We start from the raw sequence: 144,179 nt of genomic DNA on the forward strand, positions 1-144,179 counted from the left end.
CAATTCTTGGCTTGTGGACACCATACTTCAACCTCTATCTATATAGTCATATTGCCATTTCCTCTTCTCCTGTGTCAAATCTTATCCTTCATTTCTCAGATAAAGATATTTGTAATTATAGTTCAACCTGGTCAATCTAGGACTCCTCTCCTAATCTCAAACTCTTTCATTTAAGGACACATGCCAAGCAAAGAATTCCTGTGCTATGGTAGGTAATATTCACAGTTCCCAGTGATGAAGACAACATGAATATCTTTTGGGGAGTCATAGATTAGCTTACTGGATAAAGCAATAGATCCTAAAATCCTTTAAGAGATTTTAATTAAAAGGATCTTAAGTAAGTTAGAAGAACAAGAATGGTTCCAAATGTTCTTTGAATAACTTGACAAATGAAAGTTATCAAATGTGGGCAAATGCTTGTCCCACATTACAGAAATGAAAATTCCTGGGAAGGAGAGAAATGGAGGAGGGGGAGCATCAAGAGTTGGTTTGGAGGTAACAGGGGCAAGAGTCAGGGGTCTTGTAAACATCTGACCCCTAGCAACAACACCACCACTAATATAGAACCAAAACTACAGTCTGACTGAGACCCCAACTATACCCATCCTTGGGAAAGGGGTGGGCCCGTGGATCAGACCAACAAAAAACAATCCCAAAAAGCATTCATCTTGCAGAACTGTTATGAGAATATAAAGTACTTATAGAGTTCTTAGAACACCCAATTATTATCCGCAAGTCTAATCCCTTTCTTTTTTAACCTAACTTTCTTTAGAAGTTGCTTTGGAAGAATGCTTTCCACTACACAAAGAGTGTGTCTTTCTAAACAAGCCAGTTGGTTGCTCCTTTATTACTCTATGAACACTTGTGTTTTTTATGATTTTGTTCAACATGGACCCTTCCAGGTCCCTCTTATCCACTTGACATTTTAAAATCCTATTTAATCCCCTATTTTTCAGACATTCTGCCACATAGGCTAATTCCCCACAGGACTCATTAGGTGTTAGCATGTATTTTTATTTTTGCAGTTAATGTGCTTTGTCTCTCTTACTAGATCAGAAGTCACTTGTGAGTAAAAAACATTATAATTTATCATCTTTGTATCCCTAAGCCAGAGACTCGCCTCAGGAGATTTCTTAAAAAAGGAAACCTAGAGATTATTTTAAAAATAAATAAATAAATAGATAGATAAATAAATAAAACACTTTGCTTTGAAGCATGTTGACTACAGTGAAATAGTTCTAATCGATTTTCAATATCCACTTCTACTGCCCTCTTTCCAGAAAAAAAAAGAAAGAAAACTCATGGGAAATTCTCTTCTTTAAGTGAATAAACATAAAACTCCCACAAATTGCAGCCTGAAGTTATTTTCGGTCCCCTGGATTGTTCCAGCATCCCTCCAAGGGAAAAGAGCAATATAGCTCACTTTATGAAACATTGTTCTAGACACTGCTATAAGGAGAAGCTGTGCCTTTCTGATTCTTGGCATCTGGGTGTAATGTTTGGAGCTCCAGCAGCCATCTAGAGCCATAAAATGAGACTGAGGATGGAGTCCAGGTGTGGGCAGCATAAAGATGGAAAAATACCTGGACCCTGGGCTTCCCCAAGTCTCATCCTAACTAGCCCTGCGATGCTGACATTTGGGTGGCCTTACATAAAAGAAAAATTAATTTATATCTTATTTAAATCACTTTTAAAAAAAGAGGAGTAGTCAGTATAAGATGCTCTGTCACAAGCAGCTACATGTAATTTTTAAATTATACAAGTACTATTTAAAATTACAGAACAGAGGCCTAAGTGGTAGTATAGCCAGTGGGGTGCTTGCGTTGCATGGGACCGACTGAGGTTCAATCCCCGAGACCCAATATAGTTCCTTGAGGTCTTCAGAAGTGATCCAGACAACACATTTGTTCTGTAATTTATTTATTTACTTACTTAATGTTGGGGCTGAAGTAATAGCACAGCGGGTAGGGTTTGCCTTGCATGTGGCTGACCAGGGTTCGATTCCTCCGTTCCTCTTGGAGAACCTGGCAAGCTACCGAGAGTATCTCGCCCCCATAGCAGAGCCTGGCAAGATCCCCGTGGCGTATTCGATATGCCAAAAACAGTAACAAGTCTCACAATGAAGATGTCACTGGTGCCTGCTCGAGCAAATTGATGAACAATGGGACAACAGTGCTACAGTGCTGTGTACTTAATTTTTAGTTTTGGACCACATCTGGTTGTACTCAGCACTTCCTTCCCGCTCTGTTTGTTTGGTAGTTTTGGAGCCTCAGCTGGCTATGCTTAGGGCTTAATCCTGGCAGGCTCAGGACAGTTTGTGTGGTAAGAGAGACCAAGGCAGGTTGGCAGCTTATGAGGTAAGCATCTTAGCCACTGTACTCCTCTCCAGCCACTTGTCTGCAGGTAGGTTAACCACTTTGTCGCATCAGCACCCCTGCTCTATCATAAATGGGGACAGGTGAGATCTGATTGTGTCTGTAGACTGTAATATTTTTTTTCTTTTTGGGTCACATCTGGCGATGCACAGGAGTTACTTCTGGCTCATGTACTCAGGAATTACTCCTGGCAGTTCTCAGGGGACCATGCGGGGTGCTGGGAATCGAATCCGGGTTGGCCACATGCAAGACAAATGCCTTACCCACTGTGCTATCGCTCCAGCCCCTTCAATATTTTTTTTATTAGTGAATCACCATGAGTTACAGTTACAAACTTATGAATTTTCATGTTTGCATTTTGTTTATATCCCTCCACCAGTGCCCAGTTCCCTCCACCAATGTTCCCACTATCCCTCCCACCCTCCCACCCCTTCCCCCCTCCCCACCCCACCTCTGTGGCAGGGCATTCCTCCTTGTTCTCTCTCTCTCCTTTTGGGTGTTATGGTTTGCAACAGAGACACTGCGTGGCCATCGTGTTTGGTCTATATTCTATTTTCAGAGTGCATCTCCCATCCCGTGCAGGTCCTCAAGCCACACTTTACCAGGTGCTCCCTTCTCTATGCGAGCTGCCCCTTCCTCCAGCATGTGGGGCCAGCTTCCAAGCCTTGGAGCCAACCTCCTGGTACTTATCTCTACTATTCTTGGGTGTTAGTCTCCTATTCTGTTATTTTATTTTATATTCCACAGATGAGTGCAATCTTTCTATGTCTGTCTCTCTCTTTCTGACTCATTTCACTTAGCATGATACTTTCCATGTTGATCCACTTATATGCAAATTTCATAACTTCATCTTTTCTAACAGCAGCTTAGTATTCAATTGTGTAGATATACCAAAGTTTCTTTAACTAGTCATCCGTTCTCGGGCACTCGGCCCTTCAATTTTTTATCTTAAAATGTTTTCAGCTGACAATGGCTGGGATAAGCAAATAAAGTGAAATCGACAAGCATAAAGCTCAGAGGGGAGCTAGGGACAGAGCTCAGTGGAGGAACAACAGTAAGAGGGTCAAAACAAATGGTATACTAACAGCAATCTGCACAATTTTAGATACGAACAGGCTGTAATGTAACTGCGCCTGTCATGCTCAAAGAAATCGAAGACAAGTCTTTTTCAATACCTATGGGGAAGAGAAGACTTTTTTCTGAAGACAGCTTGATAACATTAATTGTTTTTTATTGCAATTTGTTGAGAACATGAAGCAATTTAGGTAACAAGATCAAATTGCAGAAGATCTGAAATACCAAGAAAGCTACAAGAGCATGTTGTGTGGGAAATAATATATGGAGAATTACAGTGTTCACAAGATCTTGTTGGGGAAGGGTGGGGTCGCTGGGTGACGCTTAAAGACACTGTCACAGAATCCTGCTAGCAGGCTGACAAGAGACTCAAAGAGTTTTAGGCCTGAGAAAGCCAGTGTTTGCTGGTGTTGCTGATGTAAGTTTCTTCTGCTCAAGATCTCTCTACTGGGAGATCAAAAAGAGTGCATGGAAAGGGGCCAGAGAGATAGCACAGTGGGTAAGGCATTTGCCTTGTACCTGCCTGACTGGGGTCTTGTCCTCAGCATCACGTATGGTCCCTGGGCCTCATCAGGATCAATCCTTGGGCACAGAGCCAGGAGTAAGGCTTGAGCACTGCTGGGTGAAGCCCCCAAACAAAACTAATAAATAGTGCGTGGAAAGATTTAGTGAGTGAAGTTAGAGCAATTTAAATGCCCCTAAAGAGAAGATTGATGAGCAAGTTACATATATCCAACAGGCAGGAGGAGTGCGTGGAGCACCGAGAGAAAAGTCACTTGACAATGGAAGTGGCTCAGTCCTGCCCAGCCCTCCCCAGGGTGGGACACTTCTGTTTTTCATTTCGTTGGAAAGACTGGTATAATGTTGTCACTTGTCATCCCGTTGTCCATCAATTTGTTCAAGGGGCGAACAAGGAGAGGCATAATGTCATACAAGAAAAATTTCGAATACTTATTTTATCTAGTTTTTCAGAGTCTCTGTTTTCTTATTTGAGTACAGAAAAACCTATCATAAATCTTTGTGATCAGCAATACACAACAAAAATAAAGAAAAGGAGGAAAAGGGACTGAAGAGACAGTACAGGGGTAAGGCGCTCGCCTTGTGTTCCTCCAAACCAGGTTCGACCCCAGGCTCTCACTGCATATGGTCCCGAAATCAGGCTCTCTCCCGAGCACTGCCAGGAGGACTCCCAACGTACCACCAGGTGTGGGCCAAGCTTCCCCCACAACAGAGAGGGAATTCAATGAAGAAAACATGCCTATTGTGTCCCTATTCTGCATCATAATGACCAATATATAATTGGTTAAATAAAAACAGTTTGCATAAAAGTAAACATATACATTATTAACATTCCCCTCCCAGAAACAAACAAAATAAATAAATTCTATTTTATGTATTTATAGTCCAACTGTGTTACACACCAAAAAATGATTAATGGAAAAAATAATTTTGGGGGCCACACCCAAAGGTACTCAGGGCTTATACCTCACTCTTTTTTAGGATCACATATGGCTGGCAGGAGGGACCATATGGGGTGCCAGAGATTGAACCCAGATAGGGTATTGCAAGGCTAGTGCTCTATCCGCTATATTATCTCTGACTCCTAATGGAAAATTTAATTTATGGGTTGTGTGACAATCAGTATCTCTTTTGATACTGATCAGTATCTCTATGTTGCTTTTCTTAACAAATCTCACAATAGAGATGTTACTAATGTCCGCTCGAGCAAATCAATGAGCAATGAGATGACAGTGACAGTGACGTTTATATTACTAGATAGAAAGTAAAGTAAAATCTACGACAAAATAACTCATAACTCTAAAGCAAAGTAAACGAGCATGCATAGAAACTGCATCATTTACAATGACCTTTAGAATACACATCTACTTGAAATCTCCATATCCCTCTCCGAAAACAAACAAACAAACAAACGAAAACAATGTTGGTGTAAAAGGGGCCACCTAGAAACAGCACACCCTTCTCCAGAATTACATTAGGCCACAACTGGAAAATCTGGGAGCAGCGAGGCGAGGCAGCCCTCTTCTGGAGAAATGAAAAAATGCAGCTTCCCGAAAAAGCTTGGCTACTCAGCCAAGGGACTTGGGGATCTGAAGGCACCAGGGTACTCAAAAGTTATTTGATTTTTGTTGTTGTTGTTTCTTAAAACACATATATATGTGTGTACAAGTATATATATTTATATATGTATGTGTATATTAATTCTGGGGTTTACATTGCAGTTTGCAAAATGTTAGGATTTCCTATGTGAATTATTCCCGCACAAACCTTCTACCCTACCTGTCAGCTTCCTACTGAAGACAAGTTCTCAGTTTCTGTTGCCTTTGGGCATTTTTTTTATTGACTCACCGTGAGATAGTTACAAGCTTTCATGTTTGAGTTACAATTGTAATATGGTCAAACACCCATCCCTCCACCAGTGCACATTCCCCACCACCAATGTCCACAGTATATCCCCCCTTTCCCACCCTCCCCCTGCCTCCATGGCAGACAATATTCCCCATACTCTCTCTCTACTTTTGGGCATTATGGTTTGCAATACAGACACTAAGAGGTCATCATGTTTGGTCCTTTATCCACTTTCAGCACACATCTTCCATCCCGAACGATTCCACCTATCATAGTCTTAGTGATCCCTTTTCTATTCCAGCTGCCTTCTCCCCCAGCTCATGAGACAGGCTTCCAAGTATGGGGAAATATTCCTGGCCCTGGTGTCTATGGTCCTTGGGTGATTGTCTCATATTATGTTACTTTATATTCCACAAATGAGTGCAGTCCTTCTATATCTATCCCTCTCCTTCTGACTCATTTCACATAGCATGATACTCTCCATGTCTATCCACTTATAAGCAAATTTTATGACTTCATCTCTCCTAACAGCTGCATAGTATTCCATTGTGTAGATGTACCAGAATTTCTTTAACCAGTCGTCTGTTCTCGGGCACTTGGGGTGTTTCCAGATTTTGGCTATTGTGAACAGTGCTGCAATGAACGTACAGGTACAAATGTCATTTCTACTGTGCTTTTTTGCATCCTTAGGATATATTCCCAGAAGTGGTATTGTGGGGTCATATGGAAGCTCAATTTCTAGTTTTTGAAGGACTGTCCATATTGTTTTCCAGAAAGGCTGGACCAGCTGGCATTCCCACCAACAGTGAAAGAGCGTCCCTTTTCCCCCACTCCACGCCAGCACTGGTTGCTTTTGTTCTTTTGAATGTGTGCCAGTCTCTGTGGTGTGAGATGATATCTCATTGTTGTTTTGATTTGCATCTTCCTGATGATTAGCATGTGGAGCATTTTTTCATGTGCCTTTTGGCCATTTGTATTTCTTTTTTTGAGGAATCTTCTGCTAATTTTTTCTCCATTTTTTGATGGTGCTTGAGGATTTTTTTTCTTGTACAATCCTATTAGTGTCTTGTATATCCTGGATATTAATACCTTATCAGTTGGGTATTGGATAAATATTCTTTCCCATTCTGTGGGATCTCTCTGTATTTTGGTCACTGTTTCTTTTGATGTGCAGAAGCTTCTTAGTTTGATGCAGTCCCTTTTGTTTATGTTTGTTTTCACTTGCTTGATCAGTGCTATTTCGTCCTTAAAGATGCTTTTAGCTTCAATGTCATGGAGGGTTCTGGGCATTGGGTTTTTTGAAAAATAATTACTCCCTTAGGCTTTGAGGACGGTCTACTGGAGACCTACTAGCTATGTCTTGATAGATCTGGCTTCATTACTACCCTGTTCAGGAAGATTAAGAACATATTTCTAAGAGTAAACAATGCGTAACAATTTCAGCTCTGAAAACAATGAATGCATGCTGGCAATTCTACCATATCCACAAAACATGGATGAATAGACCTCAGTGGGGGGGAAAGTCCACATTAAAAACAAAAAGAAAAAAATGGCCAGAGTGCATATGCTGCCTGAGCCCATGTGCTGCTTGCGCCCATGTGGCCGAGCACATGTGGTACCCGAGCACACGTGTCGCCCGCATCTCCCTTCTTAAGATGTGTACTTTCATGCTTTTGTGTCTAATGCTGGAATGTGTCTAAGGGCTCTCTCTCTGGCTCTCTCTCTCTCTCTCTCTCTCTCTCTCTCTCTCTCTCTCTCTCTCTCTCTCTCTCTCTCTCCCTCCCTCCACACCTTCAAAAACTCTCCCAATAAAATCTATTTACTTCACTGCTTGTCTACTCCTGAAATTCCCTTTCTGTGAGCGAGACAAGAACCCAAGAACCCTGGGTCCCGAGTGGCAGAGGCAGATTGGGAGAAAGTGACTGTCTTCTCCTCCACACTTCACATGAGCCACCTCTGGGGCCCACTGACATCAGTTTGGCGACCACAAAGGGACAATGCAGTGAAGAAATCCATGAGGAAGAAGGTGATCTGTGGAAAATCTGCTGTGGAGGCCTGGCCAGCCGGATATACCAGAAGGATGAGATCATTGGGAACAGAGCCATTCTCATTGAACTGCAACATGAAACAAAATTATCTTTGTCGACTCAAAAATTCACAGGCATGAAATAAATGTTGATCGAGGGTTGCTACTGAGATGATAGGGTTGTGAGGCAGCAAAAACTAACTGATAAGGAAGACTTGGATACAATGTGATTTGTCCCTCTGGACCACACACACACACACACACACACACACACACACACACACACACACACACACACATACACAAAACCATATTAGAGATTAGAGTGTGTTCCATTTCCCTCCGACCGGCACCATTAACATTCTACACAGAGGGAAATGATTTATGTGAATGAGGGGCACAGAACTGTGAGAACATTTCTTCACTTCATGGACCACCACCACCATGATGAAACAAAATCTCAGAGAAAGCACTTTCCACTTTTCTAGCAGAGACTAACAGAGGCAGAAGAGCCATCTGAGTTGCATTCTCATACACATGAAATTCTCCATGGGAGAAGCTGCGCATTCAACAAAATCTCAGCCCTTAAGTTCAGTTTGCAACCCGGGCACTTAACATAAAGGGAAGTTCAGTACTGGATCCTGCAGCCTGTCAGAGCTAGAACCACTCCCCCTGCCATCGTGGCAGCCCCTGCACCCTCCCCAACCTGAAGTCCAAGCACCCACACAAAGGGAAGGCCAGCGCCTGGGTCCTGCAGCATTTTGCTGCTGAAACCACTTCCTCTGATGAGCACCACCCTTCATGGCGTCCCTCTAACATCTAACCCCCAAACCCGGTGGATGCACTAGATCTCACAAAGAAGTTACTTCGTATATATCCTATATTAGAGGTACCAGGGAAACCAGGCTTTGCATTTCTTCATGCCTTCATAGCTCACTGTAAACATACAAAGACATCCTCACTGTTGGTTCCTAACTACACAATAGCATCCAAGAAACAACTCCAAACTGCAAAGATCCCCGTGGGAAAGCAATGCAGAAACCCATCAGGCTTTCTGAGTAAAGTCGATAGCCCAGATGACCCAACCAGTAATGAGCTATGCAACCTCTCTAGTACGGAACTTAGAATGGAACTGTTAAGAATGCAGAAGGAGCTTAAGGAAACAGTGGAACACACTGCCAATAAGCTCACTTTGCAACCATTTCCTGACAGGGCAATGGTACGGAGGCTGTGTGGTTCTAGCCAAAAAATAAAAGCAAAGCAAGATGTTAGTTTTTCAAATGAAGACTCATGTTTTTAAAGGGCTCAAGAACAACAACAACAAAATTTTAATGTCTGTCTCTACACAATAAATTTTTTTTAAATTTATTTTATTGAATCACCAAGCAGAAAGTTACAAAGTTCTCAGGCTTATATCTCAGTTACACAATGATCAAACACCCATCCCTTCACCAGTGCCCTATTCCACCACCAATAAAAACAAAAACAAAACAGAAACAAAAGCAAAAACAAAACAAAACAAAACAGTATACATCCCGCCCCTCACCCCCCAACCCCCCCCCCGTGCGTGAGTGATAATTTCACTTCCTTTTCTCTTTACCTTGATTACATTCCAGATTTCAACACACAACTCACTACTGTTGTTAGAGTTTCAAAACAGACTCACTATTTTTGTTGGAATTTATCCCCCAAGAATGCAGCTCTATTAACAAGGAAATATTTGATAATAAGTTTTCCACTGATGAGAATGAAGTGATAAAATGAAGTGATAAAATGTTTACAATTTCTGTATTATAGTAATTAAGTCAGCGAAGATTTAAGTTGGAAAATGAATCATTTCCCTTCCTGGAACAGCATGTAGCCAAAGTTAGTTCACAGTCTCCATACATGGGTACAAGCACTTGCTGGAACCCCAAATCCTAAAGCTGTCTCTGGTTCCCGCTCGTTCCACATCCACCGGCTGTGCAGAGGCATGGGCACCCAGGCCGAAACCCGGCCGGAGCTGAGCACCGGCCCCAGTTGGGACTACCCCGGTATCCCGAGGCTGTTTCAAGTTCAAAGCACACATTTTTTTTTTCCACGCCAAAAGTTCATACCTTCTCAAAGGACCCACAAAATGTCGGACACCACGCCTTCTCCCGGAGGGGAGAGAGACCAAGAAGGAAGGATATTTCCTCGTTAGCCAGCGTGGGGCAAAAGCTTAGTTCACAGTCTCCATACATGGGTGCAAGCACTTGCTGGAACCCCAAATCCTAAAGCTGTCTCTGGTTCCCGCTCGTTCCACATCCACCGGCTGTCTACACAATAAATCTTATTATGAGAAGGAAAAAAAAATGGCCAAAGCATGATGCTTTCCCACGCTCTTTATGGGAAATCCAGGCAAGTCTTTGATCAAAATACTTGGCCACAGGAGCTGACATCCACAGCTGAGCCATGAAGGAGGTTTGTAAAGGGCGGCTGGGGTATATAGTCTGATTTTTACAGGAGAGGCAACAGCAAGGGATTGCAATTCCCACCTAGGACCATAGTGAAAGACAAATCCTCTCCCCACAGATCTTCAAACCAACGCCCAGACCACCTCCTTGTGGAAAAATGAAGAAAGTCACAAATTTAATCCAATGACTAAAAAAAAAGTTTGATTCTTCAGAAATAAATCTGAGGGGCTGGAGCGATAGTACAGCGCTTAGGGTGCTTGCCTTGCACACGACTAATCTGGGTTCGATCCCCAGCATCCTATATGGTCCCCTAAGCACCACCAGGAGTAATTCCTGACTTCAGAGCCAGAAGTAACCCCTGAGCATTGCCAGGTGTGGCCCAAAAAGCCAGTAAGTTAAAAGTTAGAAATAAATCTGAACATTGTAGAAATAAAAGGTCTGAGAGGCAATGACTTGTAAATAACTAGTATGGGGTCAGGAGCAATAGCACAGGCTATAGGGCACTTGTCATGCACCTGGCCGACCTGGGTTCTAACCCCAGCATCCTATATGGTCCCACAAGCACCACCAGGAGTGATCCCTGAGTGCAGAGTCAGGACTAAGCCCTTGAAGATTGCCAGGTGTGGCCCTAAAACCAAAAAAATAATTAATTAAAATAACTAGTTCAAAGAAAATCACCAAAACCCACCAAATTCACACTCACATTGAATGGGATATTAGTGAATTAGGAAAGAAAATACAGGAGCAGAGATTTTTTTAAGAGAAAAATTACAGACACTGTAAATGAAATGGAAAACGCAATGAATGAAATGAAAACCTCCATGAAAGCACAATTGACTCAATCTCACAGAGGAAAGGATCAGTGAAACTGAATAACATTTTAGCAACATCTCAGTGGAAGAGAAAGGAAAAAGATTTAGGAAAAAAAATGATATCCTTCTAGAACAATCAGGTTCTGTTAGAAAATATTACAGTAATACCAGGATATGAAGAGAGATAAAAGAAAGATTACATATATATATATATATATATATATATATATATATATATATATGTAACCACACGAGCAAAGTCTGAAGCCGAGACACTTAGAAGAAAAAAAAATTAAAATTGTGAGAATCACCAGGAGAAACCATCCACATGAAAAGATACGCACCCACACACGCACACGCACACACACACCAGCGTGGATAAGCACCTTAACCCCTATATATATATATATAGGGGTTAAGGTGCTTATCCACGCTGGTTCAATCCCCAGTACTACATGTGGTAGCCCACACACCACCAGAAGTCACTCCTTAACAAAAACCCCATAATAGCCCCAAATTAATCCAAAACAACAAAACATAAAACAAAACAAAAAAAAACCAAAAAAAACACTCCACGATAGCACTGTTAAATTATTTTTTAAAAATTAACAAGAAAGTGCTCTCTCCACCTATGGAGAAGCTCACACTCTCACTTGAGCATCTCTCTCTCTCTCTCTCTCTCTCTCTCTCTCTCTCTTCCCCCCCCAATATTAAAGGCTGTTAGAGAAAAAAGTAACATTTGTAGGCACCCCAATTACCCTACTGTTAGGTTTCTCAGCAGAAACACTACAGGCTGGGCTGCTAAATTTTTAATACAATTATCCTAAAACTTCTGGTCAACAATACTTTACATTGCAAAATATCATTCAAATGACCAATTATGTTATCATAGAGAAACAAAGGCTTCCCCAGATAAATGAAACTAACGAAATGTAGCTCTGCCAGCCTGAACTGCATGAGATGCAGAAAGAAATCCCTGTGTGTGAAAAGAAAAAAGCAAAACATCAAGCCTTGGGTCATAAATAGCAGAGAGAGCACTTCAGAAACATAAAGGGTCAGTATCAAACAAAGCGCCAGGGACAAGGGACGAGAAGAAAGCAAGGATGGAATTGGTGTAGGCTAAAGATGAAAAATCAGTATCGGCACAAAAAGACTTTTGTAGGAGAGAGAGACACAGCTACAACCCTCATGGCAACCACACGAGCAAAGTCTGAAGCCGAGACACTTAGAAGAAAAAAAAATTAAAATTGTGAGAATCACCAGGAGAAACCATCCACATGAAAAGATACGCACCCACACACGCACACGCACACACACACAGAGGCACACATGCCCATGCACACGCACACACACATAGGCACACACTCGCATGCACACGCACACACACATAGGCACACATTCGCATGCACACGCACACACATAGGCACACACTCGCATGCACACACACACACTTACATCGGGAGGGTGGGGCGGGGAAGAAAGAAAAGGAGAGCACCCAGACCAAACAAAGAATGGCAGTATGTATAGTAAGAGTTCCACACGTCAATAATCACCTAAGTATGAATTGTCTGAACTCACCAAAAACACGGGGGCATCAACGAAATAACAGCATGACCATCCATTATGCAAGAACCTCACATCAGATAATAAAGACAAACACAGCTCCGAGTGAAAGGCTAGAGCCACGTGCTCCAACCCAATAATGCAGAGAGAGGACTGGCAACACTTGTCTCGTGTCTGGTAAAAGACACCTTCAACCCCCAAAAAAAGGGAGCACACAGGAAAGGGCTTGTGGTGCTAGAGATCTGAGCTGAACTGTCCAACACAGACAGCAGACTTGTCAAGAGCATGCTTGGCACATGCAGTTGCACTAGGGGTAGGACCCGTGGTCTCATGCTTGCACGACAGGCACACAGCCAGCCAATCACCTCCCATCACCCTGAGAAAAATTCTTTGATTTTTTTTGGGGGGTGCAGTGCAAATGATCTAAATTGGGACCTAGCAAATACTAGTTAAATTCTGTATTAGTGAGCCTCATCCAGCCCTAAAATACAAACAGAGCTCACGGTATAGATGGACAATACAATTGCAGGAGATCTTAATATACCACTTACAGCAGTGAACTTCTTATTATTCAATTACCAAGAAATGAATAGATTTCAAGATCACTGTCATCACTGTCATCCCATTGCTCATCGATTTGCTTGAGCGGGCACCAGTAATGTCTCCATTGTGAGACTTGTTACTGATTTTGGCATATCGAATATGCCACAGGTAGCTTGCCAGGCTCTGCCATTCGGGTGAGATACTCTCGGTAGCTTGCCAGGCTCTCCGAGAGGGTGGAGGAATGGAACCCGTGTCGTCAGCGTGCAAGGCAAATGCCCTACCGCTGTGCTATCACTCCAGCCCAGATTTCAAGATAAAGTAACCAATGATATAAACTTAAAACTTAGATAAACACAAAAAGATTTCATCCCGAAAGAAATGAATAGGGCCAGGGAGACAGCTCAAAGGCCTGGGTCATGTGGCTGGCAGGCAGGAGGCAAGAATTTCACCCTCAGTACCACATTCTCCGGCCCAGAGCACCGCCAAGGAGACCCAATCTTCAAATAGCTAACACACTTCTCAAGCACACACAGAACATTCTCTAGGATGTATTTGTTGGGACACAAAACAAGTTTTTCCTTTTATTTAGGTGCTGGGGAATGAACCCTGGGCCTCAAGTGTGTGAGGGAAGAACTCTAATGCTGACTTTTAGCTGTATCACTGTATCACTGTCATCCAGCTGTTCATGGATTTACTAGAGCGGGCATCAGTAACGTCTCCATTCGTCCCAGCCCTGAGATTTTAGCAGCCTCTCCTTACTCGTCTTTCCCAGTGATTGGAGGCTCTTTCAGGGTCAGGGAAATGAGACCTGTTATTGTTACTGTATTTGGCATATCGAATATGCCACAGGGAGCTTTCCAGGCTCTTCCGTGTGGGTGGGATTCTCTCGGTAGCTTGCCGGGTTCTCTGAGAGGCATATATATATTTCCCTTTATGATGATGTGTCGCACGGCCGTGGAGCAGGTCCAAGAATATGTTCACTCATGTGTAAGGCTTGGCCCAAGAGTGTGAAAGCGACCTGGAGCGTGATGGCAGTTGGATAGTGGAGGTTGGCTGCCGGGGCTGGGTCCCTTGGGGCAGGGAGGGCTCTCACCCGCCCCCCTCTGGGCACCCTGAGTGAAAACTGATTGGCGCGTGTGGAGTCCAGTGGCATGGTTACGGAGGCCTCACTTTTATGCTCCCTTCTGGGAGAAGAAGCCGCATCTATTACAATTATAATTGCATGAGCAATAAACAATTAGAGAAAAAGACTCAAATATGTGGCAAGCAAAACATGTTTCTGAACAATTCCTGGGTAAGTGAAGAAATCAAAGGGGAAATAAATTATCTAAAAAACAATAAAACCCACTTCGCCGCGTCCGCCGCTCCAGTATGACCGAGGAGGACAAGGGAGCTGCTTTGGACACCAGCAGCCCACTGAACAACCTGCAGTATGTGAACTGAGCGTTTCCGCCAGGCCGCCCGTGCGGAGGCCCGGCGTTCCTCTTTTTTTTAATCTCTCTCTCTCTCTCTCTCAACCTCTCCTGGGCACAGCACAGCCTCCACCCCCACTTCTCTGAGCACAAAATGGAGACACGCACCCAAATGCGCTGCGCGGCTTGCGGGAGATCGAGGGCAGGGAAGTACCGGTCTCCACCCACCGCGGACACTTAAAGAGAGTGCAGCCACGTGGGCTTTCCCACTTTGCCGCGCCCGCCGCTCCAGTATGACCGAGGAGGACAAGGGAGCTGCTTTGGACACCAACAGCCCACTGAACAACTTGCAGTATGTGAACTGAGCGTTTCTGCCAGGCCGCCCGTGCGGGGGCCTGGTATTTCTCTAGGTTTTCCCATCTTACGAGCACCATTAAAGGGTAAAAGATTGTAGTGATAGAATTTCAGGCAGAATTTTCCCTGGACTTTATACAGAAACCCAAAACCACGCGGCCGCTGCCGTGGCAGCACGACCTAATATCTAATCATCAGCAATATGAAATGGTTCCTTTTTAACGGGTCGGACTTTGGTGGGAAACCCTAACAAGAATAGTAAGTTTTTTGTTGAAATATTGAAGGCAACCAAAATGGTAGCCATCTCTCTAGATTGAACTAAGCCATATCCCCATGCCAGCTGAGAAGAAATATCCTTCTTTCTCGGGAAGAAACGCGGCGTGGCGTTAACCATAGTATGATGTCCATTAAGTTGACACGGACCTGGTGGCATGGGAATGGGATACAAGGGAATAAAGCATTATGTACATGGAACAGCGGGACGCTGGTGGAGTCTCAAGCTGGGGCCGATACCAGCGCACTACTTTTGGTTCCAGAAACTGCAGACTTTCTACCAGACTATCAACTAAGCCAGAGCCCCACGCCGGCTGATGACGGGAAATAACCATCTTTTTCGTTTTTTTTTCCTTTGTCAGGCGCGTGGTGAATACTAAACAGGCGTGAACTCGGTGGCGCGGGACGAGGGGGAAAAAAAAATAGAAAAGTTATGTAACAAACAGCGGGACCTAATATCTTTACATTCTCAGCAATGGAGAACTATCAAATGCTTCCTTGACAGTAGGACTGTCTTTTTCTTTTTGGGGGGAAACCCCAGCAACAATAGCGAGTTATGTGTTGAAACATAGAATGTAACCAAGATAAAGCGTAAACGAAGTGAAACTTATCACTTACAAGGGTGGGGATGGGGGGGCGGGAGGGGGCGAGGTATACTGGGGTGGTTGGTGATGGAATAGGGGCACTGGTGAAGCGAAGGGTGTTTGAGTATTGTATAATTGACATAATCCTGAGAACTATGTAACCCTCCACATGGTGATTCAATAAAATGTAAAAAAAATAATAATAAAAAACAATAAAAATGAACCAATGAGCTATCAGACCCTAAGAGATACAGTGAAAGCAATATTAAAAAGGAAACTGACAGCAATACAAACCCACAGGAATAAACAAGGAAAGGTGTTCCACAGGTGTACCACAGGTAACCCAGTTTCGATCCTGGCACCCATAAGATCCCCTGAGTATTGCCAGGAGTGATCCCTGAGCTAGGAACCAGCCCTGAGCACCAGGTGTGGCCCAGAAACAAAAATAAAAAAACATTTTATCTCACATCTATGAGAATGGAGGTAACACATGTTGGTACGTACCGTTAGTGGGGCTTGAGCAACAGCACAGCAGTAGGGCGTTCGCCTTTCACGCGGCCACCCGTGTTCGATTCCTCCGCCCCTCTTGGAGAGCCCGGCAAGCTACCAAGAGTATCGCGCCCGCACGGCAGAGCCTGGCAAGCTACCTGTGCGTATTGGATATGCCAAAAGCAGTAACAATAAGTCTCACAATGAGAGACGTTACTGGTGTCTGCTCAAACAAATCGATGAGCAACGGGATGACAGTGACAGTGACAGTGACCGTTAGCGGAAATGTAAATTGGTACAACCTCTATGGAAAGAGTCTAGATTCACTATAAAAGGAAATGCCTTTTGATTCAGTGCTGTAGCTCCTAGACATTTATCAGAAAGATATGAAAACATCAATTTGAAAAGATATCGGTACCCTATAATCACAGCAAGATGATTCATTGTACCTAAATCATGGAATCAACCCAAATTCCTATCTGTAGATGACTAGGGAAAGAAGCTATGAGATGTAAAGCCCAAAGGATAGTATTCTAGTAGAAAAGAGGAGGCCATGCCATTTGTGACAATACGTATGTGGCTTGAAGTACATTTGTTAAATGTCTTAGGTGAAAATAGTTACTGGGTGGTCTCACTCATGCGCAGTATATGACCAAGCAAAAAACTGGCAAGATGCAACAAAAAAGAGTCCTAGATTTGGTGAAATCAATGGCTGTCATTGGAGGGAGATGGGAGGGTTAAGGGGTATTTTCTCATGGAGGGTGTAGAGAATTCTATACCCATATGTGTTAAGCTGTTTCACTGAAATTCTATATTGTGCATTAGTAAAAATCAATTTTAAAAGAGGTGAGAGTAGAAAATAATGAGTGCTTAAAGCAAAAAAATTCATTTTGGAAGTTAAATGCAAATGTTTTTCGTTATTTTTTGTTTTGGGGAGATGCCCAGCAATGCTTGGGGGTCATTCCTGGCTGAACTTGGGGAACCATATGGTTCCAGGGATTGAATTCAGGCCTCCAGTCCTTGAGCCCCCTAAATGTTTCTTTTTGTGAAATATTGCATATATTCAGATTTTTTTTTTTTTTTTTTTTGCTTTTTGGGTCACACCCAGCGATGCTCAGGGGTTACTCCTGGCTTTGCACTCAGAAATTACTCCTGGCGGTGCTTGGGGGACCATATGGGATGCCGGGGATGGAACCCAGGTCGGCCGAGTGCAAGGCAAACGCCCTACCCACTGTACTATCGCTCCGGCCCCGATATTCAGAATTTCTGAACCTCAGATTACATCTATAAAATAGAGCAATAGTTTGTTCATTTAAAAAAAGAAGTGAAAATGGGCTCGAGAGGTAGTGCAGCAGGTAGGGCACTTGCCTTGTACATGGCTTACCCGGGTCAACCCCCAGCATCCCATACGTTTCTCTGAGCCTACCAGGAGTGACTCTAAGAGCGAAGCCAGGAGTAACCCCCGAGCACCACTGGGTTTGGTCCCCAAACCAACAACCAATCAAACAAACAATGACAAAGTGAAAACATGCAATTATTTAAGACAGTGTTCAGCAGGACACATGCTGAATAAGTGATAGCCATTGTTTTGACCTTTGCTCACATTCTTTAATCTTCGCTGGAATCGCTTTACCTTGTGAAATAATTTCTCTAGTGTTTACAAAAAGGACTCTAAGGAATTTTAGACACCATTTAAGAAAAATGCTTGAGTTTGCATGTATATGTGGACTGGAATGATAGCACAGCAGGTAGGGCATTTGCCTTGCACGTGATCAACCTGGATTCGATTCCTTCATCCCTCTTAGAGAGCTCGGCAAACTACTGAGAGTATCCTGCCTGCATGGTAGAGCCTGGCAAGCTACCCGTGGTGTATTCGATATGCCAAAAACAGTAACAACACATCTCACAATGGAGACGTTACTGGTGCCCGCTTGAGCAAATCAATGAACAATAGTGCTACAGATAAAAACAAAAACAAAAAACGTTTCACATTTAGACATTTGTTCACTGAAAAATTCTGAAGGTGGTCGTTCAATTCCAAATAATCCTTGAATAATCCAGCTGTTACAACACAGACATGTATACAAACTTTTTTATATTTCTGATATTTAACGTAATTAGAATTCTCTAAACAATAATTTTTCAAAATTATACCCTTCAGGGCCAGAGAGATAGTCCAGCAGGTAGAGCTGACCTTGCATGCACCTGACCGAGTTCAATCCGTGGCATCCCAAGCACTGCCAGGAGTCACCCCTGAGCTCAGAGCTAGGAGCAAGCCCTGAGCATAGCCAGGTGTGGGCCAACCACCCTGCATCCCCCCGCCCCTGCCAAAAATAAAAATTATACCTTTAGCTTACAAATTCCTATTTATCTAATTTTTATAAAGCAGTATTTCAGGGCCAGAGAGAATAGAGCAGGTAGGGTGCTCACCTTGCATGTGGCTGACCCAGGTTTGATCCCTGGCAGCACATACACCAGACACCACCAGGGATGACCCAGTGAGTGCAGAGCCAGGAGTAAGACCTGAGCACGACTGAGTATGGCACAATGAATTAAAAAAAAAAACAAAAAAAACCCACATTATTTCAAGCCTCTTGAAAGAAAAAAGTGAAATTCCTAATCAAAATCCTAATCAAAATCCATCAAATCACCACAATGTATATGTAGGATAACATTGGTTTGTCTTTTCTGCCTTGCCACAGGGAGCTTAGGTTTATTGGTTTACTCCCATCACAGTGCTCCCATTCCTGTGTTTATTTGTAATCTCTTTCTTTGTGCTCTGTTAACTTGTAAATACTGCTTAATATTAAATACTTAATATTTAAGTTTTTTGCTTAAACACTGCGCAGTTAATTCAGAACAATGTCCTTTTTGGATAGACACAAGAAGATAATGCTATGCTTTTGTAACTTGGAGTTAATTGACTGAGTGATATTCACCCCTGGGCATCTGTTCTCTCAACCTCAGTTGCCCTTACTTCCTAGCACCCCAAAAGCAGGGTCCCGACGAGGTACTGGATGGACCTAGGGCAAGCAATGAGCTACCCTGGCATCGAAATGGGCCTGGCCAAAGTGCCATAATACTTAACTGTAAGTTAAGAGCATGGCCATGGACAAATTCTGTCATGATCCAAAAAGTAATATCTAGATTAGGACCCTGCTATGGTTAGGAAAGATTAATATGGCTTGAGCACTGTAGTCTGAGTCTGTGGCAAAATGGCCCCAGGAGAGCCACCCTACAAGCTCAATTTATCTCTTACAGTGTCCATACAAATTAATTAATATTAAGAAGTAGAATTAAGATGTTAATTAAGATGTTAATTAAGTTATTGGACCAAGGAGAGGAGAAACACCCCTAGGTGGTATTTCAGCCCATGGGCCTGATGGGCCATCAGGAAGGACTTTAGATATGTTGACTGTGCTACCTGCCGGGGTGTGGTAGCTACCCCCAGTACTGGGGAGTTGGAAAGAGATGGAGAGACCAGGGCAGCAAGATGGAGCGTGGAAAGACTAGCAAGGGGGACAGAGGGAGAAGAATGCAGGGGAAGAATGTAGGAGCAGGCATGTGGAAAGACGAGAGATGTGGCCACGAGAGGGAGCGTGGAGAGATGAGCAGGAGAGACAGGAGGAGACAGGAATGAGGGGCAATGTGAGACTAGAATAGGGGGCTCAGTGAGACTGAACAGGCGCGCGGGGAGAATGGAATAAAAGGCAACTAACTGATCATGAACTAGCCTGGTGGGGCTTCATTCCTCCATCTGCCCATGATATTGGCATTGGTGGGTGGGCGGCCAAAGTGCCCAGGGAGAGGGAGAGAGGGAGAAGGAGGGAGGGAGGGAGGAGGAGGAGGAGGAGAGAGAGGGGGGCGGAGGAGAGGGGAGGGGAGGAGGGAGAGAGAGAGGTGGGGAGAGGAGAGAGAGAGATATACAGGGGCTGTCCCTAGCCACCCAGAGATTACACACGTATATTTGAAGTATTTTATAATTTTGTTAAGTATACCTCAATAAAACTGAAAATACAAAACAAAAATGAGAAAGAGAAATGGCAAGAAGCCTTGTACTCATCATTTATTTAGAACAACAACAGAATATATTTATATTTTCCCCTAAAGAGAATATACTTTTTATGAAACAGAAGATTAGTTGTCAGGAGATGCTTTTGGAGAATGATCGATAAGCGCCTTATCAATGGTTGGGAACTGATACCAGGGACCATCGCCTCTCTCACGCATTAATTTTCGTACTTCCAGCTCCTTTAACCTGTAATAAATGGAATAGCAATACTGTGATTTCAACATGGCTAATTACAAATGGAAACAATTAGCTCCAGCAAAGAATAATCAGAATCTTTATATCTTATATGCAGTGGTCATCCCTCCAGACCGCATATAAGATATAAAGATTCTGATTATGTATATATATATATATATATATATATATATATATATATATACCATTGCATTTGAATCCACAAATCTCTTCCCTCCAGAAACTCTGGCAGATGCATTTCTTTAAGCAAGGTATCTAAATTATAATCTTATTTTCAGTTTTTTTTTTTTAAAATTGTATATTCAATCACCTTGAGATACACAGTTACAAAGTTGTTCATTATTGGGTTTCAGTCATACAATGTTCCAACATCTATCCCTTGACCAGTGTACATTTCCCACCAATGTCCTCAATTTTCCTCTGGCCTGCCTCTATGGCAGGTACTTTTCTTCTTCTTCCCCTCCCCTCTTCTCCTCTCCCATCCCTCCCTTCTTCCCTCCCTCCCTCTGGGCATTATGGTTTACAATACAGATACTGAAAGGTTATCTTGTATTACTGAAATTATTCTTTTGAGCAAAACTTGCAAGTTCCTTTTGCCTAGTTAGCTAATAATTTTTCTTTGCCAGGGTGAGGTAGGGAAGCTCCTGGCAGTGCTTGGAAACCACCCGGACTACACCTGGCTGCACTCAGGGATTCACAACAGTCAATTCATGTCCTTTAACAGTTGTGCCTCAATATATATTTTCATCATTTGAATGCACAAATCTCTACTATTTGTCCCTCCGCTGGGTTTGGGCGGATCTCGTCTGTTTGCATAGTACTAATGTACTTCCGGTCTTCTCTTGCCACGCAGACACTAAGGCAGTTATTACAGAATGCCTGCTCTTGAGGCCGTATGCTGTGTCAAATGCTAGGAAATACAAAATGAGCAAGAGAGGCTCACATTCTGTCTACACTATTCACCCGTCACCACTAGGACAGAAAACCTCTCAAGAGCAGAAATGTCATTTTTTTCACCTGCATACTGTGCCTGAATAACACCGGTCAGGCAACTAACATTATGAAGGAAAAAACAAAGAAAATCAGGATTAAGAACAACACTCTCCATCTCTAAGGTTTAGGTGCACGTTCCCACCCTTCTTCACAAGCTGCTCTTTTCACAAAACCACCTTTCCATGTTCTTAAATATGGTTGGTTCTATGTGATAACTACCCATCCACATAACAACATCTAGGAAAACAATCCAATCATCTGTTCTTATAGCCATTCAAACATGTTTCAATACTTTCACTATCACATCAATTTTTATAAAGTACAGAACAGAATTAAATAAAAGCAGATAAAGGATAGTCTAAGACCAGGAACCAGGGGTTAAAATGGACTGGAATGGACAAGGGAGAGAGTCATCTCAGGAAGTGACCCTGCCTGAAACAGTCACACAGCTATACCAAAAAACTCACTGAATTTAATGGAAACATCTGACCATACATAACCCCACTTCAAACACTACCGTATTGCTCATATCACTGTCACTGTCATCCTGGAGCTCATCGATTTGCTCGATCGGGCACTAGTAACGTCTCCACTGTGAGACTTGTTACTGTTTTTGGCATATCGAATACTCCCTGGGTAGCTTGCCAGGCTCTGCCGTGCGGGCGGGATACTCTCGGTAGCTCGCCAGGCTCTCTGAGAGGGGCAAAGGAATCGAACCCGGGTCAGCCACGTACAAGGCAAACACCCTCCCGCTGTGTTATTGCTCCAGTCCAGGAGAACCTTGACAATTTTAATTATAACTATTCAAAATGTACCCCCAAACGAGAATAGAAAAGACCAATGGATATGGAAAAATAAATAAGGCAGCATGTGAAAAATTAGTAATAAACATAAGTGTCTCAAATCAAGGGGGAGTTGATGAATAGATTTTCTATGAACAATGTTGGGTAAGTCATATCAAATTAAAAAAATTTTTTTTTTGTCTGGGGGAGCTCCCAAACGATTCAGGGAGCCTTGGGATCACTCCTGTAGCACTGTTGTCCTGTTGTTCATCAATTTGCTCAAGCAGGCACCAGTAACGTCTCCACTGTGAGACTTGTTGTTACTGTTTTTGGCATACCGAATACACCCTGGGGAGCTTGCCAGGCTCTGCCGTGTGGGCGGGATAATCTTTATAGCTTGCTGGGCTCTCCGAGAGGGAAGGATCGGCCACGTGCAAGGCAAACGCCCTCCCTGCTGTGCTACCACTCCAGTCCAAAAATTAAGTAAATAAATAAATTACAGAAATTTGGTGGTGGTACAGTGAATACCACAAGCATAAAACCATGTTATCTCAGTGACAATAACAGTGTCTTAAAAAATATTTTCCTTTGGTTTTGCAATCACTTGAAGAATTTTCTTTCATATCTCCTCACCCATTTATTATATTATTATTATTATTATTATTATTATTATTTTACCGTAAGTCAGCCTTTTCAGCTTCAATCTGAAGAACAGCCATTGTTTTTTCATAATTCTTTTCAGGACAATCGAAGAAAGTACGTGCAATCCATCTTGATATAGGATGCTACAAAATAAAAATTTAAAATAGTTTTTAAAAATAATTCATGATCACGGTTGGAAGCTTGCCACAAGTATGTGGGGGGCAGAGGGTAATTAGGGAAAGACAATAATAGTTGGAAATGATCACTCTAGACAAGAATTGAGTTCTGAAAGTAGGTAAAGAGACAGTCATGGTAACCTTTCAGAACCTGTATTGCAAACCATAATGCCCAAAAGGAAAGGGGAGGAGGGGGAGACAGAGACAGAGAAATAAAAAGAGAATAAAAAGAATATAAAAAGAGAGAGAAGAAAAGTACCTGCCATAGGGGTGGAGTGGGGTGGGAGGGAAACTGGGGACATTAGTGGTGGGAAATGTACACTGGTGAAGGGACAGGGAATTTGTAATTGAAACCATATCATAAACAACTTTGAAATTGTGTATCTCACTGTAATTCAATTAAAAACAGAAAATAAAAATGGCCATCTTATCTAAATCAATCTAGAGATTCAATGCAATCACTATCAAAATGCCAATGACATTTTCAAAAACTAAAACAATCCTAAAATCTGTATGGAACCACAGAAGACCCCAGAGTCTATCAACTGTGAAAAGAGTAAAGAAACTGGGACACCACATTCCCTGACTACAAAGGAGTAATCAAAACAACATGATAGGGCAGGGCTGAAGAATTAGAGGGAGGGTCAAGTGCTTGCCTTGCGTGCAACCAACCTATGGACCGGAATAATCAACATAATTAATTCCTGGCAACATATGACCCACTGAGCTCCCCCAGGAATAATTCCTGAGCACAGGTAGGTGTGGCCCCCAAACCAATTCCCGTCCCCTCAAAAAAAACCCATAAACAAAAATGAGAATTAAAAAAAGTCACACAGACCAGAGGAACAGAACTGAGAGCAACAGAGGAATAGAACAGAAGTAAACTCACCCAACACAGACACTAACCTATGGCCCAAAAAGCCAACTCCACACAATGCAGGAAGTTTCTTCAATAAACAGTGCTGGGAAAACTGGACAGCTTACATGCAACAGTTTGAAACTAAATCATTACTTAACATCATACATAAAAATTAACTAAAAAAAAAAGGACTTAGATATTAAACCGAAACCATAAAAAAACATGGAAGGAAACAGGTGACACTGGAGCGCCTCAACATCACAGATGGCCCTGGAGACCCAACCCCATGGGCGAGGGAGACAAAAGCAAAACAAATGGAACTACCTGACCTCAAAAGCTAGGTCTTCAAAGCTAAAGAAATTGTCAAGGGTTGGAGAGACTGTACAGTGGATAAGGCACTTGCCTGAACACATCTGTTTTGGGCTCAATCCCTGGCATCACATTACGATCCTCAAGCCCCACCAAAAGTAATCCATGAGCACAAAGCTGGGAGTAAACCCTGAGCACAGCCAGATGTGGCACAAAAACAAAACAAAAAGGAGACAATAACTGTACACAAATCTGACAAGGGATTGATATCCTAAGACTATAAAGAACTCACAGTTAAACCACTTACATTCCATAGTCATGTAAACCAGTGATAAACCAAGAAAAAAAAAATAAAGTTGAATGTAAAAAATACATATATATAAGAAGGACTGAAATAAGACATTAAACAGGGTGCTGACGTGAGACTTTTCAGAAGCTAATTTCCAACGACACACATACCAACCTTGTAATATTCCCAATGTTCTGGTATATAGCCTTCTGGAATTTCTGCTAATTCAGCTTCACCTAGTAAGAGAAAGTAGTAATATTCAACTTCAGAATGAGAAAATTACTATATTTTAATTCTCTGTTACATAAAGAAAAGAACTTCTATATACAGATATCCAATATGAAAAACTGCTCCACATCACTTACTATAAGGAAAATGCTAATCAAAACAACAATGAAATATTATCTTACATCAATGATACCACACACACATACAAAAAAAATAAAACAACCCCATGTTGGTGGAAAGGAGCCCTTATCCACTGCTGTTGGGAATGTTACCTGGTTCAACACTTTGGAAAACAAAATGGACATGTCTCAAAAAACCAAGAAATGAGGTCATACATGATCCAATAATTTCACTTCTTAACACATATCCCAAAGGCCTCTCAACACTATTCCAAAAAATTTGCACCCCTAAGTTCATTGCAGCAGAAGTCACACTAGCCATGACCTAGAAATAACTAAGTATCCAAGAACAAATGATTATATTAAAAAAAAACCTGGTATACAAAATGGAGTATTACTCATATATATACATATATATATATATACATACATACATACATACATACACAATGATACTCTCTCTCTTTCTCTCTCTATATACACATATATAAAATAAAGCCTGCAATTTGCTGTGTGTAGAAAGAACCAGAGGGTATTATTGCATGCGTGAAGTCAGCCAGGAGGCAGGGAACCATATAGATGATCTCTCTCATCTGTGGGATATAAAGAAACACAGTGTGGGAGGTGGGCGCTGGGGAGGGGATCCTGAGACACTGGTGGAGGGAAGTGGGCATTCTGGGGCAGGGTGTGGGACTGGAACCTTGCATGCAGGAAACTATCAGTAGCAATATTACAAATCATGGTGCTTCAAACTTAAAAAAAACAAAAAAAGACCCTTTTTTGGAGGGCACATGTGGCAGTGCTTGGGGGACCGTGGGGTCCTGGGATTGAGCCCACACTGGACATGTTCAAGGCAAAAGCCCTACCAGCTGTACTATCTCTCCAGTCCTCATTTTATTTTAAAGCACCCAACTTGTGGGTTCTCGTGATTTTAATAAGCCTTTTACTTGTATCAATGAAGGTATTTGTATCACTGTATCACTGTCATCCTGTTGCCGATCGATTTGCTCGAGCGGGCACCAGTAACATCTCCATTGTGAGACTTGTTACTGTTTTTGGCATATCGAATACACCATGGGGAGCTTGCCAGGCTCTGCCGTGTGGGCGGGATACTCTCGGTAGCTTGCCGGGCTCTCCGAGAGGGATGGAGGAATCAAACCTGGGTCGGCTGCGTGCAAGGCAAACGCCCTACCTGCTGTGCTATTGCTCTAGCCCAATGAAGGTATCTAATATTTTAAATTCACTTCGATTTGGTTGAAAATACATTTACTCAATGAAGTTTTCAGATGGTATTCTAAGTGTAAGACGTTCTCTACAAGTTTCCCATTTTGTTTATATATATATATATATATATATATACATACATACATATATATATACATATAGTGTAACAAAGTATAATAAAAGACACTACTTCTGACAAGCATTTCAGGTTTCTAGATATTAGTAGCATTTCGCACCTGAAAATACAATGCTGAGTGTCAGTCACAATTCCTTTCTTTTTTAAGATTACAATTACTATGTTCAAGGGTGTCCTACTATGCTCCATCTCTCGGCCTGTGTTGCTCCCTCTCTATCTTCCCCTATTCAGACTTGTGAAAGCTGGTTTGGGTTACTGAGGAACACAGGCTCCCTCTGAAGCCTTTTACATGGCCTCTACTGAACTGGTAACTGCAAATTTTGGAGTGGAAAAAAAAAAGGTGTTTTAAAAAAAAAACACTTGCTGGGGCCAGAACTAGTACATTAGTTACGGTGTTTGCCTTGTGCACAGCTGACCCTGGTTCAATCCCCAGCATCCCATATGGACCCCCGAGCATGGCCAGGAGTGATTCCAAGCGCAGGAGCAACCCTTGAGCATAGATGTGGCCCCAAACACAAACCAAAAACAAAACAACATGGAGCAATAGTGCAGTTGAGTAGGGAGCTTGCCTGCACGCGGCCACCCAGGGATGGACCCCCAGCACCCCATACGGTCCACCAGGAGGAGTCCCTGAGCACAGAGCCAGGAGCAACCCTGAGCATACCACAGGTGACCCAAAATCCAATCAATCAATCAATAAAAATTTTAAAAAACACCGTAGCTGGCTAGAGATAGTACAGTGGGCAGGGCATTTGCCTTGCACACAGCTGGCCTGGAACGGATCCTGGCACCCCATACAGTGCCCAGATCCCCACCAGGATGGTCCTTGAACGCAGTCAGGAATAATCCTTGAGCACAGAACCAGGAGCTAGCCCTGGTGTGACCCAAACCCCTACTCTCCCAACAAAAAACTCACAGTACGTTTTAAGTCACAGTACCTTGCTAAAAAAAAATTTAAGACCCATCCTTCTACCTACTTTAACTTTACTATTTAAAAAGCATTTTGCTCTAACAGCTATCATGGAAAAAAAATACACACAGATTTTTTTTTTTTTTTGAAATTGACGAGTTTGGTTAGGGGAAAAACTTACCAATGAATACATTCACCAGAGTTATGCCAATTGCTACTGGAATCCCAGTCAACAAAAGGTAGAATCTCTGTTAAGACAAAAATTTAAAAAGGGGTTCCGTTATATGTGGGAATAATAACATTATCTACATGACAAGTGTGTTGCTTCCTCTGGCTGCTCTAACGAACTGCACTGATTCTGTAGATTCAAACAACATGATATTTACTGTCTTAAATCTAAAGAACTGGAGCCATAGCACAGCGGCTAGGGCATTTGCCTTGCACATGATCGACCCGGGTTCGATTCCTCCACCCCTCTCGGAGAGTCCAGCAAGCTACCAAGAGTATCTCGCCCACAAGGTAGAGCCTGGCAAGTTCCCTGTGGCATATTCGATATGCCAAAAACAGTAACAACAAGTCTCACAATGGAGATATTACTGGTGCCCGCTTGAGCAAATTGATGGGCAACGGGATGACAGTGCTATAGTGCTACATGATTCTAAAAGTCAGGAATTGATTCCACAGTACTACATTTCCCTTCAGGCTCACGGAGGTGTTTTCTTACCTTTCCATTCTTAGAGACTGACCACATCTCTAGGCCCCTTCAGCCAAGAGTAGAGAATCTCTTTCCCTTCACCTCCTACCCCCTTTTATAATGATCACTGGAGTTAAATTAGGCCCAGTTGGATAACCAAGCATAATCTCTCTGTCTCTGTCCTTAATCTTATTGACATATCGTTCATTCATTCACATATACAATTTTTTTTTCGCCAAGTGAAATAGCAGATGAAAAATTCTTGGGATTACAACACATACATTTTTGAATGGACATTATTCAGAAATCACCGTGGCACATCTCTGGGTATAAAACATGCTAAGCACTTGTAAATCCTTTTCCTAACTCTTTCCACTTTCGAACTGTCCATACTATGTGATTTTTTCTTTCCTTTTTTCTATATGAGCCACTATATGATTTCCATATAAATATATGTGTGTTTTGTCACTGTCACTGTCATCCCGTTGCTCATCGATTTGTTCGAGTGGGCACCAGTAACATCTCTCATTGAGAGACTTATTGTTACTGTTTTTTTTCTGCATATCCAATACGCATGGGTAGCTTGCCAGGCTCTGCCTCTCGGGCTTGGTACTCTCGGTAGCTTGCCGGGCTCTCCGAGAGGGGCGCAGGAATCAAACTCGGGCCAGCCGCGTGAAAGGCGAATGCCCAACTGCTGTGCTATTGCTCCATATATATTAAATTAATTTCATTTTTTTCCAATTGTGGTGCAGTTGGGGCCGCACATATTTGGCTGAGGTGCACTGGGGATGGCATCTTTGCTGTGGCACAGGACTCCTAAATAGTAGAACCATGGATCACACTTGGGCATATGGGTGGCTGCAGGAATCAATCTCAGCCTCGCCGGCCTTACACTTACTAGGTACGTGCTCAATTGCTGTGCTCTCCCAGGTCCCCTGCATTTCTATAAAATAAATGTGCCAAGGGCCAGGATGTGGCCCAATGGTAGAATACATGCCTTGCACATGTGAGTTCAGGATTCAATCCCAAGTTCTATAACAAACAAACAAACAAAAAACAAGAACTGGGCATGGATAATATAGTCCTAAGCACAGCAGCTGTCCAAATACCACGTTAAAACAAAACTGCCAAATTAAAACACATGGTATCGAATTATTTCTCTCTTTTTTCTTTTTAGGTCACACCTGACGATGCCCAGGAGTTACTCCTGGCTCTACACTCAGGAATTACTCCTGGCAGTGCTGGGGGGACCATACAGGATGCTGGGGATTGAACCGGGGTTGGCTGCATGCAAGGCAAACGCCCTCCTGGCTGTACTATTGCTCCGGCCCCGAATTACTTCTCTTTCTTTTGCTCTAGCTTTGCACTGAGCATCAGAAACGAAAGAGCATGAATTGTACAAATATATATTCATAATATTTCATGCCTTAAATAAAAGCAGTTTCATCAAATTTAGTCTTGTAATACTAAAGAAAAAAGTGTAAAAACATTAGAGTGGCATTCCTCACTCTATAGTCTGAGTCGGCCTCGAGAAGGAAGGTAGGAGAGGGGGATTAAGGGCGAGGACTCAGCGGGCACAGTGCTCATGGGCGCCAGAGACTGAGGAACAGAAGCAGAGTCCAGATAAATATCCCACCTTCCAAGCCTTGATTTTTCCTTATGAAAAACATGAGTTTTTCTCATGACGTTTTCATATTAATGCACTTTAAAGCCCGTGTCCTGGGGCTGAAGCAATAGCACAACGGGTAGGGCATTCACCTTGCACTCGGCCGACCCAGGTTCGATTCCTTTACCCACCCCTCTCGGAATGCCCGGCAAATTACCGAGAGTATCTCACCTGCACGGCAGAGCCTGGCAAACTACCCTAATTTACATGTTTTAAAGTTCTTTCATAATTCAAACAACATTTTAGTGATATAAACAATTTTCCCTGAATGAATCAGCTTTTAAAGATTTATTATCTATGGATTTTTCACTCCTAAAGCAAAGAACACAGATTACATTTCTTTTTTTTTTTTTTTTTTTTTGCTTTTTGGGTCACACCTGGCGATGCACAGGGGTTACTCTTGGCTCTGCACTCAGGAATTACCCCTGGCCATGCTCAGGGGACCATATGGGATGCTGGGATTTGAACCCGGGTTGGCCGCGTGCAAGGCAAACGCCCTACCCGCTGTGCTATCTCTCCAGCCCCACAGATTACATTTCTAAGCCACAGAAGCTTGAGAAAGTATGGCCCTATTTTTAGCCCCAGTTAGCATGAATGATCTGGGGAGGGGTGTTTGTTGGTTTGGTTTGGGCATACCTGGCTGTGCTCCCAAGACCACGTGGTGTCGAGAAATGTGCCCAGGACAACGCACATTCGAGGCAAGTGAGCACTGACTGACACCCATCCCCTGGCCCAGAATTCTTTTTTTTTTTGAAGGAAAGACTCCTATTTTACAAAAGAAATCCTATAATGAATCAGATCTCAGTTCACAATCTCAACATCTTTTGATAAAATATGAACTATAGGAGGTGGCTGGAGTACAAGCTCTGCAGATTAGAGCGCCAGGTTCAATCCCAGCATTGCTTGGTCCCGAGTGGCCCAACCTGGGAGTAGGCCTCAGCACTTCATGGTGTGGTCACCCCCTTCCACCCTGCCAAATTTTTCTTTTTTTTTTTTTTGCTCTTTGGGTCACACCCGGTGATGCACAGGGGTTACTCCTGGCTCTGCACTCAGGAATCACTCCTGGTGGTGCTCGGGGGACCATATGGGATGCTGGGGATCGAACCCAGGTGGGCCGCGTGCAAGGCAAACGCCCTACCCGCTGTGCTATCAATCCAGCCCCCCACCCTGCCAAGTTTACAAAATATTTTATTCAATTATTTTCAACTTGTGAGGCAAAATGTCTTATTTGTATGCAAAGAGCACAATTTAATTTATTTTTTTTTTAAAGGAATAGTTTTACTGTTTCCCTCACACACCAGGCGCCTGCACGCAGACAGCAGGGCTCTCAGGGTCACCTCAGGGCATTCGGACAGCCAGGGATTTCAACTCTTGGTCCGTGCTGGTCAAAGCTGTGGCCAATGAGCCACATTTAGGTCCCACTCAAAAATCCTAACTTACCATTAAATGCAGAAATCGCTTATCATAGAATCCAGAAGGCTTGACGATAAACAGTCTCTTCCCATGGTGATCTCCGCTATGCCGAACAGGAGCTGGAAACATTAAATCACTGTTTTATACGTGCTCCATATTGTATATGGATACATTCAGAAAATAAGATTATTAAAATGTAAATGCATACATGTTTAATAGGAGCCAGGATAAAAATATGTGCTTCTTTCTTTGAATACGAAAGGCAGGGATGACAGGATAACTAACAAAAATTGAGATGCTGGCTAGTATCAGGGCTTCCTAAACACTTTCCACTCTTCCCCCAACTTTTGGTATCCTTAGTTTAAATTTACTTTTCTTGTTTGCTGGTAAACCCAGCAATGCTCAGGGCTTAATCCTGGCTCTGCACTCAGGAATCATCGTGCTGGGGTGACCATATGAGGTGCCAGGGATCAAACCCGGCGGCCGTACACTGGGGACACTGCACTGTTTCACCAGCCAACTACTTTTTTTTTCTTTCAGTTTTTATTGAGGCATCCCCAGGGATTTACGTAACATTAATAACAGCTTCATGCATGCAATACCCTAATACCTCACCCTCCACCAGATTACCAATGTCCCTCCACACCAATGTCCCAAGATCCCTCCCCCACCCCTGCTAAATTCAGTTCTAGTCACCAAATCGCAGGTTGGTTTTTCTACTCTTGACCCCTCTCGCCAATTTTTATGTGATCTCCAGGTAAACAAGAATATAAAATAAGTATTCAAATCAAAACATTTACTGCTAGTAAATCATTAATTTTTTTGTTAAAGCTTCAGAACCCCACATGTAATGGAGACCCACGCCTTCAAGAAGCCAGGCTCTGTAGTGTACAGCTCTCCTCACTTCTATTCCACGTGAAAAGGAAAAGGCTAAAAAAATTAGAGTTTGCTTCAACAACGGAAAGGGAGGTCATACATATACTACTGAGGGTCCATTTTGTTTCACTTTTCTTCTTTAAAAAAATGATCTTGGGGTGAGAGTGACAGTACGGCCGTAGGATACTTGCCTGGCACGCGGCTGACCCCAGTTTAATCCCCAGTATCCCATATGGTCCCCAAGCACTACCAGGAGTAATTCCCAACACAGAACCCGGAGTAAACCTCTGAGCATCACTGGGTTTAGTCCCCAAACCAGATATATTTATTTCTGTGACACACTTCATTTATTTTTTGAGTTTTGGAGGGAGGGAGAAGACCACGTGCAGTGGCAGAGATCAAACCAAATTTGGTTCCTTGCAAGGTCTTACCCCTGGACCATTTCTCTGGCCTGGTCTCACTCCTAAGCGATTTTAACAACGTAAGTCAACATACACAGTTACAGATTTGGGGGCTGGGGGTGGGAGGAGGTGAAGGAGGAGAGGTGAGACCTTTAAGGTTTCCTCTCAGGGCTGGCCAGATCGCCCAATGGGCTGGGCGTTCAGTCCTTGCCAGGTGCAGCCGTGGAACACCACTAGGTACGGCCTACAAAAAGAGAAACAGAAATCGACTCCCCCCAAATTTTGAAACATGCCAGAATATTACAAACCTAGGAACCAAGCAACACATTCTATCCCTATGAATTTTATTTAGTTTTATTTAGAACCTGGACTTTGACCCTGGTACCTCTTTTACCTTCCACACATTTCCCTCTTCATTTCCACAACAATTATTTTTCAAATTACAATGTTGATACATTTAAATAATGTCATTAAATTTAAATTCTGTAATTTCATCTGAAGAGGTAAGTTTTAGGGATCAGGGGCAAAAGAGATGAAAAAAATTCATATATTTGTATGAACGACATATATTCCAGCAAGATTTTGAAAAAAAAAGTAAACCTTAAGATATTCTTGATAAAGTTCACTCTTATCAAGCCATTTCTGGTCAGGACTATCCTTCTCTTCAAAACTGCAGCCAGATGGCATTTAACCAGAGGGTGATAAGCTGAGGCAGAGCATCACTCCTGGCTCTTCCTTCATCCATTCTGCTCTTAGGAATCTGGAAGGATTCCTCTGGTATTTTTTGGAGAAGAGACTATGTGCAGTTGCAGAGATCGAACCAAGGTCAGTCCCGTGCAAGGCCTTACCCCTGGGCCATTAAGTCCCATGTCTTACCCCTGGACTGTTTCTCTGGTCTGGTCTCACGCAACTGGAAGCAGAAAGGATGTATTACTGAGAAGGAGGTTAATAGCTGTCGTTATACAAATGTATTCAAGAAAGTTTCCCATGCAAATCCCTGAAATAATATTTTCCTATTAAAGGAATTCGATTGTAACAGGTACCAGAAAGATCTGTAGCCTTTGCTCCAGCTTAATATCTGAAGTAGCCTTCCTCTCCAGAAGCCTATTCTTTTTATTTGGGGGCGGGATGATCATACCCAGCAGTGCTCAGGGATCACTCTGGCAGGGCTCAGGGGACCATATGGGTTGCTGGGAGTCAAACCCGAGTTAGCTGTGTGCAAGGCAAGGGCCTTGCACTATCTCCCCGGCCTTCAGCACATATTTCAAAGACGTGCTTTCACTGCCTCCACTGAATAAGAGAATGTGATCAAGTATGTATTTCGGCAAATCCCCTGAAAGATTTAATGGAATTATATGTAGAATATATATATATATATATATATATATATATATACATATATATATATATTTTTTTAAATCTGGCTGGGAAAGAGTGTAAACCACCAATGATTTTGCTAAATAAATATTTAAGTGTCTACTAAGGGTAGGTCTTAGGCCTTCAGTCTAAGAGAGATGTAGAGCCTGCTGAAAAAGAGACAACAAACAAAAATTACAACTCTCTAAGGATAGGGAAAAGAACAAGGTGCAGAGTACGGAGAAAATGGGCTTACAAGTTCCTACTGGGACAGCACGGGGAAGGGGTGAAGTTTGTTAGGAAGGTCTGTGGTAATTACAGAAGTGGACAAGTTCGTTCGCTGAATTTGTACAAGTAACCGAGTGAGTACAATCAAAAGATACTGATTACTTAATGCAATAAGGTCCGCTAATAGCCTCATAGGGTCAATATTCCTGTGAATGGCCTGGATGAGGTGGAGATGACATTGCCGACAGACACGAATCTCCAAGAGTTGGTTACTCAAACAGTCCGATAGTCTCCTGCAATCTAGCAGTATTATAGCAGTTAGTAATGTGAACTGCTTGCTTTCTTTATATATATATATATATATATATATATATATATATAATTAGCCTACTGTTAAACACCAATTATTCATGTCATTAAATGTGCTATAAACTGTTGTTACCATTAATTGTTCTAACGTATATTTCATGGCATTAAACTCCTCAATATTCTGAGCCTTTGTGATATAGTACTGAAGTAGCAGGGCCATCTGCTTACAAACTAAGAAGTAAATACTGGTCAGGACTAGAGAGACAGCAGAACAGGTAAGGAGCCTGCCTTGCACGCAGCCAAGCTCGGGTTTGATCTCTAGTACCCCATACAGTCCCCGGAGCCCACCAGGCATGATTCCTCATTCATGGCTGCCAAGGCTTCTCACTAGACTCAAGCTCTCCATTTCCTTCCAGGCCCTCTTTACCTCGTTGGCTAAAGTCAGCAACACCCCTTATAAATCATCAAATATTCAGAAGCACCTACAATTTAGCTTTACAGTCATCCCTGGTCCCCAAATTTGGTCCAAAAAATTTTTTTTGAGTCTTCTTTCTTACTATCTACTTATCCCAAGAGCTCCCAATTCAGAAATTCTATGAACAAATTCTTTACTTTTCTGCCACTACAACTGTTATAATTATCCCTACAATCAGTTAAAAAAGGTGCCTCTTCCATTCTAAGTCACTCCACATTGCTGTTTATAGACATTTCATACTCTTCTCACTGCTCAGACCTCAACATTAAATTCCTTAGAGCAAGAATATAAAGGTCATTTCCAGATTCCCCTGGTATCCGACACATAATGAACAATTAAAGTACTTTTATCTGCTTATTTTCTGGTCCAGGCTATCACTGATGGTGAATGAAAACCACGTAACAGACAGTTGGGGCCACAGAGCAAAGCTGCTGCTTCCCCGGAAACTCACTCTTCTTCGCAAATCCTTTAGGAGATAAAATCAAATTATCATCCCCTTCTCTTTTTTTTTATTTCTTTGTGGTAAGCAATAAGTCTATTTCAAAATGATGACTCTAGGAAGATGCAAAAACTATACCAAAATCTAATTCAGCTGTAAATACATGTCAATGGAAAACGAGACATTTCACTATGAGGTCTCCAGATACAAGCACATTGTAATAATCACACTCTTTCCTTCTTTCTCTTTGGCTTGGGGGTTGTGCTAAGAGCTTACTCCTGGCAATGCTCAGGGGTCATATGTGGTGTCAGGGATCAAACATGAGTCAGCCACCCTTACCTGACTTACTTTCTCTGCAGACTCTAACCCTTCCCCTTGAAGTGCTTTCCTCTTAGCTTCCCAAATCTGATAACTCAAAGTAACAGAGCTGAAAAGCTCTGGGAGCCAGAATATGAACTTAAGCAACTGAGCTCCAGAGAAAGTAGGAGTAGGCTCCTTAATGGAGATGATAATCTATTAGGGATGGTGATAAACAATAACATAACCTTTCATAACAATAACAAATAAAGCTTCACATGCAAAACACCTTTGCAAGGTAAACAACAAAAGCCAGAAACCCACAGTGTAGCTATCAGAGACTTTCCTGCTAAAGCATCAAGAGCAGAGAGTATAATGATCCTTCCAGAATTCCAAGAATGGGGACTAGTGTATAAAGAGAAGCTAAGGGTGACACTAGTGTATAAAGAGAAACTAAGGGTGAGATTTTTACCTACTTAACTCCAGCTAGGCACACTTAATTCTATCCAGGGGAATATCTGAAGAAGAGGATATGTATAATTCAAAATGGTTTGCAAAGACATTTTATTAAATACTGAGTACAGGTGGTTTTGCAACAAGTTCAGATACCTCCAAGAAGCATAACCATACCCCCTTGCTAGTTCCTATGCACAAAATGACACAAAATGTCATTTCATATGTGAAATGACATGAAATTAAGCTGGGAGAAGACAGGCAAACTAAAAAAGACATTCTGAGATCAGAGGAAATCTCTATGGCTTTGAAGTAAACCTTACTTTCTCTTGAACTATCTGCATTCATAGGGAAAATTGCTCACAACACATTATTAATAATAAATAAGTGAACTGACGCTTGACCACATAATAAGTGCCAAGTAAATGCTCTCCGCAGTTGGTATTGTTACTGCTAAACTGAACACAGCAGTGGCTTTAGAAATAATTGCGCCAGTTTCCTCATCAGAAAAGTGGGGGTCGCCCTGGACGCTGCAGTCTCTGGTAGACTGAAAGCATGTGCTACTTTGCTAGGATTATTCAAACCGTCAGACGTCAACCGAGTCTCCAAGAAGCTACAAACGGCTCATCACGGGGTCATGACAAGTATGCATGTCCATTAGCACTGTGCTTGTGTGACTTGAAAAAAAAAAAAAAAACCCAAACCATGAAAACATTTCTTGGAGCCCTTAGAAGCAGCCCCAGGGCCCCTCCAGCGGTTTGATGATTCCGCCGCAAGCCAGAAAGAAGCCGGGCAGGGGGCGCGCGGGGATCAAGGTCCCCTGCCGGGGAGACGAGGGTCTCCAGGCGGCCTCCTAAGTCCCAAGTCTACCTGCAGGTGCCCTCGCTTCCCGGGACGCAGGACAAAGAAACCGAGTGGACGGCTTTGGGCAGACGCGCCTCCCCAGGGCCGAGCCCCCGCTCCGTGGGAAAGCCGCGGCGGTCCCCACCAAGGTCACCCGGGAACCGTCCCCGCTTCCCGCCCCGTCTCGCCCGCGCGCGCCGCCCCCCCGAGCCGGCACTCACCGATGGCCTTGGGCACGCTGCGGCGCAGGAGACCCCCGATTCCAAGCCGGCTGGCCAGGGAGCGGCCCGACAGAACGGTCACCGCCGTGACCGAGGCGCGCTGCAATAAACTCATGGCCGCCATGGCTACTGCGGGCAGAAGGAAGCAGCGGGGCAGGTAACGGGAGCCGGGAGAGCCAATTTACCAATGGGGACGCAGGCGTGAGGAGGCCATGTTGAGTGAGGGCAAAAACGCGTTTCGGGGCCCTGTATCCGGGTCCCTCGAAGCCCCGGAGGTGACGTCACGGCGGGCGGAAGCTCGAGTTTCTTGCGCGGAAAAAAAAAAAATGGCTGCGGCCAGCTTAGGGAGACTTTGCAGGAAGGTCTCTACTGCGCTGAAGGCTTCCAGGTCATTCATCAGTGCTCAGAGCCCCGCGGGCACGGGGTAAGTGGCGCGAGGAGGAGGGCTGTCCCCCCCTCGCTGGCTTTTGATCTCGTTTGGTGAGGGCTGGGGTGGCCAGCTCAGGGATGGGAAGGTCGCCGGGAGGGTGATTCGAACCCCGCTCCTGGGAGAAGTGAGTGACCTTGGGGACGTCGCCTGCCTCTGAGGTTTCCGTTTCTTCTCCAGCACTGGAGTGACCCCCTCGTGGGCCGGGCAGTACCGGGATCTGTGGGTTTCGGGTGTCGGTAGGCTTAAGCCCGAAGGCACCGACGCGTGGGCCGGGACCCGGCCGGAGAGACGCCTTCACGGGAGCGGTCCGGCGTCGGGGGGCCCGCGGCCTCCAGACTCGGTCCTGGGCTGCTCGCGAACGCCGAGCGGGTGGACGGAAAGCGCCCTGGGAGTCCGGGAAGCAGTCTGCACACGGGTCCTTATTTCTAAAGCACCGCCCTTCGGAGTCAGTGTTTTCCACTGAGATACTTTTAGTCCTCTTATTAACTGGTTTGTTTTTTTTTTCTATAAAGAGTTGGTTTTAGTAAATAGTTGGGTATATTCAGGTTCTTTGTTTTTTGTTTTTTTTGTTTTTTTTTTTGCTTTTTGGATTACAACCGGCGTTGCACAGGGGTTACTCTGCACTCAGGAATCACTCCTGATGGTGCTCGGGGTTCATATGGGATGCTGGGAATCGAACCGGGTCGGCCGCGTGCAAGGCAAACGCCTACCCGCTGTGCTATCCCTCCAGCCCCGGGTATATTCAGTTTTTAAGGAAATACTATGCCTGCTCTTGAGGCCGGCACAATAGTTGAATGCCTATAATGGACTAGCATGTTGTTAGGCTGTCTTCAGAGATAAGCAATGTTTTTTTTTATGTTATGGAAACTCAAGGTTGTAACCTGAGCAAAAGTGGGCAAGCTGGGTCTCTTCCACTTCGTTATCCTTTTCCCTTAAAAATTAATTTTAGGGGGCTGGAGCGATAGTACAGCGGGTAGGGCGTTTGCCTTGCATGCCGCCAAGCCAGGTTCGAGCCCCAGCATCCCATATGGTCCCCTGAGCACCGTCAGGAGTAATTCCTGAGTGCAAAGCCAGGAGTAACCCCTGTGCATCGCCCGGTGTGACCCAAAAAGCAAAAAAAAAAAAACAAAAAAAACCCCAACACTTTGATTTTAGTGCTATTCGAAAATGAAATGTTTGCAGGCACTTTTGTAAGTGGAGCAATGTGTTTTGAAGAAGAGAATGAAAATGGACTATACTACCTCCCAGAAACTGACTTTCATTCTTTGGGAGTTTGGTGTATATTAACAGGAAAATAAGAATCATATTTACATACATGCATCTTTGTGCTCTACATTTATTTCCTGTACTTTTTAATTTTTTTTCAACTTAAAGAAGTTGCAAACAATTTTGAAAAGTTGCAAGAGTAGATTAAAAATAATGAATAATCAAGGACTTCCAGATGACTTTTAAGTTACCTCAGGTCTTGCCCTAATTATGAGTTGTGAGTTCAAAATCCTGGTGATGCTATAATCCTAATAGTCCCACAGTCTGGGGATCCTCAGTGAGGGGAAGAAAGACACCACATAGGGACCAGAGCAGTGGTACAGAGGTCAGGGTGCTTGCTTGCATGCAGCCAATCCTGGTTCAGTCCCTGGCACCTCAGATGGTCCCCCAAGCATTGCCAGGAGTGATCCCTGTGCACAGAGCCAGGAGTAAGCCCTGAGCACCGCCAGGTGTTGTCAGGTGTTATCCCAAAACCAAAACTGAATGAAAGGCAATGTGTTCTTCAATTCTAGGAACTAATTCTTAACAGACTGTCATATTTTATCACTTTATAGCCATGTATTTCTTTTTTGAGCTCTGTGAGGCATTTTAGAATTGTAAAGCATGGCACTGCCATCCATATCTCCTAAAAGCAAAATTTTTGTCTTAATAACCAAATTAATACAATCATAACACTGGGAAATTTAGATTTTTTGGGGGGAGAGGTCACACCCGGCGATGCACAGGAGTTACTCCTGGCTCTACACTCAGGAATTACTCCTGGTGGCGCTCATGGGACCATATGGGATGCTGCGAATCGAAACCAGGTCAGCGGCATGCGAGGCGAATGCCCTACCTAGTATGCTATCACTCTATCCCTCACTGGGGAATTTCGTATCAATATATCACATCGTCATGCTACTTTAGTATATGTAGAAAATTTGAATGTCTTCTATAAATCTCTTATGTTTCTATTTTATTCAGTATCTAATCAATACTAATTTATTGCCATGTAGTGTCTTCAGTCTCCTTTAGCCTAGGAGGTATCTCTAAACAATATGTTATAAAAATCACCCTTTTTAGACTATTTTCTCAGTTGGATTTACTGTTTGCAAGATTAGAATCAGACTAAATACTTTCCTACAAGTGTAGGAAAACCACACTTGTTTATACTTTACTCTTTAGTTTAAAATATTTCTTAGGTCATTAAATATTCTTTGAAAACATGACTTTTAAATAACCTCAATCACTTGTTGATGTATTTCAGTTTTAGGTTTTGTCTTAGCCTCTTGACAAAGAATCCAAGTGCCGCATCTTTTCACCAGTGTCGATTGCTTCATACCACATTGCCCAGGAAAGGACTGGAGGAATTTTTTGATGATCCAAAGAATTGGGGGGAAGAAAAAGTGAAATCTGGTGAGTTATTTGGATTGGTTGGTATTAAATATATTTAGTAAGCCTTCCATCATTTTGACGTTATTTACCCAGTTTGAGAATTCCTTAAGGTGTTTGGGAAATTTCTAAAGAGACAAATTTCTAAAGAGACAGGGAGGGAGGGAGGGAAAAAATATCATAGTACTGTTAATGGTTCCTGGGTGCAGTGGGGAAAGATTTAGAAGGGGAGTCGGTTAAAATTATTAACTGAAGTTTGAAGGTTGTTTTAGATTTGATTTGTAAATCTTTATTTTGGCGAGGCATCTCTGGCGTGCTTGGGGGCCACTCCCACCCATATCCAGCCGGGCCCAGCAGTGCTGATCAGTGCTGACAATGCAGTGCTGCCCCTTGGGAGATGTGGTGCCAGGAGTTGGACCCAGGTTCTCATGCAAGCAAGACGTGTGCTCCCGCTCTTCCAGTTACCCCCTCACTTCCTGCTCTAGATTTCATTGTTCTTTTGTTTTATCCAGGGGCCACACCCTTTGATGCTCAGGGCTGTCTCCTGGTTCTGAGCTGAGGGGTCACTCCTGATAGTGTTCGGGGGATTATGTGGGATGCTGGGGAGTGAACCCAGTCAGGTAGCATGGAAGGCAAATTTTCTACCCGCTGTACTATCATTCCACTCCTTTTTTGTTTTGTTTTGTTTTGTTTGATTTGGAGCCACACCTGGTGATACTCAGGGATTCACTTCCATGTTTCATTTTTTAGAGATAAATGTTTAATGATTAAAAAAACATGTTGATATTTGAGTGCGAAAACACATTCTGTACTAATGTAAATATTTTTTTATGATGTCACCAGTCATACTATTTTTTTGTTATCTAGTTTAACTATAATTTCATTCTAATTATATACTGCATAATATAATCCCACAGTAGCCATTTTATAGAGAAACAAGCAGGAGTGTGTAAGTGAATTGCTAAGGAGTCCTTAACAAAAACCCTATTTTATGTTATAAATTTTTAATTTTAACAGGTGCTGCTTGGACCTGCCAGCAGTTACGGAACAAAAGTAATGAAGATTTACATAAGCTTTGGTAATTTTTATTTATTTATTTGCTCCTTCCTTTTGTTATTGTTAGTTGCTGTGATGACCGGGAGTCGCACAGCTGCTCGGTGGTATCCCCTATCTGGCTGTGGTGCTTGCTGGGTCCCACATCTGGCTGTGGTGCTCACCTGCTCAGCTGCAGTGCTCAGTAGGGGTCCACACCGTGCACACATGCTCACTGGGTGGGTCCCACACCTAGTTGCATTCCTTGCCCTATTTAAAATTTTTGTTGTTGTTTCATTTACACACACACACCTGGAGATTGCACACTGTGGCACCGCCACACACACCAGAACACCAGGATGGGGTGACACCGGGGACTGGGCTCGTTGGCTCGAAGGCCGTTGAGCCATCCCCAAGTGCCACCCCCCCCCCCCCCCGCCCACACACACTCTCCCATAAGAATTCTAAGAACATTAACATCTGAGAAGCATAATCTTGACATCTGTCTGATGTAAGAAATTGAATAAAGTGGCTTGTAGTACTGTGGGTATAGTTGATGGTTTTATAGTTGGTGGACAACCAGTACCAGTCATAGTAAGTAGTTCCTTTGTAGTAACTATTTCAGTGAATTGGAAAATGAAGTGGTTATTTTAACTTTTCTTTCAATTCCTAGAATTTTCTTTCGTCGCTTTGGTTTTGGGGTCAGCCCAGCTGTGCTCTGGAGTTACTCTTGACTCCGTTCTCAGGGGTCACTCCTGGCGGTACTTGGGAAACTGTGTGTGGTCCTGGGATCAAACCCAGGTCGGCTCCTTGCAAGGCCACCAGGTGTGGCCTCAAAACAAAATGAAAAACCTGCCTACCCTTCCTCCCTGTCTGCCACGTGGGTACTCTAAATTGTGTTTGCTCCGTTTTTCTGTTCCATCCTAACAAATAGTATGATGAAGCTTTCCTGGATCTTCCTAGTTAGAAGAAGTGTCTCCTCTCTCCCAATTAAGTTGATTGTTTTGGAGAGAACTACTTCCAGCAGCGCTCGAGACTTACTCCTGGCTCTGTGCTCAGTGATCACTCCTGGAGGGCTCAGGGGACCATATGGGGTACCAGGGTTCGAACCCTGGTCTGCCACCTGTTAGACAAATGCTCTATCTGCTATGCTATCACTCCATTTTGTTATCAAGTACATTTATTTTTTTAATTTCTGCTTCGTATTTAGTAAATTTGTGTGTTCCCTAAATACCTTACTTGTCTCAGGCTTAATAAAATAAAGTTTCACTTTATTTTAAAAGTGGAGCTAGTGCTAACCTCAGACAATTGTTTGGAGAGTTAAATGAAATACTGTATTAAAGGGCTTAGCAAGTTTTGTTTTGGGACCATGGTGTGGGTACTACTCTCAGAGGTGCCCAGAGACCATGCAGTTCCTGCATTTGGACCCGGGCCTCCTGCATGGAAAGCATGTGCTCCAGTCTTTTGAGTTACCTCCTTGGCTCCAAATAAATATTTTTTCAGTGGGGTTCGGGGGAAAGGGGCATGGCGGAGGATGGGCTGTGGAATCATACCCAGATCTTGTGCATGCATGGCACATGCTTTTTAACTGAGCCAAGTCTCCAGCCCTGAAAGTACTCAGCCCTTAAAGTACTCCATGTGTAAGAGTGAAGGGATAGATCCGTACCTGCCACCTTCTCTCTCCACAGGAGCCAGCTAAGTTCTATGTTTTTTAATAACGCTCCCAGTATTTCATGCAATAATGTGCAGTTTTTATTGAACAGATGAATCATTGTAAATAGACTTCTGTTTAAAAGATTATTCATTATGTATATAGAGACATTCTTAAAATTTTTTTTGTTGAATCACTGTGAGATAAACCCTTACAGAGCTGTTGATGATTAGGTTGCAGTCAGTGTTCCAACACTCATCCCTCCATCAGTGTACATTTCCCAGCACCGTGTCCTCAGGTTCCCTCCCATCACCCTCCCCATCCAGCTGCCTGTGTGGTGGGCGCTTCTCTCTCTCTCTCTCTCTCTCTCTCTCTCTCTCTCTCTCTCTCTCTCTCTCTCTCCTCCTTCCCTCACTCCCTCTCTCCCCCACCCCCCTTTTTTGCATTGTGGTTTGCAGTACAGATACTGAGAGGTTATCAGAAATGTCCTTTTATCTCTTTACCTACTTTGAACACTCGGTTCTTGTCCTTCGTGATCATTCCAGCCGTTGTCATACGGGTCATACAGACACTTCTACAGGGCTTTGGAGTGTAGGTCATTGATTTTGACGTCTGAAATCACAGCTTGCTTACCCGAGGCGGAGACCAGCATGACGAGCGTCTCTTCGTCACAGGTACGTCCTGCTGAAGGAGAGGAACATGCTCCTGACGCTGGAGCAGGAGGCCAAGCGGCAGAGGGTGCCCATGCCCAGTCCGGAGCGGCTCGACAAGGTGAGGCCCAGGACTCTCGACTGCTGTGTGGGATGAATTCTGAAGGGAGTGAGGGTATACTTTCGATATTTTTAATTAATTAATTAATTAATTAATTAATTTTTGGTTTTTTGGGTCACACCTGGCGATGCACAGGGCTTACTCCTGGCTCTGCACTCAGGAATCACCCCTGACGGTGCTCAGGGGACCATATGGGATGCTGGGAATCAAACCGGGGTTGGCCGCGTGCAAGGCAAACGCCCTACCCGCTGTGCTATTGCTCCAGCCCCTACTTTCGATATTTTTTAACTAAGTACATTTTTTTAAAAATTTCTACTTCATATTTAGTAAATTTACTGAGCTGTGTAACTGTCACTAATATATACTTCGAAAATATTTCATAATCTCTAAGGAAATCCCTTTGCTCTGACTCCTCATCTCTGCCCACAACCCTCAATATTCATATGAACATATGTTTCTTCTGAGTAGCTACTGAGCTGTGAAATTGCTCGGTCATATGGTAAATATGCGTGTACCATTTTTAAGAACCAGCCAGCCAGTTTTGAATGTATTGGCACCATCTTACAATGGGGTCAAAAATTTTTTTAATCATAAAAATCTCATGACATAAAATTTACTATCATAGACCTTTTGGTTCAGTGGTATTAAGTATATGAACACTTTTGTGTGTGTGCTTGTTTTGTTTTTCTTTTCTTTTTTTTTGTTTTGGTGGGGATATGGGGACACAGCCAGAGATGCTTAGGAATTACTTCTGGCTCTGCACTCAGGAATCATTTGTTGTGGGCTCAGGGTATATGGGGTGCCGGGAATCACACCCATGCAAGGGAAAGACCCTATCTCTCTAATACTGCTCTGGCCCTCATGTGAAAACATCAGCTCTCTTTTTTGGTTTTTAATCTTTGAGGTACTGTGATTTATAATATTGTTAATGCTGGTTTCATGCAAACATTATTCTAATACCATACCCATCGCCATAGAATCCACTTCTCTCCACCAGGATCCCAAAGGCTCCTCCTATTCAAGGTCCCAACCCTGATTTAATTCTGTGGACCAACTCTCCGGTCCTGCTGCCTTTGGCCATTTGTTGCCTTCTCCCCTCAACCTAACTCGACATCCCCCCCATCTGGGCGAGACCATTCTGTGTTTCTCTCCTGACTCACTGTGCATAATGCTTTCTAGATCCATCCGTGTAGCAGCAAACTGCAAAATAGCTTTTCTTCTAGCCAAGTAATATTCCAGTGTGTATATGTGCCATAATTTTTTTTTCCAGTCATAGTTCCTTTTTCCAGCTCTTCAATTGTGGGTAGTTTCCAGGATTTGGCTATTGTGAATAGGGCTGCAATTAACAAAGGGAACACTGTACCTTCTATAAAACTAGGAAATTAGCATTGATAAAATGCTAGTGTGTGATCTAGATTAATATAGATTTTATAATTTCAACCATTGTAATTACCATTATAATTTTTCAACCACTCTAACATTTCAAATTTCAACCATCAAGTAAGGATATTATTTTTCAATTGTGTCTCATTAATCTCCTTTAATTTTCATACTTTGTCTTTTATTGTGTGTCATGCCACTGATATTTGTGAAGAGTCCCCCGGTTTGGTCTGACATATTTCTCATGATCATTGTGATGATGGTCAGGAATGTGGGATTATGCTGTGTTCACCGCGCAGCTTCTCAAGAGGTGGAGGATCTTGACTTTTCTACTGATGTTGTCAGCATTGATTACAGTGGTGTCTTGCAGATTTTTGCTCTGATTTTTAGTTATTATTTTTTTCTTTGGAGATAATTATTCTGTAACTTCTCAAACTTTTTTTTTTTTAGTTAATTTTTGGTTTGGGGGCCATACCTGGCAATGCTCAGGGCTTATGCCTGGCTGTGCACTCAGGAAATATTCCTAGGTGACCATATGGATGCCAAGGATCCAACCCAGGTTGGCCGCATGCAAAGTACTTCTCAAACTTTCACTAGTTTTAGCATTCATGGATGATTCTAATCTGAATCAGTTATTACTACTGTGATGTTTGCTAAATGGTCGTCTTCTAATCCCATCGTTCATTTTGTATTTATTAGTTGGCTTTCTTCTATATTTTCCCTTCACTCGCTTTAAAAGGGGGCGTGGGAGTGGGCTTGGAGACATGGCTTGGTGAAATGAGTGCCTGCTTTGCATTCCTGAGGCCCAGGTTTAATCCCTGCATCACTCTCCACAACCCCAAGCACTGAGCTTAACAGTGCAGTTAACCCTCTGTACTACTCGGTGTGACCCACAAACAAATAAACTTGTTTCATTTTTTGATTTTGATTTTATTGGCAGTGTTCAGAGCTTCCTCCTGACACTGTGCTCAGGGATCTCTTCTGGCGGTGCTCGGGAATCCATATGGGGTGGTTCTCAGGGACCATATGTGATTGAAGGATTAAACCCAGTCTGGGCCACATGTAAGGCAAAGCACCCTGCCGGCTCTACTATCCCTCCTGCCCCAAATAAAGTTTTAGAAAATTGCAGAAAGTGATGTATAGCCAGTATGTATGTAGTGAATATTGTATTTGTAGAAAACATATAGTGGCATGATTCTTTGACAGAATTACTCACCATGGGTTTTTTGTTTTTTTGCTTTTTGGGTCACACCCGGCGATGCACAGGGGTTACTTTTGGCTCTGCACTCAGGAATTACTCCTGGCGGTGCTCAAGGGACTATATGGGATGCTGGGAATCGAACCCGGGTCAGCCACATGCAAGGCAAATGCCCTGCCCTCTGTGCTATCACTCCAGCCCCTCACCACAGGTTTTTATAATGTCATATAATCTTTGTGTTTTCTGTCTCCTTGATATTCTATATGTTCATTGGGATTATATCTTTCAATGCTCTTCTCAGGTCATAGAATCCATGGAAGCATTAGATAAAGTTGTCAAGGAAAGAGAAGATGCCATAAGACTTCTTCAGACAGGTCAAGAACATGCTAGACCCGGTGCTTGGAGGAGAGACATCTTTGGAAGAGTTATCTGGTAGGGACATTTAGTAGATGTGGCTTTCAGTGAGTTCCTGGTCCTCAGTCCCCCATCCGGTATTTAAGACAACTCTGACTAGGGGCTGGTGATAGTACTGCGGGTAAGGCACTTGCCTTGCATGCGGCCAGCTCGGGTGTGGATGGCCCCTAAACGCTGGCAGGAGAGATCCTGAGTGTAGAGGAATACGCACTGCTGCCCCCTGCCCGCCCCTCTCCCTGCCAGTGATTCGCAGCCAGCGGGGACCTACGCGTTGTTCGGTGGGATGCAGTGCCTCTTGGGCCTTGTGCCTGGGACACACAGACTCCCTGGCGGTACTCACGGGCCTTTCGAGTACTTGGGTCAGTGCTCAGGGAACCCCTAGTGCTGGAGGTAGAACCTGTGATGGGTCCAGACCTGCTGGGCATGCACCCTTATTCTGTCCTGTGCCCTGGTCCCCTCAGCCTTTGAAGCACAGAGCTTTTGTTGTGGCAGCAAATGGTGGCATCTAGGGTCGCACCCTCTGTTGCTCAGGGAGTGGACCCAGGGCCCCAGACACACAGAGCAGTGCCTTAAATACGTTCTCTCCGGGCCTGGGGATAGTACTGGGATGCTGGGAATCGAACCCGGGTCTGTCCACGTGAGTGCTGGATGGACTGTCTTGCGAGCACAGGGCCCTTCAGTCCCGGTTTGATCCCCCACGGCTGTTGGGAGTCATCACACCACACACCCGGAGTGTGAGAGCACGGCCGGGAGGTGTGACTCCAGGGAAGCTGCATCCCCGTGGGAAGCCCTGGCACCACAGACACATCAAAGGGAAGAGCCTGTGACAGTGACGGCAGGTTACCTGGGGATGTGTCAGGCCGTTGGCTGTTGAGAACCAGTGGTCGATGATGGTTCATCCTGATGAACGAACAAATGATATTCCATGTCCGTTCTGCTTATTTGCGCACTCGTCCTACTGTCTGTGGCAGGCACTGACAAATTATGTACCAAGAGCCAAAATGACAGAGATTTGAACTTAGCCTTCTAGTATTAATTCTGAATGTTTAGAAATTGGTTGCATGGGGGCTGGAGCGATAGCACAGCGGGTAGGGCGTTTGCCTTGCACGCAGCCGACCCAGGTTCAAATCCCAACATCCCATATGGTCCCCTGAGCACCGCCAGGAGTAATTCCTGAGTGCAGAGCCAGGAGTAACCCCTGTGCATCGCCAGGTGTGACCCAAAAAAGCAAAAAAAAAAAAAAAAAAAAAGAAATTGGTTGCATGGCCTGAAATGAACCCTCCTTTTCTTTTCGATTCTGGAGATCTTGGGGCCCACTCCTTGTGTATACATGTTGCTCCCTGTGGAGCTTGGAACTCTGTGGTCCCAGGTATTAAACCCCGGCCTCCCACGTGCACAGATGAGTTCTGACCCTATAAGCTCTCTCCCCAGCCCCCTCCTGTTACTTTTTTACTTAAAGTATTTCCAGGTAAGTGTTACATAATTATAAAAATTTATACCTCCTCTTACCACCATTCATCATGAATTTTGATGTTGGATTATGTTGAGATACAAATAACTATATCCGTTGGCAGTTTACTTGCATGTAAAAATACATAACACCAGCGTTGGTTGAAAATCACCCTGGGTGGCCATGGGTGAGATTCAGCAGCCAGAGCCATGGCAGCCTCAGCTCACCGCCCAGCCCAGTGCAGGGAGGAGGAAGCCAGGCCCTGACAGGTCACAGCACGGCGCTGGGCGCGCCAGGCCCTCATCTCAGACCAGCAGTGTCCGTGCTGAGTCTGAAGCTTCTTCTCCCTTCATTTAAGTTGCTGATGCTGTAAACATAAAAATACAAAGCTTGTATGTATGTAAATATCAAATAAGGGTGTGTAAAATTTTTTATGTGTACATATATAAAATTAGTATAAGCGCTACATAATATGTAGTCCTCTGCCCCTCTCAGAGAGCCCGGCAAGCTACCGAGAGTATCGAGCCTGCACGGCAGAGCCTGGCAAGCTACCATTCGATATGCCAAAAACAGCTATGTATTGGATATGCCAAAAACAGTAATAATAAGTCTCACAATGGAGACATTACTGGTGCCCGCTCAAGCAAATCGATGAGCAACGGGATGACAGTGACAGTGATACATGTAGTAGTAAATGTGAATAATAAATAATAAAAGTACAGGCTAGTAACTATCTTTTCTAATTTATGGCTGGTAGTTATTATGGAAGTAGAGAATAAATTGTGTCTTCTTTTATTATTTTGGGGTGCTTTTTTCTGTTTTTGGCCAGACCTGAGGTTCTCAGTGAGCTATACCACTCCTAGCAGTACTGGAGGTGGAACCTGGGCTAGCCTGTGCAGGACAGTGCCTTGCCTGCTGTCCTATCCTTCCAACGCCCGAATTGTCTTGGACTGTCACTGTATCACTGTCATCCCGCTGATCATCTATTTGCTCGAGCAGGCCCAGTATCGTCTCCAATCATCCTAGCCCTGAGATTTTAGCAGCCTCTCTTTACTCGTCCTTCCCAGTGGTGCCTCTTCAGGGTCAGGGGAATGAGACCCATCATTGTTACTGTTATTGGCATATGAATACGCCACGGGGAGCTTGCCAGGGTTCCCTCCTCCCCCCCCCTCCCATGCGGGCAGTAAACTCGGTAGCTTGCCAGGTTCTCCAAGAGGGAGAACTAGGCTGTCAGATTGTCATGCTTCCGGGACCTGGTTTTATAGTCTCTGGATGTTGGCCGTTGATGGGATTACACGGCTCCAGGGGCAGTGTGACTGCCAAGCTATTGGAAAATGGGGATCTGGGCAGAAGAGGCCTGTCCCCATCTGAGCAGCCTTGGAGATCTTGGCCCCGGGTCCCGCACACCTGGGTTCCTCTGCCGGTTCCTTCATGCATGAGACTCGTCCAAACGTGTGGAGTGGAGAGTGGCCTTGAGCATGGCTGTGGCTGGGTTCGGGGCAGGGAGGGAAACTCAACCCTCCCCCTCTGAGGGACCTCGGTGAAAACAGCCCAAACTGTCTTATAACTTAAAAAAAAAATTTTAAGGGGCTGGAGCAATAGCACAGTGGGTAGGGCGTTTGTCTTGCACGCGGCCTGACCCGGGTTCGATTCCCAGCATCCCATATGGTCCCCTGAGCACCGCCAGGGGTAATTCCTGAGTCAGAGCCGGGAGTGACCCCTGTGCATCGCTAGGTGTGACCCAAAAAGCAAAAAAATAATAATAATTTGAAAGAATGACCTAAAGTGAATATCGCAAAATGTTAACATCTGCAATTCCACAGTGGGTTCGCGTCCCTTATGAGTGTACTTTTTTCTGCACGTGTAATATTACATAATTCACAACTGTAAAGGTTTACTATACTCCATTTTAATAAAAACATTAAGTCCACAGAAGAACGATTGTAAAAAATGTTTTTAATTATCCAATGTTTTTGCTTTATCGCAGGCACAAGTTTAAGCAGTGGCCTATACCTTGGTACCTAAATAAAAAATATAAAAGGAAACGATTCTTTTCATTGCCTTACGTGGATCGTTTTCTCAGGTAAGCAAAAATACCCTTGATTCTAAGATACATATCCTTACAGCAGTTGCAAATACAGAGCTTTTAAGTGTGTTGTCGGGAAAAAAATAATTTAAAAATCAGGGTGGAGGGGTGGGGAAGACAACTAGTTTTACATAATCCTTCTTTCCTGTAAAAGCTACTTTGGACCCTTATGTTTTGACTGCCTTGCTATTTGTCAGCATTTTGGAAGGGAATGTAAGGCTTCTGTTCCAAGAGACAAGGGAAATGGTCATATGAACCCCCAGGAATTCTTCAGCTCAGTCTAACTCCAATCTATTAAAATACTGCTTGTGGGTAATTTTTCTTTCTGGGCCACATCTGACTATGCTTAGGGCTTAGTCCTGGCAGTACTAGGGTATAGTATGTGGTGCTGGGGACTGAACCGGGGCTGGCCACATGCAAGGTAAATACCTTATCCCCTCCCCGGTATAAGTCATCTCAGTTTCTATGACCCTGATAGTACTGGCAATCACAGTCAATCCAGTACACATCCCATATATGAGTGGTTTAGATAAACACATGCCTTGGAACCTAAACTTAGGACACAGGAGCCAGCCTGAAATCACATGGATCAACTCTGGAATAATGCTCTTGAATGATTGTAACCCGTCGAATAAAATTGGGTTCCTTGAGTTCATACTGTATCGTATAAAAGATCGCTTAAGTGCAGTAGAGAATTAGAATCCGTGAATTTATCATTTGCAATTTTGACTGCTATGTGACCCAAGAAATCAGCCATACTAAGTTGAGGAACAAATCTCTTATTGCCCTGGCATGCTAATAGGTGGACGCAAACTGTCTTAAAGGAGAGTGCTAAGTCTACCCAGCACCTGAAAGTCATCTCTTAGTACAGGGTTATTCTCTGCTATCGGGAAAATGAAATGCTAAACTGAGACCTATTTCTTAAACAGTCTTTAGCTGTAGCTCAGGATGTTAAAAACAATCAAATGTATTCAATAATATTAATGATAGAATAGCTTATCAACTCACAAGATCCAGTTGGGACTTGGAAAAATTGAGTAGGATTATTGATGTTTTTAACAGCACATTTATCTTTGACCTGACCTGTGTATTGATTGTTCCAGTTAAATAATATACATGACATCCCTAACAAGTCTGGTATGACTGAGGCCTTAAAAATAATGAATTTGGACATATTTTGATGTATTTTTGCATTGAGTAACAAAATGGGGTTTTGGGGCCATTTTATAAACTGCTATTATTCTTTTAATCATTCTAGACTGAAACTTGAGAAACAAATGCGCACCAGAGCAAGGAAGACAAGTTTAGAGAAAAAGAATCAAAAATTTCTTCAGGAAAAGTTTCCTCTCTCTGGAGCCCAGAAGTCAAGTGCAGCCTAAGACGTCTGGACTCTTACTGCTTTGTTTTTCTTGGACAATAGTTGATGTACAAAAGCAAGTATGTTTAGAAGCTTATAAAGAAACTTTTTAGTTAAATGAGAAATTGTCAATTCTTTTGAGCATCGATATGGCATGTTAACTCTATAAGTGGTTGTTACTTTTACCAGACTTGGGGGAAAAAAAAAATCACATAAAAAATCAGGAGCCAGAGCAACAGTACACCAAGGGGGAGAGGGGGGCATTTGCCTTGCGCGCAGCCAATATGGGTTCGATACCTGGCAGCCCGTATGTCCCCCATGTACCACTAGGAATAATTCCTCAGTGCAGAGCCAGGCGTGACCCCTGAGCACCACCGGATGTGGTCCAAAAAGAAAAAAAAATTCAGACTAAATTGACCATTTTCTGAATACTGATAACTGAGGAGGCTTCACTATCACCTTTATCTTAGAGTGGTAAAATGATGTCACTCCTAACATAGACAGGTTTTGGGATTCAGGTGGCAGTTTTACTACCATTGTTAATGAAATAGAAAAATATGGAAACTATTCCTAACATAAATGTTTGCGCTCAAAACAATGAGAAATATAGGGTTTAAAGAAACAAGTTGTGGGTCCAGAGAGGTAGCTCAGTACGCACTGAGCCCGAAAGCACACAGGCACCCACGAGCAATGCCAGAAACAAGTCTGAACGCAGATGTGGAGACGCCCTGAGAACTGGGTGAGGCTCAATGTTTTTGATGACTTCAAGAACATTCAAATAACACATAATAGACCAAAATATATTTCTGGAATGGCTAGTAATTTTTATTTAATTTTGCAAGCCTGAGGTAAAAAGCATAGGCAATAAGTTTTACTAGTTAATAAAAAGCAATTCTACCAATCCACTGTTAATTAATATACTAAACCAAGTTGAAAAGCATTTTACTGAAAGTAAAATATTTAGAGAAAATAGACATTTATACAAAATTATAAAATGCTTGTAATAAGTGCATTCCAAAGAAAGCACAAACTGATTTTTAATTTATAGAGCTAGGTAAAGCCTTAAAAATTTTTAAGTGGTAATTGAAATATGCAAAAATGTATAAACATTCTACAAAAGATGGTCTTTTTTTTCCTGAGTATACTAAAGCTATGAAACGTAAGGTGACACAGGAAGGGAGAGATTTGGGATCCTCAAGGGCATTTTCTCTCGACACACTGCTTCCCTCCTTCTTCATATTCTTGTTTGGAAATCCACATCTGCTGAAAGGTACCCTGAAAAATGGAAAGAAAAATTCATGTATTGTCCCTGACTTTTCAACAGAAATTAGTATCTTTAATTTTCCCTACTCCTTAAACTTTGTCTTGTTTGAGACCAAACACAGCGGTCATACCTGGGGCTTACTCCTCTGCGCAGGGGACCATATGGGGTAGCAGGGATTGAACCCTGGTGAGTTGCAAGACAAGTGCCCTACCTGGTGTACTATCTCTCTGGCCCCTACCTGGTAATCTTTGAACAGCTCTTAAATTTGTTACCCAAATAGTACACTGCCCCTTTCTTATTTCTGTCCTCCAGAACACTGAACAATTACTAGTAGTCTTGCATAAGGGGGCTAGAAAAAAAATAACTGACTACTGAAACCTATGTTGGGGCTGGAGCAATAGCACAGTGGGTAAGGCGTTTGCCTTGCACACAGCCAACCCGGGTTCAAGTCCCAGCATCCCATATGGTCCACCGAGCACCGCCAAGAGTAATTCCTGAGTGCAGAGCCAGGAGCAACCCCTGAGCATCGCTGGGTGTGACCCAAAAAGCAAAAAAATATAAGTAAATAAATAAAAATAAAACCTATGTCTGTTATACTGTCATAATGATTTAGGAAATTGGTGTCAAAAGAAAATGGAAAATTTAGCTATGACAGATGGCTTGGTACCAACCTAAGACAATATAAACTGGTTTGCTTTGTTTGTTTCATGTGTGGGCTCAAACCCTGAGCCACAAATATACAAGGTGTGAGCTCTACTGCTGAACTACATTCTCTGGCTCTAACAAAAACTGTTAGGAAAGTTTGATTTGAATACAGAAGGGAAATTCTAGCATTTGATCAATGGTAACATTTAGAACTCAAAAATGTACATCAGAACTATGCCATGGTTTGCTGGAATACAAGGACCACATCAAACAAAAAGGAGAAGTTAAAAAAAAACTGATCATAGGAAGGAGGAGCCTGGACTACATTCACAATAGGATGTCTAAATAGGGAAGATCCTTTCCCTATGATTAACTGTTAAATACAAGGCATCCAGTTTTCAGCTGAGGTCTACTAAAGAACACAAAATAAGAAACCTATAGAAAATTAACATTTAATAGCTGAAAACTGTTAAGCTGAAGTTCTTTATATTTACTTTGGCTGCTCTAAGGTGAAGGAAAAATATTCCAAGACTAGGGCACAGAATAGCACAAAGACTTGTTCTGGTTACAAACAAGAATGGATCTAAGCAACATGCAAAACCCAGAACCATGACTGCACCATCTGCCCCAAGAACTGATTCCTGGCTTCTTCCTCGACAACAGTCAGGGAACAAGCAGAACCAAAGAAGCAAACGCTTAACTGTGCTACAGGTCAGTCCTAACCAGTGTCAATGGCAGGGTTAGTAGAAAAGACATGAATAAATTTTCTCTTCAAATGAGAAAACTAGATATGACTGATCAATATCCACTACAAGGCAATGAAGCACTCTTGTCATATTAAAACATGTAAAACTTGGTACTAGGCTATCCTGACTAACAAATGATGCACTGAATTATTTTTACCAGATTTGGTGTTTGCAATGGTATAATTACATTAATTGATTTAATAGGAATCTTTAGGGGCCAAGGATCTGATCCAGCAGTAGAACACTTGTCCTGCATATATAACATCTTGGGTTCAATTCTCAGCACCACTATAAAAGAAAAACCAACCAATGCCCCCTCGCCAGCCCTCCCCCCCACCACAAATACAACTGCAAAGTTGTTTATCTACTAACCAAAGAAGCTAGAATGGAACCACCAATCCACGAACTAAACCTTCGTTCCACTGTTGTGTTATTTGCAATCAATTTCAACCGCATACTCTAAAACAGAAGGAAAAGTATTAGTATAATCAAGTAAAAGGTATCTCAGAAAATTCTACTTTGATGGCTTCTTAATGATGCTACTCCAAACATAAACATGATTATTCTATAGAAGCTAGGTTAATTAACAACAGCACAGATAACTACTACCGTATATAAATGTTTCTAAAGAACTTCACTTAAGGTTTAATGTATATGATAATTACAGAAACTTTAGAAAACTACATTCACAATTTATACTTATGTCCTACAGCAGCACTTCTGCTATTGCTTAGTGTAAGTCAGGTCCTGTGCTAAATGTTCCATATTTTATTTCATTTCTTCCCATGCCATGTACAACAGTCCCAATCTATCACCCTTTCTATCATCCTTTTCCAAACTCAGGTCTCTTCATGCTGTTCTAATCTCTTCTTAGTTGTTCATTCTTCCCAAATCAGAATGCAAACCTAGTTAAGTTTAATCATGCTGATTTCTTCCCAAATAGTGTGTTTCCATTTTGAATTCATTCTTTCTCTTGATAAACAGTTTCAGGGCTTCCTCTGCCTCGGAATCTGCTTCTAGTTCTCAAACTGCCAATGCTTTCCAAGTCTACATATGGACAAGCAGTTTGAGTTTCTGTCACAGAAAAATAAAGTGTGTGTGGCAGAAGTGAGTACAGGAGCAGGTGCCAGCACAAGGGATGAACTGGGGTTTTCACAAGTGAGAAACTGGTCACTATCTATTGCAATGGGATTTGTCTGCTGTTAATTTGATTTTTAATTGCATCCTCAAAGACAAGAAAAGTATCTATCTGGGCTGGAATAGAATTTAAGCACCTATGTCTATTTTTATTATTCTGAGATTTTCTATGAAATCTTACTATAATTAAAGTATGCTCCAAGGCAGACCACTAGTAAATACAAGGTAGATGTAAAACTTGTGCCTACATCAGTATTTAACAATTACACAAATGTGACCCAGGTGAAACATTCCTTTATATACGAAGTCAAAAGACTTATTAAATAAGTAAAGTGTAAGGGCTATGTAACCTCCGATCTCCCCTTTAGTGCAGAAACCTTGAGAAAGGTAACGACAGAAATTCTGAAAACCTAAAGATGACAGTCGCTGTAGTAACATAGTACATAACCACCTTCTCTTTAAGCCAGATCCTAGCATTCTGAATTCACAAAATACACCCAGCAATCTTTTTTTTTAAAACAAGCTCAGGAACCCTTCAGTATGCAGAATAACCATTTCTGTCGTGTTTGGGGCTCCTCCTCCTGTACTCTAGGATCACTCCTGGCTGGGACCACGGGACCTTATGAGGTGCTGGGAACTGAATGAAGGCTGGACATGTGCAAGGCAAGCACCCTATCCTTTATACTATCTCTCCAGCTCCCAAAGCAAAGCGGTTTTTATTGAAAGAAATTTGGACATGTGAGGGAAGAGGAAAAGATACACGTTCAGAGAGTGGAAAAAGACAGTATTCTACTAAATTATGTCTTGTAATTTTGCTATCAATAAACCACATGGCATAGTATATGTGGACTGAATTGTGTTCCCCAAAGAGGCTGAAGTTCTGGTACTCGAGAATGTGACCTAAATGAAATACAGGGTCTCTGCAGAAGCTATTAAGATATGAGATGAAGGTCTGAAGACAGTACGCTTGCATTGCTTATGGCAGACCTGGGTTCCAGCCTCAGCACCACATATGGTCCCTGAAGCACAGCCAAGAGTGATCCCTCAGCACCAGTGTGTGTGTGTGTGTGTACTTTTTTAATATATAAATTTAATAAAACATATGTGAAAACGAGTAAGGCGATGGGACATTTACATAAAGTTCATCTAAAGAATAAAGGGAAGAACAAAACGCTTGCTTTGCATGCAACTAACCCAAGCTTGAATTCCAAGCACTTCCTATGGCCCCCCCATGCACCGCCAAGGCTCAACAACCCTGAACACAACCCTGAAGGGCCTCGAGTATGGCCAGATGTGGCCCCACAAGGCACAAACCCCTTGACTCACCCACCCAAGAAAAAACAAGTCTGAAGTGCTATTGCTGTATCCCAAGAAATGTCAAGGGATGTTGGCCAAACATCCTTCCAAGATGCTAAGAAGAAGTATCAAGGAAGCAGTGTTTCTCGAGACCCCCAGGAGACTCCAAGGAAGACATAGGGGAAAAACGGGACCACAGCGTGAGGGCCAATAGGAAGGAATCAAGGTTGAAAGGGGACGACGTTGGAAAAAGATGGAGAAACACTGGTTCAGATGTTTCTTTTCCTTAGCAGGTTTCAGTGGGACACAGGCATGCTGTCGTGTTGATTTAGGACCACTAGCTTTCAGAACTGACAGAAAATACATTTCTTCTGCTCTATTCCTTCGCTTTATGATTCTTTGGAAAGTCCTGGGAAATTCACATCATCCAACTCTGTAGTCTCTCTCTCTCACCTCACCTGAGTGGAACCACTGGAATACACCGTCTTCCTATTTCACACATGGCGTCCCGCCAACAGAGTGGCCCTTTCATTCATTTCAAACCAGCTGAACTCCTACTTGCGAAGGCAGCTTCTTCAAGAGGCTTTTCTCGGATACTCCTAGATGCTAAGTGCGTGCTTGTTCCTCGGTGTTCCCAAGAGTGCCTGCCTCTTGTCACTCTAAAGCACTTGGCATGCAGGTTTACTCATCCCCGCTCATGAGCCTCTGGGTGGCAGTGACTGTAATTTATCTCCCCCAAATCCAGCAAACCACAGGTGTGGAATCAATGAATAAAGCAGGACTCAAAGAACGTAACTAAAGATGCAATAACTAAAGATGTGATCAGGAAAACACGAGCAATTAAGTTACAATTTACACAAAGCAAAACTATAACCAATACACAAAGATATTCATCTACTGCAAAATGAACTTCAGGAAATGACCCCACTGGTGAGGACCCATGTGGCTGAAGAGCAAGAGCAAGGCGAGCTCACCGGAGGGGTTTTCTGGGAGAGCTCTCGGTTCAGTCTGTCGGTGAAGCTCTGGATCAGGGTGTTTCCTCCCGCCACGATCACACTGCCATAGAGACCCTCGGAGAAAAGAGGAGGAAGATGAGTTCCCGATGCTGCCAACAGCTGCATATACAACCACACAGAATCCATGTACTGCACCCCAATTCCCTCTTTCCTTTTCTGTGCTCTCTCCAGAGACTGAGCAGCGTAATCCAGTGGCTCTCAATCCCAGCTGCACATCTGACTCTGAAAAAATGATCCGAGGGAATGAAACACAACCCTCAAGATGAGGATTGGGTCCAGGTAACATTTTCACTAGTTAAAAATACTCCAGATGACGATAATGTGCACAAAAATTTAGGAACCGTAAACTTAAGGCTATTATTCTCATTTTTTTTTTTTTGACAGAGTGCACGTGGAAGTGATGGCTTCAAATGCAGTGGCAGACTTAAATAAGACAATGAGATTATTTTTGACAATCATGTAGACAATGCATACTGGCAATATCCCTGGCCTTACAAAGTCCAACACTGACGCTATCTCAAATAAAAAGAAATTCCTACTTAAAAATAATCTATTTCTCTCAAGTTTGCATATGAGCATCAGAAAGTTAGTGCCGGCCGGCTTTTCAGTAGCTGAGCTGATATTTTCTTTATTTCTTGCAGTGATCCATCCAACCCAGGGCCTCACACATGCAAGGCGCTTTACCACCAAGCCAACTCCACAGCCCCAAGTTTATATCTTAAAGGTATTTCAAATGCCTAAATAATCTCGTTTTTGTAAAAAGAGAACAGGATACAGAAGGAAGTCCTTTATGGTGAACATGAGTTAAAAGAAGTCGCATAGAATATGATCATTTCCTTAACGTTCCCTTACTCCCTTATACTTCAATTCAGATGCCTTCCCAGAAAGGAGATGGGTTTGCACTAATAAAAATATCATTCTTAGACCCCTACTGTCCGAGAAGTAGCAAATACCTAGCAGCAAATCTTTTTATTTTTTTTAAATACCTAACAGCAAATCTTTTTTTTTTTTTTAAATACCTAGCAGCAAATCTTTTTTTTTTTTTTAAAGTCACCCAAAAGCGGGGCTGGAGCAATAGCACAGCAGGTAGGGCTTGCACGCGGCCGACCCAGGTCCTAATCTCAGCATCCCATATGGTCCGCTGAGCAACGCCAGGGGTAATTCCTGAGTGCAGAGCCAGGAGTAACCCCTGTGCATCGCCGGATGTGACCCAAAAACCAAAAATAAAAAAATAAAATCACCCAAAAGCCATTTTTTGGTGGGGAGAAGAGGTGGGGCAAGATGTCTCTCCCTCCACCCCTGCTCCCCTCCCTCTTCTCACCTACTCCCTCCTCTGGCCCACCCTCTCCCTTTCTCTTCTCTCTCTCCCCCTACCCTCCCTCCCTCTATCCCCCTCATTGGTGGTTTTGATAGTCTTGTTGAGCCATGTTTCTTTTAATACAACTTCAGCTATTACCACCATCTCTAAGCCAATGAAATTCAAGGCAGTACTCTACAAACCGAATCTAAGGTTTACAGAAGATACTCAGTATGGTATATAGTGCTCAACAGGAAGCATATAAACTTCCAGCTATAAAAGTCTTAGAGAGACAATACGCTGCAGCTTTGTAACTACTGCTGGCAATACTGTATTACATACTTCAGAGTTGCTAAGAGAGTCTTAAAGGTTCTCTTCACAAGGAAAATTCTTGTTGTAACTATGCATGGTAACAGATGGCAATGAATTTACTGTTGCCATAATTTCCCAACATTTACAAATATTCATCATGTTGCACACTTAAAAATGTCTTATGACAATTATACCCAAACTTTTAAAAAACAGATTAATCAAACAAAAGAACTACTAAAGGTAAAATCACCTGAAATAAAATTGACACCTGAAAATTATGTAACTTTAACTACATCTACCTGAGAAATGGAAACAATCTTAGTTTGTCACATGTCGGGAATCAGAAGCCCAGGACCGGCAGGCCTGTGAACAGAGAGGCTCTGCCCATGCAGTCAAGGAGGGCCCACCGCTACATTTACATCAGTGAATTTAGAAACAGAATCTCGGGGACTGGAGCAATAGCACAGCAGGTAGGGCGTTTGCCTTGCATGTGGCCGACCTGGGTTCGATTCCCAGCATCCCATATGGTGCCCTGAGCACTGACAGGAGTAATTCTTGAGTGCAAAGCCAGGAGTAACCCTGTGCACTGCCGGTATGACCAAAAAAAAAAAAAAAAAAAAGCGGAAAATAAAACCCAGAATTTTTACTTTAAAAAAAATTTAGTTTCTCAATTCTCACACTCTCCCTCCCCTCCACCCCCCAACCTCCCTCCCATTTGGTATTAACAGTTTGTAGTACAGACACTGAGAGGCCATCATGTTTGATCCTTCACCCACTTTCAGCACAGTCTCCCATCCAGACTGCTCTCTTCCAACCGTTATTGTCATATCGGTCCCTTCTTTATCCCAACTGCTCTCTCCCCGAGTCCCTGAGGCAGAATTCCAACCATGGACCATTCATCCTGACCCAGAATTTTACATTTTTATGTATTATAATTTAATTTAAATATTCACATGTAGCCAGTCGCTACTATACTAGATATCATTGTATATCTAGAGTTCTGTGTTTTGACTTTTCAAGTACTATATCTATTTACAGACACACACACACGCACACACGCACACACGCACACACACACGTCTTTGGAGGCCACATTGTGGTTTTAAATGAACTTCAAAGTCAATAGCTGAAACTACCAACTTAAATACTGATTTTTTTGCCTTTAAAAATGCCTTCATACAGAAAGAGGAACCTGGCACTTACTGGTCTGATATCAATGTCGCACATCCCAACACTTGTAGTGACCACGTGACTGACGCCCAGCATGGTGTTTCCTGATAATCCCTACAACAAAGGAAAACAGTAACAGACAGGAGCAGTAAAGCACACCGAGAACAATTTAGTCTTCTCTAGGCTCTATAATCACACCAGGCATTACATACAGAAGCCAGACTCTTGTTTTATTCTTGTAGACTTTAGAGGGGCTACAGTTGGTGGGGGGGAGGGGGGGAAGAGGTCCCTCCTGGCAGTGTTCAGGGACCAGGTGGTTTCAGGGAATCAAACCAGGGGCTCCCACATACAAAAGAGTTTGTGCTCCAGTCATCTCCCAGCCCAAAGCCAGACTAACTATGAAATAGGCTTTCATACCTTTACATTGGAAGGGTCAAATAATCCCTCAGGAATCTTCAACCGTTCTGCACCAAAATCACAGTTGTAGCCATTGGGGAACTCATAATGGACAGTGGGCATCTGTGCAGCTACTCTGAAAATGTAGTGAACAGTATTAAAGACAAAAACAATCTTCTTCAAAACTATGAAGGACTAAGGAATCATCAACTTGCAAGAGAACAGAATCAGAGTATTTTAAAATGTCACTCAGTATTTAAATGTCCCTTCTGGACTCTTAATTATTTTCATTTGGGCACCACAGCTGACAATAGTATCTCCATTGTTTGAGGAATATAACATCACTGCACCACGCGTGCCACCAGTGTCAAACTGCTCCGACACTATCAAGGATTTCTTTTTTCTTTCCTCTTTCTTTGTACAGAGAGAGACTTCCACTGGCAACAAGCCGGCAGGCTGGAAGACGGTGACTTATGTCCTCCAAGTAACTGAAGGGGACGTGAGAGAAAGAGAAGGAGGAAGCATGTTTTCAGGAAGGGCGGGTCCTGGACCAATGTAACCAGAACGAACAAAATTCCCTCCTGGGCTGAGGCATTTGTAAACCTCAGCGAAATAAGGGTCCGTCTAGGAGAAGGGGAGCTGAGGAAGAAATGTCTCGCCTTCAGATTTGGGGCAAGGACACTCTCTTGTCTGGACTGATTTTGGCCCTGTTCCAACCACCACCATCAGCTCTCCCCTTCATTACTATGGAAGTTGGGATGCCTAGTCCAAACGGGCTGCTTCTTGCTGGAATAATGCTCCTGACATTCTAAAAACAACTGCTCCAAGAGTTCCCTTTATGTTCATTCATTTTTTTTTAAATTTTTTATTTATTTTTTTTTCTTTTTGGATCACACCCAGCGATGCACTGGGGTTACTCCTGGCTCTGCACTCAGGATTCACCCCTGGCAGTGCTCAGGGGACCATATGGGATGCTGGGATTCGAACTTGGGTCGGCCTCGTGCAAGGCAAACGCCCTACCCGCTGTGCTATTCCTCCAGCCCCCTATGTTCATTCTTTTAATCCCCACTTTTATTCCTTTAGAACCAGGCTACTGATTCTGATCTGGCCATTTCTGGCTACATGATGGGAGGTCATCATGGGGCAGGGGGAGCGATAAGAGGAAAGCACAGAACAGAGCGAACTGAGCTGCCGGGAAAAAGATCCATTTCCACTAAACTACACTCTGCCTCAAGGACCCTCTTCTTGAAAGCAAACTTTCACCCAAGACCTATTTTGGAATGACCACAAGTTTCGCTGCTTACAGTTCTGCATTCTGGACTTCCATAACCCAGAAATTGTTTTGTCAAATATTTCAGAGAACTGGTCTCTCACCCTGAAAATTCTGCAGTTTTTTATCTTTGGCTCTATGACAGTTCTGGATTTAAGATTACCTGAGTTGGTCTCCCCGCCCAAGCCCACGGATTCCTGACTGAAGCAACTGGAAAATTCCACAAATGGCAGAAGGCTTTAGAATGCTCACAAATATCTTTTTATTTTGGCTTAGGAGCCACACCTGGCAGTGCTCAGAGCTTATTCCTGGCTCTGAACTCAGTGATCACACCAGGCTATGTTCAGGACTGCACGGGAGCCAGGGATCGGCAGCAGGTCAAGTTGGTGCAAGGCAAGAGCCCTTGCCACTGTACTATCACTCCTGCCCACAATTAAATATCTCGTACATATAAACAATGGCTTCATTTTTGTGGCAAGTAATTTCCTAATATTAACCAGAAATTAACCCAAATATTAACCCCAAATTAACCAGAACCTATTTGAATCTTCAAGATGTCCAAATCATTTTGATATACACCCACATAGTTATTCATAGGTGCTAAGGTAGATAAACATTTCTTGCTTTGGGGGCCACACCCAGCGATGCTCAGGTGTTACTCCTGGCTCTACAATTAGAAATTACTCCTGGTGGTGCGTGGGGAAACATATGGGATGCCGGGGATCGAACCTTTGTTGGCCACATACAAAGCCCTACCCACAGCGCTACCTAATGTCACTAAACATTTCCATGTTTCCCAAGACACAATGTTTCCCTAGTATGCAAATGAAAACATGTATATTTCTCTTTCTATAAGGGGAGAAGGTAATTATGTGTGCCTTAGTAATTTTAAAACCTTCTGTATTTACTTTCACTCTGACCAAGTTTTTCTTTAGAATTTTTATTTCTGGAAAGTTTCATTTGACAGGCATTAAAAGATTTAAAACACCTCTTAGGTAATCATGAAACTATTTAAATTAGCAGAGATTTCAGAACTGTAAATGAAAGTTAGCCTGAAAACTAAGGTTAGGGGCTAAAGAGATAGCACAGGGGAAGGGTGCCTGCACGCAGCCCACCCAGATCCGACCCTGGCACCACGTACGGTCCGTATGCCTCGCCAGGAGTGACCCCTGAGCCAGGAGGAAGCCTCTGCAATGCTGTATGCCCCCCGCACCCACAAAGAAAACCAGTGTTAGGTTTAAGCACACCTAACAGTAAAAATGACAACGAAATATAGTTTTTAAAAAAACATGTATCTTCATTTTCATTCAGCATATCTTAATGTAATTTTTTGACAACGGGGCACCCCCAATAGTTTGCAGTGGGAGAGGGGACTGGCCAAGGAGCACCCCCAATGTCCTGGCTGGCAGGGAGCCCGTGGCACTGAGGGTCTCAGCAATCAACCATCTTCCAGACTGAACTCAGGAGGTCAAACACGCTCAGCATGTGTCCAGCCACCTGTGCTGTTGCCCCGCCATCATCATATGTTTTTTTTTATTTCTGTGGTCCTGGGAATTAACCCCAGGCCCTCACATATGCTTAAGAGATTAGCTCTACTAAACAGCCCACAATCATCCACCCTTTAGTTAAGCTCCTTCTGCTTTTCTTTTAAACAAATTGCTTTCTTTCACACTTATGAAATGTACAGGGTTTTGGGGGTCTTTTTTTGAGATTTTAATATGCTACTAAGTTACCAGTCCCAGACAAAGTAAGACATACTGTTCATCGTAAGTTGAATCTGATACTTGAAGTACTGAAGCTTGAAAATCCTGGATAACACACTAAAAGATTAAAAAAAAAAAGATGCTTATTAAACAATATTAAGACTTGTCTGCAGGTTCAAGACTTTTATAATATTACATTTAAAATACATTTCTGAATGACACCAGATTACACCTGGATTAGTAACTCATTTTAAGGGTATAAAATTTTTAAGATATGCAATTCTAAACACTTGCTTTAGAATTAAGCTACGCAGTACTTAAATTACAGCACTGGAAACTCTTGTACCACAGTTCTGTGTAACACAACCAGCTTTAGAACGGATTTCTTCCCTTTAAGAGTTAAGTTTAGTCTTAGAAGCAAGATTTTACTAACAGAATTATAAACACAGGTATATAAACCACATCTTATATAACTTTTGGGTGGGGAGCCACACCCAACAGTGCCCAAGGCTTATTCCTGGCTCTGTGCTCAGGGATCACTCCTGGTGTGGCTCAGGGGACCATATGAGGTGCCAGAGATCAAACCCGGGTCAGTGGCCTGCAAAGCAAGTGCCCTGTCCACTGTATTGTCTCTCTAGCCCCACATTTTGTGTAACTTTTAATGACTACGTATAATGTAAATTTGTTTAAAAGACAAATTTACTTGCTGTAAAAAAGAGGATCTCTGGGCTGCTAAGGAAAATTCTGATCTATTATCTAGATAAGACTAATCATCTTCACAATTTTTCCTGTACTAAAAAGCCCACGGAACGTCTACATCTTAATGTCTCCCCTGCTCAAAGATAGATTTTGTGGTAAAGAGAATGTTTTAACTCTTTTTTTGAAAAGTGACATATTTTTACATGACTAACATGTTAAGAAAGAGAAGATAACTGAGCCACACAAGCAAGTTTCTACACTGACTAAAAAACAGTCTACTGTATGTTTCTATTCCAAAACCAAAATTCCTTCTAGCTTTCATTGTATAAGTTAAATGAATAAATACACTTTACTGTTCAGCAGATGGAAAGCAACATCCTGGAGCTGGAGAGATACACATCAGGTAAGATGTCTAAGTGTCTTGTATGTGACCGATCTGGGTTTGGTTCCCAGAGCCCCATATGGTCCTGAGTGCAGAGCCAGAAGACCCCAAGCACTGACAGGTATGACCCCCAGACAAAAACCAAACCAAAGAACAGCAATATCCCCTCCCCCAAGGAAGCTACTTTCTTTGTCAAACAGCATAAAAAGCACGAAGCTTAAAAATACAGTGTACTGGTGCCAGAGCGATAATGCAGTGGGCGCTTGCCTTGCATGTGGACAACCCAGATTCAATTCCCAGAATCCCATATGGGATTGTCCCGGAATCCCCTAGGCACCACCACTAGAAGTAACCAGGAGTAACCCCTGAGCATCACCAGGTGTGGCCCAAAAACCAATAAATAAATAACAGTGTGCCTCTGTTCTACTCGGAGACTTAGCCTGCAATGCTTTCATAAAGCGAATAAGAGTTACTTACATTACACATGTAATTGTGCCAAGACCTTGTAACCTGTGGCAACTTCTCTTTTCTTTTCCAGTTTGCTGGAGATCCTTCACGAACAGCTTCCTGAATACCAAGTACACATAATAAGTTCACAGTTTACCAAGAAGACACAAGGATGAGGAGCTGGGAGATAAATTTACATTGCCCTCCCCCCACTCCCCAATGCTTAATCACTGCTTACTTTTGAGGCAATCATATAGGGAGGAATCAGTTCTATGTTCATTTCCTGGAAAAGTTCTCTGCACTGCATAGTAATAAAGTCTCCAGCAAGAGGTGATTTCACAATTCCTATGAGACAGATTAAGCAAAGCTAAGAGAACATTAAAACCAAAAGTCTTTAGGCACACCTGTGTATTTGAATAATTTTTTTCCAGGTAGAATTAACTGAACCATCCATCAATGCAAGAATGAAATCAGTTATCAGTTTTAAATATACATTACATATATCAAGAAGTTTTTTTTTCAATTCTATGGAAAAACAGACATCATTAGAGAACGGATGTGCTGTTTTCTCCAGCTAAGGCTGGCTCACTGTACCTTGCTGAAGCACATAGCCATCATGGACCGGGATTGCAGTGGTATGAGTGGCTCCACTGTCCAAAATCAGCCCAGTAGAACGACCGTTAGCAAACCTAGTTGAAAGCTATTAAGGAAAATAAAGTAATAAGGTCCTAAAATAACATTTATTATAAAAGGATGGTTTCTCTGCTTTCAACTCAATCTAATGGCAGTAACCTTGGTATCAAAAACTGCTGTGGAGACAAATGATCACAGCGGGACTCTCCGATGGCAATGCGAGGACCCTGGAAAACCTTTCTCCTAGAGACAGCTGTCAGCTAGCCAGGATCACTACTGTAACACAAGGCTCTGGAAACACAGCAAAGGGTTTTTGTCAAATTGGAAAGCATAAGAAAAAAAAAAAAACCCTATGGAAACAAACACCCAGAAAAAACAGTGAAAAGCTGTGGCACCCGAGGACAGGAAGACAAATCCCGCACACAAGTGAAGTGCTGAGGAACGGGAGCCAGCCCCGGGCGAGGCGGGCAGAGAGCTTGTCCCAAGGGTGCCACCAGGGATGCCAGCAGGTCATCCTTTCCACTCCTCTGTGTGCAGAAGGCCTGAGGATGTGAACACAGAACATACGCCAACGTCCAGAGTCTTTAGGGACTGAGTACCACACACTTCTCCACTTCTCTCCTAATATTTGTGTTCTGGAAAATAGTTAGACTTCTCATAAATATGTAAATGTTATGTATGTTAATGTTAATGGAAAAACATTAACATTTTTGTACCCTGGGGGGAGGTAGTGGGGTTTGGACCACACTCAGTGGTGCTTAGAGGTTACTCCTGGCTCTGAGATCAGGGATTACTACTGGCAGTATTATTTTCTTATTTTCTTGTAATTTTTTTTTCACTTTTAAAAAAAAAATTTATATTTATTTTATTTTATTTTTTTAATTTTTTTTTTAATTTAAATTTTATTGAATCACCATGTGGAGGGTTACAAAGTTCTCAGGATTATGTCAGTTATACAGTATTCAAACACCCTTCCCTTCACCCGTGCCCATATTCCATCACCAACCACCCCATTATACCTCCCGCCCCCTCCCGCCCCCCCCAGTCCCCGCCCTTGTAAGTGATAAGTTTCACTTCGTTTACGCTTTATCTTGGTTACAGTCCATGTTTCAACACATAATTCACTATTGTTGCTAGGGTTTCCCCCCAAAAAAGAGAAGACAGTCCCACTGTCACGGAAGCCTTTGATGGCTCTCCATTGCTGAGAATGTAGAGATATTAAGTCCCGCTGTTTGTTGCATAACTTTTCTATTTTTTTCCCCCCTCGTCCCGCGCCACCAAGATCACGCCTGTTTAGTAATCACCACGCTGCCTGACAAAGGGAAAACAAACCAAAAGAGATGGTTATTTCTCGTCATCAGCCGGCGTGGGGCTCTGGCTTAGTTGATAGTCTGGTAGAATGTCTGCAAGCAGTTTCTGGAACCAAAAGTAATACGCTGGTATCGGCCCCGGCTCAAGATTCCACCAGCGTCCCGCTGTTCCAAGTACATAATAATTTATTCCCTTGTATCCGATTCCCACACCACCAGGTCCGTGTCAGCTTAATGGACATCATACTATGGTTAACGTCATAAAATAAATTTTTATTTTTATTTTATTTTTTGTGAATAATTTTTGATTCTATATTTCCTACAGTGTTACTCTGAAAATTAAGTTACAAAATAAACACAAGCATCTCCTAGTATTTTCCACCGATCTTCTACTTAAAAACTTGTGATGATTCCTTAGAACTTCAAGTTCAAAATTTTAAAACCTAACAAGCAAGATTCCCATAATCTGCCCTATTTTCACAACTCCACTCAACACCTAAGTCTTCAACTGTATTTACATTACAAAGATGAATGCTTGCTTGCACATGCCACCTCCATACTTTTGCTAAAGTCATCTCTAAGACAGCATCACCCAACATTCTAGACTGCAGACACTTCAACAGAGACTTCACCTCTACAGTGATCAGAGAGGAATACAGGATAAACAGGTACAAAGTAAAGCTCTGGTTTTCAGTACCTAATTCAAGATCAGTTATTAGTAAGTACAAATTGCCTCTGTCCCTCACAGCATGTGACTAAATTATATTTTATTAAGGTTTGTCAGACTATCCTATTACTCCACTGAACTCCCACAACTGCTAGCCGAAAAATTCAAGTTAATTTGTACTTTTTTAAAATGAGTTTTACCAGTGTTACTTTCAAGAACTGTTTAAAACTATTTTATCTTTTAGCAAGAACAATGCATTGAAACTACTGAAGGTCAGGACATAATAGTTCCCTATCTGTTGCTTAGTATTTTTGCAATAAATATTCGGAGGTTAAATTTTAAATAAATTTATAGTCTATTTCCATTTCCTTTGGAAGAGGAAAGAAATGGTCACCTCTGAATTCATAAGCCATCTGACTTAAACACTGCCCTCTTCATAGTCTCCTAGAAATAAAAACAATTAAATTATTGTTGAGAAGCTGCATTTGTGTGCTGCTTTAGCATTTTCTTTTACAACTCCAGGCAAATCAGTTTAAGAGAGAAACATTAAGGAGCTGGAGAGACAGTACAGTGGGTAGGGCACCTGCCTTGACATCTGACCCAGGCATCCCGTATGACCTCTGAGCCCAGCCAGGAGCAATCCCTAAATGCAGAGCCAGGAGGAATGAATCCCTAAGCACTGCTTGGTGTGGTCCTCTGCCTCCCAAAAAAAGAAATACATTTTAAAAGACAAGGAGACTGGAACGATAGCACAGTGGGTAGGGTGTTTGCTTTGCATGCGGCTGACCCGGGTTCAACTCCCAACATCCCATATGGTACCCCGAGCACCGCCAGGAATAATTCCTGAGTGTAGAGCCAGAAGTAACCCCTGTGTATTGCTCAGTGTGACCCAAAAAGGAAAGAAAAGAAAAGAAAAAAAGACAAAACACCAAATTTCTGAGCAATTAAGAGTTGACTCAGGGTTTCCAGCTGGTTGCATCATCCTTTGAACCACATTCACGTCAAGAGAAAAGTATAACTTTTTCAAGGATACGCTGTCAGAACTGCCGTTTTGCACAAGAAGAATGCAGGGATGTTGTAGTGTTCGAACATCAACTCTGTCAGCTTCTCTCTCTTTGCTCTAGTATTCCACTTGAGAAGAGAGAAAAAAGAAATACAAGTTATTTGATGCTTAAAAGTAAACATGTGATTTACTTCAAGATTCATGACAGTATTCACGGAACAAAAATGAGAAACATTAAAAACAATAAAAAAAGATGGCAAATCATCTCACAACTTCTTTTGGTTTTATTTGTCAGCATATTAACAGATTAAAAGGATCTACTAATTACAAGCTATTTAATATATAGTATGCTGCTATGAATTCTAGAAATTATGATTATTTTCAATTATAGAAATATCAAGATTCTCATAAACAAAGTATCTTGAGTCAAGAGTGACCTTGGGGGGGCTGGAGCGATAGCACAGCAGGTAGGGCGTTTGCCTTGCACGAGGCTGACCCGGGTTCGATTCCCAGCATCCCATATGGTCCCCTGAGCACCGCCAGGGGTAATTCCTGAGTGCAGAGTCAGAAGTAACCCCTGTGCATTGCCGGGTGTGACCCAAAAAGCAAAAAAAAAAAAAAAAAAGAGTGACCTTGGGGACCACATGGCCAGCTCAGCAGCAAAGCAGTGGCCAAGGCCTGGGGTCACGAACTCCATCCCAGCACTGCACCCGTGTGCTCTGAGCATCCGGGCAGCACTGTCACATGAGGCCTCTGCTCCTCTGCATCCAGGGGGCAATGCCCAGCTGCCAGCTCCACAACCAAGTGTCCATCAGACAATCATCACAGCAAGGCCCAAAAGAGGACGGGGGTGGGAGGAAAGAAGATGGGATGAAAAAGTGCGTCTAGCAGTAAAAGCCTGAAATTTCTGTGAGGGGGGCTGCCCCAGGAATGCTCGGAGACCAGGGGCCGCTCTCAGCAATGCTCACCCCGGCAGTTTGGGCCTGATAACTGAGCACGGAGGCCTGGTGATGTGACGCTGCTCAGCCCGGCTATGCCGTGGTGACCTGGACTAACACTAAGTGTCTCTACAGTCCCAGGATGTCAAGCATTGCGCTGGGGCCCCGCCCTGCAAGGCGCGCAGGTCTCTCGCGCTCGGAGCCATCACATGAGTTTTGGGACTCGAGAGAGCTCAGGAGTCTCTTGTTCAATCCCTGGCACCCCATGGTTCTGCAGGCCCCCCTGGAAGCGAGCCGAGAGTGGGGAGAAGCCCTCAAGCACCACCAGGTGTGGCCTCCAAAGCTAAACAAATAAGTGAATTTTAAGTCACCACATTCTCCCACCTATACTTCCATGAGATAATCGCAAGGTTTCAAACAACAAAATACGGGTAACCTAATCTTCATGCAAGTGCCCTAGGTCCTTCTGACTATGAACCAAACAAGAGACTTCAGGCTAGCAATTTCTACGCCTGACACAACATTTGCCTTCTCTCCAGACACCTAAACATAAAAGCATATATACACTGCCCTTTAGGTACATGGGCAATTCAAAAACAGGAGGTGGCCGAAATTAGTCCCATTTTAATTTTCCTAAAATTAAGAAAATGAATATTTTTGTATTATATGTCTATATGTACATACGTTGTTGCTTTATATTAAATATATATATGTATATCTGGCATTTTGGTTTTGGGGTCACACCCAGCGATGCTCAGGAGTTACTTCTGGTGGTGCTCGGGGGGACGTTATGGGATACCAGGTATCGGACCTGCGTCAGCCGCATGCAAGTCAAATGTCCTACCTGCAATACCATCACTCTGGTCCCATGAATGCCTTTTTAAAGCAAAAGGAAGCATCCTTCAAATAAATAAAAACAAACAGAACTAAAGGAGAGAATAAAAAACAGAGAACTTGAAAATGAAAGTGTCTCACCGGTGCTTCTGACATGAGAACGGGATGCAGGCTGGCTTCTGACTTGACATGCATCTTGTAGGTATGATCCAAAATGGCCTGGAAACTGTCCCAGTCTTCAACTAGATTATAAGACAAACAGCTTGAAAACAATGCTTATGTGAAGATAAATATTCCACGTTGGGGACAAAGCAGTCGTACATGAGGTAGGGCACTAGTCTCGCACACAGACTCCCAGCACCCCCTACGGTCCCCGGAGCCCATCAGGGGTGATTCCGCAGTGCAGAGGAGGAGGAAGCCTTGAGCACTGCTAGGTATGACCCCAAAAAACAAAATAAAAATATCATCCCACCCCCCAAAAAAACACAGTGCTTTAAGAACCAGTTTTAATGATTCAGCATATTTTAATAAACAGAATCTACTTATTTTACAGATCTACTTCACAACATAATACCTTATGCAAATATCCCATTTCTCTTCTAAATCTAGAACCTTTTCATTCCCCCAGCTCCACAGTATCACAAACCACAGACCTATCCCAAGGTTAATTACTGTATCTAACGGATTTAAAAAAGCAAAATCAATATTATTCAATAAAAATTCAAGTCTAGCTGTGGGAAAAACCTATCCTTTGAAAAATATTATCCTCAATAGGAAACAGCTTATCTTCAATTTAGCTTCCACCACTCCACTCAACTCCCAATGCAGGTGTAAGTCACGAATAACTTTCTAACAGTCAAATTTAGTGGAGGCTTCACCTTGATGGTACCTCACCTGACCTCTCTAAATTATTCGACATGTAAACGTGGGGGCTGGGAGAGAACAGGAGGTTGGGCACTTGCCCTGCATCAGGCTACACTGGCCGCATGCCTGGTCAAGTCCCCAGCACCTCCTATGGTCCCTGGAGCATAGAGCCAGGAACAGCCCCTGAGCAGAGCTGGGGGTTGCTCAGGCCCCTCCCTCCCCCACACAAAGTTTGCAAATTTCTTCCTGCCACAGTTCAAAGAGGAATGTCATTGCTTGCACACCAGACAGCCACAGCCCCATCAGGAAGTACTTTCTTGGGGGCAAGGGGGTGTGAGTGAACTTCATCATTAGCTTTAAATGCTTCACTTCTGAGTGTAAACCTCAATGTCACAGCTGATAACAGAGAGATTCACTGGCCTTCTATGTTCCTAGAATTTTTTTTAAGTTTTTGGCTCATCCCCAGAGATGCTCAGGAGTCTCTCTGGGCTCTCTGTCGTGGTTCACACCTGGCAGTGCTTGGGGGACCATATGTAGTGGCAGGACTGTACAGGGCTCAAGGCGCCATAGCTGCACGCAGGACAAATGCCTGACCGTCCTGTCTCATCTCTGACCAGCCAGCTGTTTCTGTTCATCCTCTTCCCTACTGGCTCAATACAAAAGAGGTTTCCTGAAGAAACCCTTTCTCAACACTCTTCTGGTGTTTCAAACTCTTTCTAGGTAATACAGAGCAACTCCATGTCTTAAAATCTTTTTCAGCTGCTTACTATGTCAGCACTTATGTTCCATCACTTGAAACAAGTAACAAACTAAGTTATCTGCTATATAATAAAGAGTTACAAAGTAACGTAACAGGCCTGAGAAAGGCTGCCTACATGATGACCTCCTTATAGTGACATGACACTTTACCAAAACAGTTCCCTGTGGAAACAATGCAGTTTACACAGAACACATACTTCCCTGCAGGGGTCTCAGAGCTGGGGCGTGCTAGGCAAGGAAGGGTATCTACTTGACGAGTCTGCATGAAAACCCTGTACCGAGTCAGCACACATCACATGCTCTTCAAAATTAGGGACAGGGACGAGGGGCCAGACCAACAGTACCGCGGGGAGGGTGCTTGCTCTGCACACCAATGACCCGGATTCAGTACCCGACACCCCACAGTGTTCCCCAAGCCCGCCAGAAGTGATCCGAGTGCTGGGTGTGGCCCCCAAACAGTTACAACAACAAAAAAAACCCCAAAACCAAGTCACTGGGGAAGAATTAAGCATATCCTGTATTGTTCCACTGAGATGCTTGAAAGCCTGCACCAGTTTGCTCTACATTTTACTCCTCCAGCCCCTTTCCCTTCGTGAATTTCACAACCTATCTTTTCTTTCCTTTTTTTTTTTTTTTTTTTGTTTTTGGAGCACCTGGAGATGTCCAGGAGTTCTCTTGGCTCTGCACTCAGAATTATTCCCAGTGGCGTTCAGGGATTTGTATGGGATCCTGAGGAATAAAACCCAAGTTAGCTGTGTTCAAAGCTTAGAATGATCCTGGCTATTAACAATTTACCAATACAACTGCCTTTTTATAACTGCAGAACTTGCTCCATACCTTTTTTTTTTTTTTGCTTTCTGGGTCATACCCGGTGATGCTCAGGGGTTACTCCTGGCTCATGCACTCAAGAATTACTCCAGGTGGTGCTCGGGGGACTGTATGGGATACTGGGAATTGAATCTGGTCGGCCGCGTGCAAGGCAAACGCCCTACCCACTGTACTATCGATCCAGCCCCACTCCTTACCCTTCTATTTCTATTCCAGTGCACAGTATTCTTGATTTAGTCAACCCCTACCCACCAAAAAAAAGTCTAGGAAACTTTCTCAACTCTGTATTCCTTCAAACACGTAATACTTTTGTCTACTGGACATGCCTGGATCCACCTCAGCTCTTTACCACCAACGCTACTGTTTAAATTTTCGTCTTTTCTCCCCTGAACTTTCCTCTTGAACTGATTTTCTCATCTCTAAAATCTTCCATCCAATCTAGCTAACAAGCTGCTGTTGTAACAATTTTTTTTCAGTGGGTAAACAGAGGCACCCTGCATGTTTAAATTCCCATAGGATTATCATTAGTTCTCACTTAATACACCCTCAGCATTAAGTCCTTTTATGATTGCTCTCAGTCCACTTTGTGTAACCAGCCCTTAGTGTATCAGAGTTGTGGTCACATCTAGTTGACGCATTTTTTTCTTATTGGTTCTCTGGGTCACACCTGCAGGTGCTCAGGGATCACTTCTACGGGGGCTCGAGGGACTACAGGGGTGCTGGGGAGCGAAACCAAGGTCAGGTGCATGCAAAGCAAGAGCCTTCCCTGCTGCACTGTCATTCCAACCCATCGAACTGCCATTTCTAAACATGCTTCTTTACAGCTCTGTCTACACATGCTGGTTCGCTCTATGTCACTCAGTCTTCTCAGTCATGCTGAATTCTCATTCACTACCAACTGTCTTGGTGAAAACCAACACTGATCCCCAAAGACAAATGAAAGCATTTCTCTTTTCCTCTCTAATCCCATTACTGGTAAAACACTGCTATCTTAGGGAGCTTATCCTTAACAGACTCAGGCACACATCCACCTCCACGACCTATGAGTTTCTGGAGGAAAAGGAACATTTGTTATGCCTTTTTGTATTCTGTGTGCACTGAACAGCAGTTAGTAGGATGGAAACGATAAAAACAAAACAGTCAATGTTGAACTTATAAAACTGCTTTATACCTAAAATGTACAATGCATACTCTAAAACAAAATGCGTAGGAAAGAAACATCATACCCATTCCATTTTTCAGTGGTGAAATGGCCTCCGCATTCTCCCTTGGCACACGCAGGGCGTTGGTGTCTATGTAATATGTGGGACCACCTTGCTTGCCTTTATCACCATCGATTTCCATCAACGTGCTTCCATCGTCTCTGTCTACTACCACACCTATAGCCGTGGGGAAATCCACCTGCAAGAGCCAAAAACAGCATATGCAAGCATACAAAAATATGCACTTTACCAAGGGGTCATCCCCTCGCCCCACCAACTAATAACGTCTCCTGCCACACACGGGGCAGGATTTCCACCTGAATTGAATTCTACACAAATGGCCCTTATTGAGCCCAGCAACTCTTTAGCACCAGACTTACCTTGGGGCAATCTTCACCAGCATAACCAGCTCTCACAGTATAGGATCCAATGTCAAAAACAAGGGCTCCAACTTCATCTATAAGGAAAAGATACTTATCATTAATCACTTGCAAATGGGGCCGGGGAGACAGCACAGTGAATAGGGCGCTTGCTTGCATGCAGCTGACCCAGGTTCAATCCCTGGCATCCCATATGGTCTCCAGAGGATGGCCAGGAGTGACCCCTGAAAGTAGAGCCAAGAGTAAGCCCTGGGCACCACCAGATGTGACCTCAAGACAAAAACAAACAAACAAAACAAACAAAAAACCCTTAGCGAACAGTACATGAAACTTTAAAATATCTAGCATCCTCAACGAGAACATACTTAAAAGCCCTGTAAAAATGGCAACAGGATCATTGGTCTTGCTGCGCTGAGACCTTGTGATGATGAGTGAGATCTCGTCTACGCCAGCCCAGTGCTGGAATACAGGTTCCCTGTGAACTCCTGATTGGACTAACGGCAAAGGAGCCATGAAACTCCCTTAGCTCAAAGGTGGGGTCAGGATGACCAAACAGGATCCATCTGAGGGCCCTTCTGTAGCACCACCGCAAATACAGAAATGCCGCAGTAAATGCAGAGTCCACACAGGCCCACCTGGCAGTGAATATTCTCAAGAGGGAAGGTTAAGCAACAGCTGAACAACAAGGTTGTGGTACAGACACAACGAAATGCTGTGCAGCAGTAAGAAAAGATGAGAGCTTACAGTTCGCTGAAACACGGATGAACTGGAGGGTATCAGGTTAAGCAAAAATAAGTCATAGAGGGCTAATGTAGGTTGAAGTGCTTCCTCTGTGGTATACACAGAGACTAAACAAGGGAACAGAGTGTCCAGCAGGATGGCAACCCCTTGGTCTTGGTTTACAAAACTGGGATTTTTTTAGGAGATACCAAGCGGTGGCGGGGAGGGGAGTAGGGGAATGAACAGGCTGACTGTGAGCTTACGGCTCTGATATACAATCCCGCACTCACCACCACCAGGTGCCAGGACTCTTCACCGAGGCCCTTGCGTTATTTCTGCTATCTCGGACTGTGAGATAACAGAGACAAGGGCTTTTCAAGAGGTGATGAAATAAAAGTTAGACCATCAGGATGGGCCCTAAGCCAGTATAACTCAATTATTTACAAGAGAAACTTGGGCAGAGATATGTACCCAGGAAAAAGCATGTGAAAGACACAGGGAAACCAAGGCAGGGGCCTCTGTCCAGCCAACACCAGGAGTGATTCCTGAGCACAGAAAGCGGTGGTCCCTCAAAAGGAACAAGAAACCAACTCTGGGATTTCCAAATTTGTGAATTATTTTTCTATTGTTTAAACCACCCTGTTCTGCAGCTGCAGCAAACTGTTACAAACAGTTTAGGAAACTTAGGAGAGTTTCCATTCTTAGAAAGTTTCTGAAGAGATGATGAAAGAAAATAGCTACTCTAATCTAGCCAGGACACCCACGTGGGGAGGTGAGCATCCCATGCCAGCATCCTGCAGGAGGGTCCCTTTCCTAAGTAACCTTTCACCTAAAGTACCCTTTCTTAAGTCATCACTCTACCCCCACCGCCTCAGTTTCTCCCTACACACTAATTCTCATCACCATCTCTCATGCACCACTAGAACTGTCCATCTACTGTCCCACAGGACCTCAGACTCTACAAATCTGCAGCACCAACTTCAGTCCCCTATTCTGCCGAATCAATCTTGGTATGACTTTTTATTTCATGGCCCATCATCAGAAGCAAAACCTTGAGAATCACGAACACCTTTTTGGATTTCGTATCCCTCTTCAAGACCTGCCAGGAACTTCTGTCGAAATCCCAAAGCCCTTCTCTTCCACAGCACTGCTACAGCCTTGAGTCAAGCTCCCCATGCCCCCCCACTCTAACTTCCTACAGGGATCACTCTCTGTTCCAACCTGCTCAATTCCCTGTTCAAGCTGCTACATGGGGATTTTTCAAAATAGCAGCCCTGAACATTTTGATCCACAATTCTTTAAATGAAAAGAAAGTGAAGAATGAATCACCACTTACAAGACATAATACAAATCATTTTCCCAGCTGACATCAATGCCTAGTACAGTCTGGCAGCAGCTCACTTGCCCGTTTACATGCAAATATCACTGAGTAATCAGTCAATGCACCATGAATTCTCCCCCAGTTAACTTCTGTGCATGCGCTCCTCTCATCCTAACCTCTCCTAAGTCCAGACTAACTGCCCTTCGAGTTAATGACTTTTTGCCTAAGTCATTCATGAATATAATTACAATAGCTTATCAAAATAAGACTTTATAGGGGAAAAATTCATAGAAATAATGACCTACATTACAAAAGAAGAGAAAGCTCAAGTCAACAAACTATACATCTTAAACAATTGGAGAACAAATAAATGAATTCGAAATCAAGCAGAAGGAAAAAAAAAGGAAATTGTAACAAGCTTCTCAGAAATTCAAGATATCATGAGAGGTTACCATGAACAACTTTACACTGTTAAGCTGGAGAACCTAGGAGAAATGAAAAGATTCTTAGGAATATCTAATGTCCCCAATTGAGAAAGACAGGAGTAAACAGAAAACCTGAAAAGGCCAATCACAAGCAAGGGAGTTGAAACAGTCATTAAGAATCACCCAAAGAACAACAGCCCAGTCTAGATAGGATCCCGGTGAGTTCTATCAAACCTACAAGGCAAACTTAGTACCTTTACTCCTTATTGAGAATATTGAAAACACAGGAACTCTTCCTCACTGCTTCTATGAAGCCAACATTACCCAAAGCAGATACAGGACAGGAAAGGAAATTTCAGACCAATTTCTCTGACAAATATCAACACAAAATCCTAAACAAAATCTAGGAAACCAAATCCAACAGCCTATCAAAAAGATGATACACAACAATCAAGTGGGACTCATTTCAGCAATACAACAGTTCAACATAGGCAAATCAAATAATGTAATAATCTTATCAATAAGATAAAAATCATATGATATCAACCAATGCAGAGAAAGCATTTGGCAAGATCCAACATACATTCGTGTTAAAAAAACAAAAACAAAAACAAAAAAACAGTCAACAAATAGGGAGGAAGGAATCTTCTTCAAGATAGCAATGGTCATTTATAACAAACAGCATCATTCTATATGCCTCAATGTAAAATGAAAACTGAAAAGCATTCCCTGTAAGATGAGGCACAGGCAAAGATTGTTCACCTTCGCCACTTTTATTCAATATAGTATCAGAAGTCATAGCAACAGCAATCAGGCAAGAATAAGAAATCAAAGGTATTCACACTGCTGGGAATATATCCCAGAGAAGCTAAAAAGTATAGTCGAAATGACATCTGCACTTTTATGTTCATTGCAGCACTGTTTACAATAGCCAGAATCTGGAAAAAACCCGAGTGTCCTAGAACAGATGACTGGTTGAAAAAACTTTGGTACATCTATACAATGGAATACTATGCAGCTGTTAGAAAAAAGGAGGTCATGAATTTTGCATATAAGTGGATCGGCATGGAAAGTATCATGCTAAGTGAAATGAGTCAGAAAGAGAAAGACAGACATAGAAAGATTGCACTCATCTGTGGAATACAGAATAACAGAGTAGGAGACTAACACCCAAGAATAGAAGAATAGTAAAAATAAGTACCAGGAGGTTGACTCCATGGCTTGGAGGCTGGTCTCTCATTCTGGGCAACTCAGAGAAGGGATCACCAAGTAAAATGTGGTCGGAGGCCAAGCGGGGGAAGGGTGAACACAGTGGCCACTCAACACCTCTATTGCAAACCACAACACCTAATTAGAGAGAGAGAACAAAAGGAAATGCCCTACCACAGTGGCAGGGTGGGGTGGGGGGAGATGGGATTGGGGAGGCTAGGAGGGATGTTGGGTATACCGGTGGTGGAGAATGGGCACTGGTGAAAGGATAGGTTCTCAAACTTTGTATGGGGGAAACATGAGCACAAAAATGTATAAATCTGTAACTGTACCCTCATGGTGATTCACTAATTAAAAATAAATAAATTAATAAAAAAAATCGAAGGTATTCAAACTGGAAAAGAAATCGAACTATCACTGTTTGCAGACATGACAATATACTCACTTAAAAAGTTCCTAGAAACAATAAACCAATACAGCAAAGTAGCCAGCTACAAAGGCAGCATAAAAACTGTTATGTTCCTATATGTAAATATAAACTAGAAGAGAAAGGGTTCAGAGTTCACGCCATTCAAAATGTGCCTCCAAAACATCAAGTATCTTGGAATCAACGTAATGAAAGATATAAGAGATCTCTAGCATGAAAACTGTAAGTTGCTTAAGGGATAGAAGACCTTAGGAAACAGAAAAGTATTTCATGTCCATGGGATGGAAGAATATAGTCAAAATGACCACCATACCTAAATTATTATATAGATTCAATGCAATCCATAGCCGAATTCCAATGACATTCTTCAAGGACTTAGAAGAGTCAATAACTAAGTTCATATGGAATTCAGACTACCAAGCACGGGGAGAACTTGAGGAGTGTGGGAAAGACTGGACCAGAGGTTACAGAAAGACAGTGATGGAGGCTCTTGGGCACCTCAATGGTGATACTGTGCAGCAACTTTGTATATTAACACTATAAACTTTAACACTATTATATTTATATTGACTAAATTATAATCATGAAAAATTAAAATATTTTGTAACTAAAATGTTTTGAAAGATAAAAAAAGAATAAAGTTTATATGGAAACATAAAACATCCCGAATAGCCAAAGCTACACTAAGAAATCAGAAACTGGAAGGTTTCTGATTTCTAACTTGAAACTATAGTGATTAAAGTAGCATGGTTCTGGAATAAGGACAGACTCTCTAACAAGCACCCAAAGACAAATCCCCAGGGGCCGGAGCGATAGCACAGCGGGTAGGGCGTTTGCCTTGCATGCGGCCGACCCAGGTTCGATCCCCGGCATCCCATATGGTCCCCCAAGCACCGCCAGGAGTAATTCCTGAGTGCAAAGCCAGGAGTAACCCCTGAGCATAGCTGGGTGTGACCCAAAAAGCAAAAAAAAAAAAAAAAAAAAAAAAGACAAATCCCCAGATCTATGGTTAATTAATTTTTGAAAAGGAGCAAGGTAATGACGTGGAATGAAGGTAACCTCTTCAACAAATGGTGCTGCTGAGGAAACTAGATAACCACATGTAAAAAAATAAAACTGGATCTCTCATACTTTATACAAAAGTCAATTCAAAGTAGATCAAGGACCTTGAGATCAGATTAGAATCCACAGTACACGGAGGAAAATACAGGCAGAAAACTTCAAGATTTGAACCTCAAAGATGTTTTCAATGATACAATTCCATTGGCAAAGACAACAACAACAAAAATAAACAAATGAGACTACATCAAATTAAAGTGCTTCTAGGGGGCTGGAGCGATAGCACAGTGGGTAAGGTGTTTGCCATGCACACAGCTGAGGAGGGTTCGATTCCCAGCATCCCATATGGTCCTTCTGCGCAATGCCAGGAGAAATTCCTGAGTGAAGAGCCAGGAGTAATCCCTGAGCATCGCTGGGTGTGACCCAAAAAGCGGAAAAAAAAAAAATAGAAGTGTTTCTGCATGGCAAAAGAAACATGGACAAAAACTGGCTACTGAATCTATTCTATACCTCAGTTTTCTTCTTCAATAAACTGGGGACAGCAGTAAACACCACAATGGGTGTATTTCATACTATTGTGTATAGTATGAATTAATGTATTGAATTATATAGAGAATGAATGAATTATAGTATGCATTACAATGGGTGTATGTAATTCATACTAATGTGTATAGTACGAATTAATGTACTGATTAAAAGTAATGTGTGAAGACTTAGAAGAGTTCTTGACAAAGAGTATGCACTTGGCATCAGCTGCTAACCTTAGGAGCACCCATCTGGACCGCTCTGTCTGTGCTGGGGCAAGTATCAGGAGCAGGGATGCTCCTAGATCAGGTGGTGCAAGGACCCGAACACCGGCTGCCTTGCCCAGGCCACGGGCTCTCGTCCTTGTCCTTGGAGACAGACATCGCCCCATCGCCCCCTGCCTTAGTATGCATTTCTACTCCAGCCACAGTGAACAACTGCAATGCCCTATCCGGAAATCCACGGGTTGGGCCCCACCACAGGCAGGGGACCCTCCAGGAAGCCAGCCTCGAGGGACAGTCACAACAATCCATTTTCTGGACAGACTGCACTTTCGGATGGAGCAGAGGTGAATCCTGTACGAAAGCCCACCAAACTTTCTCCAAAGTAAAAAAACCCAGGCAAAGTCCCCTATCTGAGAAACCAAACTAAGGGCATAAAAACTCGGAGGAAGTGGGGGGTCGGGGGGGTTGACGGTGGGCACGTCACTTTGAAAATCATTCTATCACCCAGTGAAAAACTCATCCGCTTCCAAAACGGCATCCTTCCTGGACACAGCAACGAAAGCCACACTTTGAATTTTGTCTCCTGTTCTTCTCCTACACAAAACCTGCTTCGGTGCGTCGCGTCGGTGTCTAGCAAAACCGGAGGCTCTGGTGGAGACGGTTTGGAGACTGACTGTATTTCTCTTTCTCTCTTTTCTTTCCTTCCTTCCTTCCTTTTTTTTTTTTTTTTGAGGTTTGCAGTGGAGTCGGCGGATGCACGTGCCACGCGCTCGGGAGCCAAAACGTAGCAGCAACTTGCTACAAAATTTCCCCCCTCGGTTTGGGGTCACCACGCCACCAATGAGGGGCCGCGCTCTGAGAAAGTGGCATCCTCTGTCTCGCGCCAAGGAGTGTGAAGCCGTGCGGGGGGACGGGGCGACCCCCAGCTGCACCCCTCCCGGGGACACGCACCCACCCTCACCCGACCTGCGTGTCCCAGCTCATCCCGCGGGGAAGCCGCAGACAGGCCCCCGGGAGGAGTTTGGAGGGAAAAAAGGAAAAACGCGAGGCGGCTGCCTGCCGTGACGCGCGCCCCGCCGCCCGTGGGGGGGGGGGGGGGGCTCCTGAACAGAGACACACACGCCCGCCCGCGCCCCCCGGGGGGTCGCTCGGACGCCAGCCCCCCCGCCCAGCCCCGGGGCCCCGCGCCCCGCCCCTCCCCCAGCCCGCGCCAGCCCGGGACCGCCGTGGTTGGAAGCGGCCGCAGAACTGGCCGGTGCTCGGCCGGGGGGGGCGCCCGGGGGCGGGGACGGGGCGGGGAGCCGGGGGTCCCGAGAGAGGGGGCCGGAAGGGCCGGCCGGCCGGGGGAGGGCCGGGGGCGGCGGTTAAGGAGCCCGCATGCTAGGACGGCGCGCGCGCTCGAGCCGCCGCCGTGCACTCACCTCCCCCGTACACGCCGCCGCTCATGGCTGCGGTCGCCGCGAGTCCGGGGCTCCAGGCGACCAGGCGAAGCGTCCGCGGCGGCTGCGTAGGCGGGTCCCGAGAAGCGCTAGCCCGCCCCCCCGCCGCGGACCCCCAGAACTTCCACCGCCACCCCCTCGGGCAACAAAGCGGCGTCCACCCACCCCGAGCGCAGTCACACTTGCTGTCTCCTCCTCTGAGCCAATCGCCAGCGGCCCGACTACGGGCGAGCCAATCAGAGGGAGACGGTTGCCGCGGCACGGCCAGTTTAGCCAATCGAAGGCAGCGCTGGGGGCGGGGCGAGGGAAGGCGACGGAAGGAGGGAAGGAGTTGGGTTGCGGAGCTGGAGTGGGCGGAGCTTTCTGCGGAGTCCGGGTGGAGGGACCCGGCTGGAGGGACCCGGGCGGGAGCTGCAGGGCAGGAGGGAAGACTTGGGGGGCAGCTGGGGGCGAGCCCTGGGGGTGGCTGGGCGCCGAGCTAGGCACCTGTGAAAACTGCAATTCAGAGCGAAGATGCCGGTGATTCCCGCACTTGGACTGTGAATGCAGATTTTTTTTTTTTTTTTTTTCAGAAAAAGTGTTTTCAACTAAGTTTTATGCTGGAGAAGTTCAGTGTTCCGATGCATTGCGGAGTGGGGTAAATTGGTAAAGTAGACCAGCGGACAAGATCCTGTGGTGGTTAATAATTGTAGGAAGAAAGAGATGGTCTGTTCAAACTAAACTTAGGTAGCACTTTATAAAATTTATTTTATGTGGAAGATCGTGAAACACAGTGGGAGGGCTTGGTGGTGTATCTCTCTGCAAGTGTAAAAGCGACTCAATGGTATTGTAAACTATGATACCGCAATTTTAAATTAATGAAGGGCCGAAAAGATAGCGGGTAGCTCTTGAGCATCGCCTAGTGTGTCCCCATCCCCAAAGAACAGATTAAAAAAAAAAAAAAGCTATCCGTTTCTTTTTCCTGTGATAAAGGTACAAAACGATGTACTCAATTCTCATCTAAGAGTTCCTACTCCTAAACATATCTCTAGTCTGTCTAGCACTTGGAGTTTTCTGTTCTGTGAGTCAAGCTCACCCTTGCCTTGCCCCTGGATTTCTGCAACTTGTTGCTCTGCCTCTTGGCTACATCAAAGGCAGTTTGGTGTACAGAAAAAATGCCTGTCTTAGTCTTTCTCTCCTCTCAAATCTGAAAGATCCGTGGTATGTTCGTGTCATTGCTAGCAATTACTCTTAACCTTAGGATCGGTGGAATGAAGTTTCATCAGTGCCAGCAACGTGCAGACAGCACTAGTAATGTGGGAAACAAGACGAGTGAGAAAACATTAGCTCTCACATTATGATCTCAGAATGTGACCATTTAGGAATCACATATTAGCTCCCCAAAATAATGCAGAGACCAACAAACTATGAGTGGAAGGCCCAGTCCAGGATACTTTCTGTTTAGTGCCAGACAAAAAGTATTTAAATAACACTAGTTATTCCAGTTTTTAAATCTTTTTTTTTTTTTTTGCAAGGGCCCACACCAGCTGCAGTCAGCTGGTTTTTCATCTGGCTCTGTGCTCAAGAATCACCCTTGTGGGACTCTAAGGACCATACAGGTGGTGGGATCCAACTCAGGCCCATTGCATGCAAAGCCTATTGCATGCAAAGCTTTACCCACTGTACTATATCCCACACCTTAAATGGATTTTTAAATCTTTTTTTTTTTTTTGGCTTTTTGGGTCACACCCAGCAACGCTCAGGAGTTACTCCTGGCTTTGCACTCAGGAATTACTCCTGGCGGTGCTTGGGGCACCATATGGGATGCCAGGGATCGAACCCAGGTCAGCCGCATGCAAGGCAAATGCCCTACCCACTGTACTATCGCTCTGGCCCCGGATTTTTAAATCTTTTTAAGAGTAATATTTTGTGACCTGAAAGCGATGTGAAATTTACATTCCAGGAGCCACAGTTTTGTTGGAACACAGTAACACTCATTTATGACTGCTTTTTCTCTGAAAGGGCAGTGTTGAATGCTAAGGAGAGAGGCCTTGAGGTCCACTAAACTGGAGAATAGATTTGTCATCAGACCCCCTGAGAGAAAAAGATGCAGCCCCTAAGATAACACAAGTAACACCTGAGCATGCATCCCTGAATCCCTGATGTCAGCTGTTTCTTCATAGTTACAGCTTGTAGTCACATATTGTAGATACATAGCAAATCTCAAAAAAATTGCTAGTCCATGTGTTATTTGCTATTCCACATGCTATTTCTATTCTATGTTTTCACTGAGTTTGACTAATAAAGTTAGTGAGTTATAAAATATGTGATACCTTAATTACAAATACTGAGTTACTATTTGTATTCATAGTACCCAGTGATCATTTAAATCAATTTACCATTTATAGAGTAATTCATATACAAAAGCTTAAACTGATTTTCTGTATTGGTATCTCTTGCAAATACTCCTTCAGTATCTTGCATATATGTTGAAAGAAGACTATCTGGACTTTAAAAGAGAACAATATTTTTTCCACTTGTGCAGAGGCTGGAGCGATAGCACGGCGGGTAGGGCATTTGCCTTGCACACAGCCGACCTGGATTTGATTTTATCTGTCCCTCTCGGAGAGCCCAGCAAGCTACCGAGAATATCTCGCCCGCATGGCAGAGCCTGGCAAGCTCCCTGTGGCGTATTCGATATGCCAAAAACAACAACAACAAGTCTCACAATGGAGACGTTACTGGTGCCCGCTCAAGCAAAGTGATGTGCAGCGGGATGAAAGTGATACGGTTCAGAGTTCATCACACAACAGAACATGTCGGCAGGAAGGACTAGGATGCAGCAACTCCCCTGTGGGGAAGAAGACACTCACTGGGACCTGGGGCCAGAGAGATCGTCCCGGAGGTCCTGCTGTCCCTGTTTGAATCCCTGGCACAGAGCTAGGAATAATCCCTGAGCATCATTCTGTGTGGCTCTCTTTCAAAAAGAAACTGTTTTGTTTTGTTTTTTTAAAAAGACCTGACGCCAAGGAATCTTCGGTCTAATTGATAGCATAATAAAGAAATACTCCAAAGTCATGTTTAGATGATTTCACTTAAATATTTCATGAGGAGATCATTTGGAAAGTTATTAGAAAGCAGATCATTAATTAATGATTTCAAGTCATCTGTTGTCTTGGACATATTGTTCATATTGTTTCTATTTGGCAATAAATCATTGAACTGAACTTCAAAGAAAAGAAAACTCCAGGGAGGCAGAGATGTAACTCTTCAGTAGAGTGCTCACCTTACATGTGCCGTATCCTCGGACTGATCCCTGCCACACAACTCCCATCCCCGAAGTAATAAACTTCAACATAGAGAGGCTGGAGTGATAGCACAGTGGGTAGGGCGTTTGCCTTGCACGCGACCAACCCAGGTTCGATTCCCAGCATCCCATATGGTCCCCTTAGCACTGCCAGGGGTAGTTCCTGAACGCAGAGCCAGGAGTAACCCAAAAAGAAAAAAAAAAACTTCAACATACATCTGACATATGAGGGCCTGTGTTAATGCAGATGAAAGTGCACGTTTGGGTCAGAGATTCACATACATGTTCTGTATGTGGAGGCCTGGGATTGAGTGTGACACTGCAGGGTTCTCTGAACACCACCAGGAGTGACCTCTGCACACAGAGCCCGTGACTGGAGCCCAAAAACAAAACAAAAAGAGATGTTTTCAATTGCACATTAAATCATTAAGTAAATCTTAATCAGGAATAAAAATGTATAGGACACAGAAGTCCTGAATTCCTGTTGGAAAGGAAATCGATTCAGCATCCTAAGAGAATAAAGTCAGGGTGATCCATATCCTCATGAATAGTGACGTTGGGGTCTGAGAGATGGTACAGTGGGCAGGACACTTGTCTTGCATGCCACCAACCTGGGTTTGATCCCTGACACCCTATATGGTTCCCTTACCTTGCTAGAAGTGATATCTGAGCCCAGAGCCAGGAGTAAAGCCCTGAGCACCAATGGGTATGGCCCAAACACCACAAAATAGTGACATTCCTTCCTTTGAGGTTAGACTTATGCTGGTTTCTTTTGTTTTGTTTTTTTATTCCTCCATTAGGAAAACTGATAGACCATTTGCTTTCAAAAGCCTATCTCACATGATCTGCTTTATGAAATACAAAATATCTGAGGTTAGTTCTTCAATTAGTATTTTTCTCTAAAGCCTCAGCTCTGCCTTCATTCATGAACGTGGTATCCAGTCATTACAAAGGAACAAAAGCAATAACTCAAAGCTGTCTGTATTCCTAAGGGCTTCACCCATCAAAGCAATCAATGCTTACGTCACCGCCCTCCAATATCAACCTAACAGTAAAATAGAATGAAGCACGTATGAAAATTTTTTTTAGAGTTCGTAGATGTTCAATGATTGACTCTGAATATGAATCGAAAAAATACTACAGCTGCCCTGGTAAAACTCATTTGTAATCTGCAAGCATCAGTAGTTTGTGGTCCCCGGATGCAATACTTGATTTGGTCGCAGTGGGTCGCTAGTCTTCCATTCTGGTAAGATTGTCCAGCATCCAAATATGAGAGCCTCTCTCACTCCTTTCTTCACTAGCTCTGTATAAATTCAGATTATGGGATCATAGGTGCAAGAGGTGACTTTACTGGCCATGCCCTTTCTCTCAGCGATTATTAAGTGCAGAGCTTTCAAAACCAAAGAGCAATTCTTATGTATGCAAGCTTAGAAACCTGCAAGGGACTCGTGTTAACACCACTATAAGATTTATGTACATTTATAATTAGTTCATTTACTTTGCAGGAGGCTTTTTTTTTTTACCTTCCCTTCCCTCTGTTGTTGCAATGACTGGGGTCAAAGGACACAGAAATTTTCCTGTGCAGGTTGCATGTGTTAGTGATGTTACTTGCTGGAGTCCAATCATCAGATTGTGGGGCTGGAACAGTAGTACAGCAAATAGGGCATTTATCTTGCATACGGCAGACCCAAGTTTGCCCTCCGGGATCCCATACGGTCCCCTGAGTCTCACCAGGAGTTATTCCTGAGCATAGTGGGTGTGGCTCCAAAACAACATCATAAACCCTAAAATAAAACAGAACAAGCAAGCAAAAACCATCAGGGTGCTGAGTTCACACAGTGTGGTACTCATGGTTCACAGGGGCTTACAGTCTGTTGGGGTGTGGGAATTGGGGCCACACCCAGGAGGGCATACTCCTGTGTCTCTTCCAAGGGGTTACTCCTGATAAGGCCCAGGGGACCGTATATGGTGCCAGGGGTTGAGCCAGAGTTAGCCACATGCAAAGCAAGAGCCCCTGCCCACCCCCGCCCCATTCTCTCCCTCTGGCCCTTGCGTTTGCGCTCTTTAGTTGTGATATGCACACACATGCTCACCAGGGGTCTCACTCCCTGACTATTGCTATCATACGTCTTTTTTGGTTTCAGTGCTCTGCAGGCGTCTCACCCCTTCTCCTTGTGGTGCTTGCAAACGCCTGGCTTCTGTGTGCCCAGAAACCACTGTGTAATCTGGGATCAAACTCTTGATTTTGGAGGAGGGTGGCACAGGTAGCTGTGCTCAGGGCTCACTCCTGGTGGGACTCAGGGACTATATGTGGTTCTGGGGCTTGAACCTGGGTTGGCTGGGTGCAAGGCAAGTGCCCTACTCACTATCTTTCCTGCCCCCAACTCTCACCTTATCCTTGCCAGGTTAATCCTTCACTCTCAACCCCTGAGCTATCCCCTAAGCTCCTGAATTATTTTATTTCATGCTGCCAAATATATAATATTGACAATTATGGAAAGAAAATTTCAATATAAGCGATTTTGTGTAGCTCTGTTTACAAAAAAGAAATAATAATACTAGTGTAAGCACTCCTGGGGGAAACGAAAAGAAGATAAATATCTGGAGCAGGAATTCTTCACCGATAGAAACATGATCGGTCAGATTTATACCTCTGTTAAAAGAATAATAAGGGATTTGCTACACATTTTAAATAATATGAACCTGATAAAGAAACAAACGGGATTGTATTTGGTTAGAGCTGGCACTTTAAAATTGTGCTAACAGGTTTATTTTGCTTGTTTGCAGGGGGAGCCACACCCTACTGTGCTCAGGCTTACTCTTGCCTGCTTGCTCAGAGATCACTCCCGGGCAGGAATTAAGAGCCCACATACAGCGCCAGGAACAGAATGCAGGCCGGCACCTCTCCTGCTGCATTATCTCTGGGCCCAGCAGATTTGCTATAGGATTAACAGTGTCATCCTGAAAAGACAAAAGGCCAAAAGGAAGAATCCTAGACGTGCTGTGGGTTTTATGAGTCTTTACTGTTATGTCATAGTCTCCTGAGAAACAATCTCCCACCCATTTAATACAGCACTGGTGAGAAATCAAAGGCAACTAGGCAGCGTCAAGAGTTGATGCTGTAAAGTGGCACCATGCCACCCTGGGTCACTTTCGGGCAAGTCATAAACTTCCCAGTGGTCTGGGTCAGCGCCAGCGTGCCTCTGAGGCTGTGACACAGCACAAGGAACAGCACTGAGCCCAGTCAGAGGTTCTTGCTCTCTGTGATTCTTTGTGTCCTTAAAAGTGGGTTTTGCGGGGCTGAAGCAATAGCACAGCAGGTAGGGCATTTGCCTTGCATGCGGCCGACCCGGGTTTGATTCCCAGCTTCCCATATGGTCCCCTGAGCATTGCCAGGGGTAGTTCCTGAGTGCAAAGCCAGGGGTGACCCCTGTGCATCACCGGCTGTGACCCAAAAAGCAAAAAAAAAAAAAAAAAAAGTTGGTTTTGGAAGCAGAGGATTTCACCTGCCGGGTGATAACATTGATGGCAAAGTGCTCACCTCCTAAGACGTGCTTTTATTGGAAATGTGCTTTATGCTTTACATGGACACTTTTCCACGTGGGGTACATGACATCTTTCGCAGAAGACACCGAAAGGTTTAGCACAACGCCCAACATCCAACAGCTGTTAGAAGAGAAGGGATTTGAAACTAGAGCTGCCTGCGCCTTCCACGCACCGAACACGCTATTTCTACTTCCCAAGACAGCGTTTCCTTCCCATTTCCTCTATACTTCTAGCGCAATTTAAAAACATTGTGGTTTTTTTTGTTTCTTAGTTTGGGGTTTTTGTTTGAGGGCACACTCGGCTGTGCTCAGGGTTCACTCCTGGCTCTACCATCAGGGATGCATCCTGGTGGGCTCAGGAGAACATTAGCATAAGAGGATGGGACCCAGGTCAGCCACTATCCGACCTCCCCAGCCCTGCATTTTGTTTATTTATTTATGTATTTGGCTACACCAGAACTTATTACTGGCTCTGCACTCAGGGATCAGTCCTGGCAGGGCTTGGGGGATCAAAAGGGTACTGGGGAACAAACTGGGGTTGGCCGCATACAAGGCGAGCACCCTACCCTCTGTGCTACTCTCCAGCCTCTCAAAACAAGCGTAATTATACTAAAATCGTGTATATTTACATGTGTGCATATAAATGTATACTTTTAAAAACCAAAAGGCACTGAAAGACATACAGGACTCACTCGAGCTGGGAGATAGTGCAGCAGTTGGGGAGCACGCCTAGCACAGTCCAGACCTGGGTTCACTTCCCGACACCACATGGTTCCCTGATCATCTCTGGATGTGGCCCTGCAGGTACCCCCCAAACCGCTTGGGTGGTCTGGCTATCCCTGGCACCACAGCGCCTGAGCAGCACAGCGTCCTTGCCTTGTAATGGACCACTGACCCAGCTGACTGAGAATCGCCAGTCAGACCCCTGCACTTGCTGAGCATGGCTTGGGAGGCTTAAAAAAGAAATATAGATAGATAGATAGATAGATAGATAGATAGATAGATAGATAGATAGATAGACACATGTCTAAATCTCTCTCTCTATTCATGTCCCCAACTGCTTAATTCTCCTCTGCAGACATACATTGTTTCTATAAATAATTATGTAGATATATCCCTCTTTTTTTAATAAAAATATTGTAATTTACTGTATGATAGTGAGTTTACCATTTTTCTTAGGGAGCTATATTAGAAGAGCTCAGTGCCTGCTTTGCATGCAAGAGTCCTGGGTTCAATTCCCAGCACTGCCAGAAATGATTCCTGAGCACCAAACTGAGAGTATCCCATGCACACAGCGGGGGCCAGCCAAGAAATGACATGCTCCCTCCACTGCCCCCCTCCAAAAAAGCATTGTCTCTGGAAACTAAGCAATTTACTCTGGAATATTTTTGGTCAGGGGTCGAAGGGGTGGTTTGGGCCACTCCTCGTAGTGCTCAGGGATCACTCCTGGCTCTGTGCTCAGGGAACACTCCTGGTGGTGCTTGGGGGACTCTGTGGGGTCCCAGGAATCAAAACCAGGTCAGTCACACACAAGGCAAGCACCTACCCTGCTATACTCTTTGGCCCCACTTTAGAACATTTTAATTTAACGTTTAGTGGTTGATAGTCTGCACACATGGCTGGAAACAGAAACGATACAAAGAGTAGAAATAGAGCTTATGTTCCTCTAATAATTCCAGAGGCCCCCAAATTTATTTGACCTACACCTCCTCTCCAGAAAAAAAAAGTTAGCATCTCCACACCCTCCCAGAAATTCACCCACTGTAAGCAAAAAGAAAGTGGCCCCCACCTGCACCAGGGCAGTTGGCCCCCTGGAGGAGCACCTGGTGGAGCCCACTGTGCTCTAGCCCTGGACGGCTCCTTAAATTGACCACCATCACCAGTTTCTTCTGGAACCTGCCAGAGATAGTCTTTTCCAATAAAAATATAAATCTGAGTTCTTTCCCCCACTATTTGTTTATATAGGTCTATCATATTGAACATAATTCACTTAACCATAACTTAACCTTAATATCTTTTTTTTTTCTTTTTGCGTCACACCCGGCAATGCACAGAGGTTACTCCTGGCTTTGCAATCAGGAATTACTCCTGGCGGTGCTCAGGGGACCATATGGGATGCTGGGAATAGAACCTGGGTCAGCTACATGCAAGGCAAACGCCCTAACCGTTATGCTATCGCTCCAGCCCCTTAACCATAATATCTTGACTATTATTCCATGACAATAGGTATAAGTGTGTGAGTGTGTGTGTGTGTGAGACCAAACCCAGAGCCTTCAACATGTTACTTTTGCATTCTGCCACTTTAATTATGGTCTATTATTATGCATATTCCTCATCTGTACAAAGTTCCTTACATGTATATTATACATATGAACCATATTTCATCATTTCTTTGTACATGGCCATTTAACTGGTAGTCTTTTTGCTAGTGTAAATAATGCCGCAAAGACTGTTCTTGTCTGTGTGTCTGGGTGAGAGAGTTTTAAAGCAAGACGAATTCCCAGAAGTGGGGTGGTTGGGTCACAGACTAGATGAAAGTTTTAGTTTAATATTCGTTGCCAAATTACACAACTGTTGTACAATTTCTAATAACATATTTGTAAGTACCCACTTTGTCCTTTAAGCCTCACCAACAAAGAACTTGATCGAACTTCTGTCAAATGGAGTTTATTGTTTTGGGTTTTGCTTTGGTGGGACCACACGCAGCTGTGCTTAGGGGTACTCCTGCTGAGTGTTTGAGGGTCACCCGCTGCGCTGCTTAGGAAACCACGTGGTGCCAGGTGTCAAGATGGAATTTTTTATCAGCTATTTCTTTTCATTCATTGGCTGTTGAGCTAGAATCCAGTTTCACTGCGTGTCCCATTATTATTGAACATCTACTTTAGTCCAGGCATTAAGGATACAAGAAGAAATGACCCATGGTTCCACTCAAGACTAATGACAGTGCTCTCAGATAGGAACAGGCTGCTAACAATCTCCATTTGCTACTTGGGGAATGGATCCCAAATGTTCACTTAGCCTGAGCTTCCACCGAAGTTCCAGAGGATGTGGGTGGAGACCGTGCAAACTTCCCCTCTGAAGTCTTGGCTTATGAATAAATAAGACACTGCAAACAAAAGAGAAGGCCTCCGGCGGTCCTAGTAGTTGTCCACTCACAACAGAATTGTGATGTGTATCAGTCTCTAATCAAGAAACAGGTGACAGGATTTCTTTTATTATGTTTTGTTGGCATGTGGGACAAGGTATTTTTTTTCTTTTTTTCTTTTTTTTTTTTTTTTTTTTTTTGCTTTTTAGGTCACACCCGGCGATGCACAGGGGTTACTCCTGGCTCTGCACTCAGGAATTACCCCTGGCGCTGTTCAGGGGACCATATGGGATGCTGGGTATCGAACCCAGGTCGGCTGCGTGCAAGGCAAACGCCCTACCCGCTATGCTATCGCTCCAGCCCCTCTTTTTCTTTTTTTTAAAAAAATTTTTAAAATTTTATTGAATCACCGTGAGATATTTACAAGCTTTCATGTTTGGGTTACAATCTCACAATGATCAAACACCCATCCCTCCACCAGTGCACATTCTCCACCACCAATATCCCGGGTATACCTCCCCTTTCCCACCCTCCCCCTGCCTCCATGGCAGACAATATTCCCCATACTATCTCTCTACTTTTTGGGCATTATAGCTTGCAACACAGACACTGAGAGGTCATCATGTTTGGTCCATTATCTACTTTGAGCATGCATCTCCCATCCCAACTGGTTCCTCCAGCCATCATTTTCTTAGTGATCCCTTCTCTATTCCATCTGCCTTCTCCCCTCCACTCATGAAGCAGTCTTCCAGCTATGGGGCAATCCCCTTGGCCCTCATATCTACCTTCCTTGGAAGTCAGCCTCATGTGATGCTACCCTACACTCAAAAATGAGTGCCTCTATATCTGTCCCTCTCTTTCTGACTCATTTCACTTAGCATGATACTCTCCATGTCTATCCATTTATAAGAAAATTTCATGACTTCATCTCTCCTAACAGCTACATAGTATTCCATTGTGTAGAAGTACCAAAGTTTCTTTAACCAGTCATCTGTTTTAGGGCACTCGGATTGTTTCCATATTTTGGCTATTGTGAACAGTGCTGCAATGAATATATAGGTACAGATGTCATTTCTACTGTCCTCTTTTGCATCCTTGGGATATATTCCTAGAAGTGGTCTTGTGGGGTCATTTGGAAGTTCAATTTCTAGTTTTTGAAGGACTGTCCATATTGTTTTCCAGAAAGGCTGGACCAGTTGACATTCCTACCAAAAGTGAAAGAGTGTCCCTTTTTTCCCACATCCACGCCAGCACTGGTTGCTTTTGTTCTTTTGAATGTGTGCCAGTCTCTGTGGTGTGAGATGATATCTCATTGTTGTTTTGATTTGCATCTCCCTGATGACTAGTGATGTGGAGCATTTTTTCATGTGCCTTTAGGACAAGGTATTTCTTTTGTAGCTTTTTTTGTCCTAGAGTGGTGAAGGAGTACCAAAGTTTTTAAAGAAAAAAATACAATAAACAGAGTAATCATTTATTCATTACAAAACCATCAGTCTTTGCAATCAATTCAAATAATTATCTGCCAATTTTACCTAAACTTACACGGAAATTTCCTTCCTCCCTCCCTCCCTTCCTTTCTTCCTCCCTCCCTCCATCCCTCCTTCCCTTCCTTCCTTCCTTCCTTCCTTCCTTCCTTCCTTCCTTCCTTCCTTCCTTCCTTCCTTCCTTCCACCTCAGGGTTTACTCCTCACTCTGTACTCAAGGATCACTGCTGGCAGTACTAGGATTGAACCCTAGACCCATAACTAGTGATTTCTAATTAAAAAAAGAAAAATTAAAAAATTGAAATATCCCCATTGTTCAAATGAAAAATAAAAGCAATAACTGAGGAAATTTTTAACTAAAAACCCTTTTTTTGGTTCTGAGGCCACATGCAGAAATGCTCAAGGGCTGCTCCCAGCTTGGTGCTTAAGGGGCTACCCGGCAGTAATAGGGGGTCGCTGTGGCACTGGGGAGAAAAGCCCAATCTCCCGAGTGCATAGCACATGCTCACGCCATTGATCTGTCTGCCCAGCCCCACTGAGGAACTTAAGCATTCAATTAGGCCATAACTAGCTGATGGCATGCGATCTGTACTCTAAAGCCTGATTCATTTGGGGCAAAGGAACAGTCCCTATGCGGTGCCCAGGAAACCCCCTGTCCACTACCCCCAAAACTCTGTTTTGTGCCTGGGTTCTTCATTGTGCCAGACACAGGCTCTAATCCTTTGAGCCATCTTCCTGGTCCTGAAGTCTGGTTCTTTAAAAAAAAAATTATATATATATATATATATATATATATATATATATATTGAGGGGCTGGAGCAATCGCACAGCAGGTAGGGCTTTTGCCTTGCACGTGGCCAACCTGGGTTCGATTCCCAGCATCCCATATAGTCTCTAGAGCACTTTCAGGAGGAGTAATTCTTGAGTGCATGAGCCAGGAATAACCCCTGTGCAATGCCGGGTGTGACCCAATAAGCAAAAACCAGAAAAATTTGTGGTTTACAATACTGTCAATAATGGTTTCTCATGCACATCATTCCCATACCACATTCATCACCAGCGCACCCATCTCCGTCTTCCAGCGACAGCAGCACTAGTTCTTGATTGAGTCCAGTCTCTTCCGCAACCTTCATAGAGCTTACATGAGTCAGGTTACGCTATTCTAGATAACGCAGTCATCCACCTTCCAGACTGATAGACTTGGACAAGGATTACAATGCCTCTGTTACAATGTTTGTGCCATTAGCAGTGCATCCGATCCAGAAATGCATTTCAGGGACTCCAGACTAGATGGCAAAAGCAAACAGAATAATTTACAAGCTCACCCTTGATTATTTTGCATTGTTCTGTCAGCTTTGGGAAACACCAGAGTCATTGCCACTGTGGTAACTAGGCTATCATAAAAAAAACAACAACAATAACAAAATAAACAGTGATAGCACTAGCTAGGGAGTCTTTGTGGTGGCTCTCCCCTGGGTCATGTGAAAAAAGGGAATTTGAAAGATTTAACATGATGTCTTTTCTGAAAGGTTTTTAAACATTTGACAGTAACATTTGTGACAGCACTTGCTAAATTTTCCATAAAGCTTATTTTGAAAACTTTATCTACACCTCTTTGCTTCACATTATTGCCATGATTATAATCAAATATTTATTGAATTGACTTTATTGCAAACTGCCAGCCCAGAGGCTACAGTAAGAATAAGTTAATAAAACATTGAAATATATACATATATATTGATAATAATATATCAAGCATGTGGTATAGATGAGGACTGGAAGGAAACACAAATCAATAAAAATGGTTGTACATGATTGGTAGAGTTGTAAATATTTTTTGACCTTTCAGTTGTGTCATAAATTTTTGTTGTTGTTGTTCTTTCTTTTTCTTATTTTTGGGTCATACCCGGCAATGCTCAGGGATTACTCCTGGCTCTGCACTCAGGAATTACACTTAGCAATGCTCAGGGGATCAAATGGGATGCTGGGGATCAAACCCGGGTTAGCCACGCGCAAGGCAAACGTCTGCCCGCTTTACTATCTCTCTAGCCCCCTTGTAAACCTGGATTATTTTTTGGGGGGGGGTGGTTGGTTTTTGGCTTTTTGGATTACATCCAGGATGCTCAGGGCTTACTTCTGGAACTGCACTGAGGAATTACTCCTGGAGTTGCTTGGGGGACCATATGGGTTGCCAGGAATGAAACCCAGGTTGGCTATGTGCAAGGCAAACACTCCACCCACTGTACTATCACTCTGGCCCCATAAACTTATTTTGAATATGACTATCTCCTGGTCTGGAGAAATAGTACAGCGGGTATGGCTCTTGCCATGCACCCAGCTGACCCAGTTTCAGTTTCTGGCACCCCACATGGTCCCCTGAGCTCACCGTGAGTGATCCTTGAGTGCATGAAGTAAGACCTGAGCACCTCTGGGTGTGACCGCAATCTTTTTTTAAAAAAAGATTTCTCCCTAAAATATTTAAAAAATAATTTTACAATCCTGAACTAGGATTCTAATCTCCAGATTAATATTCTGATCCATTTTATTACAGGGTTTTGTCTGCTAGCACTACCTAGGAATTCGCAAAAATATGGTCACATGTATTTATTTATATGTCTTGATATGTACAATAGTTCATAAAATGATATACTATATAAGTACATTTTTCATCTAAAATACGCATTTTCACCTAATATAATTTGGGCAGGTTTCTATAACAAATATGAAGAACCTAATTGGTGGGTGGCGGGGTTGGGGGAGGTGTTTGGACAATATCCAACAGTGCTCAGAGCTCAAGAATGACCTGTAGAGATGCTCGGGAGAACATGTGTGGTGCTGAGGATTCAAGCTAGGGTCACAGATACTGAAACTGTATGCAAGGGAAGTATCCTAGCTCCTGTACTACCCTCCAACCCAATATAACCCTAAATGAACAAAAAATATTGGGTCGAAGAGATAGTACAGGGGTTAGGTTAAGATGCTTCCATTGCATGCAGTCAATCCTGGTTCAATTTCCCAGCACCAGATATTTCCCCCTGACACTTCTAGAGGTGATTCCCTAAGAACAGTCAGGAATAGTCTCTGACAGTGTGCAGTCCCCTTTCCCCAAAAGAAAGTTTTAAAAACAGATATAACATTAAGGGCTGGAGAGACAGTATAGTGGTTAGGATGTTTGCTTTGCATTCAGATGACCCCAGTTCATTCCCTGGTACTAGATGCAGTCCCCTGAGAATAGCTAGGGGTCATTCCTGAGAAAGAGCTAGGAACAGCCTTTGAATATTGCTGGGTATGGACCACTAAGTAAAAGAAAACATTAAAATATATATGCATGTATAAATATAAAATATATATACATATATAAAATATATATACATATATATGTTACTAAGGATAGGGATCAGCAACTTTGACTTGTAGGATAGCACTGTAGCACTGTCATCCCATTGTTCATCAATTTGCTCAAGTGGGCACCAGTAACGTCTCCATTGTGAGACTTGTTGTTACTGTTTTTGGCATATTGAATATGCCACGGGTAGCTTGCCAGACTCTGCCATGTGGGCAGGATACTCTCGGTAGCTTGCCAGGATCTCCGAGAGGGATGGAGGAATCGAACCCGGGTGGGCCACATGCAAGGCAAATGCCCTACCCGCTGTGCTATTGCTTGAGTTCGACTTGTAGGATAGTCACCTAAATTTGTTAATTGTTTTACTAGACACAATTATGCTCTTTTGTTTCTGTATTATCATGGATATTTTTGTGCTGCAGCCATATAATTGAACAGTTGCTAATGAGGCTTTATGAACTTTCTGACCCACTAGTCTAAACTATTTATAACTTGGAATTTTGCCCACACACAAAAATTAAGTCTTCAAATTTCCCTAAAGGGATATTTCATAATTTACTTAAGTGATCCTCTATTGACTGGTGCTTCAATCATTTTTAACTTCCTGCAATTTATAAATATTCATATAGATTAACCATAGTTTTATCTGATATTACAGATATCTTGAATGTGGCTGTTCCCATAAATGCAAATATTTAATTGGCATACAGAAATTTAAAGATTTTCGATATTGACATTGCTATTAATACGTTCATCTTTTGCTTTATGATTTTTTTTTGTGGCATTATGAACAGAAAGGATATAACTCACTTAAGTTAAATATCTGGTCCAGAACTCCCAAGAACTGGGTATTTTGTGTCTGACCTGATGCGGAAAATCTAGCTCTCTGCTGAATTTTTTATTTGGAGGAGGGGGACCCTGCGGTACTTGGGAGCCACTCTGGCCATGCTTAGGACTCACTCCTGGCATTGCTCAGGGAGTCATATGTGGTGCCAGGATTGAACCTGGGTATGCGCATGCAAGGTAAATAATTTATCTCCATACTAGATCTCTGGCTCCCAAGTTCCTCAGTGAGTAAATGGTCCCATTCATCCTTTTTTCCATTCAAGTCAGGAAACCATTCAAAACCAAAGCAGGAAGGAGACTTCACCCACCAAGCACCAAACACCATCTGTCCTATTGTGCTTCATGGCTGGGCATGGGGCTGATTTTGTCTGGATTCTTTCATCTCTCTGTGAACCCCAAATGTGACAGGTACACCTGAGCACATTGGGGTCCTCCTGCCTAGCCTGATCTCCTCCTTAGTCATTTAGCTAAACCTGCCTCCAGGCTAACCCAGCCCAGTTGGCCCCTGAGGGTGCCAAGTCACCTATTCCCGGATTTCTGATCCGCCATGCAACCCAAGCTCTTCTCAAAGCCTCCTCTGCAACTTTAACTCTTGGCTTGTCTTGTTTGTTGTGTGGTCACCAGCTCCGAAAGTTTAATGGCACCACTGCCAAGTTAAATTCTCCCTCGAGCCATTCTCCATGTATGGATTGTGGACACATGCATCTATTTTACTATAGAAAAACGTCTATTAAGGAAGCAAAATCCCACTTTCCCTTGGAAAATAGTGCCTTGTACATACTTTCAAATGTCTGAATTAAGTCACCGCATACTTCAAATGCCACCCAAGTAGAGATTTGGTAGGGGGTGAATTGAGGAGGACAAGTCTCTGTGAATAAAGCCAACTCTTAAAATTCACTAGTTTTAGTGGAAACAAATGGATCCAGAAGATCTACAGTGTATAATAATGAATAGGGTGATGTGGAGATTTTGACAGACTTCCGTTTAAAGTAGCTCTTTCTTGAAGTTTATGAGAATTTATTTGTCAAAAGTTCTTATCCTAGGAATTTATGTTCTCATAACTTGTCCAAATATGTTGCAAACAGTAAACACAGGAAATAGCAAGTGTTGAAATGCATCATTTCTTCCATCCCCACTCTTTTGTCATATATACTATAACCCTCTTCCTCTGAATGTTTACAAAACAAAGTTTCCACATCTTTTTGCAGACTGACAAACATAATTTCTAAACTCATCAGAATCTGTCTCCTAGGGTCATTGCATTTTTTTTCCCTGACAAAAGTTGGCTTTAACTTTTGTTAAGTTTTAAAGGTTAGGAACTGGGATGATAAGCTGCTATTATTTTGTTATCTAACTCTGTATCACTTTATCACTGCTGTCATCCCGTTGTTCATGGATCTGCTCGAGCGGGCACCAGTAACGTCTCCATTGTGAAACTTGTTGTTACTGTTTTGGGCATATTGAACACGCTTGGGTAGCTTGCCAGGTTCTGTTGTGCGGGCAAGATACTCTTGGCAGTTTGCCGGGCTCTCCGAGAGGGATGGAGAAATTGAACCCGGTCGGCTGTGTGTAAGACAAACCCCCTACCCACTGCGCTATCGCTCCAGCCCTCTAACTCTAACTCTCCAGCTAACTCTAGCCCTCAATTTTTTTCCTTTTACCTTTTCCTGACCTTTGAATGTTAGGGCCTGGATTGCTCTTAATCAACTCCTTAGGATGTGTCTTAGTTTTTTATTGCTGCTATGATAAATGTCACTAAATAATTTAGAACCATGCAAATGTATTTTTTCCTGACACTATTGAAGGTCAGAGGTGGAAAGCTTTTCCTTAAGGGAATAAATCAAGATGTTCTCAGAGTTATGTTTCTCCTGGGGGCTCAAGGGGTGGGTGCCCTTTCTAATTTTTAGAAGCCACCAGTTTTTCTTGACTTATGGTCCTATATCAGTCTGTTTACTGCTTCTGTCAACAGATTTTCTTCTCTATCACCCTCCTGCCTCTGTTGTATAAAGACGATGCTGATTACGTTGGCTCTGCCAGATAATCCACGATAATCTCCAATCTCAAGGTCTTATCCTTAATCATATCTTAAAATTCTTTTTGCCATAGAAAGTGATAACAAATCAAAGGATTTAGGAAATGTTTATCTTTGGAGAGACCATTATTCTGTCTACCACAGATGAAGTCCTAATCTAGTCATAGTATTGATATGCTTTGTAATTTTTCCTATGTTCATACATTACAAGAAAAACATTAATATTTCTGTCTTGGAGACACACAAAGAATGTCGGCACCAAGCACCTCACTGTAGAGATGTCTCTGGACTTTGCGCCAGGCCGATGTCACTGGGGTGCCTCAGACGAAAGCAGGTTTGTCCCTCCACCTGCCCTCTAGGAATCCCAGTGGCTGCCATCTTCCAGAATCCAGCGAAAAGTCCAGGTACTCAGAATTAGTGATGGCAAACTCCAGGCCTCAGGGGATAGAGGATGGGCCGGCCCTTCCCACCTCCCCACCTCCCATGGGACCCTGGATGTCACACCCACGAGCTGCCTCCAGCGACTATTTAAGCTCCTTAATGGCCACGATCCAGAGACACACAAGAGTCTCAGAAACAAGCAACATTTCTCCAGACCCTAATTAACTAAAATTTTAGATTTCTAGGAGCATGCGGCAGCTTTTGTAGCTGTGTGACATCATATGTTATTCATAGCAGGCAATACAACACAGCTATCTAGCATCTGCCTGTTTACCAGGTTTGAGCGATGGTGGAAAATTCGAAATGGTGGTGGTGGGAAGGTGTGATGGTGGTGGGTCTGGTGTCAAAACATTGAATGTAATCCATTATTGTGAGCAACTTTATGCACTGTAGCACTGTTGTCCCATTGTTCATTGATTTGCTCGAGCAGGCACCAGTAACATCTCCATTGTGAGACTTCCTGTTACTGTTTTTGGCATATCGAATATGCCACGGGTAGTTTGCCAGGCTCTCCTATGCGGGCGGGATACTCTCGGTAGTTTGCTGGGCTTTTTGAGAGGGATGGAGGAATTGAACCCCAGGTCAGCCGCGTGCAAGGCAAACGCCCTACCCACTGAAAATTTAAAAAATACTTTCTGTCTTGAAAACTAGAGAATAAAAAGTGCCCATGCGGGCTGGAGTGAAAGATGGCATTTGCCTTACATGCAGCTGACCTGAGTTCGATTCCCAGTATCCCATAGGGTCCCCTGAGCACCACCAGGAGTGATTCCCGAGATCGGAGCCAGGAGTAACCCCTGTACATCACTGGGTGTGACCCAAAAAGGAAAAAAAAGTGCCCATGAGAAAAGGACAAAATATGGCATTTGTGAAAATGTTTCTGCACTTATTCTTTTCTATAATGACATAACTTTGGGTCTGCTCTGCTCACTCTTTCTTAGCTTGACTCCATCCATTCTCACAACTCCTATGTCTGGCTTTTAACTGGGATTTCCATCTGGGCAATAAGAACTTGGTGTTCCGGAGCAGAGAGCTAGTATAGCAGGTTAAGTGACCCAGGTTTGATCTCCAGCACCACATACGGTCTTGGGACCCTGTCCAAAGCATCCCCTAAGTGCTATGGTTATGATCCAACACACACACACACACACACACACACACACACACAAAATAGCACATTTAGACTTTTGGAAAGGCATATGTGTTTGTTAGGTTAGATATTAGGTGTTGGTAGAGAGAAGGACTGAGATTCTAAAAATATCAAGGAACACAAAAGAGTGTCATGAGATTTCACAGATTACTAGAGAAAGTGGAGGTAAGGAAGCATAAGTGGGCTGCCTTCTGGGAAGAAGACATGATCTTGAGAAGACTGTGGCGGGGGTGGGGGGCAAGGAAAAAAGTACCAAAGTGAAAAAAGAATGGGAAAATATCTCTCCTGATAAATGTCAGACAAATGCCTCGCCTCTATATGACTCCGTGATACCAACCTGTCGCTTCCATAAGTCCAGTCCAAGGTGAGGCTGAAAGATGGCAAATTCTCCGATACCCAAAACCTTTGTTTACACCTTTTGCTTAAACCCTCTGAATTAATATCCCACGGGAGCATCTACTTCCCTGTCACTTATGTTTTGATCAGTTACATGTGAAAAATGATGAGAAATTTCTTTTCCACATAGGAGCTTTAAGAGACATGCTTCAGTTTTTATAGTCTCAGTTCTGTGGCCTGCATCACCACTGATACTATCTGGGTGAAGAAAGTGCCCCTAGCTAACCAATAGTAAATAAGTAACAAGAGAAGAAAGAAACGGTTTTTGTTTTACCCTTTAAGTGGAGAGGGGCTTTTGTTATATAGCACAATACAACCTTTTCTAACAGGTACTAATCCTGTTCTCTATTTTTTATCTACTCATGTTCTCAAGCTACGGGAAATATGGTTATTTTGCCAGACTGGTGTTTCTTTGCAAAACCACCCCTTCCCAGTTTGGATCTTTGTGATTCGTGGCTTTGAGGGTGAGTGTCTGACCTAGAGGGGGTCAATGAAAACAGCACATCTCTCAGCCCCAGTTACTAGCCCAATGCTGGGCACATTATCTAAGCTGGGATCAGTGTAGGCTAGACTAAGGATTTCATCAGAAAATTGTTTTCTGCATGAGTTTGCTAAAGTAATAGACCATATTCTTATAACTACAAGTGGTTTAGGACAGCAGGGTTAAACCAGGGAGAGAAACGTTTTGATGACATTTTTTTGTGGCTTTGCTTTTAGATTGACCTAGATTTGATGTGTGGCATCTTATGTGGTCCCACAAGCAATGCCAAGAGTATCCCTGAGTGCAGAGCCAGAACTAACTCCTGAGCATTGCCGGGTGTGGCCCCAAAAGAAACATAAAGAAAAGAAAATAAAGAAAATCATAAAATTTAAGAGAATTTTTTTTTTAATTTAAGTTTAGTCTGTGGCACACAAAGCAGTGCTGACCCAAACAACTGTCAACCCTCAATGGAAGCATCAGGAAATCATAGACTTTTCCCTTATACTTTTCTGCTATAGAATATCAACTAATTTTCTTTTGGATCAGCGGTCTTTTGGTGGGTGGGGAGGCATACCCAGCGGTGCTCTTGGCTTACTCCTATCTCTGTGCGCACTGATTACTCCTGCAAGTGCTCAGGGGTCCCATATGGGGTACTGAGGACCAAACCTGGGTGGACCACTTGAAGGCAAGTGCCCTACTCAGAGTGCTATCTCTCTGCCCCTCAGGGGTCAGTTGTCCTTTATGCAGCTTTATCTGCTTCCTATTTATATTTCTCCTGTCCTTTCCCAAACATCTTCCACATTTTTTCATTTTCCCCCCCTCTCATTAAGGTGAGCTAATCACTGCCCTGAAGTCAAACTCGTCTCTCTTATGCTTTCTCCATCTTAACTGCGTTCCTCTGTGTTTTCCCCTGCTCATCTCTTCCCAAAGTAACCGCATCGTCTGCTTCTCTGACTTTGGCTTTCCCGTCGTAGCTTACCTCTTATATCTCTGGCCTCTTCTGTCTCATTTCCTTTTAGGGCACTCTTGGAACATTCACTGCCTCTACCTTTCTTACCCTTCCAGTGCAAATTCTTGGAATATCGCTTTCATTCCTTCAGCCTTATCTGTCATGCATGGTAGATAATTCTCAATTTGTCTGTTCCAGGCTCGGCCTGCTAGACTTTTGCATTCAGTATTCCAGTTGAAAATGCATCTTCTAAGCCATTGCTCCATGCTGCCCCAGGAAGGGAAATGATGCAATTTCTAACATAAATCTCCCTGGGCTTAATTACTAAAATACAGAAATCCTAAACCGCGTGGACTTCATATCTCATCATTCTCAGCAATGGAAAATTAATTATCAAATGCTTCCTTGTCAGTAGGGCTTTTTTTGGGGGGAAACTCCAACAACAATAGTGAGTTTTGTGTTGAAATATGGAATGTAATAAAGGTAAAGAGAAAAATGAAGTAAAATTTATCAGCTACACAGGCAGAGGTGGGGGGGTGGAAGGTATACTGGAGTTTTTGGTGGTGGAATATGGGCACTGGTGAAGGGACGGGTGTTCGAGCATTGTATAAGTGAGACATAAGCCTGAGAACTTTGTAACTTTCCACATGGTGATTCAATAAAGTAAATAATTACAAAAAAATGCAACTCAAATGCAACATGTCCAAAAGTGGAAGTATTTTTGCTGATCCAGATTTCAAATTCTGAGTTGTTCCAGGCTATTTCATTTAACTCTCTCTGCACTTTTAGATCCAATTAGTTGGATCTGTCCTGTAAATATCACCCTACAGTGCCTCTCCAAACTATACCTCATTATTAAAAGATACTAGCTTTGTATTTTATTTATTTATTATTAATAATATTATTATCTTCATTAACATTACTTTGGAATTTGTTGCCATCAACTGCAGTGCTCAGAGCTGACTCCTGGTTCTGTACTCGGGGATTATTTCTAGAAGTGCTCAGGAGACTGTATGAGGTGCTGGGGATCAAATTCAGGTCAATTATATGCAAAACAAACATTTTACCCACTGTAATATCTCCCTGGCCCCTAGGGTGGCTTTTATTACTTTCTTTATAGACTTATGCAGTAATTGTCTATTTCTTCTCTATTATCAGACTCCAGATTGCCAAAAGTAACAAAGTAAAAAGACACAAATTGAGGTAAAATGTTAGATTGCTACTTATCTTTTACTTGCTCCTAGTTTGAGCTCCATACCTATTTGTCCTCAATTGCCTATTCCTGACCCTATGCTCACGAGTGATCCCTGTTTGTGCTTGAGGAACTATATGTGGTGGCAGGGATTGAAGCAGGGTAACATGGCTGCATACAAGTCAAATGCCTTATTTCCTGTGCCAGGGCTTCACCACACCTTGTCCGACACACACACACATTCATCATAACTCTCAAATGCCTGCTAGAGATCACAATAGGTGGGGGATGGGGGTGGGGGTAATGGTTGTGGTGAGACACATTCAGCTGTGCCCAGGACTTACTCCTGGTCCTGGACTCAAGGTTCATATCTGGCAGTGCTTGGTGAGAGGAGGGGGTCCTACGCATTGCCAGGGAGCAAACCAGGGTAAGCTGCATACAATGCAAGCAACTTACTCCCTGTACTATTTTACTAGTTGAATTCTAGCATTTCATACCCCCAATGATGTCCTTGGCATGCTTGAAAATAGTACGTGCTGTTCTGAGTGGCTATTGATGACGCAAAGTCACTTTTGATTTTTTTTTTTTTTGGCTTTTTTGGGTCACACCCGGTGATGCTCAGGGCTGACTCCTGGCTCTGCACTCAGGAATCACTCCTGGTGGTGCTCGGGGGATCATATGGGATGCTGGGAATCGAACCCAGGTCGGCCACATGCAAGGCAAACGCCCTACCCGCTGTGCTATTGCTCCAGCCCTGCAAAGTCATTTTTTGGTGGGAAAGCCACACCCATCAGTGTTCAAGGATCACACCCAGCAGTTCTCGGGAGACCACGTGGTGATGGCGACTGACCGGAGGCTCCAGGAAAGCATGCGCTCCAGCCGTCTGAGGTCTCTTCTTGGTCCCCAAACTATATTGTAATCCACAAGGCCCCAATGAACGTCTCAAGCATGCTCTTGTGAGAGGTTTATTACATGAAATACCGCTGTTTTGCTAGAGTGTTCTCCTGACCCTTTGGCTGCCTTATCCCACACCTATACTGAGGGGCTTTTGTCTCAGGGCCTAACCATGCAATATGTCCATGTTGGATGTAGAATGATCCCCAACAGCCATAATCTCCACCCACCTCCTGCCCCCAGGGGCTGCTTTTCTCAGCTACAGCTCATTCTCTTCTGAAGGTGATTTCAGTCCCTTTCCTGAAGCACAGCTTAAGTCACATCAACACTCTCTAAAAAGTTCGGGTATTCACTTTAACTATAGAATCCGACTCCAACGCCTCTAGTCCCAGTAACTTAGTCCATACAGGCTGCTATTAAAGATTACCAGAAGGCCGGCGAGATAGCCCAAGTGCTAGTGGACATGCCTGTCACAGGCGAAGCCTTGAGTTCAATCCCTGGCTCTAGATGCTCCCCTGAGCACTATGGTATGTGACTTTTATTTTGTTGTTGTTGTTGAATTTTACTTAATTTTGTTGTTATCATGCTTAAGATGGGAGAGAAGGGAATGCCTGTTTTTAGGAAACTCTCTAGTTTAGAGACAGTAAAAGAAAATTGTGTAATACAACTTGATATATATAAGAAAAGACAAGTATTATCAAGACATCTTTCTGTTATTCATGTACATTTATTTTTACTTTTGGGGGGGTCATACCCGGCGATGCACAGGGGTCACTTCTGGCTCTGCACTCAGGAATTACCCCTAGCAGTGCTCAGGGGTAATGGGATACAAGGCAAACACCCTACCCACTGTGCTATCACTCCAGCCCCAATTCATGTATATTTTTAAATTTTCTCCATTCTTTGACTTTTATTTATATAAGATATATTCATTTCCTCATGTTGAGGAATAACATGGTCAGCTGTCATACAAATGTATAGTTATTCTAAAAAGCCTATGGTTTAAAGGAGGGAAAAAATAAAGTTAAAACAAGTTCTGGAGACTTTTTGAGATTTTATGTATGCATTTCACTATCCTCATCTGTAGGGCTGGAGCGATAGCACAGCAGTTGGGCGTTCGCCTTTCACGTGGTTGACCCGAGTTCGATTCCTCCGCCCCTCTCGGAGAGCCCAGCAAGCTACCGAGAGTATCGAGCCCGCGCAGCAGAGTCTGGAAAGCTACCTGTGTGTATTGGATATGCCGAAAACAATAACAATAAGTCTCTCAATGAGAGACGTTACTGGTGCCCGCTCAAACAAATCGATGAGCAACGGGATGACAGTGACAGTGACAGTGACATCTGTAGGAAACGTTGAAAAGTTTCAACTTATGTACCTTACACAAAAACATTGTGCATAGCCTCTATTTAAATTACATGGGGGGAGCGGGGGGGTGTCTAGAAGATAATATAGGATTCTGGTATTTCCTGCATGTGACTAACCACCCCAGTTTAATCCTTGATACCACATGGTCCCCAAGCACTGCCGCCATGGCACTGGAAGCACCGAGAATAATAGGATACTAATGGTATAAAAAATTATTTCTCATTGATTTGGAGGCTAAGAAGTTCAAGAGCAAGATATCATCAAGTCTGGTTTCACCTGAAGCCTCTGTTCTTGTGTTCTAAAAGGACATCCACTTGAGTCTTCAAACGGTCTTTCCTTTGTATGCATGCTTGTCTGGGTCCATATTTCTTCTACTTGAAAGGACATAGTCGTGGGGTTGGAGTGATAGCACAGTGGGTAGGGTGTTTGCCTTGCATGTGGCTGACCTGGGTTCGATTCCCAGCATCCCATATGGTCTCCTGAGCACCGCCAGGGGTAAATCCTGAGTGCAGAGCCAGGAGTGACCCCTGTGCGCCAGGTGTGACCCAAAAAGCAAAAAAATTAAAAAATCAAAGGACATAGCCAGAGCGAGTGAGCACCCATCTGAGAGAACTCATTGTAATTTAGTGAGGACTTTATAAAACACTTTTTGATGGGGCTCCAGGGAAATGATTCCATGGCCAAGGGTGCCTTCGTGGCAAGCGTGAGGCAGTGAGTTTGATCCCCGGTGCTTCTCCCATGTGCCAAACTTGGTCCCAGAAACTGTTTGAGAAACTCTCGTGCTACCTCACCAAGCACCTTTCTGGCAAGCATGACAAACACAAAGTGTTCTAACAGCACAAGACATGAGTGGGTCCCCCAGCAACACCACACGCAAGTACACAAAGGCTGGCCACTACAGCAACAACAAAGGAAAGAGAACTGAAACAAGGAAAAAGGACACTCCTTCACCTGCTGCTTTCTGAAAGGGAGATTCAACTTAGACACACAGAAGGAGCTGCTGAAAGGACTCAATGTTATGAGTGAAGGCCAGAGGGGGACCTTGGGGAATAACAAGCACCAGACTGGCTGATAGGGCATCTATCAGGTGTGGGTGATGCTGTGGGCTATACTGTGTCTCTCCCAAATTTATATGTTGAAATACTAGTTCCCAGTATCTCAGAATGCAACAGCATAGAGAGCTGAGTTCCTTCAAGAGGCTGTTACATTGCAATGCGGTCTTTCCAATCTTTCAAATCTTGAATATCCTTTGTAAATTTACCAGAATTTATTTAATAAATTTAACATTGCTCCTAAGGAAAATCCATGATCAAGTTCCTGCAAACTTTGATGACAACATTTTTCTGTATTTTTAACTCTTTTTTTTTTTTTAATTTGGGGATTTGCAAGACATACTGAAGGATGGCTAGGAGTTACTCCCAAATCTATCTCCACTCTGTGGTGCTCAGGAGAAACGTGGTTCTGGGGACCAAACCCAAGCCTTTGGCATGCAAAGCAGGAACTCAACCCGTTGAGCTACGTCTAGCCCCTGATGGAAAAGCTTGCATCAGATGAATCCAAACTTAAACCATTTTTTGTGATTTCAGCTTAAAGTCACCTGATATATCATCAAAATACTCATATTGAATTTATAGCCAACTGTTCAATAATTTGTACCTGAACAGAGCTCTTCTACTACCTGTACTTTCTCCACAAGCTACACCACAATGCCCTCGGGCTTAGGAACACTAGAAAACCTGCAACACTAAGGTGGGGGTGGGGAGTAATTTGAATAGCAAAATCAACAAGAAGCAGCTAAAAAATGAAAGAATGTAGCACCAAATAGACCACACAAATGTTACTTGTTTATGGTATAAGCTGAGACAAGAAGACAAAGCATCATTTTGTTAGAAATCAACATCATGCACAACTTTCTCTGTCTCTCTCTCTCTTTTACACACACACACACACACACACACACACACACACACACTTGCTATCACACTCTCTGTCCTCCCCCTTTGTTTGTTTTTTGGTTTGGAGTCACATTTAGTAGTACTTAGGGGGTATTTCTGCCTCTGTGCCCAGAAGTGCCCCCTGCCAGTGCTTTGGGGACCATATGCAATTTTAGGGATCAGACTGATACTGACCTCATGCAAGGAAATCCCCTTATCTCTTGTAATATCTCCCCAGCGCAATATTTGGGGTTTGGGGAAATCATTACTTTTTCTTGGCTTTGCATTTACTCACGATGACTGTAAAAATGCTGAGTATTGATTTTGGAACTACAAATAAGTTCTATCAACTTCATGAATTCACAGTTATGAACATCAGCTATATTACTAGTGCCATTTTATAAGTAATAAGACTAATAGTCAAGGCAGTTAGGATCTTTCACAAAATTACAGCTTGAGAAATTGGCACAACCAGAATTCAAACTCTGATGTGTAGAAGCAGATTTTTCTCCCCCAGAGACTTAAAGAACTTATTTAATCACACTAATATGGAGGCTGAAAATAGTCCACAGCCTTTGCAAAACCTTACCGATTGCACAAAGTATGCTTTTCAGGAATGGCACCAAGATATGAGTGAATAGCAGCTTCACACTTTAAACAAAGAGGACCGTTGTGAAATGTAAAGTACTAACACATTTATCTGATGCCCCAGAACCCAAGTGACCAAAATCCTTAGCTTTTGTTTCTGCAGTGTATGTTGTCATCTTCTCAATACAATTCTGTTTTAAAGGAAGAAGAAGAAGAAGTACATTCACATCCAGGCATTATGTAGCTTACAAAGGCATAATCAGGGACATATCATAATAGGGCAATTCAAGGAATCAGTTGTCAGTTCTGTGAAGGGGCCTTCATGCAACACAAGCATAGTATAGCTATACCACAAGAAATCATTTTTTAAAAGGCATTTATTCGTCAAGAAAAAAATCCTGTGAGCTGCCACTACATGCTGGATATTATTTTAGGTCCCAACCATTAATAATAAATTTGAAATAGTTCCTGTCTTGACTGTATTTGCAGCATCATACCTGAGATTGATTCCAAAAGAGTGTGTGTGCCGCCTGTATATGCTTTCCTTGGTACTTTTTCCTGTACAAAATGATGTATCTGCAGATCTGCACAGCAGCCTAGCTCCCAAGAATTCAAACCACTGTTTTCTTTAGAATCCAGAGACTTACAATGCATCTGGGGATTGAACTCAGGGCCTCACACATGCAAGGCACATGCTCTAACCCATGAAGCACATCCCACCTCCAGCCCTAACGTTTTTTTTGGTTTTATTTTTGTTTGGGTATCACACCCAGCAGTGCTCAGGCCTTCTACTCCTGGCTCTCAGCTCAGAGATCACTTCTGGTGCTATTTGGAGGACCATATGGGGTGCTAGGGACTGAACCCAAATTGGCTGCGTGCAAGACAAATGCTTTCCCTGCTGTACTGTTGCTCTGGTTCCAGAGTTGGTGTGCTTTGGTTCGTATTGTCACTCCTAGAAGTGCTTTGGGGTTTGTCTGCTAGTGCTTAAGGGACTATGCCATGGCAGGGATCAAACCTGGTATGTTCCACATGCAAAGCACCCACCCAGCCTCAAATTAGAAAGCAATCAAGGAAACCTTCATTAGGTTAACAGGTTAAACTGTAGTATAGCCAGACAATGGAATATTATTCAGCACTCAAAAGAAATGAGTTATCAAGCTCATGAGAAAATATGGAGAATGCTTAAATATATGTTCACTATATCACTGTATCATTGTCATCCCGTTGCTCATCTATTTGCTTGAGTGGGCACCAGTAATGTCTCCATTTTGATTCTTGTTGTTACTGTTTTTGGCATATTGAATATGCCACGAGTAGCTTGCCAGGTTCTGCTATGCGGGCGAGATACTCTCAGTAGCTTGCCGGTCTCTCCAAGAGGGGCGGAGGAATCGAACCCGGATCAGCCGAGTGCAAGACAAACGCCCTACCTGCTGTGCTATCACTCCAGCCAAATATATGTTACTAAGTGAAAAAAGACAATTCAAAAAGTCAACATATGATTCCAACTCTATCACATTCTGGGAAAGGGTGAGCTATGAGGATAGTAAAAATAATCATTGATCTCAGGGAAATAAAAAAGAGGAAGAAATTAATAGGTGGGTCACAGAGGATTTTTAGGGTACTGAAACAATGCTGAATTATGCTATAATGATGTATTCTGCATGCTACATTGTAGAAAGCCATTCTACAATGGATACTCATAGAGTATGCAACACCAAGTGTCAACACTAATAAAAAACATAGTTTGGGCAATGACATAGGTTCATTGGATATAATAAGATTCCACTGTAGTGCATAATGTTGGTAGTGAGGGGTGCTATGTGTGTGTATGGAGCCAGTATATGGTAACTGTATTTTCTCCTCAATTTCACTGTGACCCCAAAACAGCTCTTAAAAAATAAGAGAGTCTGTGGACATCCATAAAAGAGGACAATAAATCTAGGAAAACAGTGCCACAGAATTCTGAAAGTAATTAGAACCCCCACAACTCCTGTATAGCGATACCTATATCAGAATGCAGCCCATAGGGAGATTTGTGGGACAGGGGGTTGACCTTCTTCTGTGGTTCCACATAGGAAAGTCACAGGGAAGGGTCCTGATTTTCTAGCTGGGTCGCTAGCCTACTTGCGACTTACTCAGAGGAATAAGCAACCGAGAAAGGATGATTCACATTCAAATAGCCACGGAGGGGCTAATATGTAGCCAATGGTCTCTGGTAGGGCCATCCACAAGACTGACATTCTGTGATAGATTTTATATAAAAATATCTGTTGTTATAACTCTATAGAGATTGATATAACAGCTGGAATCACAAAGTACCTCTTTGCTGCCTACACCTAGATGCTTTATTATGTCCCTAGACCCCCCCTCTCATCATCCAGTTCCTGAGAGAATACCATAGCTCAGCAGTACACTGCATATCCCACTTTGAATGTTGTCAATGGCTAATGGATACTTGGATCAATTGGGCCTATATATATATATATATATATATATATATATATATATAATTGTATTGAATCACTGTGAGACAGTTACAAGCTTTCATGTTTGGGTTACAATTACACAATGATCAAACACCCATCCCTCCACCAGTGCGCATTCTCCACCACCAATATCCCCGGTATACACCCCTTTCCCCCTTCCCCCGCTCCATGGCAGACAATATTTCCCATACTCTCTCTCTACTTTTGGGCATTATGGCTTGCAACACAGACACTGAGAGGTCATTATGTTTGGTCCATTATCCACTTTCGGCATGCATCTCCCATCCTGACTGATTCTTCCAGGCATCATTTTCTTAGTGATCCCTTCTCTATTCCATCTGCCTTCTCCCCTCCGCTCATGAAGCAGGCTTCCAGCTATGGGGCAATCCTCCTGCAATTGGGCCAATATTTTAAACAGAGAATTTTCTTCCTGTGCAACTAAAAAAACAACACTGTGGTTAGAGTTATAGAAATAGTTCAATAGAGTGGGGTGGGTGTTGCAAGGTGAACATATGTCTTGCGTATAAGAGGCCTTGATTTTATCTCTAACACCATATGCAGTCCCTGTTAGGCAAATACCAGGACCAAATACCAGAACCACCACCCTGAGTAACAAAAGCTGGAACCCCAGCTCCCCTGTGGAAGTGAAAAAAAAATTCAACACAGCTGTGTGTTTAGAAGGGTCTTACACCTAATTTAATGTTTTGCCGTTACCATTTTAAAATTCTTAGCTCATTTTGAGGGGGAGTTTTGCATTTTCATTTTGTCCCTGGTCTTGAAATTATATTTCCTGCTCAGTTTTGGCCTTTCATTTCTGGAGGAGGCACACAATGTGATTACATGGTTGGGGGGTGGAGGGTCATTAAACAGAATAAAATTAATGCTGAGCACTCTAATACTACATTTACTGAATATATGGGCGTGCCATTGGAAGGGAAAATAGTGCTGTTGGAGCAGTTCAAGGGAGTGAGCTCTTAGAAATAAAGAGCCCTGAGGCCAGAGGGAAGATAGTACAGCAGGTGGGATGCTTGTCTTGCACACTAGACCCAGCACCCTATATGGTCCCCAAGCACCTCCAGGAGTGGTGTCCGAGAAGAGAGGCAGGGATAAACCCTGATCACAGCCAAGCTACTCTCCCACCTTCCTCCCCTCACATAACAAAGAAGTAAAGACCCCCTAGCACAAGGCAACTATAAGCAGGAGTGATGGCCTGTGGAGACCCAGTGATGCGGATTGGAGGTATTTCGAAACTGCCTGGGGTGACTGGGATATTCTGTATCTTAATTTGTGTCTGAGTGATATGCATAACTGCACTTTTCAAAACTCAATGACATATGTCTAAGATGTTACATTTCATTATAAATATTATATCAAAATAAAGCCTGTCAATATTACACTCCAGTAATGCTCTGCAGAGAGTCTCTTGCCCGCGCGCCTGGCTGTCTTCCCCGGGGCCTCCTCAGAGGGGATGGGCTCCAGCTTCCCTCCTCACCCAGAGCAGAGCTCCTGACATCCAAAGACCTCCGGAGCCTAGCCACTGCCATGCTCAGGGCCCCTCTCCACACGTTCGGATGAGCCTCACGCATGAAGGAACCGGCAGAGGAAACCAGATGTGTGGGACCCGGGGTTGAGACCTCCAAGGCTGCTCAGATCAGGACTGGGCTTCCTCCGCCCAGATTTCCCATCTCCCAGTAGCTAGGCGGTCACACCCAGGGACTGCCTCCAGTGCCGTGTAATCCTGTTAACAGCCAGCATCCGGAGACTTAAAAGCCAGCTCTTGGAAGCATGCGGCCGCTTTGCAGCTGCGCAATATCTTATAGCCTACTTCTCCCCCTAGGAGAACCTGGCAAACTACTGGGAGTTTCCTGCCCACGTGGGACAGCTTCGCAAGGTCCTCATGGTGTATTAATATGCCAAAACCAGTAACAAGCTGGGTCTCATTCCCCTGACCCTGAAAGAGCCTCCAGTACAGCATCATTGGAAATGACGAGTGGAGAGAGGCTTCTAAAATCTCAGGGCTTGGATGAATGAAGATGTTACTGAGATCGCTCGAGAAATTTGATGATCAATGGGATGATGATGATGATGATGATGATGAATGCTCTGCCAAAGTGTTTAAGGGGACATATAGTCATGTCTGCCATGACAATATACAACAAAATTAGATTAAGGATTAGCATATGGGTAAAGGAAGTAAATGAATAAACACAATTGTACAAGAGGACTCTGGGGAATGAATATATGGGAGTTTGCTGAAAATTTCTTTTAATTTCTTATGATTGAACTTCCTTGAAATAAAGTCTTGGGGAAGTGCTTTCAAAATAAAAGGGTAGGAGCTGCTTGATTTTGAGATTTGTTCAGGTTAAGCATTCTTCTGTTGTTTGTCTTGGAGCCACACCCATCTTGTTCGTGGGGACTCAGTGGGTTGCCCTCAGCTAACATGGGCACTCTGCAGTGCTGAGGTTCAACTCAGGGCTCCTACATGCAAAGCTTGAGCTCCAGCCCTCTGAACCATCGTCCTGGCCTGGAGGTGAATATTTTTAACAGACTGGGCAGTTATGATCAAGCAGAATACCTAAGATAATAACAGAGCTGTATTTTCCTTTTAAAAGCTTTTATTGGGGCTGGAGTGATAGCACAGCGGGTAGGGCATTTGCCTTGCACATGGCCAACCCGGGTTCAATTCTCAGCATCCCATATGGTCCTGCCAGCATCACCAGGAGTAAATCCTGAGTGCATGAGCAGGAATAACCCCTGTGCAACGCTGGGTGTGACCCAAAAAAAGCAAAAAAAAAAAAACAAAACAGAAACTGTATCACTGTATCACTGTCATCCCATTGCTCATTGATTTTCTTGAGCGGGCACCAGTAACGTCTCTATTGTGAGACTTGTTGTTACTGTTTTTGGAATATCGAATATGCCACGGGGAGCTTGCCAGGCTCTGCCATGTGGGTGGGATACTCTCGGTAGCTTGCCGGGCTCTCCAAGGGGACAGAGGAATCCAACCCGGGTCGGCCGCGTGCAAAGCAAATGCCACACCCACTGTGCTATCACTCCAGGCCTTTAAAAACGTAAAAACTATATCTTCCTTATACTTAAAACACAAAGATAAACTCCTCAGATCTCTAAGCCTTTAAAAAAGTTTATAAAGGAGATTTGCAAAAAAGGATAATTTGCCTGCTAGCGCATGCCTGCAGGAGCCCGAGTATTCTGAGTCCTCAGAATGATCTATAATGCATGGGGTGTGCGCTCTCAGTGGGGGCTTTTCCTTTTCTCTTGACGTCAGTTGCCATTTGTACGAGTTGCCAAGGTAATGACCGGACTCATCTAGAGACAAGACTATGAGAAAGGACAGCACACTTATTTTTTCCCTGTTAGCACCAAATATATTTAAAATTCATAACACATGCAGTTTGATGAGATTCTTCAGAGAGCCAAACTTCACAGTACCAAAAGGAATGCCCCTCCCCCTCTCTTTGCTTTGCAGCTCTGCCTTTAATAACTGAATTTGTTCCAAAACTGCATGAAAACGTTTCTGTATGCCACAGGTTTCCTCCCAACCCTCAGAGGAAAAAAAAATATATGAGCAGGTGCTAGCTACATTGCATAAAAGCATTTTTGGAAAAGCCCAAAGAAAGAACTGGTTTTCTTTTAAAGATGGGCATGGGGAAAGAGGGATTTGATTTATTTTTAAAGGAGTATTTCATATTTCTTAGAAATCATGTAATTAAATAATTTAATTAAGAAGCAGTACTCAGGGGGCTGGGAAAATAGCTCAGAGAACTAGAGTGCATGGTTAGCAAGTGGGAGACCTAGATTTGGTCCTGGCACCCCCTGGTCTCCTGAGCACTGCTCCCAATTATCCTGGAGGCTCACTGCTGGGAGTTGCCCCCAAATGTCACCAAATGTGACCTAAAAACAAAATAAGAATACTTAGGGTTATTGATCAACATGAAGAATCGATATGTTTCTAATAGGTCCAATCTGCTACATGACATGGATACCCAACTTTTATTTATGTATTTTTAGCAAAGATGTTTTAATTGAAATTTTATACAGGTAGATTAAATAGTCTCTTCTAATTAACTGAAGGCTTTTTTAGATATGCCATATAATATAATACTCAACATCAATCCCACCACCAGTGTCAACTTCCCTCCACCAGTGTTCAAAATTCCCACTCCATCCCTCAACACTCTCCACCTATCCCCACCAACCTGCAGACACATTACGAAGTTCCAATTGTTACAACTTAGATATCATGTTTAACACTGAAGAAATTAAAATGAAGACATATTTTAATTCTTTTAGTAGGAAATTTAAGTACATTGTCTGGTAATATAAGGGAAAAATCATTTTTATGAGATTTGGATTCTGGCTTTTTTTTTTTTTACAAATAAGAAAGTGATCTTGACAAGTAATTAATTTTTTTCTTTTTTAAAGTTTATTTATTTTTAATTAGTGAATCACCGTGAGGGTACAGTTACAAATTTATACATTTTTGTGCTCATGTTTCCCTCATACAAAGTTCAAGAACCCATCCCTTCACCAGTGCCCATTCTCCACCACAAATAAACCCAGCATCACTCCCACCCTCCCCAATCCCATCTTCCCCCACCCAACCCTGCCACTGTGGCAGGGTATTCCCTTTTTTTCTCTCTCTCTAATTAGGTGTTGTGATTGGCAATAAAAGTGTTGAGTGGCCATTGTGTTCAGTCTCTAGTCTACATTCGGCACGCATCACCCTTCTCCCGCATGGCCTCCGACCACATTTTACTTGTGTTCCCTTCTCTGAGTTGCCCAGAATGAGAGACCAGCCTCCAAGCCATGGAGTCAACCTCCTGGTACTTATTTCTACTATTCTTGGGTGTTAGTCTCCTACTCTGTTATTCTATATTCCACAGATGAGTGCAGTCTTTCTATGTTTGTCTCTCTCTTTCTGACTCATTTCACTTAGCATGATACTTTCCATGCCAATCCACTTATATGCAAAATTCATGACCTCATTTTTTCTAATAGTATTCCATTGTATAGATGTACCAAAGTTTCTTCAACCAGTCATCTGTTCTAGGGCACTCGGGTTTTTTCCAGATTCTGGCTATTGTAAACAGTGCTGTGATGAACATATAAGTGCAGATGTCATTTTGACTATACTCTTTTGCTTCTCTGGGATATATTCCCAGCAGTGGTATTGCTAGGTCAAATGGGAGCTCAATTTCTAATTTTTTGAGAATCGTCCATATTGTTTTCCAAAAGGGCTGAACCAGTCAGCATTCCCACCAGCAGTGTAGAAGGGTCCCATTCTCCCCACATCCTCTCCAACAGTGGTTGCTTTTGTTCTTTTGGATGTGTGCCATTCTCTCTGGTGTGAGGTGGTATCTCATGGTTGTTTTGATCTGCATCTCCCTGATGATTAGTGATGTAGAGCACTTTTTCACGTGCCTTTTGGCCATTCGTATCTCTTCCCTGGGAAAATTTCTGTTCATTTCTTCGCCCCATTTTCTGATGGGGTTGGATGTTTTCTTCTTGTAGAGTTCAACCAGTGCTATATATACCATTGATATCAACCCCCTATCTGATGGGTATTGTGTAAATATCCTTTCCCATTCTGTAGATTGTCTTTGTATTCTGGTCACTGTATCTTTTGCGGTGCAGAAGCTTTTTAGTTTAATGTAGTCCCATTTGTTTACCTCTGTTTCCACTTGGTTGGCCAGTTTTATGTCATCTTTGAAAATACCTTCATCTTCAATATCGTGGAGGGTTTTGCCGACCTTGTCTTCAATGTACCTTATGATTTGTGGTCTGATGTTGAGGTCTTTAATCCATTTTGATCTGACTTTTGTGCATGGTGTCAGGTCGAGGTCTAAGCCCATTCTTTTGCATGTGTTTGTCCAGTTGTGCTAACACTATTTGTTAAAGAGGCTTTCCTTGCTCCACTTCACATCTCTTGCTCCCTTATCAAAGATTAGATGATCATACATTTGGGGTTGTGTGTAGGGATATTCCACCCTGTTCCATTGGTCTGCGGCTCTGCCTTTGTTCCAGTACCATGCTGTTTTAATTGTTACTGCTTTGTAGTAAAGTTTGAGGTTGGGGAGGGTGATGTCTCCTATTGTCTTTTTCCCAAGAATTGTTTTAGCTATCCGTGGGCGTTTGTTGTTCCATATGAATTTTAGGATTGTTTGATCCATTTCTTTGAAGAATGTCATGGGGATACCCAACTTTTAAACCAATAAAAAGGTAACTCTAACAAACTTCTACATAAAAGATGGTTTCCTTTTTTTTTTAATTCTTTTATTAATTCACTATATACAATGCTCAAACACCCATCCCTTCACCAGTGCACATATTCCACCACCAAGAATGACGATATACCTCCCCCTCCCCCCCACCTCCCCAGCCCCCCACCTTGCATGTGTAACTGGTAAATTTCATTTTACTTTCACTTTACTTTGATTACATTCAATATTTAAACAAAAAAAATTCACTATTATTGATTTGGAGTTTCTCCCCCCTAAAGTCGATCTGCTGAAAAGAAAGCATTTGGTAATTTGTTTTCCATTGCTGAGAATGAAGAGATATGAAGTCAGGAGGCCGCACTAGCAGCAGCATAGTTTTAGATTTCTGTATTTTAGTATCTAGTAATTAAGTCCAGAGAAATGTCTGCCAGGAATCGCAACATTGTAAGCTTGTACCTCTCAGCTACTTTATATTCCACATATGAGTGCGATCTTTCTATGTCTGTCTCTTTCTTTCTGACTCATTTCACTCAGCATGATACTTTCCATGTTGATCCACTTATATGCAAATTTCATGACTTCATGTTTTCTGCCAGCTACATAGTATTCCATTGTGTAAATATACCAGAGTTTCTTTAGCCAATCATCTGTTTTCGGGCACTCTGGTTTTTTCCATATTGTGGCTATTGTAGACAGAGCAGCAATGAACATGGAAATGCAGATGTCATCTCTACTATACCTTTTTGCCTCTCCGGGATATATTCCCAGGAGTGGTATTGCTGGGTCAAATGGGAGCTCAATTTCTAACTTTTTGAGAATCGTCCATATTGTTTTCCAAAAGGGCTGAACCAGTCGGCATTCCCACCAGCAGTGAAGGAGAGTCCCTTTCTCCCCACATCCACGCCAACACCGGTTGCTTTTGTTTTTTGGGATGTGGGCCAGTCTCTGTGGTGTGAGATGATATCTCATTGTTGTTTTGATCTGCATCTCCCTGATAATTAGTGATGTTGAACATTTTCTCATGTGCCTCTCAGCCATTCGGATTTCTTCTTTGGAAAAGTTTCTGTTCATTTCATCACCCCATTTTTTGATTGGGTTGGCAGTTTTCTTCTTGTGGAGTTCAACCAGTGCATTGTATACCCTTGTTATCAACCCTTTATCGGATGGGTACTGCATAAATATCCTTTACCATTCTGTAGATTGTCTTTGTATTTTGGTCACTGTTTCTTTTGAGTTGCAGAAGCTTCTTAGTTTGAGATAGTCCCATTTATTTATCTTTGTTTTCACTAGCTTAGCCAGTGGCGTGTCAGCTTTGAAGATACCTTTGGCTTCAATGTCGTGGAGGGTTTTGCCGACCTTATCTTCAATTTACCTTAGGGATTCTGGTCTGATGTTGAGGTCTTTAATCCATTTTGATCTGATTTTTGTACATGGTGATAGATGGAGGTCTAAGCCCATTTTTTTGCATGTAGCTGTCCAGTTTTGCCAGCACAATTTGTTAAACATGCTTTCCTTGCTCTCCACTTCACATTTCTTGCTCCCTTATCAAAGATTAGATGATCATATATTTGGGGGTGTATGTCAGAGTATTCAACCCTATTCCATTGGTCTGCAGATCTGCCTTTGTTCCAATACCATGCTGTTTTAATGACTACGGCTTTGTAGTAGAGTTGGAAGTTCGGGAGGTTGATTCCTCCCATTTTCTTTTTCCCCAAGGATTGCTTTAGCTATTCGTGGGGGCTTATTTTTCTATATGAATTTCAGGAGCACTTGCTCCATTTCTTTGAAGAATGTCAAGGGTATCCCTATAGGGATCGCATTGAATTTGTACAATGCTTTGGGGAGAATTGCCATTTTGACAATATTAATTCTTCCAATCCATGAGCAGGGGATGTCTTTCCATTTCCTTGTGTCCTCTTTTATTTCCTGAAGTAGTGTTTTATAGTTTTCATTATACAAGTCCTTTACCTCCTTTGTTAAGCTGATTCCGAGGTACTTGATTTTTTGAGGCACAATTGTGAATGGGATTGCTTTTCTCAGGTTACTTTCTTCTCTCTCATTATTTGCATATAGGAAAGCAATGGACTTTTGGGTATTGATTCTATAGCCTGCAACTTTACTATATGACTCTATTGTTCCTAGGAGTTTCTTGGTAGAGGTTTTAGGGTTCTCTAGGTATAGTATCATATCATCTGCGAATAGTGAGAGCTTGATTTCTTCCTTTCCTACCTGAATGCCCTTAATATCTTTTTCTTGCCTAATCGCTATTGCAAGTACTTCCAGTACTATATTGAACAGAAGTGGAGAGAGTGGGCATCCTTGTCTCGTCCCTGTTCTCAGAGGGAAGGCTCTTAGTTTTTCCCCATTGAGGACAATGCTTGCCATAGGCTTGTGATAAATGGCTTTGACTATATTGAGGAAGGTCCCTTCTATACCCATTTTGGCTAGTGTTTTCATCATAAACGGATGCTGGATCTTGTCAAATGCTTTCTCTGCATCTATTGATATGATTATATGATTTTATCTTTTCTTTTGTTTATGTGATGGATTATGTTGATTGATTTCCAGATGTTAAACCATCCTTGCATCCCCGGGATGAATCCCACTTGGTCGTGGTGCATGATCTTTTTGATGAGATGTTGAATTCTATTTGCTAAAATTTTGTTGAGGATCTTCGCATCTGTGTTCATCAGGGATATTGGCCTGTAGTTTTCTTTTTTTGTGGTGTCTTTGTTTGCTTTTGGTATTAAGGAGATATGAGTCTCATAGAAACTGTTTGGGAGGGTTTCTGTTTCTTCAATTTCCTGGAAAAGCTTGAGAAGGACTGGCAAAATGTCCTCTTTAAATGTTTGGAAGAACTCACTAGTGAATCCGTCTGGACCAGGGCTTTTGTTTTTGGGAAGACTTTTGATTACCATTTCATTTTCCTTGATGTTAATTGGACTATTCAGGTACTCCAGGTCTTCTTGGTTCAGCCTTGGGAGATTATAGGAGTCGAGGAATTTATCCATTTCTTCTAGGTTCTCTTGTTTCGTGGCATAGAGATTTTCAAAGCAGTCTCTGATGATCTTTTGAATTTCATTGGTTTCTGTTGTGATGTCCCCCTTTTCATTTCTGATTCGGCTTATAAGAGTTCTCTCTCTCTCTTTCTTTGTGAGTCTTGCTAGTGGCTTATCAATCTTGTTTATTTTGTTGAAGAACCAGCTCTTGGTTTCATTGATCTTTCAGATTGTCTTTTGGGTTTCCACGTCGTTAATTTCTGCTCTAAGTTTTATTATCTCTTTCCTTCTGCCTGGTTTGGGCTCCTTTTGTTGGTCCTTTTCTAACGTCTTGAGCTGTGAAGTCAAGTTATTTATGTGGGCCCTTTCTTCCTTCCTGAGATATGCTTGCAGAGCTATAAATTTTCCCCTTAAAACGGCTTTAGCTGCGTAACACAGGTTCTGGTAGCTCGTGTCTTCATTCTCATTTGTTTCTAGGTACCTTTTGATTTCTTCCTTGATTTCCTTCCTGACCCACTCATTGTTCAATATTGAGCTATTTAATTTCCAGGTATTTGATTTGGTTTTCTGCATCTGTCCATGATTAAGTTTTATCTTCAGTGCATCATGATCTGAAATGATAGCTGGTACAATGTCTATCTTTTTGATTCTGTTGAGGTATGCTCTGTGGCCTAGTGCATGGTCTATTCTGAAAAATGTTCCATGTGCACTGGAAAAGAATGTGTATTCCTTTTTCTGGGGATATAAAGCCCTGTATAGATCTATTAGCCCTCTCTCTTCTATTTCTTCCTTCAAAGCCAGTATTTCCTTGGTGAGTTTTAATCTTCTTGATCTGTCCAGAGAAGACAGTGCGGTGTTGAAGTCTCCAACTACTATTGTGTTGCTCGAGATGTCCTTCTTAAGGTCTCTTAGCAGCTGTTGTAGGTATTTAGCTGGTCCCTCATTGGGTGCATAGACATTTAGGAGTGTGATTTCTTCCTGATGTACACATCCCGTGATTAATAAAAAGTGGCCGTCACTATCCCTTCTAATCTTTTTCAACCTGAAGTCTATGTTGTCCGATACTAGTAATGCCACCCCAAAGCTGAGGGAGTTGTTTGCTTGCAGGATTGTTTTCCATCCTTTGACTTTGAGTCTGTGTTTGTTCTGGCTATTCAGATGTGTTTCTTGCAGGCAGCAGAATGTTGGGTTCAGTCTTTGAATCCATTTTGCCAGTCTGTGTCTCTTAATTGGTGAATTCAGACCATTGACATTAAGGGAGATTATTGTTATGGGATTTTGTGCCATCTTTGTGCAAGGGTTTGTTGTGCTTGTAGGGGTTGTTCTTGTCTTACAAGCCCCTTTAGTGCTTCTTTAGGTTTGGTTTTGAGTCTATGAAGTTCCTGAGCTGTTGTTTATCCTGAAAGTAGTGTATGATTCCTTCTAGTTTGAATGAGAGTTTAGCCGGATAAAGTATTCTTGGTGAACCGTTGATTTCATTGAGTTTTTTTCACTATATCCCACCATTGCCTTCGAGCTTGGAGGGTTTCCTCTGATAGATCTGCTGTGAGTCTAAGGGGAGCTTCTTTGTATGCAATTTCCTTCTTGGACCTTGCTGCTTGCAGTATAGTGTCTCTCTGAACGATGTCCATCATTGTAACTATGATATGTCTTGGGGTTTTTCTGTTAGGATCTCTTTTAGCTGGCACTCTTCAGGAGCCTTGAATCTGGATGCCCGCATTGTCCAGCTGTGGGAAGTTTTCCGCAATGATTTGTTTGACTGTGTCTTTTTCGTTGGGGTTGGTTCCCTGTGGTTCTGGTAGTCCAATGATTCTAATGTTGTTCCTCTTGAAATCATCCCCTAGGACTCTGATTCTGGCTAGAGCTATTTTGAGGTCCCTTGCCATGGTTTGTTGTTGCCTGTAGGCCCCTTGCAGCTCATCTTCAAGCATACTGATTCTGTCTTCGGCTGCAGTCATCCTATTGTTGAGGGCAGCCAGAGAGTTTTTGATTTCATGTACCGAATCCTTCATTTCTTTTTGAAGGTTTTTTATTTCTGCTCTCATTTCTTCCCGTATTTTGTCGGCAGTCTGTTGTATTGTTTCTGCCAGGTCTTCCTTGAAGGTGTCTATCTTTGCATTGAGTTCATTGAACATGTTGAGGATTTCAACTCTGAATTCTTTCTCAGTGAGGTCAAGTTTGTAGGAAACGCCCCTTGAGGTTTCCAGACTCCTTGGATTGTCCTCTGCTTGCACTGGGGATTTTCGCTGTTTCTTCATGTTATTGTTGTGGTATGAAAGAGGGCCCTTGGAGATGAGTATCCCTGTTTCCTTTTGTTGCGAAAAAGGATTGTGGATAGGCTCAGTTAATAGCGGTTGCCTTTTTGCTTGCCATTTGTAGAACCTGGTCTCCTACTGAGATGTTTCCTTCAGTTCTTATGTGACGTCTTGTGTTTTATTGTCCTACTGCTTGCAAATAGCTAGGATGTTAGTCTTGGATAGGATGTTGAGGAAACTATCTGCCGCCGTGTTAGCGGCGGCCGCCGGTGATCAAAGATGGTTTCCTTTTATAGGAACAGTAAGGAAACCATTATGGATGAAGGCGCTTCATCATATTTAAGTGGAATTTAATTCTGTTTTGAAATGAGTGCAACCTAATTTAGAAAATCATGTCCTGGTATGAAACTCAGATATTCAATTTCTACCGGTGGCTCTTTTATTTTAAAAGTTCTTACCATTGGGTCATGGCTGGCGGGATATAGTACAGTGGGTAGGGCACTTGCTTTGCACACAGCCAACCTGGGTTTGATCCCAGTTCACCACATCGTCCACCAAGCACTCCAGAAGTGATTCCTGAGTGCAGGAGTAAGCCCTAAGCACCACGGGGTGTGCTCCCCCGCCCCAGACCCCCCTCCCATTTCTTATTATTATGTACTCTCAAGTATGTTGGTTTGGGTATTATTAAATTTTGTTTATTTCCTCTTCAAATGAAGTTCAGAACATCAAACAAAAGTTGCTTTCCAAGGAAATCCTTTGCAAGATGCAGGCATCTTTTTATGTTTGGACAAACCTTTTGAAACATTTCCCTATGAGGTGCAGAACGTTTTGTTCTTATGCATGCTTGCCCTCTAAAAATGCCAAATGGAGAAGGCCAAGAATATAGCTGTCCTCACACATCTTTCGCTTCTCGTAACCCATTGTGAAAGTTGATGGAGGAATGTATTTTCCTTTTGGAGAGACAGTGCCTATTTTCAGCCTGAACCATGTCTTGGGCAAAAGGTTCCATCAACTGCCTTATGGCGACAGGAACTGAGTGTCAGCCCCGCAGTTTGGCTGTCTTGAGATTGCAGCGCCGGGAGGGACATTCCAGCCCCATGGCAACCTGGTGTGTGCAGGGGACCACCGCAATGAGAGGAAGCACCGCTGGCCAGCAGGCAGACACAGAGATCCTTGAACACCGAAGTGTGAAACCCCCAGAGTGTACAACAACTAGAGTTTATATGAGTCCCACAGAAGGTGGTCATGACCCCGGCGAGCATGTGTGAGGGATCTTGGACCCCCAGGAACCCTGCGGTTGAGTGTGTAACCCTCCCTCCCCAACCGTCGTCAAAATGATAAGGCAGGATGTGTGGGTGAAGATGGAATATGGGGACACTGGTGGAGGGAAGGTGACACTGGTGGTGGGACTGGTGTTGAAATCTACACCTAAAACTCCACTAGCAATGACTTTATAACTCACAGGGCTTTAATTCGAATTTCAAAAATTAAAACGACATTGACAGAGGGAAAGGAAGTAAGGGGTGAGGGCTAGAGGCATGCAGTAGTTATTAACTTGAAATTATTTCTTAATTGTGTGATATTCTGCTTCCTGGCATTGAAGCTCAAGCCTAGGTTTAAAAGCAATAAAACTACAAGAAAATAAATCTGTTTGGCTCATAAAAAGTACTCAGTAGGGGTCATACCTAATGGTGATCAAAGCTTCCTCCTGGTAGTGCTTGGGGAACCATATGAGGTATTGGGGGGTCAAACTGGAGTCAGCTTTAACTTACCCTGTGCTATCTGTCATGCCCAGCTGCACTGCAATTTAAGTGGGAAAAAAAAGGACCAGAGTGTCTCTATTCAAGCTTCTAATTTTTATGCATACTGATTCAAATAACGCTTTTAAATTGCTTTAGTTTTGCTGGGTGTTATGCCGCTGATGGCTGAGTGTTTCCCCCCTCGGGGACTTGCAGTCTAATTGAGAGAACAAACATGTCAATACCACTGGACAGTATGTGACAAGCACTGAGGGGTTCTATTACTAACGACACTCTCGGGAAAGATCTGGAAAGGTCCAATGCCCTGCAGAAGAAGTAGGGCAAACCAGAAAGCCTTTCCTTGGTGAAGCTAGCTTTCCCGGTGGGAGACAGGATGGTCAGGACAGGGGGTGTGGTTCAAATGGTTGAGCACATGCCTACCATGAGAGAGGTCCTGGGTTTGACCCCCTGAGCTGGTATTTCTCCTCCACCAAGCTTTACTGGGCCTGGCCTTGGTGAGCCCTGAGCAGGGTCAGAAGTGGCTCCTATTTTGGAAAAAAAAAAAAAGAAAAGAGGGGAAAAAAGTGATTGCCAATGGGCCTCACCAAAACTGAAAACTTTCATTTTTAACTTATACAAGATTTTGAAAATCAAGAATGTCTTACATAAAAGTCCTGAGTTGTGGATTATCCCGGGGAACAAAAAGAATTTTGACAGGTCATGCTAGAATTGATCACTGTGGTCTTCAATCCCACCGGGGGTTGCATCACTGAGTGGGAAAACTTGGCAACAACAAAATAGTCCTGATCATGTAAGGACCAGAAATTAGTTTTAAATGAACCTGAAGTGTTTCTGGAAGCAATTGTCCATGTTGTTTTTGGGTGGAAAGGGGTCTCAAGTGGAAAAAAATTTAAGAACTCCCATTCTAGAGTAACCTATTCTAGAGTAATCGGCTGAATACAGATGGTCTGCTTTCAGTTTGTCTTATAACCAGAGCACGTGACCCATCCGTTTGACTTAGTCTGTCTCTACAGACAATATCGATTGCAGGTAAATGTGAGGTTTGGAATAGCTGTTTGGTTGGAGGGTTGCAATTTCAAATGGTTAGCTGTCTGTTAAATGGGAGCAATAATATCACTCTCATTTTTTAAATTTATTTCCATTTTTATGTATGTTCTAAACAAGTATCTCAAGACTTTGGGCCTAACCAACCTACCAACACAGAAACTTAACACTAAGAGGAAAATGATTCCCTCGGCAAACGTGCCCGAGAAGTGCTGATGCTCTTGGTGTGCCAACAAGATGCTAATGAGCTTGGTTCAGCATAAATCTCGGGTGCCATTTTAGTGAGGTTCCCTGTAGACCCACTGATCTCTCTTTTGGGAGTTGTATTTGATTTTACTGGGCCAGAGAGATAGCACAGCGGGTAGGGCGTTTGCCTTGCATGTGGTCGACCTGGGTTCGATTCCTTCATCCCTCTCTGAGAGCCCAGCAAGCTACCGAGAATATCATGCCAGCACGGCAGAGTCTGGCAAGCTCCCCATGGCATATTCGATATGCCAAAAACAGTAACAACAAGTCTCGCAGTGGAGATGTTACTGGTGCCCGCTTGAGCAAATCCATGAGCAACGGGATAACAGTGATACAGTGATGCCTGATTTTATTACATTTTCATCCAAATTCTTTGGGGACTGAGATACTTCTGTTTTTGTTTCTTGGCCAGGAATCCTTTGGTGCCTAACGTCTAGCAAGAAGACATGGTGGGGAGCGGTTACCTGCAGACACTGCCATAGTGAATAAATGAGAGAAAGGTCCCTTTCCAAAGCGGATTCTAGAAGACCATAGATTGGAGTTTTGCTTTTCATACAATGTTGCAACACTGATCCACCCCCAGTGTTCCCAGGGTCCCTGTTATCCCCCAATCTGCCCCCTTGGCAGGTGTATAACATTTATTTCATATTGCTTGCTCTAACAAAACTTAAAGAAATGGCAAATGGAATTATCAGAAGATAACACGACAAAAATCAATTCGTAGTGATTAATTGCATATGATTCTAACCTACATAAACAAGGAAATTCTAATAATGTAATACAATATAGTATACTGCCTAATCTCATTTAAGTAACTAAATCAAAGTTAATTAAAATTCAGTTCCCTTGTTAGATGCAGTCAAGCCTGACCATTGAGCAAACACACAATAACTTGTTTAATATTACTTGTTACAACCAAATGGCCAAAGGAATCTCTAAAATACCTCAGTTTTGAAGTATTTTGAAAATCTGTGAAAATTATTACAGGTAATCTGCATCTTGTAATTACAGGTAATCTGAGTTGAGTCTTGTAATTCAAAATCAAGGGTTTATCATTGTTCGACATCTATTTCCTTGCTTTGTCTCTAAAGGATGTTATTTTGTTTGGTTTATTATTTTTATTAAGACTTGAAAAATAGTTGAGGTCAATTTCAGAAAGGTTATTAAAGTGCAAGTAATTCTTGTTCTGTAGAAATTATTTAGGCCTATCTACTGTTTCATTGATGTTTGCTAGAAAGCCTCACCTAGAGATGTTCAGGGCTTACTCCTGGCTCTGTACTCAGTGGTCGGTCACTCCTGGTGGTGCTTGTGGCACTCTACAGGGTTCGGGGACTCAAATCATGGTGGGTCATGTGCCAGGCAAGCGCCCTGCTAGCTGCATTACCTTTCCTGACCCCAGACAATGATTTCAGTCCAATAGAAAAGAATTTTAAAAGTTTTTTTATACCTCCCTGTAAAATATTAATTTTCTATTCTCTTTCAAACTTTGCGATCTTAACATTATTTTTCAGTGAGTGAGCTTTATCTCTCTCTGTCTCTTTCTCTCTCCTGCTCTCTCTCTCATACACATACACAAAAACACTTTCTTTTTTAAAAAAAATTTTAATGAATCACCATGAATACAGTTACAGATTTACAAACTGTCATGATTATGTTTCAGTCATACAATGATCAAGTACCCATCCCTCTACCAGTGTCCGTTCTCTATGATCAATGTTCCCAGTATCCTTCCTGCCACTGCCCCCCACCCAATCCCTCCCCTGCCTCTGTGGCAGGCACATTCCCTCTTACTCTCTCTCTCCTTTTGGGTGTTATGGTTTGCGATACGGATACTAAATGGCCATCATGTTCTGTCCATAGTCTACTTTCAGTACACATCTCCCATTCTGAGTGAGTCCTCCAAGCATCATTTACTTTGTGGTCCCTTCTCTATCTCAGCTGCCTTTTCCCCCAGCATGTGAGGCCAGCCGGCTTCCAAGCCATCGAGCAATCCTCCTGTCTCTTATCTCTACTATCCTTGGGTGTTAGTCTCCCGTTATGTTACTTTATATTCCACAAATGAGTGCAGTCATTCTATGTCTGTCCCCCTCTCTCTCTGACTCAATCCACTTAGCATGATACTCTCCATACATACAGACTTTCTATTCTCTCCTTTGAACTAACAGCTCCCTGATAAATGAGTAAGCAAATGTTTAGAATGTTTTATATTTGAATAAAAGTCATGTTTACAACTTTTTAAAAAAATGTGCACATTAACAAGGAAATTATTTAAATAACATTTTTGGCAAGCAAGCCTTTAAAGTCTAAAATTGCTCATTTGCAATACAAGAAATAATATCTGAAAAGGATCTCCCTCATAAAGTTGCTGAGAATTAAATGGAATAATCAATATATAATATTTAGTGCAACTGTTGGCATGTAAACATTGCTAAATAAATGTTAGGCATTATTAGCATTATTATTTAAGAAGATTTATCAACTGTATTTCTAGACGTCCAAGTAACTCAACTCCTACTTTTTTGTTGCTCTGTTCAAATGCTAAAGCTCCAAACATGTTTTAAATATATCGCTTGTATCTCCCAAATTTGACTTTACATTTCATCTTTTCTGTAGCAATGGAAGAGGTGTTCTGTCCCGTGACCGGCATCCAATTGTGAGACAGTCTTCCAAGTAGAGAATAAATAAGAATCCTCCTGTCTGAGTACCTCTTCCTCCCCCTTCTTTTCTTCTGGCCAGCAGCAGTCATTGACTCCATACTTCCTGCCTTGTACTATAAACATTCCCTCCAGCTGTGGCCTGCATTTACTTCAGGTTAACTATTTAATTACTAAAAACTCTTCCCCAGAACAACGCACATATTTACATTAGATTGGAGATTTCTTTATAGGCACCCTTCCCCCTCCCCCCGCCTTCAGTCTCCTTTTGCATTCCACAGTGTCCATTTCTAAGGTAAAATGAAATTGTTGTGAATTCTGGGAACGGTGCCAACAAATTATTTTTCTATAGCTTAGAACTGTTTATGGAGGATCTTCTATGTGTGAAACACTGTAATTTATTTATCATCTAAGGAACTACTGACAACGAAGAAAGAAAGGAAGATTTTGTTCTGTTTTTCAGACGAAGGAAACTCAATCTGAAGTATTCCTTGACAGGGTCTTGGCACAGACAATATATTATTATGTTAGATCGAAACTAAGATAGGGATGTCCTGAGATGAATCAGTTAACAGTTGTGTAGCCTGGGCTTCTGTGCTACAAAGGGGGAGCCCTCTTTTGGAAGAAGAAGCTCCATGCTTTGGTTTTGCTAGCAAAATCTTGTAAGGGGTGTCTGGTAATTGCACCTTCGAGACTGAGTGGAGTGCGCTTTGCACTCAGTGAAATGGAGTGCAGTGAGATAGAAAAGGCCTGGATTCAGTTTATAGCCAAACCTCATCTTCTACCTTAGCTACATCATAGCTACCTTAGTATTTGCTTTCATCATAGAACTTATATTCTATTTCAATTGTGGGCTGTATCTCAAAAGAAACAAACTGTTTTCAACACATTGTCAAATCGGCAATACTTCATATAAAAATCACAATGATGTGCTCAAATGCTTCATAAGTTAGGCCAAGTCCAGTGGTGTCCATTTCAGTTTTGCATTTACTAGCTCTTATCCTGGGGCAAGTTAATGAACCTACGTGTGCTTGACTTCTCAGGTGTGAAAATGATGTAATAATAGCAATTATCTGACAGGAGTGCTGTGCATCAATAAAGGAATAGCACTTAGAACAATGTCTTCTATATCATAGGCACTCTGTGTTGGCTGTCATGTTTATTTCATTTTTAAAAATTATTACTAAGCCTCGTGCAGTCACTTAATGTGCTAAGTTTGGAATACATGTGTTAAGTCATCAGAGTAAAAATATGAATGTGTTTTCAATATCAGACTGTCATACTAAGTATCCATAAAGCACAAAGGCTGCATTTGTCTCACTTGCTTAAATGGAAAAGCTGGGTCGAGGAGTGACCTTGAGAGATGACCTATGGCCAGGTTCTATTCTTGGGGACAATGCACCACATCGTCCCCAAGACTTCCAGATGCGGCCCCCTCCAGAAACGAAGAAGTGAAGGGCACAAAGGAACATATCTATCATTTTATTTTATGTCATTGCAGTGCCAAGACCTGAAGCGAGGGCTTCACATATGAAAGATATGTGTCTTACGAGTGGGTCACAACCCTGTTCCCCATCATTTTATGGTGTGACCATTCTAAAAATTTATTCTTTAGAAAGAACCCCAAAATACTCTCAACCAAATGCTAAGATTGGTGTATTAGTCAACTAGGTTGCCTTAGGAGAATACACAGAGCAGTCGCTTAAGTAACAAAACTTAATTCTTACTGTCCTGGAGGCTGAAAGTCCAAAACCAAGTGTATGCTGCCAGTGTATTTCTGGGGAGACCTTTCTCCTAAGCTTGAGAAGAACTACCTACTGTGTCCGAAACTGGCTTTTGTGCATGCTAACTCCTGCATCTCTTCCTCTCTGCATAAAGGGACCAGTTTTATTCAACGGGGTACAAACCTTAGGCCCAAATATAGTTACCCTGTGGATTAGGGCTTCAGCATCTGAATTTGGGAAGTGGTAATTTGGTTCAAAACACTCTGCTTCACTTCTTCCCCTTGAAAAACACTTGGTCATTTTTAAATGTATTTTTGGCGATGCCAAGAATGGTTAGAACCCAGGCCTTAACCTACGCCAGGCAAGTGCTCGGTATACCGTTGAGTGACATCCCTTGCCTGGAAATTTTGAGTTTCCTCCCTGGCATTGGAGAACTTCCACCCTGAGACATGATGATTCAGGATAACTGCCCCGCACTCCCCCAGGGCTTCCATTGATGTCTGAAGAGAAATTCTTGAGAGATGTTTTGCTTCAGATGTTTTGTCTGTGCTCATTGGGCTTCTTATCCTCGTGGCCTGTGGTCATCTCCAGAAATTCACATCACACCTATATTTCATAATCCAGCCAAGATGCAGGTTCCCTTGGGAGACCTGTCTCTATTCTTTCTAAGGAAACTCCTTTCTTCTCCCAAAAACTGGACTCTCTCTCTCAGCACTGATCATTGGCTTCATTAAAAAATTTCTTTTAAGGGGCTAGAGCAATAGCACAGCAGGTAGGGCGTTTGCCTTGCACACGGCCGACCCGGGTTCGATTCCCAGCATCCCATATGGTCCCCTGAGCACCGACAGGGGTAATTCCTGAGTGCAAAGCCAGGAGTAGCCCCTGTGCATCGACAAGTGTGGCCCAAAAAGCAGGAAAAAAAGAGTTATTTTAATTGAATCATCATGAGATATATAGTTACAAAGTTGTTTGTGACTGAGTTTCAATCATACAGTGTTCCAACACCCACCTCTTCACCAGTACACCTTTTCCTGGCTTCATTTTTGAAATTGCTTCATACCTCAGCGCTTTTACGAACTCTTTGGATGCTGGTTCGTCATGATTTGTTCCTGTCACTGACATAATTCTTTACATTACAAAGCCTTATTCTCCATTTATGCTCCAAAAATGTGTTGAATGAGTGAATGAAAGGTCAGGTGCCTGCCAATGTTCACTGGGTAGGGATAGACAGAGTGTGAAGCATTGTGAAGGGGAAAAACGGAACCCTAACTGAGCCTATTCCTAGAAAAGGGAGATTTCAGAGAGATCTGGTTGTTTTTTTTTTCTATTTTCTGTCATGTGAATTTTATGTTATTTGTACATGAATTTTTTAATTAATAGTTTATTTTTAATTAGTGAGTCAACATGAAGGTACAGTTACAGATTTATACATTTTTGTGCTCATGTTTCTCCCTTACAAAGTTTGATAACCCATCCCTTCACCAGTGCCCATTCTCCACCACCAGTAAACCCAACATCCCTCCCCCCCTCCCCAGTCCCGTCTCCCCCCACCCCACACTGCCACTATGGCAGGGTATTCCCTTTTGTTCTCTCTCTCTGATTAGGTGTTGTGGTTTGCAATAAAGGTGTTGAGTGGCCATTGTGTTCAGTCTCTAGTCTATATTCGGCCCGCATCATCTTTCTCCCACATGACCTCCAACCACATTTTACTTGGTGTTCCCTTCTCTGAGTTGCCCAGAATGAGAGACCAGCCTCCAAGCCATGGAGACAACCTCCTGGTACTTATTTCTACTATTCTTGGGTGTTAGTCTTATAGTCTATTATTCTATATTCCACAGATGAGTGCAATCTTTCTATGTCTGTCTCTCTCTTTCTGACTCATTTCACTTAGCATAATACTTTCCATGCTGATCCACTTATATGCAAACGTCATGACCTCATTCTTTCTAACAGCTGCATAGTATTCCATTGTATAGATGTACCAGAGTTTCTTCAACCAGTCATCTGTTCTAGGGCACTCGGGTTTTTTCCAGATTCTGGCTATTGTAAACAGTGCTGCGATGAACATATAAGTGCAGATGTACATGAATTTTTATTTTTATTTTTACTTGTGTGTTTTTGGGCCACAACTGGCAGCACTCAGAGCTTTGCACTCAGGGGATCATTCCTGACAGGCTTAGGGGACCACAAAGGATTCCAGAGATCAAACCTTGGTCAAAGCAAGTATTCAACCTGCTGTCTTATCTCTCCTGCCCCTGCATTAATTTTTAATAAAAAAAAGTATTATCAATCTCAAAAATTTTATGAAAAGAAGTCGGTGAGTGGGAGAAGATTGAAGTCAGAAAACATAGCTTCTACGCCTAACATGCATTGGCCAGGGTGCACAGAGAGTGAAGGAAGAGGGCTTTATAAGTACCCGGTGTAAGTATGTAAATATGCAGAAATGTCCGTTCTAAGATTTGTAGAATACAATGAAATCCATTTTGAAACATTATTTTGCCATCTGTTGAGTCTATAGCTTATAAATTTCTTCTTTTGATTAACACTTCACCTAGAAAACTATTGCAGACTTTTAGGAACTACCAAGGGGGGAGGGGGAAAATCATTGTTTATAATGAGAAGGGGAGAGAGAGAGAGAGAGAGAGAGAGAGAGAGAGAGAGAGAGAGAGAGAGAGAGAGAGAGAGAGAGAGAGAGAGAAAGAAGTTCCTGCCATAGATGTAGGCTGGGTGTGAGGGGTGGTGGAGGGATATTGGTGGTGGAAAATGTACACTGGTGAAAGGACAGATGTTAGAACATTCTATGACTGAAACCCAATCATGAACAACTTTGTAACTCTGTACCTAAGTTAAAAAAAAATCATTGTTTTTGCAATGTAGATGCATAGAGTCTTCAGAGGTAATTACGAGAAGAGAGATTTCAACAGAATAAATGAGAACAGGATTTGAAAAAAAATGGTAAGAATCTAGGGCCAAAGAGAAAGTATAGTGGGGAGAATACTTGCATTGCATGCAGCCAAACCGGTTCAATTTCCCACACCCCATATGATCCTTCGAGCCCTGTCAGGAGTGATCCCTGAATGCAGAGGCAGGAGTAAATCTGAGCACCACCACGTGTGCCCCCCCCCGCGGAAAAAAAAGACAAATTAAAAAAGGTAAGAATCTATTTCAGTATGCACTTTAAAGGCTTACATATTCCTTTCCAATAACTACATGAAACTAAATTCACACATGCACACACACACATACACATAAAAGCTATAGATAGTTATGCTCTTCTAAAAGCTATAGATAGTTATGCTCATTACTCTTAGCAAAGCATAAGCATATGTGTAGAACTGAAAATTATGGTTAGTTACTTATACTCTGCTTTGGACACAAAGTAGAATTGAGTCTGGAGAAAACATGAAGCGTGATTTCCCAGAGTCCAATCGTGCCATAGAACACAGTGAATGTTGTCCTCTGGGAGAGGAAAGCCATTTAAATTCAGAGAACAGATTCTCAACACTGGCAGGCTATTTTTAACTCAAGCTGTATCTTAATTTGGAATCCAACCAGTTGAGGTCTTGCCTTTTTCTTGGACTGATTTTTTTAATGGCAGTGGATATCTCTGCATATGGAAGAAGAGTTTTCCAAAAGTAGCATTTAAATGTTCTTAAAGAATATATTTCCTAAAATCAGTTTAAAAAAATACATTCATATTAGAGCTTTGAAAGTTTTTATTTATCTGTAGATGGGGTTTGGATTTTTGGCCATGACGGGTGTGGGGGGTGGGGGTCGTTGGCTTTGGAGCCACACCCTCTACATGCAAAATAGAACCTTCAGCCCTTTGAACCATCCCCTGATCTCCTAGGCAGGTGTTTTTAAATTCACAGGCTATGGTCCTTAAAAAGGAAAGGTGCTCTCAATTGGTCTATTCAATCCCAATTGGGGATGCAACAAAAAGGTTTGCCAACCTGATTACGCCCTGGCAGAATAGCAATGTTGCCATAATGCCAGGTGCTTGGGCAGGGAGAACCAATCAAATTAAGATGTGGGGAGTGTCTCAGCTTCCAGGTTACTGTCCATCAATTTATGCCCAAAAGGTTGTCCCTGGGCTGAAAGACAGCTGGAAACCTATCAGTCATTCTGACTGGGTGCTGCTAGGGTCTCTGCTCCTGATTTCCCAGTAGAGTGGTCTACATTCAAATGCTAGTGGACTCAAATGAGAAAGCCAATTCTCAGTTGTATTAGACATATTTGCAGGGTTCGTTAGCTGCATGTAGTTAGGGGTCTACCGTAATGGGCAGTATAGAGTCCTCCCATCGTAACAGGAAAGTCTCCGGAAAGCACAGCTCTACACCAAGAGGCACACGAGTGAAAGGCGCTAGGTCTGGGAGATAAGAGACCCAGAATTTGGTTGTCTTGTAGCCTCTGCTTTTTAAAAACTAACTACAGGGCTGGAACAGGGAGGTTAAGGCACTTGCTTGCAACTCTGTTTCTATCCATCATTCCCTAAGCACCATCAGAAGTGATCCCTGAGCACAGAGCCAGGCGTAACTCCTGAGCATTGCCAGGTATTGTCCCCAAACCAAAAAAACAAAATACTTTTTAAAAATTATTTATTTATTTTTCTTATCCCCCCTTCTTATTGATTCACCATGAGGTATAGTAACAGAGCTTTCATGTTTGAGCTTCAATCATACAATCATCAAACGCCCATCTCTTCACCAGTACATGTTTTCCACCACCAAAATCTCCCATACCTTCCCCCCTTTCCTATTCCACACATCCCCCTGCCTGTGTGACAGACAATTTGCACAATACTCTTTCTCTACTTTGGTTACCTTCAATATTTCGAGCACAGTCCCACACCATTCATACCTGCCGAAAAGGCAATGCTAGACAATGTGTTTTATATTGCTTGTTATGGATACAATATAATGTCTCTTGCAGCCACAAGAGCGCTTTAGTAATTCTAAAATTTTAATAATTAGGGTCTGGAGAGATTGCTGCAGCAAGTTACTCGGGTATGAGATTCGTTTATGTGTCTCTGGATCATGGCCATGTGGGAGCTTAAGTAGACAGTGGCCGTATGTGGCGTCACCTTGGAGTCCCATTGGGGTGGGGGAAGGAGAAAATAAAATAAATTAAAAAAATTAAAACAAATAGATACTTCAATGTGTCAAGTACAATATAAGTATTTTATAGATATCATTTAAACCTCATACCCATCCTATGGACTGGACCGGTAGCGCAGTGGGTAGGACGTTTGCCTTGCACGTTGCAGACCCGGGTTTGGTTCATCCATCCCTCTCGGAGGGAGATCCCAGCAAGCCACCGAGAGTATCTCACCCGCACAGCAGAGCCTAGCATGCTACCTGTGGCATATTCCATATGCCAAAAACAGTAACAACAAGTCTCACAATGGAGATGTTACTCGTGTCTGCTCGAGCAAATTGATGAACAACGGGATGACAGTGCTACAGATAGTGCTACTAGTCCTATAAGCTGGTATAATTAACCTGTTTTTGTTACAGATGAGAGACCTGAAGTAATGCAATGATTCAATCAGTGATAGATTCTGGATGTGAATTCAGACACCCCACTTCTAGAATCTCTGATCAGAATCTATGTGTTTTATTTTCCTGAACATGCAGATTTGGAAGAACTGATTCACCTCTCCTGTTAAAGGAGAAGAGAAAACTCCATGCCTTCCACTACCCAGGGCCCAGGAAGTGTTGCCTTATGCCATGGTCAAGGGGAGTCCCTCTGAGCAACGTGCATATTAGATGCTGGCTACATATGGACACACAGAGAAAATTTGCTCTTTGCATGCAGGGTGAGAGAAGCAAACGTTTATCCAATACAAAACACATGGCCGATTGCAATGGGACCTATGTGGTACAGAGAGTGTTTGATGAGATTTGACTCTGTCTGTGAGGTCAGCACTGTCTCTCTCTTGAGGAGAGTGGCTCTGAGCTGCCCAGACCTGGGTGTCTCCATTCTCTTGACTTCTGTCAGTCACTGAAGGTGAGCTGTGCCCGTATGGTCACTGGCTAATGGCTTTACCCTGGAGCTACGTGGTTGGAGGGTGGGTTAGGTCCGGAGAAGAGGTTGGGATAAACAGGACGGCAGAGAAACTCACTTGCCCTTCCTCAGGGCAATCTTCTTCCTGGTTTGCCCAGATTTATGTCTCCTGGGTAACCAGTGCATGTGCCGACGTCAGAGTTAAAAATGGAACACAGACTAACATCTGTAATAGGGACCAAAAATAGTTTGGATTTTAGCTTTGTACACAACTTACACACAGGGGACACTGGTGCACATGCCTCTGTCGGTGACATCAACATGTGACAAGGCAAATGTGAAACTCAACTGGAACTGAGGCAGGGAGCATGGCGTGGCAAATTTGCTTCTGATCTTCCGACTACAGAGATTCTGCACCAGGAGAATCTCAATTCAGAATCTCAATTCTGAAAATCTGAACATTGTTTTACAAGGAGAAACGTTTTTAAAGAAAGAAAAGAGCGCATAAGCAAGGGAGGTAGCTCAAAGAACCAGAGGGCAAACTTGCAGGGGGTTGATCCCCTGTACTATATGGTTCCCTGAGCACCACTCAGTATGGTCTCCGAGCTCCATTGGGAGTGTATTAATTTTTTATAGTTTTTATTTATTATTTCTGTTTTGTTTTCTGGCCACACCCAGTGGTGCCCAGGGCTTACTCTGGGCCTTGTCATCAGGGATTATTCCTGTCACAGCTCAGGGGGGCTAGCAGGGACTGGGATGCTGGAGATCAAACCCGGGTCAGCCGCCTGCAAGGCAAATGCTGTCTCCACTGTGCTATCTCTCTGGCCAGGCTGCCAGGGATTGAACCCAGGTCAGCCGCATGCAAGGCAAGTGTCATACCTGGAGAATTATGACTCCCGTCAATTTTTAAATTTTTGAGATATAAATGTTGGGAGCCATACCTGGTGTTGTTGGTGTTGTGGTGCTCAGAGGCTCTTTGCAGTTCAGTGCTTGGGCGTAGCTCCCTGTGGTGCTCAGAGAATTAGGTGGTGCTGGGAGAAAACCTGGACGTCCTGCCTGCAAAGTATGCACTCAGCCACATTTTTTTTATTTCTTGGTTTTTTTGTTGTTGTTTTTATTTTTTAACCACTTTTGTTGAGGTACTGGGGCTTACTCTTTTTAATCATTCTTTTCACTCATTCATCATTCCAACAACCCACCCATTAGCAGAGAGTCACTTTCCTCCATCAGCGTCCCCAGGACCCTCACATTTGCCCTCTCCCATGGAAGCTCAGTTCTATGTACAGAGTCCTCCGTTCTGATGACTTTGACCATTTGTTGTTCCCATACAATGTTGTTTTTTTCCCCTTATCTTACATATGGGAGAGAGTGCAATAGCACAGTGGGTAGGGTGTTTGCCTTGCATGTGGCCCACCCAGGTTGATTCCTCTGTCCCTCTCGAAGTGCCCGGCAAGCTACCGAGAGTATTTAGCCCGCACAGCAGAGCCTGGCAAGCTACTTGTGGCATATTTGATATGCCAAAAACAGTAACAAGAAGTCTCACAATGGAGACATTAGTGGTGCCCACTTGAGCAAATTGATGAACAATGAGATGACAGTGCTACAGTGCTATGGGAGAGAGTTCTCTCTCCTTTCATTGTAGAGATAGGAATGTTTACACATATATAGATGAATAGAACAAATCTGAAATTTCACAAGACTGTAAATCAATGATAAACTGAAAAAGGAACAATTTTTAAGAAATTTTATAAGAAAAATTTAAAAATTAAGAAAAATAAAGTTTAGTAAAAGTGAAGAGTATTAAGGAAAGTTTCAGGGGAAATCTGAATAGGTCTATAAAACTATAGAAGGGTGTTTTATTCTAAGAAAGGGAATATCCTAAGACACCAGGAGTGATCTCTGAGCAGAGTCAGGAGGAAGCCCTAAGCACTACTAGGTGTGGCTGAAAACAAACAAAAGCTAAAGAAATAAACAGACTGTCTATGGGGAAGGGAATGGCAAGAAAGAGGGAGAGAGAGAAAGAGAGAGGGATGGAGAGCGAGAGAGCGAGAGAGAAAGCATAATGAAGGGATCAGGGTACACTGAGGCTCAGGGTCTTTAATAATGCAATGCTAGATGAAAACAGGAAAACAATTCATCTACTGGACCTGACTGGCAGGTGGGTATCAAGTCACCTGTATGAAGAATGGCGCATCAGCCAGTCAAATTATCAGGCTCTGCTCTAGCTTGGTGCTCATCATGGTATCACTGCTTATAACTTAGCTTTCCCAAGAATTGAATGCAAGTACATATATATATATACATATATATATCCAATTTATGTGGTGGTTCCACGTTACCTTCTAAAATAACAAATGGACATACTACTTTGGCAAATCCATCTTGTGTGTCTAAACCAAGTATGTCCCTAGGGCCTGATTGCCCAAGACATGCTTGGTAATTAAATTTCTACGTGATAAATCTATAAGCCCAGGTCCAAGATCTGGAACCACTCATTTCTCCAAGGTGTCTGGGATTCTTGAGTGGGAAATGGTATTTAAAGGCCACAATCTGTGCTGTCACAGCATCCTGGCCTTTTCAGCAGTGGACAGAGCTAGAAAATGCATATTTCTGGAATTTTTTTTAAAAACTCATGCTCATGCTGGTATTTCCAATTTAAATTTAACATTACAGAAGATACACATACACATCCTGTGGAAAATTTGGATTCCTAACATTAACTAACTTATGTGCTTTATTCTGCAATATAAAAAGTTTTAAAAACATACTATTGTTATTAACACGAAAACATATAATGCATTAAGTTTGTGATTTCTCTGCAGCTGTATTTGTCCTTAAACTATATTACACTGAAGAAATGTAGTCAAAATACCATGTTAATAATGTAATTATTTTCTGGGAAGGTCTAACAACAAACTTGATCATTTCCTCAGCTTTTTATGAAGAACTAAAAACAACAAAGCTCATTTCATTATTTCCTTAGATTAAGGATTGCCTTTTCTTTTCTTATTTTAATAGGAGCCACATTCCGTGGTACTCAGAGGCTTGGGTACCACACCCAGTGAGACTTAGTTCATTCATGCTGGCCTGATGCTCTGGCCTGGCTATGCTTGGGGCCCCCAAGGCCAAGCCCAGTGACACTCAGGTGTTTTTTGGTGCTGAAGATTGAACTCAGACTTTCACCACCCATTTCAGACATAGGATCCACTCCTTTGAGCTATATGCCTGGCCTGACTTTTCTTTCTTATTAATCCTATTGAAATGTAAAATATTAACAAGAAACCCAGCTTGAAACTCTAGGATAAAGTACTCTGAGGAGAATCGCTGCTACCTGCATTTCCCATCAGCGTTGGTTTATTATCTCTTTGCTGTTTCTTCGTGCAAATATAAGTGGATAGCTGTTGGTTTTAACCCTTCTTTTTTATTATTATTATTTTTTTTTGCTTTTTGGGTCACACCCAGCGATGCACAGGGGATACTCCTGACTCTGCACTCAGAAATCACTCCTGGCGGTGCTCAGGGGACCATATGGGATGCTGGGAATCGAACTCGGGTTGGCCGCGTGCAAGGCAAACGCCCTACTCACTCCAGCCCCAACCCTTCTTGAATGACCAGAGAGGCAGGGCGACTACATGAGCCTGCGGGGGTTCTGGGTGCTATTGGTTCAGTGAGGAGTCAGTTCCTCTACGGGTCTCCAGTTTGCTGGGTTTGCCGTGGGTCTGCCTGGGAAAGAGCCTGCGATGATGGAAGAAAAGGTCCATCTGTGTGATCCTGGAAGAAAACCATCTTTGTGCGTTTTTTTTTCTATTTCAATACTTATTGCCCTTAAGGTTAAAATTGAACCTTCTCTTATACTACCTCTGCCTTAGTACTGCCCTGTTCTCAGCACCTCAATTCTCCTAGCCACCTGTATCAAAATTTGGATCAATGTGTACTTGTGTGTGTTGGGGAGGGGGGATCCCCAAGCAGTGCTCAGGGAGTATTCCTGAAGATTCTCAACTGGGCTGGACAGTGAGGTGAATGGTAGGCCTGGGAGTGCATTGCTGCTTGGGCCACAGGTTAGTAAGGATCAAACAAGGACTGCACGCATGCAAGTGCTGTTACCCCCAGACGATCTTTCCTGGCCACCTCTTAATCCATATTGTCAATCACAAAGGCTTCTGATTACAAATCCAGCTCACAACATTGTCTGAGCATCTACTGTATGCCGAGCAAGAGGTGATGAAGACACAACCGGTGATTCCAAGGAGTTTTCATATTTTCTTAAAGTAGCTCCTAATCTCTCTTAAAGTGGGGATGGGATGGAAGGTTCCAATGAATAGGGCTCTGATAATTATTGACAGAACTGATTCTTCTTCATGGATCCCATCTATAGGCTAGATGTGAGAGATGAGTCACAAAGTACTTTAGCAGCCCCTAAAAGCTAGCTCAGCATCTTCTTTGTTTACTTCGGTGGTACAAGAGTCAAACTAAGACAACAGGAAATCATATACCCAGAATACATCTATTACATATATCCAGAATACATAGTTCCCCTTAATATGCTTCGGACTTAAAATAGTTAAAATTTGTATACAGTGATAAATGAGAGAAAGTAAAAGCAAATAATGGGGATTGAACCATTGAACCACTGATCATCTGAAAGACAGCATCTTAACCCCTGTATCTCCACGGTATGATATTTCTGGCCCTGGCATTTATTAAAATTTTACCTCTTTCTCATATCTGTCATAACTGCATAGATTTCCAACACTTTTTATGGGGAGAGGGTATACCTGAGAGAGTATACTCATGACTTACTCCTGGCTCTGTGCTCAGGCATCACTCTTGGCAAGGCTTGAAGGACCATATGGGGTGCCAGGGATTGAACCTGGGTCTGCCATATACATGGTAACTATCTTTCCAGCCCTTCAAGCACAATGAAAACACTACTGTGACTGAAAAATTCAGAATTATTTCTCAGACTAGAGGGATTCTGTCAAAGGAGAGTAGTTATGTAAGCTTCCCTATTTCACCTATCCTTGCAGTCTGTGATCGATCAATCAGGAAATGGATACTTTCAGAAAAACCTGGAATCTGATCCTTTCAGAAAAAAACACCTCAGAATCAGAGCTATTCCCCTGTTTTGTTCCCCTTCCCTTTATCTATTATTAATCTTACAAGAAAAATGAAAGCAATGCAAATACCTGGGAATAATATTTTAAATCTTGGCTGCTAGCAAAGGGAAAACAGATTGACCAAGCTTGACTTGTGATTCGTTCCACTACTCAATGCCACTGCCCTTTAATTTAATCTACTGCATGCAGCTCTAGGAGTAGGTTTGCATCCTTGTATTTGGATAACGAGCCGATCCATCATGAAGGCTGAAGGCTGTGTCTGGGGCTGCTTGCTAAAGCTTGATAACACTGGGTGCTATGACATTATGCTGCCAACAGTGTTAATTATAAGGCTCTCAGAATAGAAACATGGAACAGAAAATCAAAGATGTCCTCACTTCCCCACGAGTGAACAAATGGCAGGCCACGTATGGAAGAAGCGCTCAGTGTTGGTGGTAAAATCACTGAGTTATCACCCAGCTGGTGGAGCCCAGAGCACTTGAATGGACTGTTCTGTTGACAATAGGATTTTTTCCAACATTTTATTATGAAAATTTTTAAGCACACAAAAACATGAATCAAATCATAGTGATACTTATAGTCATATGTTCACCACTCAGATTCTGTAACTTCTTGCTATATTTGCTTTAGCATCTTTCTATCCATCTACAATCTATCCTATCCACTTCTTTTTCTTTTTTTTTTCTTTTCTTTCGATTTTTCTTGTTGGGTCACACCTGGCAATGCACAGGGGTTACTCCCGGCCTTGCGTTCAGGAATTACTCCTGGCAGTGCTCGGGGCACCATATGGGATGCTGGGGATCGAACCCGGTTCAGCTGCGTGCAAGGCAAACGCCCTACTTGCGATCACTCGAACCCCCCACTTATTTTTCTGAACTTCTGAGCTGCAGACATCAGTACACCACACCTCTGAACGCTTCATCCTGCCTATTATTAGATCAGTGTTTCTTAACCTTTTTCCAGCCGTGGCCTCCTTCTGACCTTGCTTCCTTCCTGTGGTTCCCCTGTCCTAGCAGTTGGCCCCCTAGTCTCCAGCTATGACCCCCATTTATGCAATTACAGCCTTAGAATATTCTGGGGACCCACAGGGTGCCATATGGCCCCTGGTTAAGAAACTCTGAGCTAGAGTTTAATATTTATTTCTGGGCCTTTTCGTATGACATGATTTATATACAGAAAAATCTGGGATGTATCATATCCTAAGTTTTAACAAACGTCTGCACCTAGATCAATGAGCTTTAATCTCTTATTCAAAGGACTCTAATATCCTTTGAGGGGGTGTCTGTATCGTCTATGCCAAAGGTTTTACTGAAGTTCAGGTTTATTTTTTCAAAATCTGGAGTTTAACTTTGAAACCTCCTTTAAGTCCCCACCTGCCGAAGGCTAAACTACAGGTTATCACTGCCTGCTCAATTATTCCCATGTGTTAGACAAATGGATCGGCAAAAGTAGACTAGAAAGCACAATGATGAAAATGATGTTGCTCATAACAGCATCTAAAATTAAAATCACCTTGGAATAGTTTACAAGAAAAATGTGGCACATAAATAAAGAAAACTGTAGGGCAGTGGGTTGAGAAATGTCCTTGTTCTATCCCCTGTAGAAAAGTATAACAAAGAAGGATAAGAGGGAACTTCAACATATTAATAAAAAGAAAAATGCAAAGGCTGAAGATATAGTACAGTGGGGAAGATGCTTGCCTTGCATGCTGCTGACCTGGGTTTTAATTCCCACCACCACATAGGGTCTCCAAGCCTCACCAGGAATGATGCCTGAGCACAGAGCCAGGAGTAAGTCCTGAGCACTATCAGATGTGGCCCCAAATCACACCAACAAACAGAAAAAAGAAAATAGAAGAAACAAGAAAAATGCAATAATGACAGCAAAAGAGACTGGTCCTGGGGATAAAGAGATTCTTGCCAGAAGTGGTAAGAAGTGGTTAAACTCTGAACATTCTAAAAGTAAAGGGAGCTTGACAATGAATTAGATATACAACATGAGGCAGGAAAGAATTCCAGGGCAACTCAGAGCTACTTACTAAGTGGTAGAAGACATAGATAAATATTAGGAGAGAAAAGGAGAGAACCAGAAGCTAAAGATTAAGTTTCAGATGGCCCTTCACTCCCAGGAGGACCTAGTCACTAGGTGACTGAATATCTGCCTGAGTTTAGAAACCTGAAGAATTCCAGGTCCAGGGTAGTTATAAGTACCAAACAAGATCATCTAGAGAGTAACTGTAAAGAGAAGTCATTTTAGGTTCTGTTTGGTTTTGTTTTGGGGGCACACCCAGCAGTGAGCAGGGCTTGCTCCTGACTCCATGCTCAGGGTTTACTCCTGGCAGTACTCAGGGAACCGTACAGGGTGCCAGGGATCAAACTGGGGTCTGCAGTCATGCTAGGCAAGTGATTCAACTCCAATACTGTCCCTCTGGCCCAAGAGAAGAGGTCTGAGGTCTGAGAGGTGGTAGGCGCAGAGTCCCTTTCGGAAGGGAGTTGACAGTAGCTTCTAGTTCTCAGATCCTTCCAGTTCTTCCTCTGCTGAGCCTGTCCCTTCACCCAACATCCCACCCTTCCCGAGGCAGCCAGTGTGCAACAACTGCAGTATAAATGCTCAGACAGGGTGGGAGAGAGCTCAAAGGCCTGGTGTGCACAGAACTCCAGTTTTTAACCCCAACACTTCATGGCCTCCTGAGCACTGTGGGCTGTGGAGTCCTGGTGGCCACTCACTTTGTGTGTATGATGCCCTGGGCTTGATCACTAGCAACAAAATAAAGCCA

At 43.0% G+C, this 144,179-nt stretch overlaps 3 protein-coding genes and 1 pseudogene across 4 annotated transcripts; 2 read left to right on the plus strand and 2 right to left on the minus strand.

Annotated features, from left to right (window-relative positions):
• Positions 1-20,358: 20,358 nt before the first annotated feature.
• Positions 20,359-37,137, minus strand: NDUFB5 (NADH:ubiquinone oxidoreductase subunit B5). The gene is made up of 6 exons (XM_055126049.1): positions 36,913-37,137; positions 31,042-31,133; positions 27,423-27,489; positions 24,799-24,860; positions 23,028-23,134; positions 20,359-20,565 (listed from the first exon to the last, which is right to left on the minus strand). The coding sequence occupies exons 1-6, from the start codon at positions 37,034-37,036 to the stop codon at positions 20,445-20,447; spliced, it is 573 nt and encodes a 190-aa protein (XP_054982024.1). The 5' UTR covers positions 37,037-37,137; the 3' UTR covers positions 20,359-20,444.
• On the plus strand, positions 37,125-52,594 carry MRPL47 (mitochondrial ribosomal protein L47). Of its 2 annotated transcripts, XM_055126047.1 has the most exons (7): positions 37,125-37,336; positions 39,855-40,003; positions 40,997-41,057; positions 43,337-43,433; positions 46,313-46,443; positions 49,863-49,958; positions 51,220-52,594. In XM_055126047.1, exons 1-7 carry the CDS (start codon positions 37,125-37,127, stop codon positions 51,338-51,340), a joined length of 867 nt encoding a protein of 288 aa, XP_054982022.1. In that variant the 3' UTR covers positions 51,341-52,594. The 2 variants fall into 2 exon arrangements, with proteins under 2 accessions (XP_054982022.1, XP_054982023.1); XM_055126048.1 differs by lacking the exon at positions 37,125-37,336 and having other exon boundaries at positions 39,944-40,003; positions 43,287-43,433.
• Positions 48,032-48,146, plus strand: LOC129402628 (small nucleolar RNA ACA64; annotated as a pseudogene).
• On the minus strand, positions 52,456-82,039 carry ACTL6A (actin like 6A). Its single transcript, XM_055126046.1, has 14 exons — positions 81,848-82,039; positions 74,517-74,593; positions 74,161-74,335; positions 70,625-70,725; positions 68,742-68,839; positions 65,693-65,787; positions 65,337-65,443; positions 65,129-65,218; positions 63,626-63,687; positions 60,619-60,733; positions 60,235-60,315; positions 57,381-57,476; positions 54,346-54,432; positions 52,456-52,593 (listed from the first exon to the last, which is right to left on the minus strand). The coding sequence occupies exons 1-14, from the start codon at positions 81,870-81,872 to the stop codon at positions 52,513-52,515; spliced, it is 1,290 nt and encodes a 429-aa protein (XP_054982021.1). The 5' UTR covers positions 81,873-82,039; the 3' UTR covers positions 52,456-52,512.
• Positions 82,040-144,179: the final 62,140 nt, after the last annotated feature.

Source organism: Sorex araneus, chromosome 2 (genome assembly GCF_027595985.1).
Source record: "Sorex araneus isolate mSorAra2 chromosome 2, mSorAra2.pri, whole genome shotgun sequence".
NCBI classification, from domain to species: domain Eukaryota; kingdom Metazoa; phylum Chordata; class Mammalia; order Eulipotyphla; family Soricidae; genus Sorex; species Sorex araneus.

What these genes read in the sequence shown, in the direction of transcription:
- NDUFB5 (XM_055126049.1), bottom strand. Translation starts at nt 37,036, where the DNA reads ATGGCGGCCATGAGTTTATTGCAGCGCGCCTCGGTCACGGCGGTGACC. An exon ending in AGCGATTTCTGCATTTAATG is followed by an intron (nt 27,490 to 31,041) that starts GTAAGTTAGGAT and finishes TTGTCTTAACAG; the next exon opens with AGATTCTACCTTTTGTTGAC. An exon ending in TCTGGTGAATGTATTCATTG is followed by an intron (nt 24,861 to 27,422) that starts GTAAGTTTTTCC and finishes TTCTCTTACTAG; the next exon opens with GTGAAGCTGAATTAGCAGAA.
- MRPL47 (XM_055126047.1), top strand. Translation starts at nt 37,125, where the DNA reads ATGTTGAGTGAGGGCAAAAACGCGTTTCGGGGCCCTGTATCCGGGTCC. An exon ending in GGAAGAAAAAGTGAAATCTG is followed by an intron (nt 40,004 to 40,996) that starts GTGAGTTATTTG and finishes TAATTTTAACAG; the next exon opens with GTGCTGCTTGGACCTGCCAG. An exon ending in TACGTGGATCGTTTTCTCAG is followed by an intron (nt 49,959 to 51,219) that starts GTAAGCAAAAAT and finishes TAATCATTCTAG; the next exon opens with ACTGAAACTTGAGAAACAAA.
- ACTL6A (XM_055126046.1), bottom strand. Translation starts at nt 81,872, where the DNA reads ATGAGCGGCGGCGTGTACGGGGGAG. An exon ending in CGGCGGCGTGTACGGGGGAG is followed by an intron (nt 74,594 to 81,847) that starts GTGAGTGCACGG and finishes TTTTCCTTATAG; the next exon opens with ATGAAGTTGGAGCCCTTGTT. An exon ending in GCGACATTGATATCAGACCA is followed by an intron (nt 57,477 to 60,234) that starts GTAAGTGCCAGG and finishes CTTTTCTCCGAG; the next exon opens with GGTCTCTATGGCAGTGTGAT.